General features: G+C 44.4%; 1 protein-coding gene across 1 annotated transcript; it reads right to left on the bottom strand.

The window, feature by feature from the left end:
* Positions 1 to 4,513: 4,513 nt before the first annotated feature.
* ELK3 (ETS transcription factor ELK3) lies at positions 4,514 to 74,577 on the bottom strand. The gene is made up of 5 exons (XM_036866269.1): positions 74,233 to 74,577; positions 43,905 to 44,113; positions 23,363 to 24,145; positions 13,512 to 13,634; positions 4,514 to 7,194 (listed from the first exon to the last, which is right to left on the bottom strand). The coding sequence occupies exons 2-5, from the start codon at positions 44,109 to 44,111 to the stop codon at positions 7,096 to 7,098; spliced, it is 1,212 nt and encodes a 403-aa protein (XP_036722164.1). The 5' UTR covers positions 44,112 to 44,113; positions 74,233 to 74,577; the 3' UTR covers positions 4,514 to 7,095.
* Positions 74,578 to 125,893: the final 51,316 nt, after the last annotated feature.

The raw sequence follows: 125,893 nt of genomic DNA, 5'->3' as shown, positions 1-125,893 counted from the left end.
GTTGTAGAGCTGGTTTGTTGGTGCTGAATTCTCTTAGCTTTTGCTTGTCCTGTAAAGCTTTTGATTTCTCTGTTGAATCTGAATGAGATCCTTGCTGGGTAGAGTAATCTTGGTTGTTGGTTCTTCCCTTTCATCAATTTAAAATGTATCATGCCACTCCTTCTTGCTTGTAGAGTTTCTGCTGAGAACTCAGCTGTTAACCTTATGGGAGTTTCCTTGTATGTTATTTGTCGTTTTTCCCTTGTTGCTTTTAATAATTTTTCTTTGTCTTTAATTTTTTGTCAGTTTGATTACTGTGTGTCTCAGGGTGTTTCTCCTTGGGTTATCCTGCCTGGGACTCTCTGTGCTTCCTGGACCTGGGTGGCTATTTCCTTTCCCATGTTAGGGAAGTTTTCAACTATAATCTCTTCAAATATTTTCTTGGGTCCTTTCTCTCTCTCTTCTCCTTCTGGGACCCCTATAATGTGAATGTTGGTGTGTTTAATGTTGTCCCAGAGGTCTCTTAGGCTGTCTTCATTTCCTTTCATTCTTTTTTCTTTAGTCTGTTGCATGGCAGTGAATTCCACCATTCTGTCTTCCAGGTCACTTATCCATTCTTCTGCCTCAGTTATTCTGCCATTGATTCCTTCTAGTGTGTTTTCATTTCAGTTTATCGTATTGTTCATCTCTATTTGTTCTTTACTTCTTCTAGGTGTTTGTTCTTTTATTCTTCTAAGTCTTTGTTAAAGATTTCTTGCATCTTCTCGATCTTTGCCTCCATTGTTTTTCCAGGGTCATGGATCGTCTTCACTATCATTATTCTGAATTCTTTTTCTGGAAGATTGCCTATCTCCACTTCATTTAGTTGTTTTTCTGGGGTTTTATCTTGTTCTTTCATCTGGTACATAGTCCTCTGCCTTTTCATTTTGTCTTTCTGTGAATGTGGTTTTCCTTCCACAGGCTGCAAAATTGTTCTTCTTGCTTCTGCTGTCTGCCCTCTGGAGGATGAGGCTATCTAAGAGGCTTGTGCAAGCTTCCGATGGGAGGGCTGGTGGTGGGTAGAGCTGGCTGTTTGCTCTGGTGGGCAGAGCTCAGTAAAAACTTTAATCCACTTGTTTGCTGATGGGTGGGGATAGTTCCCTCCCTGTTGGTTGTTTGGCCTGAGGTGACCCAGCGCTGGAGCCTGCCAGGCTCTTTGGTGGGCCTAATGGCAGACTCCAGTAGGGCTTTGCCAAGGAGTACTTCCCAGAACTTCTGCTGCCAGTGTCCTTGTCGCCACGGTGAGCCTCAGCCACCCCCCCGCCTCTGCAGGAGACCCTCCAACAGTAACAGGTAGGTCTGGTTCAAGTCTCCTATGGGTCACTGCTCCTTCCCCTGGGTCCCAGTGCGCACACTACTTTGTGTGTGCCCTCCAGAGTGGAGTGGTCTGATTTCCCCCAGTCCTGTCGAAGTCCTACAATCAAATTCTGCTAGCCTTCAAAGTCTGATTCTCTGGGAATTCCTCCTCCTATTGCCAGACCCCCAGGTTGGGAAGCCTGACGTGGTGCTCAGAAACTTCACTCCAGTGGTGGACTTCTGTGGTATAATTGTTCTCCAGTTTGTGAGTCACCCACCCAGCGGTTATGGGACTTGATTTTATTGCGATTGCACCCCTCCTACTGTCTCATTGCAGCTTCCCGTTTGTCTTTGGGTGTGGGGTATCTTTTTTGGTGAGTTCCATTGTCTTCCTGTCGATGATTGTTCAGCAGTTAGTTGTGATTCTGGTGCTCTCACAAGAGGGAGTGAGCGCACATCCTTCTACTCTGCCATCTTGAACCAATCTCTGGGATCATTTTCTCTTACTGGGTTTCCTTAAGATGATGAAGTCTCACTGTGTCAATGGCAATTAATTTATAATTGTGCTGGCCATTCATTTAATAATCTTTACTGTAATTTTATAGGATAGCACTTTTAAGTATCATTGTCAGATTTTTCGTTTCATAGGTTATATATTTGTTGCAAATTTGACATAGTTATCCATTTGTTTGATTCTTGCATATAAAAGGTGAAGAACTGTATCCAGCAGTTACATAAAATTGTTCTTCCTAGGAAAAGCTAGGGATGTTTCTTCATTTTACTAAGTAAGGAATTTGATTTTTTTTGGTACTTGAGCACCATTCAGATTCTGAAAACTTTGCAGTGAAGAGAATTGAAACTCAGAAATTTGAACCTTGAACACGTGATTCATCTTAAACTGACAAGGTTCTTAAAGGTAAGAGAGGATGCCTTTTTGTTTTCCTTCCAAATGATGTTGTTAACACACTGAATATGTTACTCTATATATAGAAGTGGCTGCATTCTATTTGGTGCTTTATCAGCTTACATTTGAAAGACTATTTGTTAACATGTTATAACGATATTTTTGACCCAAGAAAGTTCATGTGGTGGTTTTTTGTGTGTGTGTTTTTGTTTTTACTATTTTTTTAAATTGTGGTAAAATATATATAACATAAAATTTGCCGTTTTTACACTTTGTAAGTATACAGTTCAGTGGCATTAATTATTATGTTCACAGTGTTGTAAAGCAATTACCACAATCGAGCTCCAAAATTTTTCATCACTCCAAACAGAAACTTTGTACCCATTAAGATATAACCCCCACCCTCCCACGTTTTCCCGTTTCCCCAGCTCTTGGGTAACCTCTCATATATTGTGGATTGGCCAAAAAGTTCGGTTGGGTTTTTCTGTAAGATGTTATATGGAAAAACCTGAACGAAATTTTTGTCCATCCAATACTTTTTGTCTCTGTGAATTTGCTTATTCTAGATATTTCATGTAAGTGGAATCATACCACACTTGTTTTTTTGTGTCTGGCTTATTTCACCTGCATAATGTTTTCAAGGTTCATCCATGTTGTAGCATGTCAGAACTTCATTTGTTTTCATGCCTGAATAACATTGTTGTAGGACTATACAACATTTGCTTATCCATTCATCTGTTGATAGACACTGGTTTTTTCCATTTTTGGCCGTTGTGAATAATGTTACTATGAACACTGGTATAGAAGCATCTGTTTGAGCCCTTGTTTTCTATTTGGGTTTTATATACCTAGGAGTGGAATTGTTGGGTCAGTTAGTAATTTTATGTTTAACTTTTTGAGGAACCGCCAAACTGTTTTCTACAGTGACCGTACCATTTTACATTCTCAGTAGTAATGTATGAGGTCCAGTTTCTCCTCGTCCTTGCTTTTTAAATTTTCTCCCATTATATTCATTCTAATAGCTGTGAAGTGGTGTCTCATTGTGGTTTTGATTTGCATTTTCCTAATGACTGGGTGTTAAGCAGCTTTTCATGTGTTTACTGGCCATTTGTATATCTGCTTTAGAGAAATGTCTGTTCAAGTCCTTTGCCCTTTTTAAAATTTGGTTGGATGTCTTTTTGTAGTTGAGTTGTAGGAGTTCTTTATATATTCTAGATTAGACCCTTATGAGGTATATGAGTTGTAATTATTTTCTTCTGTGGGTTGTGTTCACTTTTTTGATGGTGTCCTATTGATATACAGAAGTTTCTAATTTTAATGAAGTCCGGTTTATTTTTTCTTTTGTTGCCTCTGGTGTTGGTGGCATATTTAAGTTGCTATTGCCAAATCTAAGAACATGAATGTTTTCCCGTTTTCTTTTAAGAGTTTTATAGTTTTAGCACTTACATTTAGGGCCTTGATCAATTTTGAATTAATTTTTGTCTATGGTGTAAAGTGAGTGTCCAACCTTATTCTTTTGCATATGAGTATGTAGTTTTCCTAGCCCTACTTGTTGAAAGAACTGTCTTTTTCCCACTGGATGGTCTTGGCATACATGTTGAAAATCAGTTGACCATAGGTATGAGGGTTTATTTCAGGGCTCTCAATTCTGTTCTCTCAGTCTACATCTCTATCCTTCTGCCAGTACCACGATGTTTTAATTAATTATAGCTTTATAAGTTTTGAAATCTAGACGTGTAAGTCCTCCACCTTTGTTTTTCTTTTCAAGATTGTGTTGTATATTCAAGGTGCCTTGAAATTCCATGTAAATTTTAGGATGGGATTTTCTATTTCTGGGGAAAATAAGTTTCTTTGGAATTGTGATAGGAATTGCATTGAATTGGTAGATCACTCTCGGTAGTATTGTGATCTTAACAATATTAAGTGCTCTAATCCATGAACACGGGATGGCTTTAATTTCTTGATATTATTTGTAGCTAAAAGAATAAATGGTAATTTAGTTTTTCCCATTCTCCTTACCTCCCTATCTCAGTACAGAATGACAGATAGAACTTCAGATTTAAGAGATCACAGGACCACTTTTCAAATTCATTCCCTTCCACCCAACTCAACCTCAATAAGTATATTTGTTTCCTTAAATATCTGTGTTTAAATAAGATTTATATATACATAGTGTGTTTCAATGTGCAATATTTAAGCTAAACAACAATTCATTTTCCAACTTATACCCTATAGAATGGTGGAATTTGGATCATCCCAAGTAAATGGAAGTAAACCAATCCACTTGCCTCTTCACACCTTTTATCACAAAGTATTTATTGAACAAAAATAACAGTAAAAATGATACATATATGAAAGTTGAATGAAGATTTGCAGTCATAGAAAAGATGTGTACAAAGAGACCAACATTTAGGTTATAGTTCTATAAAACTTTACCATAGCATTTTAACACTGATCAAGCAAACATATAAAAAGGGGAAAACAAAGTTATTTCTTATGTTCTTTGAAACCTATTTTCTGACTAAAATAATTGTTTAAAAAAACAAACAAACAAACCCAACACACAGAATGAGTCAGAGCTATAAGTGTTATACTTCAATACCTCCAGTTCTCTATTTGTGTTATAGTGAGTTTTTTGATCCATCAAAAATTATTGTATTTTTCCGTTTCTAGTAAGTGGAGCTAGAGTGTATGTTAATCATAGTATTTGGAGGAAGGGAGTACAAGAATCAGATTTACATTCAACATTTACATTTAAAATAATATTTTTGGTTTAGGTTTTTGCACATTGACTTAGTTTCTCTGTAAGAATCTTGAATTTGAGGTGTGCTCTTATCTGACAAAACAGGGGGTTTTTTTAATGCTTTTTTTTTGTTTTTTTCTACCTTACAGTTTTGGACCAGTAGTTACCTATAGCTAGGCGTGGGGAACTAGAACTGGACTGAGCACCAATCATTGTTCTACCTTTAATGAACTATGTAGCCTTAGGCAACTCCCACTTCTCCTGTGCAGTTGTCCTTACCTGGAAATGGTGGTTGGATGCATTCTCAAAGGCCTCTTCTAACATTTTATGTTTGGTGAATACCAGTCCCCTGGACCAGCTCTTTTATTTTAAGTGTATTTTTATTTTAAGAATTATCCTTAGCCTGTAAGGGAGTGACAGTAGTGTCTATTTGGAGATTTTGGAACCAGACCCATTATTTTATATTCAAAGATGCATATTGGAGTGTTTGGATTTTTTTCCCCAGATAAGGGCATACATCCCCAAACACAGAGATGCTCAATTCCAATTGAAAATCTCAAGCTTTGTAAGTGTCAAAACAAAATTTTAGATTTCCTGAAAATTCAAGAAATATTTGTTTTGGCAACCTTTATTTTTTACCCTTTCTCATAATCCCTGCCATTTAATGCCTCATTTGGATCAGTGAATTATTTAGCCACATTTCAAATTGGTTTCTGTTACAGTTAAGGATGATAATTAACTTAATCTTGCATTGAAAGCACTGGGCACTTTCCAGTTCTTTTATCTTACATTAGAACTTTACTACTTCATATACAGAATGGCACTGTAGACTGGTGCCTGCTGATTTTTTGAAGGAACAGAAAATATGTTTCTATTATCACTGCTCTAAACTACACTGCACAAAAGAATTTACTGCTGAGTATTCCAAATTGTTACATAATCAATCAGTTCAGTTCCACAATGATGAGGTTCCTGAAGAATTTTATATTTCTTTTATCAGTTTTCCTTCATTCTCACCATAAACAGTAATACATAAAGCAGTGTATCCTACACCTCTCAATTTCCACAAGCAAGGCTATACCTATACACATGAAGACACCTGGTGTTACAAAATTGTTTCTTTGTTATTTGTATTCATCACCAGTCTGTGAACCTCTTCCAAAGCATAGGATTTTTAAATGTTAATTATAGTTCCTGGGGTTTAGAGAAACCCTAACAAACATAATGATACAGTAAATGCATCAGAGAGGTATGATTCTCTATGGAAAACTGGGAGAACCAGGTTAATTTTTTTAAACAAGAACAAGAATGTGCTCACCTAGGAAATATTCCAGGGGCATGGATAGAGTGAACTTTATATAGCTTTTCCATCTCAGGTTTTTGTTTGGAAGGAGTCTAAAAGATTGTAAACAGGAAGCTAGCCTTTCAACGTTCATTTCTCAAAAAATGCACTTTAGAGTATTTTCTTCTATGAAAGTTTATTGTCTAAATATGGCTTAGTTTTTTCTTATAAAAACATTACTTGGACATTATATTCACTGAATTTCAGTTCAAAAGAGGTTCTAAGGCAATTCTCATACAGTTGAAAGCAAAAAAGAAAAAGTAATATGAATCTGCTTTCATATTGCCTACTTGTGAAAAATAATGAAATTCTACTAGAGAGCTGTTTGATACTAATTTTTGTCTTTCAAACAATTTCTCTTAATACTAAAAAATATATAAATCATTTACATTAAACTAAATGCAAAGGAAGGCACAGCTGGTTATAGTGTATATAAGCACAGTTCAGCATATGCAGAATTAAAGAGGAAAAAAGCTTCACATCCTTATTAGTTACATTGAAAACCATTAAGAAAAGTTCTTCACTGTCAACAGTGTTCAACACTTAAGAGCTAAGAAGATATAAAAACAAAAACATTAAAATTCACTTAATGCAAAACAGATTTTCATATATACTTGAATATAAAAAAGTTTTTAAAATGCTAACATAAATCTAGACCATCCATGTTATGAAAAGTGCAAACCAAATTAACAGACGGGTTTCACAACGTCCTTCTCACGACACAGGTAAACTAGCCCATGGGGACAAATTTGTTTCATCAGTTAATGAGTCTTTAATTGTGGCCAGATGTCATCAGGATTTCTGAGAGTTCGAAGAAAGCAGTACTGGAGAAGCAGCTCTGTCCAGACTGGGGATTGGCACTGGCATGTGGCCATTAAGCAGTGTAGGGAACTGTAGTGGACAAAAGATTTTTAAAAATAGTTATTGCAAATCCATCGGGAAGACCTGAGTTCTTTACATTCCTAGACAGACCATAGTGGATCAGTTCTCTCATCACCCCTGTGATTGATAGAGGTCAGTTGCCAATTATTTTACAGAATGTGTGATTGGAAAATGACAATGAAATCAAGGTTACAGCAAACAGGCTAAGGCTTAGAAAATGTCCCTAATTATTTTATGTGCCTAGGCTACTAGAAAAAAATATGTACTTTATATGTTGCTAAAGTATGTTCTAATACTATTTCTAAAAGATTCCATGCTTTAAATATTAAGAAAAATTAATTTGAAAACCAGGAAACTGACTCCTTGCATGTAAATCAGTAACTTCTCATACTGTATTTTGAAATTGGCTATCAGTTTTCCAGAGTACTACAATGATGCTTCTTGGTAACTGTTAAAAATGAGGAAGGTTCTTATCTTTAAAGATATTCTTATTTTCTAAATCTTTTAAGTATTCTTTCTAATTAAAATGATAAATAGGGCTTCCCTGGTGGCGCAGTGGTTGAGAGTCTGCCTGCTAATGCAGGGAACACGGGTTCGCGCCCTGGTCTGGGAGGATCCCACATGCCGCGGAGCGACTAGGCCCGTGAGCCACAATTACTGAGCCTGCGCGTCTGGAGCCTGTGCTCCGCAACAAGAGAGGCCGCGATAGTGAGAGGCCCGTGCACCGCGATGAAGAGTGGCCCCCGCTTGCCACAACTAGAGAAAGCCCTAGCACAGAAACGAAGACCCAACATAGCAATCAATCAATCAATAAAAAAATCTTAAAAAAAAAAAAAAAAAATGATAAATAATATCAAACTGAGTAGAGAGATCACCCATAAGTGCCAAAACTTAAAGACTAAAGTTAATTTCTGTCTTGTTGGTAACTAGGATGATAAATAGGACAAAGGTATATGCTTTGATACCTTTCAGGTCTAAAATACAGCAGCTATACTGCCATTTAAATTTTTTTTATTTTATTTTTTTATTTATGGCTGTGTTGGGTCTTCGTTTCCGTGCGAGGGCTTTCTCTAGTTGCGGCAAGCGGGGGCCGCTCTTCATCGCGGTGCGCGGACCTCTCACTATCGCGGCCTCTCTTGTTGCGGAGCACAGGCTCCAGACGCGCAGGCTCAGTAATTGTGGCTCACGGGCCTAGCTGCTCCATGGCATGTGGGATCTTCCCAGACCAGGGCTCGAACCCATGTCCCCTGCATTGGCAGGCAGATTCTCAACCACTGTGCCACCAGGGAAGCCCGCCATTTAATTTTAATGAAATAATTTAAGACCTCCTTTTAAAACTGTTGGAAACTAGGTTTTCATTGTGCAGGATGATATGTGTCACAATGCTCCTCTCCTGGGCTGTCTTCTAGTTTAATTCCTATTTAGTCTAGATAAGCTAAATGTTAAACTTCACTTCATCAGCAAGTATCAAACTACAGAGCCAGGCATGTGTTAGAAGTACAATATTTGTAGAACAAGTAAATATATTTTTGCAATTTTCAGGCTATTTCAGTAACTGTTATGTGTCTAGTCCCTTACAGTTTATCAGTGGTTGTCATTTCATTTGATATCTAGAGCCTATAAAAGTTCGGTTATCCCCATTTTATGGATGAGAAAACAGATTTCAGTTAAGTTCTGATTGGCTAAAGGTCACAGCTTATAAGCAGTAAAGCCAAGTTTAAACTCTGATTGAAAGATACTGTGCTTTCTGTACCAAACTGCCCAACTTATTTTTGTCAGGGGTTGGGAGATGGTGCTCTTTAATTACTATTTCAGTTTCTTTAATGGTTATATTCAAGGTTTTTGTTTCTTTCCTGACACTTGGAATTTTAATGTTACATAGAATTTTATCCATTTCAGCTGGGTTATCAAATCTATTTGCATTTAGCTTATACTCTTTTTATTTAAGGCATGCTCCTAACCACTATTTCCCATTGATTAAGAGTGAACACTGGAAGAAGAGCAGATTTTGAATTTTCATTCTTTGAGTGAGTTTATTTACATCTTCTCTCAGTTTTTGTCCATCTTATTGGTGTTTTCAAAAGAATCAGTTTTGGTTTTGTTACTGATTTCTGTCCTGTGCTCTTTATTTCTATATACTCAGTTGTCATAGTTTCTCTTGGTTAGCCTGGCTTTTCTGACATATTTCATAGTCCTCTTTATTGCCCCCCCCCCCAATCATCCACACACAGTCCCTTTTCTCAAATTACAGCATTCCCCAACTTTTGTCCTCAGCCTTCCTTTCTCCTATACTGGACTCAACAAACATTTCCTGATGTCAGTTAGATATCCCCACCAATGCCTCTTCCCCACTCACTCTTAAGTCAATAAGAGTGGTGGTAAGGAGCTCGACCCTAAACAAACATGAATCAGGGCTCTGCCACTTATTAACATGTGATCTTGGGTAAGTTGAGCGACATCTCTGGGCCTTAGTTAGTTATCTTTTCTTCTTCTCGTGAAATTGGTTATCTTTTCAAATAGAACTATTGGGACTATTAAATAAGCCATGAAAAAGTGTGCTTAGAACAATGTCTGGTATACAGCAGCCCTCAAAAAAATAACTATTGTTATCAGTAGCATTCCCAGTCTTTTAATCACTTAGTAATCCTTGCCTCTTCCTAATTTTCACTACCTACTTACTCCTTACACTCAACTAAGTCATCCTCTCAATTTTACCTCTGGAATGTCTTCGAAATATATTCCTGTTTTCACTGTTCTTATCTAAAAGATGATTCTTCCCTCAGAATTTGGAATAGTATAAATTTCCTCATGTTTTCCTGCCCCTTACACTTTCTGCTCTCTTCTGTCCTCTCTCCACACTGTGATATCAGCGCTATCTTTCTAAAATAGAGATGTTATGCTATTTCCAGCTTAAAAAGCCTTCCGTGGTTATCACTTAACAACTCCTTGGTATACTATTCAAATCCCACAGCTGCTTTTCTAGCCAGTCTCCTATCAATCACCCAGTTCCTTCCAGAACAGACTATGTACTTTCACATCCAAATGATACAGATCTATTCATTTAGAATATACTTTGCCAAAATCCTGTCCCTTCTTCCTAGCTTAGGTGACACTTCTGCCTTGCAGCCTCTGTCCGTCCCAGCTGGAAAGAGCTACTCCTATTGGGTTCCTGTAGCACTGTGTTTACACATCTATTATTCACATATTGTATATCCCCACAGTCCCTGCCTCAGAGCATTGCAAATATTTGCTGGGTTAGATTTGTTGAATTAAAAAATTACAGAAAACATTCTCAATTGAAAATTACCTTGTTTTCAAGATATAGCTGTACCGACTAGGTTGTATTCCAAATCTGATTCAAAATCTGTTCAAAAGTGGAACAGACCATCCTAAAGACAAGCTTAAAATGCTAAACGGTCCATTGTAACCCATCTCTATTTATAATCAAGGTTGTATATTTAGATTAGCACAATGTCTTTGGCATCTCTCTCTTCACTAAAACGTGTCTAGATTCCAAAGCATACCTCTTCTAGAAAGGCTAATAAAATATCTTCACTCTCCTTCCCTTAAAATTTTCCAGTATCTGCTCTCACTTACTATAGTAATATCAGGGACCTTCTGTGCCAAAACCCCTCAGCTCTGTCAACGTGACCTAAGGATTCTGATCTTTTCTAATCATCATAGCAGGAAATCTGCCAGCATCATTTAAAACTTACTATAGCCGCGTCTAATTTGTTTCCATCCTCTAACACATTCACATAGCCATGTGATAGAGGCGTTGCTATTTTTAAAGAAACTTATTTCATTAGTTTAAAAGGGGTACTGTTTGATAGTAATCTGAATTTTGAAACCCATCATTTGAAATGTCTAATTTTTAAAAATCAAATTATTCTTCTTACCCATGTTAGTTTACCATTTTCAATAAACTGCTAATTTCAGCTTTCACCAGCTCAATGCTCTTATCATAGGAAGAGTAATAATACTTTAAAAGGTACAAAATTGTTTTTCCTTAGTCTCATGGATCCCAATCCCAAAAAGAGGGCCCAAGGCCATGCGATCTGTCAGCCATCCAAACCTGGTTGCACTTTCCTTTTCAGGAACTGTGTTTGCATGGTTTCCAGGAGAGAGGACAGGTCCAGTTTGTGAAATCAAAATTCTGAGCAGGTAGCCTTTAAAGGCAGCATTTCTTCTGCAGAATTCTAAATGGCAATTAGGAGCCACTGGTCCGCAGTGGTTCTCAAAGTGGTGGTTTCCTGGGGCAGCAGCAACACTAGGAGCTTGAACGAATGTTTTTATCAGGCCCCATCCTAGACCTTCTGAGTCAGAAACCGCGAGGTGGGGGGGCTCAGCAACTGCATTTTAACACACCCTCCAGCTGATTCTGTGCATGTTAACTTGAGAACCACTGGTCTACAGTAGTGACTGTGAAGAGGAGGGATATGCCTATCTATCTCCCATTCCCAGAGCTCCTGATACCCTACTAATGTGTAGAATCACTGTGGACACGAACCACTGTTTCCTGTTGGGAGTAACAGGCTGGAAAAGGTTTAGTGTCTAAGGCAACAGATTCTCAAAGAACTCCCAACCAATAGTTCCATGGCTTCCTTCGGAGGTCACCAAGCCTGCACCAATCAGGTGGCAGAATTCCCAGTAAGGAGGGAAGTAAGAGTCTGTTCATGATTCACAAGTATCTAGGAAGCCTAGAGAGGCCCTGTGTCAGGTTCTAGGATTAGAGTAGTATTACAGTCCTACCGCATGGAGCTGACTGTACGTATGCACATACAGCTAACTAACTCCTTTCTGCTCTACTCGGGAACTCTCTGGCTGCTCCCATCTGAGACTTCCAGGAAATAAGGGTCTGTTAGTTCCCCCACAAAAAGATTAACTAATCTAAAACTTGCCATACTACTGCACTTGCTCACTGGTTTTTGCTCACCATTTCTAGTTTTTGTTTCCTTGCCTGGTAAAATGGCTAAGAATCACCCACTTTGGCTGTGCTGACCATATCCTCAATTTCTTGTGATGAGAAGAAGGGCCAGGAAGAGAAACCTGATTACTCCAGGGATATAGTCACATCATGACAACCTACCTCAACCTATTAGGAAACCAGAGAAGCAAGATAGTAATCAAAACCTCTTTAAGCTCCACCCTTCTCCAATGAGACCCTAAATACCAGCATGTACAGCCCATGGCACAGAGGTAGATATTAAACTTGACAAGCAAAATGAACAACTCAGAAAAGCACTGAGGCCTGATCTTTTTAACACTTAACTTTCTTAGACATCTCTTGATGAATTCTGAGGCATCCATCCTTAGTCAGCCAGTGATACTTACTGAACATCATTCTGTGTACCAAGAAATGTGCTAAGTGCCACAGCGCACACCACAGCAACAAACAAGATGGCCTCTTGAGGGCCCACAGTTTAGGGGGAGATGCCAGATGAATACAAAGTGGCAAGCGCTAGATGCAACGAGAGCAAAAGAACTACAACTAACTTGGGGTAAGCCATGTTGGGGGGGGCGGGGGCACACGTGGGGATGCAGGGTGAATGAGACAGACCAGGCTAGAATCAGGTCGAGAGGGGGTTTGTACTTTATCCAGTTTTGCTTCATTCCTGTCCCTAGGATCCCTTCTACACTACATTCACATAGTCAAACAGTAACATCTTGGTCAGTGAGTAATCTTTGAGTCTCCAAGAGGAAATACTGATTTCCACACGACAGCAAGTGATGCTACTGCAGGATTCTAGTGTGGGAATGACTAATGAATGTGCTTACCTAGTACAGGGAGTTTTACAAGGTAAAATAGTGGAGACTTAATTCATTTTTAACCAAATGCCCTGGAAGCTTTTTTTTTTTTTTTTTTTATGGAACAAGAGCTTAGCTGATTCTGATCATAGAATTATGCAGGTAAATTTCTAATCACAGTTTGGAGAAGCTGTTTCACTATTTTTTCCAATTTTATTTTGTGATGTCACTACGTTGACTAATAGATTAGTATTTTAAAGTCTTTTATGAGATTTTATAAAATACAATAAAAATTTTTTTTCCTTAGTAAGTTCCAGTTTTCATAGTCGTGCAATACCCAAAACCACTTCAAGAACATACTGTTCTATTTATGGGTATCTGACATGAGAACTCCACCTCAGTGAAAATACGTGCCTCTGAAGACAGCCTTTTTGCATGCCACGTGAACCTGAATTCCTTTGGAAACTTAAACAGTGAGTTCTGCCCTACATTTAGTGAAAAATATACCTTGCAGGATTTACTGGGGAAACACATCCCTTAGAAATTCCACATTTAAAAGTTCGTTTCCAAATGCTCACCTGGAACAGCGTGTTTGGCCCTTGCAGCCGGGCGGGGCTCAGTGGAGCAACTGGACTAAGGCTGCTCCAGAAGTGTATGCTGGATAGCAGTGGACTCGGGGTCAGAAGCAGTCCATTTGGTGTCTGGGAAAGAAGCACATACACAGTTTTTGATACAGGTATCACCTGACTCCACCTGTGGTCAGTAGTGTGGCCAGGGGCATTAGCCACAAACCAAGAAACAAGCTTCACCATTTTAGGAAAATCTGACAACTTTGTTATTTCTGCAGGGCTGTGCAGCTTAATTTCCTTCCATGCTAATTGTATGAGCAATTTTATAAAGGAAGAAAGTATGGAAACATTACCTTCCTTAAGCATTCTAGTAGAAAACTCAAGTTCCTAGCAACTTTTGTCCAGGTGCTCTTCAATTTGCTCCTCCTCACGCATTAAACAAGATTTATTGTACAAGTAAGTGGGATCCCATGAAAGGGCTTTATTTTTTCCTATCTATATTTTCTTATTTTTCTACAGTGGACATCCATTCCTTTGGCTACACACATACACACACATTTTTTAAAGGGCCTCCCAAGCTTCACTTTCCCTATCAATCAACAGCCCTTTAATACTTCAGGATCTGCTGCTAAAATACCCTGTAGCAGCTTCATCAAAAGCTCTGAACTGGGTTTTCCAGATTTCACTCCGGATATGGCGTTCATGAGACTTCATCTCCCTGGCAAATGGTTTGGAGGGGGAAAAAAAATCCTTTCTTGTCAGATTGGGTATAAAGCCAGAACTCTGGGTTTCCTGGGAGAGTGCCAAGGATTGCATTTGCTTGCATACACGCAGCAGGAGTCCTGGCCTGCAAGCCAGCCAAGAGTGCAGAAGAAAAACACTTACGCCCCAGCTGGTAAGTCGCATGGCTTTTATTCTCAGCGGAGCCAAACTCCCTGGCCAGGGTGGTTTGGTACCTTTGCTGACTAGAAGGACCCCTCAGCAGTTTTGTGATGTCATAAGGTGCCTCTGTGTAAGAAGAAACGACAGCAAGGGCGCCAGCATTTCAGATTGCATCGCGCTAGATGCTAAAGTGTTATTTTTTCCTAGAATTGGCCTTAGCAGCTTCGTTGATTATCCAGAACATTTAGCTTAAACCTAAGTTGAAAGGTCTGCTCTGTTCAGTGGAAAGGAGACAAACATCCAAAGGTTCTCAAACAAGCTGCTGAAAAGGCTCAAATTATTTGAGTCTTTGGTTCTACAGCATTTCCTACATATTGAATGACCTATGAGGTTACTAGGATAAACACTTGTTTTGGATAAGTTTCCCATTTGTTCTAATTCAAGGCAATTTCACAAACTTGCCAGGCCATCTGGCCTAACGGTTCAGGCTTAGCAGTTCCACATGGGCTCTGCCAGGGTTCCCATCTCAGAACCACTACTTACTAGCTAGGTAACCTTTCTATGCCTCAGTTTCCTAATCTGCAAGACAGGGAGAAAAATGCCTACGTTTTTTACATTACAGGATTGTTAGGAAGAATAAATGATCTGTGTAAAGCTCTTAATATGTGCCTGGAGCAAATGCTCAATAAGTGTTCAGGACTGTTATCATTAGTAATTAATTAAAAGTGTACTTGATGAACTGTATTTCACCTCTTCATGGGAGAAATCCTCAACTGTATATGGAAAAGTACTTAATGTTCTGAAACAGACAAACCAACCTAGTCAGCTGGTGCTTTAAGGTTCTTCTCAGTCATGTTAGGGTCAAGTTCACAGCTCAGGTGATCTGAGAACTAGTATTTGCATGTTACTCTGAAGCCAGGTCCCAACCACAGTATGCCACATTAACATTTACTAACCAATGTGTTCAGGGCCTCCTAGTTTACCTACCAATGAAAGTCTCACAGCTCTAAAGAGACAGTGAATCTGCTAAACTACAAAACATAGCTAGCTACCTTTCTCTCATCCATGGCCATAAATATATATCCATTTCTTTTTAATCCTCTGAGCAACATATGAGGTGTAGAATATATTTTCATAGTCTAAAATTCATCCCATGTCTGAATTTGAGATGTTTTGCATATTTGTTTCTAAGGGATACAGGATATACTCAGAATACAGTAGCCTTCTGTTTCTCATGTTAAATACATTTGAAATGTCTTCTATAATACATGCAAATAAATACTGTAAAATGACTTCATTCACTCCTCCCTCTCCCTCCCATCCCTGTTCTGCCTGAAGATCCTGTGGCTGTAGAGAAAAAAACTGGTTGGTTGCTCTTTTAGGGAAAATTCCTATAAAGCCTGGCCTGGCTTATCTCTGGTATCATGTGAGCTTTCACAGCCTCTCTCCACAAGCACCTTGAGTCATGGAGGGTAAGCTGAGCCCGAGGTAGAGGCTAAAGAAAGAAGCCACCAGCAAAACGCATGCTTCCTCTTCCTTCACTGAAGAATGTCTTAGCAAATGAGCTCTTTCTGAATGGCAGACAGGGACTTACTGATCCTGGCACCTGCCAGGGAAGGGATGCCCTAGGGCCCAAAGGCAGTGGGTGTTCATTTTCAAGGGGAAAGACCCTCTCTCAGGACCTCATTTCATCCTCCCCACTCAGTTCTTCTTACACTTAATACTGAGTCTTCTAGAAGGCCCTCATATTTGAGCTAAACCTGGTGAGCGAACAGTGTCCAGACACACCCCTCCTGAGTGCCCTCCTCCTGGATCATGCCCTCTGACCATCAAAATGCCCTCCACCTCCTCAAAGGAGATTCCTGATTTCCCCTCAACCAGACGGCACAAACTCACCACCTTCTTGCCAAATCCAGTGTTTATGACGCATCCATTTCTATCAACAGGAGCACCGTTTATCTACCCACTCGACAAATACTGACCAAGTACATAGTATGTATCAGGCGCCAGAGAAACAATGGTAAAACAAGACACTATCCCTGTACTCAGAGCCCAGTCTACGACCCTGCATCCAGTCACTGAGATGCAAAATGCCTTCCCCTCACCCCCTGCCACACCCTCTGGGCATGGCCTGTGGACCCTTTCTGGAACTGACTCTCCTATTTACCCCCTCATTTCCAGTCTTGCTGCATCCAAGCCCCTATCAACTTAGATGGCATTCAGCAACTGCCACCTAAAGCAGCCCAGCTGCCTCTGGTCTCTCCCTTCCAATCTGTTGTGAGCACCGCCACTGAATCAATCCCCTTAAGACACTGTGTTTAGTTTCAGGGGAAAAAAGAGTACAACTTCCCTGGCCACAATTCTAGGTTCCCCCATAGCCTAGTTTCATGTGAAAGCCGCCCCCCCCCCTCCCCCCCCCCCGAGCTTTGGTTGAAGTGTCCTGAGCACCACACAATTCCAACCTACTAGTTCTTCAGCACTCATTCCAGAACTATCCTGACCACTCAGCCCATGGTCCCCTGGGCTAGAGCCATTCCACAAGTGATCTCATCTGCTTCTATAGTTATTAACCATCCCTTAACCACCCCAAACTCTCTCCTTAACTCCAGTTGCAGCTGGGTGTTTCCTCCTGAATGTCCTTCAGGCTCCTCAAACTCAACACAGCCCAAACTGGACCTGTAACCTTTCCCCATGAGTTTCTTTCCTTCCGTCAAACTCATACTCAACTTCTGGCTCTCCCCTAGCACCTCCACACCCATCACCAAGTCCTGTTGGTGGCAGGCCCTATGTCTCTCAGATCCATCGCCTTTCGCCTCATGCCACTGTCACAGCCTTAGGTCCTCATTGCCTTTCACCTGGAATTTTACAGTCATATCCTAACTGCTTCCAGCCTCTCCCCTCCCTAATCCACGTCATCAGGATGGTTTCTAAGACACAATTCTCACTATGTCACTCAGGCTCCATCTTCCACCACTTCCTTTACCTTTGGAATGTATCCTCCCCTCTTACTGAACTACTGTTCTGCCCTAATGCACAAGGCTATTGCACATCTTTATGCTTTGGCTCAAGGTGTTCCTCTGCCTACAATGCCCTCTTCACCCCATGTGCCAGATAAACTGCTGCTGATCCTTTAACACCCCCGCCCAAGTGTGATCTCCCTTCCACGAACACCTTTCCAACACCCTTCCCCATCCCCAAGAAAGTTAATACCTTCTCCCTTAGTATTCCTTTTATACCTAAGAATTCCATTTGTACTGTGTCCGGGATACTATACTAACCAACTTAAGGTAAGTTATGAGTTCCCTCCCAACTAACAGGGACTATCTAATTCACGTTTGCACCCCCAGCTCCAAGCAAAGCCCGTGACACATGATAGGTGCTCAATCTGGGTTTGTTGAATTGAACTACATGTTCTTTCCCCCTTCTGTTCCTAAGGTACTTCTCTGCACTGTGTATTTGGCTCTTGCCGTGTGCCATCTTGTGCGTGTGTATGCCTTGTCATGGCTAGGTCCTAAGGTCATAAAAACAAGCACTTGTACTTTTGGTGTCCTTCCTGTGATTTGCAAATAATGCTAAATAATTACTTGTTGATAGATTCTAACAGGAATTTTTGTTTCCCTTGACTTATACCTTCAGCAGCTATTAATTTCCCATCAAAACAAGTCTAAATTCCTCAATGAGTTCCCAGGGCCCTCTATAATTTCACGTTATATATTGCCCTTATTCTTTACCTACTGGACAGCAAGCTTGTAAGCTCATGAGAACAGGAACTGTGTATGTCTTGCTCACCTCTATCTCTAGGTGCCTAGCCGATGGTTGAGCAGGTTGTAGCAACAAACATCTCTAATCTTAATCTCCCATGGATGCCAACAGAATCCATGACAGTGCCATTTTGTGGTTAAAAAAATCCTCAAAAGGTGACAGTGAACCTCTGGAAACTCCTACAGTTGTCTGAATTCAAATAAAAACATGGTTTTAAGAACTTCCAAAAAGAAGTAGAGTCACACAGGAGTTTGTATAGCACTGAATGTGCTGATCTGAAGGAAAAGAGGACAAAGAGGAGAATTCCCTATTGGTCCAGGGTAGCTATGTTAAGAGTTAGGGGGGAAAATAGAATAAGGGTAGAACTGGGGAGAAGTCGGGAGATCCACAAAGGATCTACAGAAAAGACGGGCCCCAGGGTGGAAAGAGGGAGGGCGACGATCACACTTTGTTCATCTTAGGCAATCCAGAGCTGGGAGAAGCAAGAACCTTCAGCTGGAGTGTCAAGTCACCCAAAAGTCTACCAATGACATCCTCCACTGAACAGAGCTCCTAAAAGGACATCCTTCTTCTCTAGGGCCAGTACGGAGAAAGCTGCAGGCTGAGCTAGGGCAGTGTCATGGAGTGGGATGAAGGGGAAAAAAACCAAACTTACTTCCTTTTGTGATCATGGCAAAAGAGACAGTAAGATGGAAGCCACTCCAGAGCTGAGCCAGGATGCAGTCTACCCAGTGGCTCTGCACCACACGCATCCAGTTTACTCCCCATTCCCACCTCATGATCTGGGCTCAAGGTTGTCACATCCATCAGTAAATGCAGGAAGAAGGTTTTAGCATTTCAGTCCTCAGCAAGCTGTCTCTACTCAGTTAGTGTTAACCCAAGGCCGCTGCTAATAAAACAGCCCGGGGCATGCATGCTCAGACTCTGATGTGAGTTCACGCCCTGGTGCCCGCACATATCTGAGTTCAACATCTTAGACATCACGTGTGAGATGAGCAGAGGTCTTGGCATAAATGGGGGGACGTGCAATGAGCCAACCTCCGATTCTGAACTAACTTTACACTGGTAAGACAGGAGGAGGGAGAGACTAAACAGAAGAGGCAAATGGAAGGAAGAGGGACAGGTGACACCCAGATGCAGAAGATACAGAGAATCAGAAGTTCCAGCTGGCACCATTTGGGCTTCCATGGTGCCTGGCTGGAAACCAGGAGAGTTTCACATCCTGGCACCTCCCCCCACCCCCATCTCAATTTCTGTAGCTCATGCCATCAGAGATAACATTCTTGTTTTTCTAGCAACAGTCCAATATGACCTGGGTGGCCAAGCTCCAACTGCCTCACTCCTTGGCACCAGCTGGCTTTTGTATTCTCATTTTTCAGTTCCTCACAGTTCACGCTGGGGGTGCCTCGTGGTGATCATCATGTCTGTCTACATTTGTAATCGTTTCTCAAAGACTCCTAAGAGTAATGCATTCTTGATGGGAGTGGCGGTTACGATGTTGGGGGAGTGGCAGAATGCCGATGCTTTTTCATGCCCATCATGTTGTAGCTTGAAATTTCAAATCTGAATTTGGGCCTACACGAGGTATGTGGTTTAATAAGGTCCTTGGAGGGCATTGTAACCACATGACCCTAAGCAGGCCGAGACATGCTTAATCCTACACTTCTTCCTGCCATGCTTCTAGCTGAAACTAACTGGGAATTATTCTTGGAATAAATGAATCAATAATGAATCAATAAAATATAAAATATAAAATATAAATCATTCTTGGAATAAATACAAGTTCTTGGGAACTTCATTTGCAGGGTATCAAATTATTACAGCACACTTTTGTCTCTTTTAAAGCTAGCCACGAAGAAAGTTGATAGGCGGTCCCCACAGGTAACCAAATGTTTCTGCGTACACACTGCACACCCCACAGAAAGTGGAGTTTCTGCGACAGAAAGTGCTAAGGGAGGAGAGAAGCCAGTGAGCCGCGGGAGTGAGGCGCCACTGCTGCCTGTGAGAGAAACGCCCCACGCTCCCTTGGGTGGAGAGGAGCCCCCCCCGAGTTGACCTGGGGGCGAACAGGAGTCTTTCGCTCCCGTCCCTGGGGCGATTTCACACCCCTGCGTGTGAGGCCCAGTGGACTTCAGGAGAACTGCTGAGGGAGCTGGTGCTGTTTCTGACTGTGCACTCGAGGGAGAACCAGGGGCTGGTGGGTTAGTTTCTGGGGCGCCCGGAACAGCTCCTGTTCTCTGAGAATCCAAATCCTACACTGACTCGAGGCCTCCCCGAAATCCTAAAAGACTCAAGGCTGGTCAAGTCAAGATAAAGCCACTTGACTCTCCTGTCTGCTCTCAGAGAACCCACCTGGGGGAACACCCCCCACCCCGAGTCCTGCCCTTCCTCTGCTCTCTCTGGTTTCTCCCTCCCTGTCAGCCACAGGCGCTGCAGGTGCAGAGCTGAGCCCGCTAGAAGGTGAGGGGATCTCAAGCCGAGACTCCGCCATCTCCCAAGGGCAGCCGTTGACTCCTTTAGCTCTGAATGGCTTCAGACACTACCTAGCCCCCAACGCCACCCCCTCACACCTGGCCCAAAGCCCCTCCCTTGGCCCAGGCCACCCCGCCCCTCTCCTGTCCTAGTCCAGACCCTGCCCTGTGCCTCTCTCCCCTCGGGAAGCGCCCTCGCATGTCTTGGACCTCGTGGCGCTCGCTCACAGGTCGAGGCCCCGCCCTCACAGCTTGGGAGTGGGAGGACCAGCCCGCGCATCTCCCTAAGGCACAGGCTTTCCCGTGCTGCCCCCTGCCTGCTGGTAGGCCGTTCTAGTAGATGCGGTCCCCCAGTCCTGAGCTTTGCATCCATTCCTCCACACCCACCCTCTGTCCCTAACTCGTGTCACTGGCCCCCCTCCCCTCGGCCCAGCCACACATCCTCAGTCCCGCTGCCCGGAGCCTCCCTAAATTCACTATGTCCAGGCCCAAAACCACAGGGCTAGCCCGAGCTGCTTTCCTCCGACACGACTACAGGGCTGGCACGTGTTCAGAGACGGTGATACACAGAGAAAGCAGAGGCTGAAATCAGAGTTGGCCTGGGCCTGGCTCTAGGCCTCTCTACACCTCACAGCTGGAAACACAGAGGAGGCCGGGGAGGAGAGCCTCAGATTGCCCCCCCGGCCTGCTTCTCTAGTTACTTCTCTGAGCGACATCGGAAGCGCTGTGCCTGAGCCATTTACTCAGCGGTGCTTTGCATCCATTCCTCCACACCCACCCTCTGTCCCTAACTCGTGTCACTGGCCCCCCTCCCCTTGGCCCAGCCACACATCCTCAGTCCCGCTGCCCGGAGCCTCCCTAAATTCACTATGTCCAGGTCCAAAACCACAGGGCTAGCCCGAGCCGCTTTCCTCCGACACGACTACAGGGCTGGCACGTGTTCAGAGACGGTGATACACAGAGAAAGCAGAGGCTGAAATCAGAGTTGGCCTGGGCCTGGCTCTAGGCCTCTCTACACCTCACAGCTGGAAACACAGAGGAGGCCGGGGAGGAGAGCCTCAGATTGCCCCCCCAGCCTGCTTCTCTAGTTACTTCTCTGAGCGACATCGGAAGCGCTGTGCCTGAGCCATTTACTCAGCGGTCCTTAGTCACTGAACAGTTTTGCTTGGTTAGGAAATGCCCCACTTGAGAGCACACACGCTCATTCTGCCTGTAACGGAGCCCTTAGCCCTCCCCTCCGTGGCAGCCTGCCGTCACCACCAGCTCACAAGCCGAGCCGACACGAAATCCCTGGGCCACGATCATCTGGGAGAAGCCATGGAGAGGAAAATGCCCAAGAGTTGCTTTCAGCTGCCTGCAAACTCCACGGACATCTCATGATCAGGGACAAGTGGGCATTTTCCCAGTGCACATGCCGAGAGCATTTTACTTAAAGAGCATGGCTTCTGGAGCGGACTAACTGGGTTCAAGTTCACCTCTGTGGCCTACTAGCTGTGTGACCTTGGATGAGTTACCTTACCTCCGTGCCTCATTTACCTCTGTCGGAAAAATGGGACAACAATAGTATCTCCTTCACGGGCCTGTGATGAAAAATAACAGACGGTGCATAGACGGTGTTTAGAACAGTACCTGGCACACATGAGCAGCTCAGTTATGCTGCCACTAGTGATGGCGACAGCAAGGACAACTGCAGCGATGGGTACAGAGGCAGGGGACAGAGAGCTCCTACCCACCTCAAGCATGACCCCACCCTGGTGCCACAAAGTCACATGATACTAAAACCTGCCAGTTGTAGCCAGCTCTCTTCCCACAGCCATTATCCCCTTGAATCCTCACAACAATCCACTGCACAGATGTGGAAACCGGCTCAGAGAGCAAGTACCCGCAGTCACGTTTCTACCCAGCAGTGCAGCCAGGGACTGAATCCAGGTCTGTGACCCCAAAGCCAATGCACTTAACCTCTGCCACTGAAACGCATCCAGTTTTCCAGAGGAAGCAGAAGTAGGTTTACCAGTACCTGCTCTGCCTTTGCCCTGCAGCTGCCAGCTGGACACGAGTGAGCATCTGAATACTGTATTTAGAGGAAAAGGCCGCCTTCATGTTGGAGTTAACAGCACCGAAGACTTTTCTTGCTCTACGAGTTTGCTTTCCTCTCCCCTATGCTGTGGACCTGGGCTTTCTCAGACTAGCACTGTTTTTTACTGAAGCATCTCTTTCTCACCGTTTGATGTGGCCCCTGCGTTTCTTATTAGAGACTACAGGACAACCCAGCTCCCCACTGACGATTGCAATGGCCGTACTGGTGAGCATCTATTTTCTTATTAACAGAAAACAAATGGCTACTTATCAAGGGCCCCCCAGAGAAGATTCTGCCATAAAATTTTCATAAAGCCCAAGCGCCTTCTGAAACGTCACCGGCCTGCTCAGCTTTCCCTAGGAAATCACTGTTTGGATCTGCTTTGACGGCCAGTGTGCGTATTCCATCTTACGATGGCTTTAGGCCCCTAAAAGCTAGAAACCAATCAAGCATCCCACTGTGGCCAATACCCTAAGCCTTTCCTCTTGTGTATGCTCCCACCTGGGCATGGAAAAGTAATTTCCCTGCACAACGACACAGTGACTTTGCCACAGGGACCCTCGGATTACCCTTTGAAGGGCAGAAGGAAGTTGCTTCGGTTGCTCTTTCCTCCCTTCCGCTAAGCCACTGAGTCTGGGTGCAGCCAGGACGACCGGGACGGCTCTTACCTGGGCGGTGAAGAAGGCTGGGGTGAGGGATCCCGAGGGAAGGGCCGGGCTGTTGAGGGCGATGGAGCCGATATCGGTGCCGGAGAGCACCAGCGGGGGCGCGGAGATTTCCAAGCCTTTGGGTTTTTTGGCCTTTGGGGGAAGAGATGGAGACCTGGTCTTGGAGCCCGATGATAGGTTCAAGGGCTCTAGGGAATCCGAGTCATGGCAGGCGGCCTCCAGGAAGAGGCTTCTGTGTTCGGAGGGGAGGGGCGAGTTAGGGGACAGGGACGGGGACCGAGACGAGGAGGGCGAGGCGGACGAGATGCTAGCGGCGGCGTTTGGCAACATTAAAGAGGAGATCTTGGCGGAGACGGACGAGGCCAGGAAGGCCTCCGACGTGGAGGGCAGGGACACCACGGGCCTGCTGATGTGCTTGTCGGTTTTGTTGGTCACAAACCTGATGACAGTCCTGACTTCTTCCACGGGAGGGCTGTCTTCCGGCTGCTCCTCCAGCTTCTCCGTCTTGATGGCCTTGAGGGACTCGGGTGGGTTCTGCAGGGAGTTGATGGTGAAGGACGAGTACAGGCCCGAGTGGATGTACTCGTTGCGGCTGGCGCTCTTGAGGGCGGACAGGCCGTGTCTGTGGGCCTCGCGGCTCTCGGGGGGTGCCTTGCACTCGCTGTCCTGCAGCAAAAGGCTCTCCCGGCTGATCTCCACCGCGTGAGGGTCCATTTTCAGTATCTCCGGGAAAGAGACGAATTTATACACAAACTTCTGCCCGATCACCTTCTTGATGATGTTCTGTGAACACAAAAGCAGACGTGGAAAAGATGAGTGCATCAGAGAAACTGGTAAGAGGCTCATTCTTGTGGGGGAACCTTGCTGGCAGAAGCACCGCAACAGTCCTGACGGCACATCTCAGCTAAGGTGTAACGGAAAGAGGACTAAAGCTGAGGGCAGAAGAATTTTGATTTGCATTCCAGTTCTGCTAATTACAAATGGTGTGATCTTCGGCAAGCTGATGGTCATTTTTAGTTTCCTCATCTGTGAAGTGAGGATTATTATACCTAAGAATATAGTAACAGTTGCCAATAATTAAGCACTTACTATGTCGCTGGTATTGTTTATGCATTAGCTCATATAATCTGTACGGCGATCCTAAAAGAAAGGGATGATTCAACTCCCGTTTTAAACCTTAGGAAAATAAGCTTAGAGCATTTAAATAACCCACAGAGCCACATGGTAGGTAAGTCGCAGAGGCAGCCTTACCTTTACCATAACACAGTATTGTCTTACCTACCTCTGGGACTTGTGAGAATTCAATGAAATAATCATGGGAAAGCATTCTGTAAGCTGGAAAGCATTATAGAAATGTAAGTTATTATCACCAAAACACCACAGTGTTTTCTTAAATCATGTAGCCATTTTTTTCCTTTTTAATTTTCTGCCAAGAAAGCTGCTGGAGGAAAAAACAAAGCGTCTACTTGGATGTTCACGACATTCATACAGTATTTTAAGTTGCTGGTATCTACTTCTGGCTCTTCAGTTTATGGCTCCCATCCTCAAACATTAGGATGGAAATGAAAACCAATAATCATTGCAAAAGTTTCCACCCCCCCCTTTGGGAGAACGGACTTCATTTTAAAGGCTGTACTGTTCTTGAGATTTATTAAATCCGAACATTAGCAAAGTCTATCAAATGCTTGCCGGGTCCGAGGTACTCAAGGCAGACAAAGATGGTCTCCCTCAAGCACAGAGAGGTAGCGGCACCATCCTGTGGGAAGAGGACTAACTTACAAACGGTTCCACTTAAAACCTGGGTATGAATGAGTGTAAAAAAAAAAAAAATCATTTGGGGGAGAAGAGCTTGAAAAATAGCTCCTGTTGAGCATCTACTCTGTCCTGGGTGTTATGCACAAGTGATCCCATTTGATCTCACATGAACCCAATTGTAGGCTGGAGGGTATCATCCTTATGACATAAGCTCAGAGATGGGAAGTGATGTGCCCAAGAGCCACAAGATCTACTAATTCTAAAGCCTAAGGTTTTTCCCATTTCCACACAAAGTTGGAGGGAGAGAATCAAAGAGCCCCCTTAGTAGAGATGACATTTTAAAATTAGTTCATCTCAAATTTTTAAAAACTGAGATACAATTGACATATAACATTAGTTTCAGGTGTACAGCATAATGATTGACATGTGTATACTGCAAAATGACCACCACAATAAGTCTGGTTCACATCCATCAACACACACACAAATTTTTTTTTCCCTTGTGATGAGAAATTTCAAGATCTACCCTCTTAGCAACTTTCAAATATATGAGAGGAAATTTAATTAAATTTTGATGTTCATCTTGTGATCAGTTTGGTGTATAAATATATTATGCTTTTGCCTTCCCTCTTGTTACATTACAGCCTGCTAACTTGCCTTTGTCCTCCTTAAATGCACCCTCAAATCCCAGAAGTGAATTTATCTAGCAGTCAGGAGGGATGAGCATAATTACCAAGCCACTGAGATTTTCAAGGAAGAATTCTTCAGGGCAGGCATCTAAGGGAGGGACACACAAGGTCCCCAGGCAGCACCAGAAAACCCAATAACGCAAATCCTGGCGAAACTATGCTCAGCACCAGCACACAGGAGGTTCAAACCTGAGTACGTGAGATTGAAAGCTGAACAGTTCCAGTGCATGGCACCCTGGCCTGCAATTTAACCCACCAAATCCCATTTACTCCATCTGACCTCATCTTCACACTCGACACTAGCAAAACTGAAAACCACTTAGAGAAACTTCAGAGAGATCTAGTAAACTTAAGAATTCCACCTGGGCCTAATTGGCATCATCTCTGCACGTGACACACCAAGCCTGGGTAGACAACGCGCCTGGGAGAAATCAGCTCCCAAAAGGAAAGGGTTAAATAAGGGTGTTATTGGTGCCACCTGACCCATAAAAAGAAAGCATGCTTGCCTGGTGTGTTCCTCTGCTAAAATTCTAAGGTATTTTTGTTTCCCACTCATAATATTCTTCTCCCTGGAGGAAAACTTCATTTTATTCTCAGCCAGTGTGAATACTCATCTAAACTGAGTGAATCATTAAAGCCTAAATAATTACACAGAAGAAAAGAGAAACTGTATGGGCTGAATCCTTTCTTCTGCCAGGTCTTGGAAATTATTATTATTTTTTTTTAACAGAACCAACCTTTAATTTTATTATGGGTATTCAGAACATAATGTCTGAGCAGGGATTACATTCACAAGCAAACCAAGATGTCATTTGGGGCTGTGATAAAAATGCTAAAAGTGGTTGGAAATTGAAAGGCAATCTCAAATAGAGAGCTGGGCCTCAATGTGTTAAAAAGAACATAAGGGGGCTTCCCTGGTGGCGCAGTGGTTGAGAATCTGCCTGCCAATGCAGGGGACACGGGTTCAAGCCCTGGTCTGGGAGGATTCCACATGCCACGGAGCAACTGGGCCCGTGAGCCACAATTACTGAGCCTGTGTGTCTGGAGCCTGTGCTCCGCAACAAGAGAGGCCACAATAATGAGAGGCCCGCGCACCGCGATGAAGAGTGGTCCTCACTTGCCACAACTCGAGAAAGCCCTCGCACAGAAACGAAGACCCAACACAGCCATAAATAAATAAATAAATAAAAATTAAACTTAAAAAAAAAAAAAAGAACATAAGGAACAACCCACACGACTATCAACTGAGAAATAAACAAAATAGGGGACGGTCATACGATAGAATATCATCCAGCCATAGAAGGGAATGAAGCACTGGCACAGCTACAACATGGACACACCTTGAATGTGTTCGGCTAAGTGAAAGAAGTCAGACACAAAAGGCCACATATTGTATGATGGACTCTATTTATATAAAATATCCAGAAGAGACAAATCTATAGAGAGACAGAAAGTAGATGAGTCATCTCCTAGGGGATGACTAGGTGGGATGGGGGAATTGAGGGGTGACAGCTGAAAGGTAAGACATTTGGGGGGGGGGGTGGTAGTGAAAATGCTCTAAAATTGATTGCGATGATGGATGTACAACTCTATAAAGACACTCAAAGCCATTGACTTGTATGCCTTAAATGGGTGAATTAGCTGGTATGTGAATTATGCTTCAGTAAAGCTGTTATTTAGACAGAGAATGTGAGGAATCCTTTTTCCCCCAGCTTTACTGAGATATAACTGACATATAACATTGTGTAAGTTTAAGGTGTACAGTGTGATGATTTGATGCACGTATAGATCACAAAATATTTACCACGATAAGGTTAGTTACCACATCCTTCACCCACGTAATTACGATTTTGTTGTTGTTGTGAGAAGATGTAAGGTCTACTCTCTCTGCAACTTTCATGTATATATTACAGTATTATTAACTCTAGCCACCACGCTGTACATTAGATCCCCCAAATTTACTCATCTCACTGCTAGAAATTGGTACCCTATGACCAACATCTCCCTGGTTCCCCACCTCAGCCCCTGGTAACCATCAATCTACTCTGTGAGTTTCTATGAGTTCAGCTTTTGTGGATTCCACATGAGTGAGATCATACAGTATTTGTTTTTCTCTGACTGACTTATTTCACTTAGCATAATGCCCTCAAGGTCCATCCAGAACATAAGGAATTTTAAGAATTTTGGCATGCTTAAAGGGAAGATGGTGGGAACTTCTGATGGCTGGATGGCAACTGCCATAACATGCTAACCCCCACTCTGAACAGAGAACAGAAGACACTGCACAGGGCCCTGAACTCAGCTGAAGCAGTAAGGGCCCTTCAGTAGCTGCTGCCTTCATGAGGAGAGCTGCTTGGACACCAAGAGAGTTTTTTTAGGGAAAGGCTACACGGTGACAGGGATGGAGACAACTGAAGGAGCTGATGACCGAAAGGAGAAACAAACAGCTTTTGGAAAGAACCAGGGCGGGTCTTGCTTCTCTAGAAACCAACAGGAAAGATGGATTAGATGTGGCTACCTGGACAATTTGAAACCTCTGCAAAGATGGAAGGCTGGGAAGGGCTGGGAGGAGAGGGGAGGGTGGGGTGCAGGAAGGAGGTCAGAGTGTGCAGGCCAGCTGTTTGGGAGCCCAACTCTACACCGGGGATATCTGCTCACATGAGGGGAGCCAGTGAGGAAAGCCCCCCACCAGGATGCCCAAGGCCAGAGACCTAGGTGGGTAGGTGGACTCAGAGGAAGTGTGTGCCTGGCAGCTGAACTGACAGCCCCTTCGTACCCGACTTCCAGGGCAGACCCCAGGAGCGTACTGGGGGCATGTGTGTTTGCAGATCTCTCTGTAGCCTCCAAAGGGAGGTTTCCTTGCAAGAGTTTGGCCTATGAGGGGCTTGCTGAGAAAACACACAGTACAGGGGAATAACATCAGGTAGTATTTGCTGACTATTATCTATCAGGCTGTGTACTAAGAACTTGACCACCTTCAAGTCATTTAATTCTCTGAAAGATTGGAACTGTTATTACCCCCATTTTAGAGATGGGCAAACTGAGGCTCAGAGAGTATAAATCATCCCCAATCACGAGTGTGTACTTGGGCAGTCTGACTCCAAGCACTTGGCCACAACGGGTGACACAAGACTCGGGCTGACACAGCCCAGGACACGAGAGCACTTGGGGATGGGCTCTTATTATGAAAAGTGACAAGGATATTTAGATGAAGCCTGGTTTTTCCACCCCTTCCTCCCAGACTCACACGCATTTGGTGTTTACGGTTGCCTGGTAACCTGACAAACGCTGTCTGTGTCCAGTTGGGCCGAGTGACTCTCAAGCATGGTTTCAGGGCAACAGTTGCACACATCTTCCCTCCACATGTAGAGGACCAGCCTCTGTTCGTAATTTTCCATCAAATGTGTATTCACAACCAGGGTGGACTTCTGACCCGGCATTCCGTGTGAGGTTACAGGCGGCAAGGACGGGACCAACTTCAGCGAGGGAGAAAGCAACACCCACCCAACGCACCCCACGCGGCAGTTCCAGCAGAAGTGGAAGCTCGGGTCCCCAAACCACTCCCTCCATTACTACTGCCCAGTGGGTGTTTTAAGACTGCTGGAGCCTACAGGGCAAGCAGTCCATCTGGGGCAGGACTGTGGCCGCCTTGTGCAAAGCAACCCTTCCTGATGCACCAGCTACCTCTGGTCCCATGGGAGTCTCCCTAGCTTATTTCGCCGTAACAAGACAGACAGTGCCGAGAGAGTGGGTCCTGTTTCCACTTCCCTCAATGTCGCCTGCTGCCCTGACGGGTTCCAGGCTTACTTACAAAAATAGGTGTGTCCATGGGTGTGTTCAAATATGTATACATTACACCCAACTCTGCCTTCTCCTCCCACTAAAGAAGAAGGAGCTTGTGTAAATAATCCCATACAGTGGAGAACTCAGACATATGTCTATTAAGTATTATGGTTTTAAAAAAATTACATACAGTGCAGGGTAATGAAGAGATGCTTGTGGAATTGAATTTACCATCTTAATTCTGATGTTATGAAGGATCCTATTAAGTTCGCTACATGTTTATTGAATGAATGACTCTCATTGTGGAGAGAACCGACTGAGGCAGGAAGCCAGAGGCTTCACCCCATGACAGACGATTTTCCACGGCTAATCCCCAGGCTGGTTAAAGCTCCATGTGATGCATCCGATACGTATACTTTCGCATATGCTTTTTTGCTGGCATTTTTAAGTGGAAAACTCCCAGACAGACACTGGGGGCTAATGCAAACCTCCACAACCTCACACCTTCTGTGAGAGCTTAATAAACTGTAATTCCACTTATCCCGGCAAATAAGTGTTGCCTCTGTCGGCTCTGGCCCGGCACCCCAATTTTGATGTAGGGTCATGCTTGGGGCTTTCCTGTGCTCGGACCTCTTTCCCCAGCTCTCATTCCTCCCCAGTGCTGCCCTTCCCTTGGGGGCTGCTCCTGACCCCAGGAGGAGCCGGACCAGCTGTGGGGTCCCCATCAGTAGGGCTGCGGCTCCCTTCATCCTCCACCATTTCAGGGCTCCCAGAAACTGCAGGACCCCTGCCCCACCCCCCACCCCCCGATTTCACAACTTTCCTATCTTGTTCTCAAAACTGAGAGATGTCTGCGGCTCACGACAGACAGCCCATCCTTTTCTGAACCCAACACTGGCAGCAGGGCTGGGTACAGAGGACAGAGTGGTGGATCGTTCCATAAATCCCCACTTGACCTGGCCACCAGGGCTGCCACCGGGATGACAAGGAGCGGTTCCAGAGTCACGGCCTGAGGTCAAATGCCACCCCTGTCTCTTATCAGTCGTCTCCTCCTCTATAAAATGAGGGGACCGACCTCCCACCCACCTTGCGGGATTGACTGTGTAATCCACATAATGCTTAGCAGAATGCCTGAGACAACCACACGTGATAAGCCCACAGTATATATCAGCTCTTAGCATTATTATTTTCACACTCCCATTGAAGCAAAGCCAAAACAAAACGTAAAAACCACCCTCCATCAGCTCTGATGACAACTGAAGAGTCAAAATTAAACCTCTTAGAAGGCTGTACTTATTCCCACGGGTCTGGGTGACCAGCTGGGCCTTCCGGCAGACAGAAACACACCTGGTTTACGTATCTCGACCAAGGAGGGGCAACACGATGTTCTATTTCGTTGGGTTAAGACAAGAAGCAGAACCGAGGCTTCAGTCCGTCATGCCTCGTGTGGCCAGCACTTGACATCCACTGTGAAGAAAACCTCACACACGCCAGTTGATTCAGGACTGGGGGGAAGAGAGGCCCTCCCGCAGAGAGCAGCAGACGCGAGCAACTGGGGAGTCCAAGCGTCCCGCTCGGAATGCCCCAGCAGCTTCGGCCGAGATGCCGCACGTCCAGCCTGACAACTGGCGCAAACACTAACCGGACACCCCAGCCGATCTCGCTGTTCTCTGATGCCTCTCAGAGCAGGAAACGCACTGCCCAGGCTGGAGGCAGCGGCCCAGATCCATGGCGTCTGCTGTGGCTGCGGCCCTCGGGGAGGGTGACACAGGCAGCTGGCCCTGAGCGCCTGTCACCGAGATCCTGGGGCAGGGAAGTGGAAAGGATTTACTTGGGGGACTTTCGTCTGGCCGGGGTAGCTAGCCTACATGAAAGGAACCCGTGGCCAGAAAGGGCAAAAGAAGCAAGCATTTGCGAGGGCCTGTCACGTGGTGTACATGCAGAGCTGCCTCGCGAGATGGGCACTGTGATCCCATTTTTAAGATGAAAAAGTCGAGGCTCTTGGTTGGAAGTGAGGTTATACCCAATTTCCCACCCCACAGGGGTGGGTTCAATGCTGGGTGAGCCTTACGACAGAATTCCACAGAGGTCTTTTAGAGGACAATACATCGTTAACATTTCCCCACGTCTTTAAATTAAAATTAGGGGGAAAAGCAGCATGCCTGGGATGCTTCCATTATTTTAATGAAATCATTTTACATGTATCAAATGAAAGGAGAAAAATTAATCTTGAAAGGTGTATAATAAAATTTGACAGAGGTAGGATTACCGTTGATTTGCAAATTTGTTTTTGCTTATCTGCATTTTCACATTAAAAAAATTATGTTTCATATGTTTTGCTCGTCAAATTAAGAGAAGGAAGCAGGCTCTGAAAAGCTTAGGCACTCAAGATCACGTAGCTTGTAGCTGGAGGAGCTCAAGTTTGAATCCAATTCTATCCAGAGCCAAGACCAAAGCCTTCTCTGTTCCACCACCACACCCTCTCCCAGAAAGCAGCTGAGTTGGCTCAGAGGCTGCTGCTTAAGCCAGGCTGCCAGGACCACGGGCTCTGCATTCCAGAGGAATCTCGGGGTAACTGCGGCGAGCCTGGGAAAACCAGCTCCACGCTCAGGAAGCTAGGGCGCTTCTAGCTCCTCCTGAGGAAGCCCGGCCTTCCTGAGGCTGTTCTTTAACCCCACTAGAGCTGCCTCTGCCCACCTTCAGGGCAGAGGAGGTGCCTGCTTTGATGGGACACCCTACTTGAGGCACTGGGGACCCAGCAGTCCCACCACAGCAGGATGGACATCAGAAGCCCACCTCTAAGTGGGTGACACCCAAGGGTGACAGGAAAATAACAGGAAGCTGATGTCCACATACAGGGCCTGGTTACGGCCCCCGCCGAGCAGCAGAAGGGCTCGGAGGGAGCATGGAGAGCGATGGGCAACTCCTCCCAGTATCCACAGGCCTGAGCAGAGCTGCTCACACAAAGAGACAGGCCCAGGGCCTTGATGGGCCAGAGGCGAAGCGCGACCAGCACTGGGATGAATGGACCCAGGTTTGAATCCCAGCTTCGTTACTTACTATGACCTTGAAAAGGTATTGAACTTCTGCAGGCTTCGGTTTGCTCACCTCAATTCAATGAGTTGGAAACACATTTAATATAAAATGTTGATATTCTCAAAGCAACATTTTTACATGAATTTAGGAAAATGAATTTTAAACAATCTTCAAAACATGATAAAGGATGGTGGTATCTTTGAAAAACATACAGACGAAGTTAAGGGACAGGAGATGTATTAGATAGTTGCTTTCCCAAAATTAGATATTCAGTTTATTCCTAAAAGGGAAATAAAAATACCTCATAGGGCAGTTTTTTCTAAAAGGCCAGTGTATGTCAGTGCCTCACTCAGAGAAGTCCGCAAAACATGAGCTCTCACCCAGTGGAATTTCACCCAGCAAGCAATGATCTAATTGAATAGCATCCTCATTGTATCACACTGTCTTCTCATTTTATTCTGCCTTCAAGGAATCAAAATTCCTTATATGGGTACTTTGTTTTACAGTTACAGAAGGCTTATGCAGTATCTCATGTAAGCCTCACAACACTTTGAAACCCATTTCACAGATAAGGGATCCGGGGCTCCAAGCTGGGTTCACAGCCTAGTAAGTAGCAAAGCTGAGCCTCCAGGCCCCCGGCTTCGCAGCCAACACCCTGTCTTCAGCTCCTTGTTTTGGGTTCCCATCCAGACCATGATCTGACTCATTCTTTCCTGACACAGAATCTAACTGTCTTCTCTCCAAAGTCAGAACAAGGACTCACTGTAGGAGTCATGCTCAAAGTTCCTCCTCCATAACACGCAAACATTCTTTCAACAAACACCGAAGATGCGTGTGTATGGAAAGCTCCTGGCTGGGCTCTGAGGAACAGCAAGGGAAGGGAATCTGGCCTCTGTCCTCATCCTCTAAGTGTCTGATGGATGCTTGCAAGGCAGTGGCAGACCCTGCCTCTTCTCGTCCCTGCCACCGGAACCCGAGGGGACGCAGAGGTTGGCTGGCTGTACTGGGCTCTGCTAGGAATCTGCTGTGGGCAGGCTCGCCTCCCAACGGCGGCCCTAGAGCAGCTATGAAAGGGATCCTGTGACCCACGCATGAGCCTGAGCTCCCTCCCCCGGGGCAGTCCTTCTCCTCGGTCCTGAGTTGAATGGCGCTCCCTCCACCCAAAATCCACACCCACCCTCAAATGAGACCTTATCTGGAAATAGGGTCTTTGCACATGTAATCAGCTAAGGATGTCAGGATGGAATCATCCTGGAGTCGGGATGGGCACTAAATTAAATGACTGATGTCCCTACAAGAAAAGGAAAAATCCAGAGAGACACACAGGACGAAGGCCATGGGAAGACTGGGGCAGAGATTGGCAGGTGCAGCTATAGGTCAAGGAACCAAGGATTTCCGGGAGCCACCAGAAGCTGGAAAAGGCAACGAAGGATGTTCCCCTAGAGCCTTCAGAGGGAGCACGGCCCTGCTGAAACCTCGATTTCAGACTTCTGGGCTTCAGATCTTTTAGAGGATAAATGTCTATTGTTTTGAGCCACCAACGTGTGTGCTAACTTGTTACAGCAGCCCTAGGAAACTCCCTCCTCTTTCTTAACGTCTCTGTCCATCGAGGCAGGGAGGCCTGGCCTTTCCTTTCTGAGAGCTCGGCCTGCCTTCACGCCGTCACATTGCTGAGGGCACTGGGTCCAGCGCAGCCTGGGCCGTCCTGGGTCTAAAGCTGAAGCTTGGAGCGCGCACATTCGCACACACGCGCGATCACACCCAGCCCCACTTCCAACTTCTAAGAATAACATGCTGCCAATAAAGGGCTCCAACTCTGTCTCGGAATTGGCCGACTCCCGGGGGAGGTTTCCTTGTGGTTTGGGTTGAGATCTCTATTCTCTGGCACTGTAAAGCTGCAGGGCCAACCGTCCTTCCGAGTTCTCTCCTGGCCTGGAGTGAAGGGCTCCTCTCCCTGCTGCCCCAGGGGCACCCACCCCACCCGGGAAGCCCAGACTGCACGATGTTAAGGGCATTTTCCCACCCCCTCTGGGCCCGCGGCTGCTTCTCACTGGATGGGGAGTCTTGTCTCCCCCTGGCTCCCTTTCAACACTCAAGGGTATTTTTATTAAAGGCCCCTGGCGTGTTAATAAAATAAAATGTAAAACTGCTCCCCTACTTCCCCTGCGGGTGGGGCAGTTGCAGGGGAAGCAGTCGGGAGGCGGCCAGATGGTGAAGGGACTTTGGAGCCTTTCCTGGAGGCTGCAGGGAGCCGGGCAGGCGCACAGGCGGAGGGGTGCCGTGCTCCAATCTGGCTTTCTTTAGGAAGTGTCATCTGGATGCAAAGGAAGCGCAGGGTGTTCTGGGGCATCCAGAACTACCACCTCACGTTTTCAGCAGTTTTTCCCATTATCATTTCCAACAACAAACATGGGAAGCCGGGCCCCTCTGCCTGCCTGCCCTGGGGCAGTAATCAGCAATATTAGGAATATGGGATTCAAGCTTGAGTTCCTGGCTCTGCAACTGTGTGACCCTCCAGCTTCGTAGTCCTGAGCGTGGGCCTTGGGGTCAAGACTCCGAGGCAGAAAGCTCTGCTGCTCACCGGCCGCTTCATCTTGAACCTGTTAGTCAACCTCTCTGAGACTCAGTATCCCCACCTCTGAAATGGGCCCACTGCCAACAGAGACGACAGGCATCTCACGTGTTAGGGAACGAGTCTCTAAATGTAAAAATATCTACCACAGGGCCTGGCTCAAGACAGATGCTCCATACATGTGAGCTTCCCCTCCTTCTGTCACAAATTTGGGGTAGGAACTGAGATAAACTGTTGCTGGAGCCCAGGCAGGAGATGGGGAGGAGGCCGCTCAGAGGAGCAGCTGGGCCTGGTGGGTGGATGGTGGGTGGCGGGCAGCATGCTGTGAGCGTTAGGGATTTTGTCAGTTTGTCTACACAGCCACTAAATTTTCCTGCAGCTAGAAGCCCAGAAGCGGGACGGCTCATGCTGGCAAACTGGCGTGGGCTTGGGTAACGGCCTGACGTAAGGGGATTCGGCCGGGCTGCCAAGCACAGCAGCCTGCTCAACACAGCACTGAAGTTATTCCCAAGACTCTGGGTGTTTCTTAGCAACAGCCCTATTTGGGGGAACACTGAGTGCCACAAGGAAGCTGGCTTGGAAGCTTGTGCAAGACAGGCGACACCCCCAATCAACACGCAGGGTCCCCCCTGCAGCCTGGCTCTCTCATGCCAGCTGCTCTCTCCCGGGGCAATGCGGCCGGGCTGGAAGCCCTCCACGAGGCCAGCAGCTACCCCACAGGTCTCCAGGCTGCATCCAGGACCAACAGCTTGCAGAGAGGCCCTGGTTAACCCCTCGGCCCCCCAGGCAAAGCCCAGTTGCCATCTGTTGTACTCCAAACCGTCCAAGCGGCTGACAGGACACAGAAGAAAAAAAGACACCCAACAAAACACGCCAGGCCCTCAACGCTCAGACCCAGGGCTGAGCACAGAGGGCGCCTTTGACATACAAAAGACCCCCGAATGGAGTCCAGGATAGATGGGTCTCCTGTGCCATTCTGCAACCAACCAAGGTGTTCTAGAAAGTTCCAGGATATAAATGCTCGCTGGACTTTTGTTCTCTCTCCACTCTGACAGACAGTACATCATATTATCTTCACAAAATTTATTTGGGGGAATTAAAGAATTCTGCCAGGGCCAGGCTTCTTGGTGCAGGCAGTTGAGCTCAGATATGTATTATTAACACGAACATTTTCCTGTCGTGATTGCACACCCAATTTAAAATGAATTATCCAATTAAGTTAAGAAGGTGATGCGTTCCGCTTCCAGGAATATGTTGCCAATGACTCTGTCTTGACTGTTCTCCCCTAAAACCCTTCCAATTAAGTAAAGACCGCTCGGCACATCGTGAGGATAAGCCGGGAGGTTGCTGTGGAGACGGGAGGATTTTTCATCATATCACCATTTCAATCTCCTGATGAGAAGGGAGCTGGCAAAGCTTTCAGCCTCCCCCTGGGATGAATGTTCACCGCCAACAATAACAAGGACAAAAGCTCTGTTGGACAGAAAAGGATGAAGGATTGTGTAAGCTTCCAGGTCTCCTTCGGCAGCAACACAGAGAGTCATGGCTTGGGCTCCCTTGAGCAGAAGTCAGTTGGCCGGTGTTTGCAAGAGGCAGACGCCACCATTTCCCTTCTCTCCCCCTCCCTCTCGGGCAGTTCTAGAGCGGGGCGGGCAGGCCTGACGCTGAAGCTGTGACAGCACTAGCTCAGCCCGCAGACAGCAATCGATTTGTGCTAACCAGCCAAAAAGATCAGGGCTGTGGGGTTGGACTGTGGCACCATCAATGTCACTAAGAGTAAGAGGAGACAAAGATCTGCATTTCTAAAATGCAAACCTGACCACGGCACTCTTGCTGACAGCCCTGTAGTGGCTTCTCCATTGCCCTTGACATCAAGTTCCAACTCTTTAGCACAATACTCTCCATCCTCCATCCCCCGCTCACTCTTCCAACCTCATCCCTCCCTCGTTCCCTAAATAAACACTCCAACTCTTTCACACCTCCTGGCCTTTGCACATGCTGTTCCCTTTCTCAGTAAATCCGTTCCCAACTTTTGTCAGCCTGGTAAATGCATTCTTATTCCTGAAGACCTGGGTCAGATGTCTTGACCTCTGGTAACTTTGTCTCTGCCTTTACTTCTCTCCCCATCTCTCCTGGAAGATAGACACTGGAATCATGGCCAAGCCAGCGCTTTACAAGATGTCACTATTATAATTGGTTTGCACGTTTGTCTCCCCAGCCAGCTGCTAAGCCACTCACGGGGAGGTGGTATGTTTTCAAAGGAATGACTGAACCACAGAAGAATAGGCAGAGGTGAGAGAAAGAGGTCATGTCACCTGGAGACGGATGTACAGGAGTATCTCGGAGATAACTGCAGGTTCGGTTCCAGATCACTGCAATAAAGCGACTATCCAATAAAGCAACTATTGCAGTAAAGTAAGACACAAAGTTTTTGGTTCCACAGTACATATAAACGTTATGTTTACACTGTACTGTAGTCTATTAAGTGTGCAAGAGCATTATATCTAAAAAAAGAGTACATACCTTAATTAAAAAATACTTTATTGATTAAAAAATGCTAACTGCCATCTGAGCCTTCAGCAAGTCAATCTTTTTGAAATAGTAACATCGAAGATCACTGATCACAGATCACTGTAACAAACATAATACTAATGAAAAAGTCTGAAATACTGTGAGAATTACAACTTGCTCCACACACGGTTGCCACAAACTTTCAATTTGTAAAAAATGCAGTTATCTGCAAAGCGCAATAAAACAAGGTATGCCTGCATAATTAAAAACCACCCAGAAGTTGTTCAAGAAGAGAATAAACGCTGTGAATGCCAGCCGTCCCCCGTGCTCGTCACACTTGGGTGTGGGCAGGCGTCAGGACCAGTGAGGGCTGTGCGCTGGGTGCAGAGCCCTCTCTTCCCCACCCCAGGACAAGAGATTTAAAAACCAAGTCTGCCTGAGGTTATTAAGAGTTGTTCAACTTTTTAATAAATAAAATCTCTGTAAGAGATCCTTATTATTACATCAGGCTGTAAGAGTACCTTCTGGAAGACTCAGTTTAAAACTAAGAAGAGGAAAAAAGCCCTACCCCATGTGAGCCGCCAGAACTACCATGAACCAATCCACCTCTGAAGGCTTACAGCAAGACGGAGGGAAACAAGCTGGCAGAGGGTGACGGTGAAATACCCAGGCACGAACTGAATGTTCCCGTTAGGTCTCTGTCAGCTCTGGTTTCTGCCCTTCATGGGCTCAGACACAGGCGTCCTCCCATTACCTGCATGTTTCCAAGCTGAAAAGGGGCCTCCCGTCCATGTCTGAGGAATAAAATATGCTGCGTCCTAGTCTGGGCATCACTCCTTTCTTGGAGTTCAAGTTGGGTCTGCCCAGCCGCCTCTTCAAAGCTCTGAGAGGGGCAGCAGGTCCTCGGCAGTGCTTGGCTGCAAAACCCTACCTCCCCAGCCTTCCCTCAAGCATGAGAAATGGGCAATCCACAGAAACGCAGGTCGGGTAAGGAGCCTCAGCGACCAACACCAGACCTTAGCCATTGCTAATCCAGGGATGGAGCCATCGGGGTCGGTCGGCTTTTCTCCCGGTCTATGCCATGTATTAAATTCATTTGCTGAGCAGGGAACCGCTGAATTTCTAGACTCTGAAACCCTCTAAGGCAGGGCTCATCTTCTTGACTTCTGCTTCCACCCCAGGGGACCCAGCGCGGCACCCGGCCCACAGTGGGTACACTGGGACGTGCCTGTCATAGAGTCTAATTTCACACCTGCAGTTGAATCTAGCTGCTGTCCATGTCACGGGGAGCAGTTTTCCTTTAGGATTCGTTGAATCCAAAGCTCTCCCTTGGTGTGTAATTTTGAGAATCTAAATGTAAGCCCAGGAGTGTCAGAAATATATATACATTTTATGGGTTGAAGTGTGTTCCCCAAAAAGGTAGGGTGAAACCCTAGTCCCAGTACCTGTGAATGTGACCTTGCAGACGTAAGTGAGTTAAGATGAGGTCATGAGCTTGGACTGCAATTCAATAGACCTAGCGTCCTTTCAAGAGGGAAATTTGGACACAAAGACACACAGGGACCACCATTGGATGGCAGAGGCAGAGATCGGAGCTACAAGCCAACGAACACCAAGGATGGATGACGACCACCGGCAGCTGGGAAGAGGCAAGGAAGGATTCTACCCAGAGTCTCAGAAGGAATGTGGCCCTGCGGACACCTTGATTTCAACTTCTAGCCTCAAGAACTGTGAGAGAATAAACTTCTGTTGTTTTAAGCTTCCCACTTTGTGGTAATTTGTTACAGCAGCCCTAGATAATTAATACAGTACAATAACCCAGAGGCAGTAAGTTTTTGTTGTTTAACGCCTATTTAGCGACAGCTTTCATGATAGAAGTGATTTGAATTTGGGTGGCGGCCACTTCATTATGTTATCCGTTTGCTCATTCATCTGCTTCCAGTATTTACTGAGCCCCTAACATGTGCCAGACCCTGCGCACAGTACCAGAGTGACGAAAGTGGCTAAGCCCGGAGCCCATGGTGAAGATGGCTTTGGAAGGATGACGGCCATAGACACGACTGTACCGCCAGGCAGTAAGTCTTGCAAACGCGGATATCAGAATCGACCGGCATTTGCTGCGTGTCCTTACCAGGTGCTGAGCGCCTCGTGCACACGGTCACACGTACTCCTTACACAATCCCACGGAGGAAGGTGCTATTCGGTGCCCACTCCCCCATTGGGGATCTGAGACTCAGGGAAGGAGGCACAGCAGGACCTTACCCTGGACAGCACTGACCGCAAAGGGAGCACAGGGGAATCAAACAGGGAGGTGTTTGATTCAGAGGGGCAGGAAGTGTCATTTAAATATGAAAGCATCTTTGAAAGTTGAATTTTCAAAACACCCAAAATAGATATCATTAAAAAGCACCACAAAGCACTCCTGAGTGCTCACAAGTGAGAAGAGCCGTTAACACCCAGGATCTGATGCCCCCTCCCTGTGTGTAGGATGCTGGCACAAAGGTCCTAACTTTCTTCTTGGTACCTGCCTGAATTTTTCAAATTAGCGATAAGGAAACTATCCTCTGTGTTATTACTCTGGCTAACACTTGCAGCACTTAACGTGTTTGGGCACTGCTCTCAGCCCTGACCACGTGTTAACTCAGCTAATCCCCACCATAACCCTCTGACGTAGACTCTACTCTTACACCCGTTTTATAGAAAAGGAAGCTGAGACCAGGAGAGATTAGGCAAAGCACTCACAGTCATGGAGCTGGATTCAAATCCAGACTATGCAGCCCAGAGTTCATGCTATTATCATACTTCTCACTGTGATCATATGCCCCTCGGAGGAGAGGGAGGGATATTTTAAGGAACAATGATTAAAGCACCTCAGCCCCAACCTGATACCATTAGCCCATACATTGTTCTCTGATGCCTTCTGCAAAGTTTTGCACACATTTTCCACTTTTTTTTTTCTCTGCCCATTTCTAAATATTCTGGAATGAGCTAAAAATATGACATGTAACATATAAAAATAATGATATCCTCATGCCTACCTACTCTGGCAGGAAACGTCCCTATTAGGACAGACCAAGGGATGTGCAGTTTCAGCCAACAGTGAAGAGATGATAGCAAGCCGAAAAGAGGAAACACAACAGGGACAAAGACGCAGCTGTCAAGGTAGAGAGTCACTGAATTTATGCCACGTGCAGAGCAGGTTCTGGCTAAGTGTCAAAGGGGGGGGAGGGGCGGAGGGGGGAAGGAGGGGTGGGGGACGGGAGAGAAGGGGACTGAAGATGACACTGAAAGGCAGACAGGGTCACAGGAGGGCTGGGTGACCGTGAGAAGCACGTGCAGTGCAGGACGGGGCACAGCAAGGGGTGCCCATGTGGCCAGGGGCTCCACACTCACAAAGACCTTCCTCGAATCTGTCTCTCCAGTGAGAGACCAAACCATTTAAGACTGCCGTTTTTGTGGGTCAGATATTGGCAATTTCACACCATTCAACTTACACATACAGTCCGAGAGCAACGCTGGCAAAACTGAAAAAAGTGAGTGTTCATCACAAAATGTAACATACAATTGTTTAACCCTCCTTCACCGTTTCTCCCCCTCCCTCTTTCTCCCCGCTTTTTGTTCGTCCTCTCCCCTCGCTCTTGCCCGACTCCTCTCTTCTCCTTCATCCTCCTCCCCCTCTCCTCCCTCCTCTTCTTTTCACATACAACTATATTCGGTGTCTAATGACCACGCTTACTCATCACTTGACAAGGTTTCATGAGAAAGATTCAAATGGCCATGTGTACGTGCATGCGTACGGTGTACACGTTTCCAAGGAAGGACGAAGGGCGTCTTCTCCCGGTGGCCAAGCTTGCACGACACCCTAGACAAGAGCCACTCCTGCCCTCACTGTCACGGCCAGCTGGCTGCACAAGGGTCACGTGGCCAGACCTTAGCTCAGCCCCAGCAGGAGAGGAAAGGGACACATGGGGTGAGCAGGCCACACTGGCCACTTGGACCTGGGGCTTCACAGTAAATACAAATTTCTAAGGTTGCAATACCCTTTGTGCTGCCTGATTGCCTACCTGGAACTCAGGCATTCAGAGGCAAAGGAAATGAACAGCCCAGAAGGCAGGGCACAGGCCTTCTGGCCAAGAATGTGGGCATCCTGGCTCTACCACTTCCTGGCTGCAGGAGCTTGGGCAAGGTTTCCATCAAACGCCCCTACGTTCTTATCTGTAAAAGGAGGAGATGCCAGCAGGATTGTCTCAGGGGGCTGTGAGAGTTTAAAGGAGACCAGGGGTAGGAAGTGCTCGGCACACAGTCCCTTAGACACAGAAAGTACCAGAACATGGTGGGTGATTGAAGGCTCTGAAACTGCTTTCCCTTGAGATTTTCAGAATCTGCCCAAGGGAGATGAGATGTAGTCTGAACAGCACAGCTCTGCCTGTCTTTTGGGGAGTCATCTTCAGCCCATGATCCCTCTTTGTGCTGAAGATACACAATCCTCAGCCCCAATGCCTGGGCCACGTGAAAAGGTGAAACCGAGTCACAGACACCAAATTCCTTTTCTGTGACACTTTGATTTAAAATTCCTTTTTTTTTTTGGGTCAGTCTCAAAGCCATGCTCTTTAGGCACCCTGCCAGCCAGCAAGATGACTGTTGTCCTTCAGAGGGCCCCAATTCCCATTGTGTAACTTAGAACCTGGGGGAAAAAACGCAAAGCAACAAACCATCTGCAAGGCTTTCAGACAGTGCAATTTGTGAGAAGTGCTTTTACATCTTGGTAAGACTCTGCATTAAGCCAGCATTAATTAATTGCTACATTAAAGAGAAGCACATTTAACATTTCAATGACAATCATATGCAATTACGATCATACAAAGGAACACTTTATAATTAATGATGCTCCCACTTCCTGCAATGTGCAATCCTCTGTCCTGAATTCCAAAGAGGTTCGCAGGAGGAAGGCACCAAACATAGATCAGGAACTAATATTTAAATCCGTTTTTAATTCACCTTTCAACAAGAAGAGTAAAACCAGAACAAAAGCTTATACTTATTAGGACTCCAAATCTTTATCTCTATGAGGCTAAATATTCAGCAACAACAGATCCACACAGAAATGGTCAACAATTACAGGCCTGAAATGATTACCCCTAAAGAGCAATAATTTTGCCCGACCAGGCACATCAACTGCTTTTCCAGAAATGCATTACTACTCACCCCAGCAGTCCTGGCTTTGGAAACTATGCTGTGTTATCATTAACAAAGCACTCTGACTTAACTCTATGACTTAAAAATGAGAATGGTTTTTCTTTTAATTAGGGAAGTTTCCCACGAAGTCGCGATCCCCAGGTACCAAGCATTGTTCTAACTGCTTAACGTGTGTTGGCTTGTTTCGTTCTTCTCGGCAATCCTGAGCCCACACTATTATGAGCCCCATTTTACACGTGAGGATAGCAGGTGCCCAAATGTTAAATAAACTGCCCCAGGTGCCATCCCCCCAACTCCCACAAAGCCTGTTTGAGTGAATCACAAACCAGACAGACTTTCTAGATTGTCACATTCATTCTGTCACTCAAGCAACTACCCATGAGGGAGGCCCCAGAACCTTCCACATCTAATTTCTGTTGTTACTAGCAAAATCCTGCAGCAACACAGAAGAAAGTGCAGAGGGAACAAAATTTGACCCACGGTAACATCTTAAGGGCTTCCAGAAAAAAAAAAACAAAACCCTATGGCAGGGCTTCCCTGGTGGCGCAGTGGTTGAGAGTCTGCCTGCCAATGCAGGGGACACGGGTTTGAGCCCTGGTCTGGGAGGATCCCACATGCCGCGGAGCGACTGGGCCCGTGAGCCACAACTACTGAGGCTGAGCGTCTGGAGCCTCTGCTCCGCAACAAGAGAGGCCGCGATAGTGAGAGGCCCGCGCACCGCGATGAAGAGTGGCTCCCACTCGCCGCAACTGGAGAAAGCCCTCACACAGAAACGAAGACCCAACACGGCCAAAAATAAACATAATAAATAAATAATAAATAAAAATTAAAAAAAAAAACCCCTATGGCATAGTTTTTCTTATAAAACAACAACAACAAAACCTGCATAAATTGCCTCTATTTGCCACTAGCGTTATGGTACCCTACTTTCCACTTCCATGGATGGATTGTGAAGGTGGCTCCCGCCCCGTGACAGCCTCCCGTAAGGGCAAGGGCTTACCTTGTCATAATAGTATCGCAGGGCTCTGCTCAGCTTGTCGTAGTTCATGTTTGTTTTGTTTTTCCGGAGTCCCCACAGCTTGGCCACTTCTTCTGCTTTGAGGAGCTTGAACTCACCATCGTTGGAGGTCCAGCAGATCAGGTGCTCGTGTTTCTGGTCCAGCAGCAACTGCAACAGGAACTGCCACAGCGTGATTGCACTCTCCATACCTGAGGAGGGAGGGGCCGCGTCAGTGCAGGTGCCAGGTCTGGGGGGATCGGGGGCTCAGGGTGGGCACCTCAGCACCTCCCCCTGCCCCCAGTGAACCTAATCAAAAGTTGCTTTCATTTCCATCCCAACAGGCCACTCTGAATCAGGTGCCTTCTGGCTGCATTTTTGTAAAGAGCCACAATTCAGAAATACAGGGAAGCCCTGTGACCTTCGTATTCGCCACACACATCCCGGCAGGTGACGGGGTTGCATTGAGAATAATGTGAAAAAATGATTCATGAACTGCCCATTCCTAGAATCAGTCCTCATACAAACTCTCCCCCATGTTAATCATTGTTAATGCCCACAATGATTAACATGCTCCCGCCCATCCTATCAACTCCTTTGCTGCTCAGCCTCTAGGCCATTATCTGTGTGAAACGCCAGACCCCGTGATAAGTGCATTTATGTGGGGCCTGGGGTATTTCCATCAGTGTGACCACATGGGGAGCTTCATGAGGAAGGGACTTTGTTGGATTACTCTTTGCATTCCCAGCACTCTGATAACCCAGCCCAATGCCCGAGTGTAGCGTGCGCCTGACTGATACATGTTTATAGACCTGAGGAATGGGTCACTGCCACTTGAAGAGTCGTTCTCTTTCCCAGGCACTTGTCATGTGGCAGATAAAAACCCCATGTGTCACAAGCACAGACATGGGAAAAGCACTTTTTTCTCCACTGTGAGAGGAAAGCCTATAAAATCTTATCTTTTTCCCTTGACTCTGGTGTGGACTTTGTAGGTGCTGTTCCTTCTGCCTAAAACACTGTTCCCTAGCTTTGGAGCCTGGTGAACTCCTACTCATCCATCATGACCCAGCTTATATGGGACCTTCTTGAGGAAATTTTTCCCCACTCTCCCAGGGAGTTACCAACTTCAGACATCTGAGGACTTTCATGGCAATGGGTACTGATTCTAAAAATAATAACAACAACAGTAATAACAACTGTTTGTCTTATCAACATTCATACATAAGGAAAGAAGAGGCAGTTGCGCTGGCCTCAAAAGCTTCACCACAGATCGACTGTCATGATTGGACACGTGAAGTGCCCTGGGTTTTGATCTGGGAAAAATGGGGGTAAGAGTCCAGTGCTGGGCTGAGGGAGCCAGGGATGACCATAGGGTGGAAAATTGCCTTCTGGCACAGATGGAAGCTTCAAAGGCCAGTTGTGAGGTGGGGACAAAGCCAGAGAGAACTTGGGATCATCCCCTATTATGCAAAGAGGAAACTCTGAATCCCCAGGAGGTAGCCAGGTGATGGGAACAAGGGAGCACTGAGAAAGATGCACGACTCTGGGAGACCCGGAAGCCAGAATAACAGCCTTAGGGAGTGTTATTTGTACCAATATTTTTGTCAACTCCACACCTCTCCTGCATTTCTCTTAAAGGGGAAGCTTTCAGACTGACAAATCATTTTTCTTCCTTTCCACACGGGGATGGATGTGAAAATACCTAGCCCTCCAATAAGTATTCATTTCCTTATTTCCTTTCACATGTTTTGCCAAAAGAATACATTTTATTGTTTCCCTGAGCAACGTGGGTTTCTCAGTTAAAGGGAAGCAGATTAGGAATGTTCTTCAAATACCCACAGGGTACTTTATTTATGGCTCTTTAAAGGAGGTATTCTCTACAGAAATCAATCTTCACCATAATGGCCACTCAGTCTGTAAGACAGTAAGTCGTTTCATTGTTAGATCAAAACCGCCTTTGCATCTCATGAGTCTCGTAAGCGCAACCGCGGTGGTGCATCCGCAGCAGCCTGTCAGCTCCAACTCCTAATATGAGCTTCCGATTATTTGAGGACGAGCCACAACTTTCTTCTCATCATTGGCACCAAGAATTGTTAACAGTTGTCTCAAACTCTTTGGTGTGTTCTCGGCCAAACACTTCAGACAGTAAGCTTTCAAATATCTTAAAAATTTTAAAGGGCAGAAGGCTGCCAGTGGGTTTAGAGGTCTGGACAGAAAGGATTTCTGGGTCTGTGGCTCAGATGCCAGGTAGGATAGTGGTCAGCCATCTGCACCTCCCCCACCTTTAATTGACACGAGCCATCCTGCTCCAGATGGGACAGGAGGACAACGTAAACATCTCCATCTGTTTTACACTTAGTGCTTCTACCAACCAGGACTCCTCAGAGCTTCTTGTGCTTCCTGCAATCCCTTTCCGTGGCGTTCCAAGCCCGTGTATCAGAGCCATGTGCCTCGGGCATAAATGATGAGGACCTGTATGGTAGACTGGATAAATGTTCTCCATCCTTCACTCCTTCTCCCTTTCAAGTGACCACAAAGCAGTGCCCCAGAGCGGGTGGAGTACTTTCTTCCCATCCCACTGAAATTTGGGCTTGGCCACGTGATTTGATTTGGCCAATAGAATGACGAGTAGAAATGACAATGTGCCAATTCTCAGCTGAGGTCTAAGAGGCATCCCATGTTTGCACTTTTCCTCTTGTGCTCCTGTTACTGCCATGAAGCTGCTGCCCAAAAATGAAAGGCACGTGGAGCCAACCAGAGCTCAACCCAAAGCCTGGAGCCAAGTCCCACAACCCACAGTCTGAAGCAGCATCCCTGAGGCTAACCAATGAGGAAAATAAATACTGCTGTTTGCCAGTGACTCCCGGGGCTGTTTGTTATGCGGCACCATTGTAGCAAGAGTTGACAATTACAGTGCCCGACGTCTTGGTCTAAAATAATTCTCTCTTTGCTGGGGTGCAATATCTCTACACTGTAAACTTACATTCACAATCATGAGGTGTGTCTAGACACGAGAAAGCATGCTATGTAGGGGGATTGCCCGATCACGTCTTTACTCAGAGGGTTACGAGTGGGCCACAAAAATGACCATGAGTGCTATGGCCATGGCCTACGGCAAAGGCAGAAGGAGGAAAGAGGGAAAGAAAAGGGAGACATAAAAGAGTAGAAAGTGAAAAGGCAGAGGAGCAAATGGTGGGGATGTGGACCCCCTCATCAGGGCCCTCCCAGATTTCTGGAATAAAGGAACTGGGCTGAGGGGAGGCACGAGCTGAGAACTAGGAATCACAGAGCTGCCCTGACAAATTCAGAGCTTTGGTGAGGCTGGGTGGGCTGAGGAACAACCCCTTCACCCCCTCACTCTCCCACACCAAGGTGTCAGAGCCAGGCTACGGCTGCGGATGGGAGGATCCCTCAGAGGGTGGATGTGAGTAACAGGGCTGCACTGGAGGTGACTAAGGCATCAAGCCACCTCTGCCTAAAGCACGTCAAGCCCGGTGCTGAGGGCCTCATTCTCCTTTTCCAGCTCTTCAGCCACTCCTCCACCCCGGCGGGTCCACCAGTTTCAATGGGTGTGCAGTCACACAAATCTTTACTGTTAGAAATCCAGCCACACATTACTCAGAGATGAGTCTCAAAAATATTTCCCTGTGAGCGTACTGCATCTACAAACATCTGTCATCCCCTTCTACTCTCGGCAGAAGTCATTCTGGGAGACAGTGGGCCCCCAGGGCGGCTCTGGATGCCCCCATCCTCTCTGGCCGGAGCCAGTGGTGTGATGGAAATGGGCGAGTGTACGTGGGGGAGTGGGGACACGGGGAGGGAGGGAAACAGGAGGGCAGAGGGGGGATGGGTCACCAGCTGACGTCACTGCTGTGGTTCCTGCCATCAAGGGTACTCACTGTTTCTTTGATTTTAGTTCCCACCTTAACTTATTTTAACTATGATTAAGTTTCATCATTTACACAGTTGTCTTCACATACAATCATGCTTCACGTTCTGTGACACACCTCTGCCAGCTACAAACTTTGCCCCCTTCCGGACGTTGGCAAAGAAAAAGAGTCTAACATCGTGACTGAGGAATACAGTCTCCCTTGTAACCACCAACACATATTAGCAAATCCATCCAAATGAAGAGTTCTCTCACCAGAAAGAAAAATCGAGTATTTTAAAAAAAAATTAATTCCTTGATGCCTAGAATCCTTAATAAAGTCCTATATCTTAACATGTGGGTATAATCAAGTCCAATTTATCTGGCTGTCATTATAAGGAATGTGTGTAATTCAAACAACATCCTGTGGCTCTTATTAAAAAAGTTCAAGAAAGTGTTGATACTTGAGATTTATGTTTGATATATTATTATACAAACGGGGGTCTGCTTTAAGTTAAAATGTTTCATCAGCCTAGCCTCATTGAGCCGATTTCCCTCAAATCTCCACTTAAAATACATAGAATACATAAAAGAAATGCTATTAATCAAAAAAAATTTTCCAAATCAAATTTTTGGCTACCTAGAAAATGCTGCTTTTTTTTTTCCCCCAGACCTTATTTTGAATGGATGAAATTTTATCAGGTATTGTAATGCCATTCTTTTTTTTTTTTTTTAGGGTTGATAAAATTTAATTTTCAATATGAACACATGATCCTTTGAAATCTTAAAATCTCATGAAATGATATGATAGCTGCAAAACCATCAACTGATGATTTTTAAATTATTTTTAATTTCATGGAAAGCACATGATTCTATTCTTATTTTTTTTTCATTTTTCATTTCTTTTTATTGATTGATTCTTTAAATTCCATAGTGCTTGTAATGCCATTCTTAATGCAAAATCAAACTCTGCACTTTTACATTTAGGAGGATCCACTTCTAAAGCATCACTGCTCTTACAGGAAGAGGTGTCCTTCCGCATTAGATATATTCTGTACCCCGCTGACTACACCCTCAATCCCGCCGCCTGCCGTGGATGGTCTCTCTCTCACCACTTCTGTTGGAACTAACCCAAGACCACAGTCACAGCAGCTGGCAAGATCTCATCCAGGCCTCTCCAGAGAACAAAGCTACCTGCTATTTGCCCCAACTGTTCCTTTTCCTTTGTAATTTATAGCCTAGATCTTGCCGCTGTGGAGCACAGATCATTTTAAACAGTTTGTTGGGGCTTCCCTGGTGGCGCAGTGGTTGAGAATCTGCCTGCCAATGCAGGGGACACGGGTTCGAGCCCTGGTCTGGGAAGATCCCACATGCCGCGGGGCAACTGGGCCCGTGAGCCACAATTACTGAGCCTGCGCGTCTGGAGCCTGTGCTCCGCAACAAGAGAGGCCGCGACAGTGAGAGGACCGCGCACCGCGATGAGGAGTGGCCCCCGCTTGCCACAACTAGAGAAAGCCCTCGCACAGAAACGAAAGACCCAACACAGCCATAAATAGATAAATAAAAAAAAAAAAAAAAAAAAAAAATTAAAAAAAAAAAAAAAAATTAAAAATTAAACAGTTTGTCAAATCTGAATAATACACACACCTCCTTTTAAAGGAGCAAGAGGTATGTGTATTATGTTGCCATGTTGACAAATCATTTTCACTAAATTTTTTTATTATAGTCTCCCTTCAATATAAAGAAGAAAAATGGATATAAGCACCTCAAGGTTTATAGTTCTTATACAGCCAGATGAAATTCACAAATAAAATAGGTTGCTCCCACCCTATTCAAATTAACAATTAATTTTGTATATGACACATGATGTTTTGTTGAAAGGCAACCAACAAAAAGGTTATGGCAATGTAAGTTATTTTGAGTAAGATGTGTTTATATGATTATACCCTACAAAGAGGAGAGAGACCCAATTCTCTCTCTACTTTTTTCAATTTTTTTTTGAGTGTCCATTTTATGCCAAGACACCCTCTGGGTATTCGGGACACATCAGAGAACAAAGGAGATGAAGACCTCTGTCCTCATGGAGCTTACATTCCAAAGGGAGAAGACAGGCCATAAACAACAAACATATGACTATTAAAATACATAGTATGTTGGAAGGATAGTGTTATGGGGAAATGCAACCAGAGCAGGATAAGGGGGTGGGAGCCTGGGGTATATGAGCAGAAGGTCATGGAAGGCCTCACTGAGAAACTAAGAGTTGAGAAATACCTTTGTTAAAAAATAATTTTCAAAATGGGTGAAATCATGGCTCTCCTACAGATATAAAATGAAGACATGTTAAAGATTTTATTTCACTCATCAGTCAAGCAGGAACTTGGCAGATGTTCTAACGAGTTCAAAAGAGAATCTGAATAATAAAGGCATTTATAAATTAGGAATATTGAAATGAATGTACAAATAGGGGTGAGAGAGGAATCAACTGAACACTATAAGACAGAATAGAATTTGCATATCTATAGACAATAATTATTTTGCTATCAGTTATCTACAATTAACAGGATTGTAAAATAGCTTCCACAAAACCAGAATCACATCATCCAAAGGGGTTTTTCTCTAGAGACTAGATAATGCAGTTTTTCATGGAAGCACAATTATTTTCTACAGCTTGCAGCAGGCGAGAGGGTGAACCACTTCGGTCTACTTGGAAGGTTACATAATGGGTAAAGCAGATTCAGAGCCAGACTCTCTGGGTTCAAATGCAAATACCAGTCCTGTCTGCCTGTGGGACTTTGGGTAAGTTACTTAACCCTTCTGCGCCTCAATATCCCCATAAGGAAAATGGGGATGATGATAATAAAAGTATTTCCTTTACAGGGTGGGTGCAAGGATTACATCAGTTACTAAGAATGCACTTGAACTACACCTGGTACATAATAAGTGTTATTCAAATGTTTACTATTATTTTTTAAGCAACAGGGAAACCTCTGCGTAGAACACGTTGTGAGGATGTTTGGCCTTCACCTAGCTCAAAGGCATCATTTAGCTACTGTATCCACGTTGGTTCTTTGTTCATTAGGCAACAACTCCAATACAGGCACTGAAATCCAGGGAGAATCTTCAGCTATTTGGTGACTATTGTTTATAAGGTGACCTGGAATATGTTTATGTGAGTTTTTTTTTTAAAGACTATCATCAAAAAATGAAAGAACATTAACAGATACACACTACTACATATAAAATAGATAAATAACAAAGACCTACTGTATAGCACAGGGAACTATATTCAATATCTTGTAATATGTAAATTGATACAGCCACTATGGAGAACAGTATGGAGGTTCCTTAAAAAACTAAAAATAGAACTACCATACGACCCAGCAGTCCCACTACTGGGCATATACCCTGAGAAAACCATAATTCAAAAAGACACATGCACCCCAATGTTCATTGCAGCACTATTTACAATAGCCAGGTCATGGAAGAACCTAAATGCCCATCGACAGATGAATGGATAAAGAAGATGTGGTACATATATACAATGGAATATCACTCAGCCATAAAGAGGAACAAAACTGGGTCATTTGTAGAGCTGTGGATAAATCTAGAGACTGTCATACAGAGTGAAGTTAGTGAGAAAGAGAAAAACAGATATCGTATATTAACGCATATATGTGGAACCTAGAAAAATGGTACAGATGAACCGGTTTACAGGGCAGAAATTGAGACACAGATGTAGAGAACAAACATATGGACACCAAGGGGGAAAGCGGCAGGGGGGTGGTGGTGTGATGAATTGGGCAATTGGGATTGACATGTAAACACTGATGTGTATAAAACTGATGACTAATAAGAACCTGATGTATAAAAAAATAAATAAAATTCAAAAATTCAAAAAAAAAAAACAAAAAAATGAAAGAACATTAACAGATACACACTACTATATATAAAACAGATAAATAACAAAGACCTACTGTATAGCACAGGGAACTATGTTCAATATCTTGTAATATGTAAATTGATACCGCCACTATAAAGAACAGTATGGAGGTTCCTTAAAAAACTAAAGATAGAGCTACCATACTACCCAGCAATCCCACTACTGGGCTTATACCCTGAGAAAACCATAATTCAAAAAGAGTCATGTACCCCAATGTTCATTGCAGCTCTATTAACAATAGCCAGGACATGGAAGCAACCTAAGTGTCCATCAACAGATGAATGGATAAAGAAGATGTGGCACATATATACAATGGAATATTACTCAGCCTTAAAAAGAAACGAAATTGAGTTATTTGTAGTGAGGTGGATGGACCTAGACTTCACACTTACAGAGTGAAGTAAGTCAGAAAGAGAAAAACAAATGCCGTATGCTAACATATAAATGGAATCTAAAAAAAAGGTTCTGAAGAACCTAGGGGCAGGACAGGAATAAAGACACAGACATAGAGAATGGACTTGAGGACACGGGGGAGGGGGAAGGGTAAGCTGGGACAAAGTGAGAGAGTGGCATGGACATATATACACTACCAAATGTAAAACAGATAGCTAGTGGGAAGCAGCCGCATAGCACAGGGAGATCAGCTCAGTGCTTTGTGACCACCTAGAGGGGTGGGATAGGGAGGGTGGGAGGGAGACGCAAGATGGAGGGGATATGGGGATATATGTATATGTATAACTGATTCACTTTGTTGTACAGCAGAAACTAACACACCATTGTAAAGCAATTATACTCCAATAAAGATGTTAAAAATATATATCTTGTAATAACCTACAATGGGAAAGAATCTGAAAAAGAATATATATATATATATAACTGAATCACTTTGCTGTACACCTGAAACTAACACAACATTGTTAATCAACTATACTTCAGTTTTTTAAAAAATGAAAGAATAGATTTTTTAAAAAATTCTGGCAGAAAACTCAGATCCCTGAGTACATATTTGCTGCCTTCAGCTTAAGAAACACTGGTTTAAAATGCTTAGCCTGAGGCCTCCAAGTTGTTGTGACTCCAGCAAAGATGGCCCTTGAGTGCTCACACTTCCCTTGGAGCTAGTTCTGTCCCCATCTATCTTGTGCCCCTGGAGTGGGGAAGGGAGTCAAGTAGATGAGAACTGTTGGGTCAGAAAGAAGAAAGAGAAGTGTTCTAAAATGACAACCCAAGGGATAGCCATGACAACACTGCTTATGAAGATGGAGCCCACCTGGGTCCATTCCCTGGGCTGGTCATGGTGGAGGTGGCCCAAGTGTAGAGCTTGGCCACTGGCACAGAGTGGGAGGGACACTTAGGCAGACTCTGAGCGGTTACTTTCCACCCTCGTTCTCTGTTTTCAACTCCTTGTTTTTAAAAAATGCAAACAGTATCATTGATTCATTCTTTAATTTCTGGATGGAGGTTCAAAGAGAAGGATGCTATAGACTGAATATACTGATTACTCTCATCATCGCTGGTGCACCTCTTGGCCCATATGAGAGCCGTCAGGCCACGTGGCCCTATCACAGCCTTGGCATCTCCCTCGGGTCAAGGGTACCAGCCACCAATCCTCTGGGCACACTAACTAGCTAAAGCCAGGCAGACTTCCACTGGGGGCGGTGGTGGGGAGCTGAACACCCTGCACAAAAGGAGTGAAAGCTGCTCCCTCCACCCCTCGGGAGCGGAAACAGGGCGAGGACAGTAAAATGCAGTCACCATCCTCATGCTAAGTCAGGTGCCTCAAACAGTAAGTACAACGCGCAGGACAGAGAAGATCAAAAGGTCCTCCCCAACGGACATAATTTACACACACACACTCATGCCAGGGGTCCTTATAGCACTTTATCATAGTCTGTCCTCCAGTGTTATCATTCATTCATTAATCTGTCTTTTCCGATTATAAGAGCCGTCTCTTGGTTTTCTCTGTACGTGTTGGGTATTATCTATTAAGCCTTTACCATATACCAAGCACTTTGCATTATCTCACTGAATTCCCACAACAGCCCTCCGAGTTAAATAAAATTACTGTTCCCTCTTTGCAGATGAGGAAATTGAGGCCCAACTGTGGAAGAGCACAGTCTACTCTCTGTGTGGCCAACATCAGGGCAAACTGTTGGTCACCAGTCCACGATGAGTTAAGTATAGGAACTGAGAGTAAATATTTAGAGACTTCACTGCAATTTGTCATTGTCACCACATCCAAGTATGTGATCAGTAGGCTTGTCTGGTCAGCACAAACTATGGACTAGTCAGAAACATGAAGAAGGACCATGCTAAAATGTGTGATGTTCAAGGTTAGTTTTTCAACTGTAACCCCAAAGTGTATACAAATCTAGAATTCACTGGTTTCATTAAAAGATGATTTAATTTAAACCGTATTATGTTACAGGATAAATTGTTGGAACTGGCAACTAATGAAGGAATGAAGATGGAGTTTAAAATTCAGCAAACTTGCTGCATTTTAGATGAAAGTTAAAAAATGAATATCCTGAGTTTGCCGAAATGGGTTTAAAAATCTCCTCTTTCTGTCTGGTCAGCATACCTCTGTGAGACGGGCTTCTCTCGAGTGTAATTAAAACAAAACACAGAAATGGTTTATATACCTCGTCTCCTGCAAGTAGCACTGTTGTATCCAACCTAGATTAATCAGTCAACCTAAACACTTTCCTACATTAAAAGTGAAGTATTGATAGATAGGGTGTTTGTTTAAAGTGTGCTTATAGGCATTTAATACAGGGAATCTCTATTTCACTTATGACTTTTTCCTTTGGCTAAAATTACAGAACGACAAAAGTTACCAGTATGAATAGTGACCTCCTATACAATTGCCTTTATATGCATTTTCACTGAATATGTAGCTTTTTGTAATTATTTCCCCCATTATGTTTATTCTTATTTATTGAAATGTAATCTTACGCCTGCCTAATCTATAATAAAAACTAGGGGCTTGTATTTTGGTATCTTTGTTTTTAATTTTATTTTCCTAGTAATTTATTTTTATGGTATTATCCAAAATTATCAGTCCACAATGTACTGGAAATTTAAAACACCGGTCCTTCTCCACAGATGGTTTGAAAAGCACTGCTCTTGAATGTTGACTCCACGAGTCCCAAACTTTGTTTTGCTTGCTGACGCAGCCCTAACTCTTAGATCACTGCCAGGTCATAGTAGGTGCTCAAGAAACATCTGTCAAATAAATGAATGAATAAAACTGAGGTTAGTACAGGCCATAGCCCATGCCCTTAGCCACTCTCTTATACTGCCTCCTACCAAGGGTATAGAAGTCACATCAGGATCAGGGTTAGGATCAGACTAGCTGGAGAAGGCTTTCTAGAAGAGTAAGCTTGAGCACAGCCTTAAACAAAAGGGTGAGGATATTTTGAAAAGGGTGAGAGGATTTGACCAAACCCCCTCCTTCAAAAGCTGAAAGCTAGAGTTACGGAACTGCTGCTGTTCAGAGGGCAAGCCCAGAATTTCTCCCCTTTCCTTGTTAACATTTAGCTTCTGTTGGGTCCTAAAAACCAGGTTCTGGTACAGATTTACAATTCACTGAGTTGTGTCCTCAGGAGTGAGTCTTGGGTAGGAGAGCATTTGAGGCTCTGGGGGCCAGAAGGCAAGAGAAGAATATTCTCCCACCTTAAAAAAGAAAAGGGTGAGAGAACAGAGGCAGATGTTCCCCACAGTGGGCTGGGCAGGGCAGGGGTGGGGGGCAGCAATGGCAAAGGCCAAAGCAAGGCTCAGTGTAGGGGCCTGGATGAAACGGCTCTGCGATCTACCCAGAGACAACCTCCAACTTGTGCCTGAAAAACAAAGGCCACCCTAGACACACAGAGAACAAACTAGTAGTTACCAGGAGGGAGGGGGAAGCGGGGAAGGACAAGATAAGGGTACAAACTACTGTGCATAAAATAAATAAGCATGGGGCAGAGACAAGATGGCAAAGTAGAAGGACGTGAGCTCACCCCCTCTGACGAAAACACCAAAATCACAACTAACTGCTGAACAACCATCGATAAAATAAATAAGCTACAAGGATATATTGAACAACACAGGGAATATAGCCAATGTTTTATAATAACTATAAATGGAGTTCAATCTATAAAATTTGGAATCACTCTGTTGTACACTGGAAACTAATATTGTAAATCAACTCTACCTCAATTAAAACAACAACAACAACTAAGTCCAGAGGTTACTGTGCTCCTTCATAAATCCACCAAGCCTCCAGCAGCGGCCAGGCTGCCAGGGGAGCTAGCCCTGCCCCATGACCACCAGCATCACCACCTTGTCACCCTGCAGCCAGGAGGGCTCCCAGTGAAGCTGATGGTAGATCCTAATGCCCCAGGGACCACCACCTTGCACAAGTCTAGGGGCCCCAGGGATTTTGTATTTATAACTTGGTGGGGGCCTGTACAAAGAGGATTTCCCCAAATTGTTTAAGCTTCAGCCCCCCGACACCTAGACCTGCCCCGGCCGCTTCTCAGGCCTCCTCCTCCCTCATAGAAGTTGCTTTCCTCTTCTTGGAGGCAGGCATTCTCTCTATCTGCCACAAGGTGGCGCCAGACATCCTAACGTGAGACGGGACTGCACAGACCATGTAGGCAAAGCGTGAGGTTTTTGCTTCCATTCTTAGAAGCTGAAAAACCCACTTATTTGCTCTTCTTTATATCCGTGGCAACCTAACACTTCTCTTTGCATGCTTCTGGTTTCATTTTTTAAGTTACACTGAGGTGGGGCCTGAGGGGGGTCAGATTATCTTTATAAATCCTACATATTGTGGGAACTAGAGAAATTAGCCAACTTAAAAACACCAATTAGTCAGAAATGAGAAAGCCCAAGGAAAGGAGAAAAACTCCTGTGTAAGAAATAAACAAAGTAGGTGTTGCAAGTTCATGTCTTTTTACTTGTTAAAAACTGCACGGTTACAGAAGTGAGTATGGATTTGAACTCTTAGTACTGAAAATTCTCTGAAGTCCAATTCCTCTGTCCAGAGCAACATCTATTAAGAGTTTCTGTATTGTTATGTTATCAGTGTCCAAGAGAAACGTCAGGAACCATCGCACTCCCAGGTTCGATCCCTGGTCAGGGAACTAGATGCCCCCATGCCGCAACAAAGACGCTGTGTGCCGCAACTAAGACCTGAAGCAGCCAAATAAATAAATAAATAAATAAATAAATAAATATTTTTAAAAACAACCAAAAAAAACACCTTACTTGTACTTAAGGCAAGGAATTGGAAAACAACAATTTGTACTATTTGCGGTCTGCGATAACTCAGCACAGAATAATTTTAGGGCACTAAGTCAATAAGGATTAATATTTGGTAACTAAGCAGCACAAACTGAAGTCTTTTTTGTTATTTTTTGAGAAGGTGAAACTAAGATTATTAACACTTATTTTCAGAAGACATTTTAATTATTGTCAAACACTGCATGTAAAAAAAAAAATGCTAATCGGTGAGGCCAAGTTCATGTCCCTCAAAGCTCTCTTATCTATTAAAAAATATTTATATTCTCATTCATTCTGTGAACATCTACAGATTGTCTATGCTTTGAAGAGCAGAGTGAACAGGAAAAGAGAGAAAGCAGCCATCGCTCAGCCTACTTTTTTACCCTTTAAAGTTCACGATGTTTTTCAAATGCGGTTTTTCAAATAACTCTTCTATCTGAGGACAGAGAAAGATTTTTCCGGGGAAATCACTGATAGCCACTGTAATAACAACATCTGCCCCTTTACTGTGCGTATGATCCACCCCTCCTTCCTTCTGAAACTCTGCTGTCTGTGGGTAAATGAGAAGCAGTTCAACTGGTTTGTTGGAGACTTTTACATGGGTGAATTTCCTTTGGAAAAGTAACTGGATGGCTACATTAACGCCAGCTGGGGAAGTGCGTTCCAGCCATTCTACTTCCTCCCACATCTGTATATGCAGGCCATTCCCCTCCACCCCATGATGGCACATCCAGCCCTATCTTATCCCACATTTTCAGGCTAGGCCCACACGCAGATGGAAAAGGGCCTCTTCTCACTCAAGGCTGCCTCACATGGATACCCCTTGGGTCCCTAATTTGGCAACATCCCAAAACTTCCTAATGTTCCTGGTACTGAGTTTGTTCTTCCTGGGCCAGAAGAAGAGGTGGTGATCAGTCCACGGGGTTTAAAAAAAAAAATAAATGGCTGTCCCAGAAGCACCCACCTATTTCTCTGCACCTGAAAGAAACAAGTCGATTCGAATGAGACAGTGTATGGGAGAAGCTGGGCACAGTGCCCTGTACATTGTGAGCCTTCAACAAGGCTTAGATGCTGTCTGCATCTGAGCCTTCTATGAAGCTTTCAACAAGGCTCCCACAGATGGAGCTATTTCTTGTTAGCCATCATTCCATCAGTGTCACCCAGCAATTCCAACACAGCACCTGGCAAAACCACAGGCATTCAATAAAAAAGTGTGCCGTGAATCTCAAGTTCTTGGGATCTCAATTTCTTTACCTTTAAGGTAGGGACTGTAACATCTGACTTCAGAGACTCTTCTGTCACATGCTAAAGCGCCCAGACACAGTAGAATTTTAGTTTTCTCTTTTTTTTCCTTGGGAGAAAGATGGACTTGTCCACTTCTCCAGCATCTCCCCACGTGACTCACAATCAGGTAGCCACACAAATAGTGTACGATCTGTAGTCCTCCACATAGGTACACATCTCCATTTAATCTCTTCCTTGAAAACATCAGACATAATTTTATTAAGCAGTTAAAGGAACACAAGCCTGCTAGATCAAAGCGGCCAACTGGTCACCCAGCTTTCCCAAAGTGGGGCTGTAGTTCATTACAGCCAATCAGTTCGTCGCATCCACCTCTCCTGTATGTCAACATGCCCGGGAAACAGACTGAGAAGCCCTGGGCACTGCAGGGAAAATCTTTCCAGGTAACCACTGGTATTAAAAAAGCAGACGTCTTGGGCTTCCCTGGTGGCGCAGTGGTTGAGAATCCGCCTGCCAATGCAGGGGACACGGGTTCGAGCCCTGGTTTGGGAAGACCCCACATGCCACGGAGCAACTAGGCCCGTGAGCCACAACTACTGAGCCTGCGCATCTGGAGCCTGTGCTCCGCAACAAGAGAGGCCGCGATAGTGAGAGGCCCGCGCACCGCGATGAAGAGTGGCCCCCGCTCGCCGCAACTAGAGAAAGCCCTCGCACAGAAATGAAGATCCAACACAGCCAAAAATAAATAAATAAATTTAAAAAAAAAAAAAAAAAAAAAAAGCAGACGTCTTGAAAGATGATTAGGACTGTAAAAAATCAGAGGTTCCTACAACCTGAGACAGTCCCCAGGTCCCCCCATGGAGTCTCACAGAGAAGTACAGGCTCTGCTGACAATGCTTTTTCTTTAAACAGATGGGTTGCTCCTTCCCAGACATTTTTGGACTAAACCCGAACCTTCACTTTCTTTGCAACTGTTTTTGTTGTCTGTGTTGTTTGTGAGGATCTTAATTCTGGCTTGAAGCACGTCCCCTTTCAGCTCTCATACTTGGTAACATTTGGCTTCCTCTTCTTCTGCAGGTTGCAGGCAGGAAACTGGAAAATGGGCCACAGGAAACCTGGCCTCCTACATCTGTCCCACTTTGTAATTGCAGCTCTGGTTTCATTTTGCCTTGTGTGTCAGCTCTGTTTTAACCCTCAACACGACGGCCAAACTCTGCTTTCTGTAAGAACACTGCTACTCTTATTGCCCAAGGAAACTCACTGAGACTTTTTTTTCTTCCCCAGAGTAATTAACCATATGAATTCAACGTGGAAAAAAATACTGAACAAATTCTCCTAACAGTAGTCATTTGGATCAAAAGAGTATGGAGCTAGAAAAATGATACATTCAATGTGATAAAACTACTAATAAGTCCCCAGTGAAAATTCAAGACTACTTCATAATACTGCACACAACAGAAGTTATATCAGTATGATTATTAGTGGTCCAAGGCTGCCTGACGAATTTTGACTTTTGAGCCTTTGATAAATAACATATGAAAATAAAATATAATCATTCTTCATTATAATCTCTCTCATTATGATGCTATTTCAAATTATGTTTCTTAACCATATCAGCAACTATTAGGTTCAACCATATGAAATTGTTTTTATGGGTCAAAAACAGTCAAATACCAGCAGTCTCATACGGTCAACCTAAAGCATATAATTACACCCAGAGGATACACACACACACACACACACACACACACACACACACACACTTCCCCAGGGCAGTATCTTCTTCCTGTGTTTGGTCCATGGACCCTTTCTGAGACTCTAACATTCTCTAGTAGAGAAAAAAAGATATATTTAAATCCTAAAGGTAATTTATAAATCTCAAAGAGTCCCATTCTAAAGGAAATGTTAGCTATATCGTCCCCCACCAGCCAATACTGAGTGTCCATGGAATTCTCAAGAATAGGGCTCCTACCAAAAAAAATCCATTACTTATTTAAATAGGAGCTTTTCTTTTTTAACGCTAACATTTGATGAGCATTTACTACGTACCAGGCATTGTGTTGAGCACTTTATACACGTTATCTGAATTTGATACTGCATGACTTAACAAGGTAGAGTAAGACGCTCCGGCCACGGGAGCATTTTGGGAAAACAGAGACTTCTATACAGGGCACATGGCTCCAAAGTCCACCTTCTTAATCACCACACATAGTTCCCCCAGCAGAAGCTTCATTTCTTATATGCCCATCTCACTGCTACTAAGAGAAAAGTCCCATTTTAACACAGAGGGTGATACAACATTCCTACGAGAAATCAAATCAGGAAGTCTTCTTGTTCATCACTGGCTTGCCTCATCTGTGACTCCAGTTGTTCCAACTGGTTCTGTTTTTAAGAAAATTTGAACCCATCTCACCATCACTTTTTTTAAAAATCCAGTTTCCCTTTAAAAAGATCTGCTATTGGTTTAAATACATAGCTGTTTCATCCAATGCTAAATAATCGAGGTTGCCTCTTGATGAAGACAGGACGTGAGAAGCTGTGCCTTCTGTAACCTAGCTCCTTCTCAGCAGGAAAGACTCATCCTCTTGTTCGGTGTGTGCACACTGCATGGTGGAACAAGAGGAGGAAAGTGGAAAATGAAAGGTAGGTGATCTCGCCTGGCCCCGCAGCGGGGCCCCAAACCTGCATGCATTTCATGTAACAATGACATGTACCACGAGAAACACTGCACTGCGAATAGGGACAGGCTGGGGATCCCAATGAAACGACAAGACTGACGGGACTTGGTGAGCACCCAGCAGGGGCTAAAAATGTTTCCTTTAAAAACAAACACCTCTGGAGAAGCCCTCTTTCAGGTTCTAAGAAAGCCATATTTGGGATTTCATGGCATCTCATGACACGCACATAAAATTTTAAAAGGTGTTTTGCATTCAGTAAAACTTACTTAAGATCTTGCTAACTGTTCTTGAATTTGAGCTTCAATTTAATGAGCTCCCTAATTTCCAGTGGGTATTTCCCCACACACACTACCCCTGATTCTTATATTTCATAGGCCTTTGAATGGAAAATCTTTTACCTAAATTTTTGTACTGTTGATATTAATAAAATTCGATCCTGTGTGCAAGGGGAAACGTTGGAAGTCAGAACATATAAATTCTCATCGTAGCCATGACCTTAAAGAGTTGCGTGACCTCAGGCAGGGATGTTAACTTCTCTGTTTCAACTTCTTAAGCAAGGCCAACCCTATCCCCCTCCATACATGAAGGTCAGCAAACTAAAAGACTTTTTACAATTAAGAGTATTTCAAGAGTAAAAATCTAAGATATCCTTTTGATCAATACATCGTGTAAGTGATCTTTAAAATAAAAATGGAATAATGCCTTCAGCTTCAAATAAAGCCTTCACAGAGAGATTTTTTAAATCTGTGGTTGCCTTCACGTCAGAAAATGTTTATTTGCTTACTTTGTTTAGTTTTACGAAAATCGAAAATAAAGGAAATCTTCCATGCCACTTCTACTAGAATGAAACCATAACCTTTCAGATAAACTTGAAACCTTTTCTGTGCTAAATAATAAGCTGGTGAAGGCCACAAGTATATACCCAGTGTGGTAAGAACACTTTTGCATGACACAAAATGATGGTAGTTTTTCCACATCCAGAAACTGAAGCATTTCCTGCCAGAGCATCCTCCAAACTCTTCTATTGTGTTGAAACTGTAAAATCTTTCTAAATCAGGACTTCCTCCTATTATGCTTTAGAGGCGTCTTTCTGGGAAGGGTAGATCCAAGGCAAAAGGTAGGAATTCCTGCAGCACCACCCAGTGGAAACATTAGAAAAAAAAAAAAAAAAAAAAGCAAGATAAAACATGTTGAATAAAAGAAAATTCATGTCCTAGGCTCTGCTAATTAAAAATCTGGACAGTGCGCTTTTTCCATCAATGGCAACCAGCAATATGTTTTGCTTAACAATAGTGCCCTTTTTCCTCGGTGCCGTTCCTTAAATGCCAACCACACAAATGATCGTCAACATCACATCTGCCTTGTCTCTCTCACACGTGTGCACACACACTGGGCCAGGGAGGAAGGAGTCCCGGGTGGGGTCAGGTGTGGCCCGAGACACCATCCCTTCCTCTCAGAAGGATCCCCAGGGGACCGTGGGGACCGGGAAATCTGCACAGCTGCACTCGGCGATCCAGTCCAGCTGCAGCGTCGGTCATTTCCTGGCAGAAAGGTAAGATCTGTGCATCTTCCCCTTTCCCTGGTCTGAATGCACCTGGTCTGAGCCACCTCCAACATCTGCAGGCACTTCTACCTCCCTCAGTCCCCCCCCCGAGGGAAAGGCTCAGAGTCTTTCCTCCCCCTGTGGCCCTTATCTCTGGTCCCGCCCCCCCACCAAGCTCTCTCCATGGTGATCATTGCTTCTGCCCCCCTGTCTGACCAAAGCCTCCCACAGCTCGTTTCAGTCTGTCTCTACTTCACTTATGCCCTCATCAGAACATGTCTCTTCACCAGCGGCTGCTTCTCACACACGCATGACACATCAGGCTACTGATCTTGGGAACGGGATTGGAGCAACAGGAATCCCAGACCCTCTCCTTCCAGCTTTCCTTCCCAGAGAGCCCTGGCAGCGGCCAGGAGAGGGAGAGAGCTGTGGTCTTCCCGGAAAAACTGAGAACTCTCTTGTCTTCTCTACAGAGTTTAAAATAATAAAGTATCATTTCTTCAATCACGTCTGGATGCTTAAGTCACTAAAGAAGATGGTCCCTAACATCAGCACTCCTGGGAAAGTTATCTTTCCCTCTTCCTGGAATAAGTCTACCGAAACCATTTTACATGTCTTTTTTTTTTTTTTTTTTACATGTCTTTTAAAAATAGAAAATGATACTAGTTAGCCGATCTTGATATTGTTTAGAAATATATGATCTGTGTTAAAATGTTACAATATAGCATATCTGAACTGATAGTTTGCAAATGGCTAATAGTATTATAAACCCTTTTTCCCCCTTTTTCTGAAGTGTAACATTTCACAACATGTGCTGGTTTCTGGAAATGTCAAGATTTGGAAAATATTGACATTAGCTAGTCTTCGGGCCCCACTATATATAGTACTGTTGCAAAAATGTTACGAGTTACTGGTATTTGTGTGACATCTTCTTTAGGGATTTTGGAGAAGCACTAAGAGCTGCCTTCCAGGGGTGGTTACCTAAGCAAAGAACTGCACTCTTCCAGATCCTGCGGTCACTTTAGCACCACCGCTTTTCTTCAGTGCTCTTCTCGGCAAAACTCTTGCATGGTTTAGAAAATGCAAATTCTAGGCCTCAACATTTATACATAAATCTGGTATGATAATATATTCACATTGGAAGGGATCTATAAAAAACAGTGACTCTGCAGCCTTCAAAATATCATCACCTGCTCATGTGGTGGACATCTGTGGGGGATTTTAGCCGCATCTAAAGTCATGAAGGTAGACTCTCCCTTTTATAGCTTTACTGTCTCCATATACATATTTCTCTCCCACATTTTTGTACAGGCATCAAGTTTAGCTACATATAACAAGTACGGTGCCAAAATGCAGTTTCTTCCAAATTTAAATAACTGCTAATAAAGTTCTTTTTAACATGAAGCAAAACTACAATGGCGTTAAGTTAAAATAGCAAGCAAAAGGCATCTTGTTTTTCACAGAATGTCTATTTAAAATCTAGCCTGACTTGTAGACAAACTACAGTAAGTGGAACACATTTAAAATATCTTGGTTTTTCTGTTGAGTACAATTATTTGTAAAAAAAAAAAAAAAAACTGTTGCAAAAATAGACAGTGAGTGATTTCAAAACTAAATAATCTCCTCCAATACATTATACTTAAAACCTGTTGATTAACCCCCAAACTGCAATGAATACGTGAACAAAATAACATTGAAACTGTCATCAAGCGGAAGACTGAGAGTTCATTCTTTCGTGTCAGGTTGATGTTGTGCACACATATTTCCTTCAAGAAGTCAACAAAAGCATCCCACGGAAAAGAATGGCTGTTGGTGGCATCAGCATCCAACATCAGATATGTACCTAAAGCCTCCTCACAGCCCTTAATTCCCATTCGGGAATCTGCCATCCACTAAGTCGGCTTTAGCCCTTTTTTTAAATGTCACATACGACTTGTTCCTCTGCTTACTCTTCCAGTAATTGTTCCACGTGAAAATATTAACTGTACAAAACAAATGCCAGCTTCCGCTTTAGATGATCTTTCCCCTTTGCTAAAGAAAATCACCCTTTCTGTACATTTTAATCATCTGGTACATGTACGATCTTCTACATCAAGGTCTTAAAGTTTCTACTTTCCTAAAGACAAGTTGGTAGGTCTTAATATTTAGGTTAAAAAAAACAAAACAAAACAAAAACAAAGGATGTGGCAAAGCCTAGAGGAAGATGCCGTTCTTGTGGTTCAGCTCTGATTTAAATCAAAGCAGGGCAATGCTCTTGAGAGTGAGACACGGAGCTTTTGAGAGCCCAAGTACTCTTGGGTCATTTTGTTTGATTCAAGACATCTTTTAACAGCATATACTTCGGTGATGAAAGTAATTCACTTTAAGAAATTGTTGGGGACTTCCCTGGTGGTCCAGTGGTTAAGACTCCACGCTCCCAATGTAGCGGGGCACGGGTTCAATCCCTGGTCGGGGAACTAAGATCCCACATGCTGCACGGTGTGGCCAAAAAATAAATAAATAAAATAAACAGTAAAACAGGAGAAGAGTTCATTTAAAAAAAATGTACATTGAAAAATTGTTAACTCTCTTCAAAAGTACTCAAGGTCATAAATGCAGAATTGAGAATTAGGGCTAAAGAGCCTAAAGAAGTGAATGAAGCAAAGTTAGGAATGCTGAGTGGCTGGCTGGGCGATGCTTCTGGTTTTGCCTCGACTATCAGAGGTGAAGTGGGCCCATCAACAGGCATTCTTCCCTCCTCTATAGGCTCAGCACGGATGTGACAGCATCTCTCTCTCTGCCTGGGGTTTAATCAGTTCCAACCCTGTCTCAGAATGTCACTTGGAGAATTTGGAGATGTTTGTTCTAAAATGTTTCTAAAAAGAAAAAAAAAAAAAACACAACCCAGCCATGCTCTACTACCCAACCCCCTCTGGTCTAAATGATCAGTGTCTGGAGCTTGAACATTAGCGAAAATAACTTCCCCACAACACTCATGAATTCTAGATTCCAGAGGCTTTCAAAACGCAAGACCATACAAGAAGATGAAGGAGCCGCCTCCACATACAGTCTTCAAATAATACCAAATGGTTTGGTCCCTTCCTATGTGTTCTGTATGGGGCTTGCTGAAATTATGAGGCATCCGAGCTTTCTCCTCTCCTGAAAACTATCACAAAAATCCAAGTTCTGTCTTGAGTTCTCACAATGAAATAATGAGTCTTTGGGATGGAGAGCTTTACCGAACATTGCCTTATGCTCTAATCCTCTGTACAGAAGTGGGGCTTGAATCCTACATGAGAAGGCTGACTCCACAGAGAAGGAGCAAACACTGAGATCACATACTGTTCCATTCTCGTAGACTCATGCATTGCTCTTGTAGCTACATCTATGGAGGCACACCCAACTACACACACACACACACACACACACACACACACACACACTCTCATCTGCCAATGCTTATCTCCAACAACCAATGGCTTATATTTTAGCCTCTAAATGCAAACCTTCCAAACTCCAGTAGGGGGATAGTGGGGAACTTACATTTCCAGTTCACTGAGTATTAACCAGAGATGTATTCTTCTTAACTACTAGTGTTAGGAAATTGTTCTCACATCTACAGCCCTTCCCCTTGCCTAACAGAGCTAATAGAGCATTCTGATCATTCTGGGCCCTAGTATCACTATTCTGAATATGATGAGGACTTACAGGTGTAGACAACGTAAGAATCCCTGCAGTTAATTCCTACAGACAGACCCTGTAGTTACCCAGGAGCACATCCTGGAATAAATTCTGGGGCTTATTCTGTTGTGGTGCTGGTGGTTGTCTTAATCTCTCTTCTGACAATTAAGTGCAGGGAGAAAAAATATCTGCTTAATTACACATTATGGTTAATCAAGGTTTGACTATCAACAAACCACTCCTCGGCAAAACCCAGGTGAAATTAACAGCAGATCTAGCCCTCGACCAAAAACAATTTAGGTATTTAATCATTCATCCTTCCATCATCACACAGGCAGTGTCATTATTTTAAAACTCGATCAGAAATGTCATTTATTAATTATAAAAGGTTATGGACAAAAGCTACACACACAGGTTTTAGTATAAGTGAGGAAGCAATTTCAACAGTGAATATTACAGAACTCAGTCCAAGGGAGCTATGAAAATTTGGTCAACTGAAGTCTTGATAAAGGACTATGACGCTTGCTGTAGAATGATTAATTTTAACATGGAAAGAACTTTACATTGAGATTCTTTCAAGCTGTACTATCCTATAAATTACCTAACTGTTAACCAACCATTCTGAGTATAACACTGATATCAGCAATAGGGCTAAAGTTTGTCCTCTCAGATGTTAACACACCTGATCTCTGTACATTCACTTTTCCTACAAATCTGGACAAAAATTCTGGAAAATGATATATCCTCTACACAGGATCTTCTTGGCTGTCTCTTTGGTTTAACCAAGAGATACGCCTCTTATTAATTCAAATAATTGACTGTCTAGGAAAGAGTTGGATTTAGGCATAGCAATAAAGTGCTTTATCAAGTCCACTGGCAAAATGCAGGGAGAGGAGCTATGGTGACAAAGTTTTCCCCCTTCAGATTGCTTTTAACTCAACGAATGCCAGGTATTGTACAAAGGGCTGGGATAAACACAAGGATGAGAATAGCAGATGAAGCCCAGAGGGAGCTTACAGACTGATGGGCAAGACAGATGGGAAACACATCTTGATACATACACGCACAGATATCCCTCAGTTTCCGAATCTAATGAATTCCAGGGTTTGGACAGTGACTTTAGATAGCAAAGGGTAGCCTGCTATCAAATCTACTTGGTTCCTGAGTTCTGGATAAGGAATATTAATGAATAATGAGAAACACCAGCCCTATCTCCAGAAATATATATCTGAAACTGTTTGGTACCTGTGTTTAGATAGTAAGAATCTGCAGAGGGAGAATTCAGGTAACAAGGAAACCTGTAAATAAAGCCTGTGGCAAGGACTCCGAAGGCCAGGGATGGATGACTGGGGAGATCTAGTCTGGAGGACCAGCAAAGGCTTCCCCAGGGAAGAGATGGTTGAGCTGAGACCTGACAGATGACTACACACTGGCTCGAAAGTGGAGTGAGAGAAATCGATGGTAGCGGAGGACCAGGAGGGGATTCCCAGAAGAGAGAACAGCATTTAGAAGGGCCCAGTGGCCAGGGGGCACGTTACACATTTGAGGAATTGAGGAAAGGCCAGTGTAGTTGGCCTAAATCACAGCATGCTGCTTACATTAAAGATTTTTGGTCTCTATCCCAGCTGAAGCCACTGGGAGATTGTAAGCAGAGGAGCGAAAAGGTCGGATCTGTGTTTGAAGGATTGCTTTAGCTTGAAGGATTGCTTTAGCCTGCGGGACCAGAGGGAGGGGGTGAGGGGAAATGTGGACCCCTCAGATCCAGCGGTGGAAGATGGACAGCATTTTCAAAGACTATCAGGAGGATAGAGTAGGGACCTGACCTGGTGATCAAAATCTTGGGGCCTACTCAGCACCCAACCTGGAGACAAGTCACTGGTGTCCCCAAGAATGAGGCGGTCGTGAGTCTTTAGAAATGAGTGGTGCCTGTCACAAACCACAAAAAGAGGAGGAAAGGAAGGACAGCAGCTAATACTGACCTTCCCTCAGGTGTTCCTTATTCAATAAGGGGCCGACATGGGATTGAAGGGGAAACTTAAGGGGAATCCCTTATTTCAACACAAAACAGTTTTTAAAAATTGCTGTATATGTCTCAAAGTCAGCTTTTTGGGGATGACAGCAAACATTCACTTTACACTTTCACAACTCCTAGAAGAATTCAAGTTCTTTATTCTAAAAAAGAGCATAGAAGAATAGGACTTTGGGATGCAAGGGATCGTCCCTACCTCTGTACTCCAGCCACTCTGCCCTCCAGCCAGGGAAACTGAGGTCCAGGGAGATTAAGTGATATCCTCTAAACACAACTGGTTTTAAGGGAATCTACGTTTTCCCCGCAGCATACATATTACTTTTGGTTGGCGTAAGTGATATTAAGTACTGTAGAAGGGATTTTTCCTCTTATTGGATGATGAGGAAATCCACACATTCTGCTGATTTATTTTTAACCAAGTAGATTAAATAAAAATACTGCAGTATATTATCCAGGTGCTCTGGGGTATAATAACATGGTAGAGTCATGAAATTGCCATAATACAATTAAAAATAGCCAGGGAATGTTTTGGGGTGATGGAAATATTCTCTACTTAGAGGTAGGGGGTGGGGATTACATAGGTGTATACAATAACGTTTAAGATCTGTGCAGTTTCATGTACATAAGTTATACAACAGCGAAAGAAAGTAAAAGACACCAAGAGTCTCAGATTCATTCTATTGTTTGGAGTAAATGACCCCTAACCTCACCAAATAGTGTAAGAGAAGGTATCAGATACATGTGTTTTATACCTACCCCATCACTCCCATATTTATACCTGGAACATTAGGAATTGTTCTTAGATATGGTAGCTTTAAAAAGACTTAGGATACTGTGTGCTTTAGAACTTCTTTTTAAAGCATGTATGTGAGTAAATTCATTTTAGTCCAATTCAGATCAGAATATATTAGTATAACCATCATCTTAATTTCTTTAAAAATATGCAAATAACTCTCACAGCCAATTATAAAATAATCCCATTTAATTCCTAATTTAATAATTACTTTCCAGCAACTGTAAATTAAAACACATAAAGTGGTCAATGAGTAATTCCTAGTGGCAAATCAACCAAATTACAACTTATTGAAATGATCAATTCAAAGTTTACTTTTAAACTGCTGACATATATGTAAGTTTCCAGTAATGGATGAAAGGCCATTTTCATTTCGGTTGTGTGGGTAGGGATAATGAGGAGTCAAATTTCTACTTAAAAGACTGAAGGCCCTTAGGATTTGTTAACAGCGCACCCCAGACATAGAAAACAAACTTATGGTTACCAAAGGGGAAAGGGGGGTGGGAAGGGACAAATTAGAAGGTTGGGATTAACATATACATGCTACTATATATAAATAGATAACCAACAAGGACCCACTGTATAGCACAGGGAACTATATTCAACATTTTGTAATAACCTATAAGGGAAAAGAATCTGAAAAAGAATATATATAGGTATATATATACGTGTAACTGAATCACTGAGCTGTATACCTGAAATTAGCACGATATTGTAAATCAACTATACCTTAATAAAAAATAAAACAAAAACAGTGTGCGCACGTGCACACTCTGATAATTCAATTTACTGGGGCTCTACTATAAGTGGCAAAACTGGAGTTTTCATGTTCTCACTGCCATGGTTTCAACCAAAAAGCTACATGATCTCAGTTCAAACTGGCCATGGGCAACAGTACTCTTGAACTGAAAATCTACTTAAAACACCAATATCAAAGTTTGGAAACTTTACTGATATAAAATGAAACAGTAATAATTAAGAGTCACCAAGTGTGCAAGAGGCACCTTCCTCCCTCCTTTATAGTTAGAGAAGTTCAAGGTGTATTTTTGGTCTAACCTAGTTTCTCTGTTTTCATCACTGAACATTCTATTTTGATGTGTCGCACCCTGGACTTCCTTTTACTACATCTTGATATTCTACTGCAGATCATGACTCATCCTTAAATCATAGAGAAACTCATCAAAATCCCAAACTGCACAGCACATATGAATTCAGTCTTTCAAGAGGGCAGCATTCTTAGAACATTACTTGGAGCCACAGAGACAAAAACACTGAACAAGTTCACGTAGAAATTATGTCAATCCACTGTTGAAGCAACACATTTATTAGATCAATAAATACGAGCTCTATGTGTGGTAATTTTGGTCTTAGTACCAGTTATTAAACTGTGTTACATGATACATTAACTGAAAATAAGCTACAAAACAGAAAGTATAGTGTGACTCCAATTAAAAATTTTATGTGTGTGCATGTGCGGCTGTGTGTATATGTATTTTAAAAGACCAGAAAAATATACACCAAAATGTTAACAGAGGGATTATGGGAGATGTTTATTTTTTTTTTCTTTGTGGTTTTCTGCATCTTCCTAAGATAATTCATATTAATATTTTTTATAACAGAAAAAAACAACGAACCTTTAGAAAATATTGCTATACTAATATAATCTCAAATATGTCATCAATCTACGAAGGCAAAGGGTAATTATGGATAAATAATAAAACATAAAATACTCTTGCCTTAAACATACAGAAAAATTCGCCATGAGTGGAGTCCTTCCTACAAATGACCAGGACCACTCATCTATATGTGCAGGTACCGGCCCTTACGGGCAGAAGCCAGCTGCCTACAGCCAGGTCACAGCCAGAATAAAAGAAATGGGTCCTCTGTCCAAAGTGTAATGAGGAACCCCAGGTCTAGGAAACATGAAGATGGCTGACTCATTCCCTGGGACTGGAAGGGAGTAAAGCCGTTAATTAGTAAGCAATAACTCACCATCAGGGAAAAAAGACTTTACTCCAGGAAGTCACATCCTTAGATAATTTTTTTTAAAGTGTTTTGGGTTTGTTTTGTCTTAGGTAATGTTTTGCAACCATATTGGTTTTTTGAATCCTACAGATACATAATTGGGTAGCACAGGACGCACAAAATCCGATACCTGACAGCTAAGAAAGGAATATTTTAATTTATACGCACTGCCTGGAAGCCCTTTAAAACCGATTTCAGGAAAAGTTCTAAAGAGTTATTACAAATATAAATTTCACTATATGATCTCAGGGTTACTGTTATTGTACATTACCAGGTTTGAATTAATAAAATTTTTTTAAATAAGAAAAAGAGGAGGGCTTTAATAAATGTTTAGCAAACTTCAAAATTCAAATGGGGCTGCTCTCCCCCATCTGGGCTATTGCCTTTCTGGTCTAAAAAGCATTAGTACCAAGTGAGTGAGGTTCAGAGATGGTCTAATTCAGCTCACAAAGGTACACCATCACACTGTCATTATTTACATGTCATTCCACACATATTACTGACCGAAAAGAGAGAAAATTCATGCATACTGTCTTATTCACATGGCAGAAAAGTGCCAGTGATGATGTTTAAATGTCCTATTCCTTGAATGAATGCATATAAAAGTTATCATCATCATTAATGTAAACAAGAGTTTCTCAATCCGGGTACTCCTGACATTTTGGGCTAGAAAATTCTTTGTGGGCATTATTGGATGTTTAGCAGCATCCCTGACCTCTACTCACTAGATGCCAGTAGAACCCCCTCTGATTATAACAACCAAAATGTCTCCAGATACTGCCAAAAGTCCCTTGGGCAGCAAAATAACTCCCAGTTGAGAACTATTGATATAAACGAACATTATTCATTCCAAATAATAAATTATCAGAATGAAGAACTATAATTATCCCCTTTTTATTTTGAAGGAAATGTAGTCTTGAAAGAATACTTAACAACCTTCATCCTTAAGGAATGGTCATGCAAAGTGATGTTGGCTTTGGAAAGCTTTTTTCCTTATCTACTTAATATAAGTTCTGTTATCCTACTCACAGCTTTCAATGCAACAATTTACTGAGCATCTACTCTGTGCCAGGTGCGGTGTTAGGGACATCCTGTACTCATGTCCACTGACTCACACCCTGCTCGGGCTGTTAGGGTTGTTTTTAGGACATGCTTTGCCACCAGAAAAGAAACACGGACACCTTAAAAAACCCTCAAGAGAGCAGTGTGTCCTTGTCAATAAAGGAGCCCCACAGTTCCAATCAGGTTCCTTAAAATTCTTTACCCTTTTTAGTAACTCTACACATTTCCAACATTTAAAAGGTTTTTTAAAAAAAAAGGCCAGAAGGCCTTTGCTATATTTGGCATAGAATGACCATCAGGGGTTTTTGCAGGCAGGATCATTATTGGAAACTCCAAAAACACTTAGGGACAGTCTTCTTAACTGTCTGACCCACGTGCCCTCCTAACACAATTTGTAATTTTATAATCCCCATAAATTGAAACTCATAATTGACCTTTCCCAAATAAGTGTGTGTCACAGAGAGACAGAAGAAAAGGGAGAGAGATTGGAGGGTATTTTGTTTGGCAGTAAGGCTCAGAAATCAATTTGAGCTCATTAATAGATGCCCGGAACATGCTTGGTTTCTCGTCACCTCCGCCCTCCCCCGCCAGGAGTGAAGCACAGACGCGAGAGGATGGGTGGGTTTGAGGTGCTTGGGCAATAGAAAACACCCACACACACACACACCTGGGAGAGAAAAACCTGTAAGTTCGAAATCCAAAATGGCCAAAATGACTTCAAAGTTTTCAAGATGCTGCCCTGAAAAGGTTCGTTGGGCGGCTGCCCCTCTAAGTAAATAAAGCCGTAACTTGTCTCCCTCTCCAGCGCAGGGCTCCCCCAGCTGACAGTGGCTGCACAAAACCCCTCCTGTGCCGAGCAGCGGAAACTCCTAATGAGATTAGTTGGTGTGTGTGCAGACATTACTTAGCAATGACTACAGGGGCTCTCTCTTCCTGCAGCAGCCAGTGGAAAATTCAGGGAACTTTTTCCCCCTGCAGCAGCAGAATCCCTTTAACCCTCTCCCCAGCCAACTCCAAAAACAACTCTGCCTCCCCCAGCGTCCCCCCGCCTCCCGGCTGGGGTGCTGGGGGGAGTTAAAGACCCGCCAGGGACTTCCAAAAGCGGGAGGGTGGGAGGGGGCCGGCGGGGAAGGGGCGGGTGACCCCTCGAACACTACAAAGGAAACTGTAAAAGGCACAAATACATAAACCTGAGAAGGAGCAAACCACAGTTTCTTTGTGAGCTCCTCTAGTGAGTCATTTTCAAGATGCTGTCTGCTGCCAGTTTCAAAGCGGAAGCGCATGGCAATTAGTCTTGCCGTTTCCAGACAAGCCAGAAACTCTCCCGACACTCTTTTTTTTTTTTTTCCTTCTAAAAAGCCCCTTTTGCAGTTTCTGAAATAACATTTCTTTCTCCCACCTCCATCGCCGCCTAACTGCAGCTTGTCCTTAGGACGATTCGGTTCAGAAAACGTAACAAAACCGAGACCTCTAATTTTTTTTTTTTTTTTTTTTTTTTTTTTTTAGTCCTCCAAAATTGTAATTCCTCCCCCAACAAGTTACGGAAGCATTACAGGCCAACATTCAGATGCAAGCTGAAGAGCCCCATCCCAAAGTGCTGGGGGCTCCAAGACCATCTCCTAACCGGTCCTACTCCAAAACCATGCCCGGTAATGACTCCACCGGCTTTTAAAGGTCCGGCTGGGCGTGCGCCTGGGGCGGGGACCCGGGCGGGGGTCACCTGCCGAGCGAGAGGGGACGCGGCCCCCAGCCCCGCGGCTTGGCTCCCTACGCCCTCCGCTTCCCTCTCCACCCCTGTCCTCTCCCTGAATCCGAGCGTCGGTGCCCACTGCCACCCCGAGGAGAGCCCCAGCCCCGGCTAGGTCAGCGGTGGTCCAGCCTCCAGGCACGCAGCCCGCTCCAGTCACCGTTCCTCCCAGGGGGACCCCAAGTCTCACCGCCCCCCGCTCCCCCGCGCGCCCCCTCCTCCGGGCTCGCAGCGCAGCCCAGGGCGGGGTGTGCCATCGCCGGGTGGCCGTAGCCCCCGGGCCGGCGCGCGGACCCGGCGCAGGAGCATCCCAGCTGCGCCCACTCCCCGCGGCCGCCCCCAGCCCCGGGCCTGCAGCCTCCGACGCGGTGCCCACCCGCCCCACCCCCACCAAGCCCGAGAGAAGAAAGAAAGAAAAAAACCAAGCCCCACGAAACTTTGCAACTGTCCGAGCAACAGGCACGGACCCTACTACATACCCAGATGCGGGGGAGTTTTCAAGATCCTTCTTCGGGGGAATTTCTAGGAGGAACCGGGCGAAAGTCCCCGACTTTCCATGCTGACAGGCGTCTGCAGACGGTCTGTTGCTCTTGTAATGAGATCCTGTTTTTTCCCCTTTTTTTTTTCTTTCTCTCGCTCCTCTTTTTTTTTTTTTTTTTTCCTCTGGTGTGTGTGAGAGCAGGAAGTTGGAGCAGTCAGGCCGAGCCGGCTCACTTCCTTTACTGCATTATTCCCCAGGCGGTGTGCAGTCTGTGTAAACAGGCTTTTCCGCCCCGCGCCGCGCGCCCCGGCCGCGGCTGTGCGCCGGGGCTGGCCGCCGAGGCCCGCGCATACTCCGCCGCCTGGGGCCCCGCACCGCGCCCCCGCCCGCCGCGCTCCCCGCTTCCTGCTCGGCCACCCCCGGGGAGGAGCCTCCGGACCCCGGGCGACTCCGCGTGGCCGCAGCCCCTCCCCACGGGGGGGCGGGCAGCTCGGCCAGAAACGCAGAGAAGCCGCCCCCGGCGCGCCGAGGGGCTGAGCTTGGGTTGTGGCGAGACGGGGGATCCCTCTTCTCCCCCCAGGGGTCCCTGTGCTGGGGACCGCGCTGGGCCCAGCAGTGGGGTCTTGCCCTGCCCGGTCGGTCGGTCTGGGCGGGGAGGCCCGAAGTGGGGAGGCCGCTGGACTCTCTGTTTTCTGTCAGCTGGGATGGAAGAGTTGTAGGGCCAGGGGGCATCGGGAGTGGGGTCCGGGTGCTCTGGGCTGAGGGCTGCTTTGCTCGTGGGTGGGGGCGTGATTGCTTAGGATGAGAAGATGTTGCATGTGCAGAAAAGGAGGCACGGGTTTTGTCAGGGGATGGACACAGTTCCTGTCTGGGATTTTAAAAAAAAAAAAAAAAAAAAAGCCAGCGCTCAGAGTAGGGGGCCCACTTTGGGGAAAAGGATGAGAAGCCGTAAACTGGAAGCCAGCATTCTCCAGGAAGAGCCCTTTCTGGCCGTTCTCTATGGCCCGTCACAGGCCCAAACTTTCCTGCCTGCTAAGGGACTCCGGAGCGAAATGAGCAGCGGCCACGGAGCCGAGTGACTGAGGCTTCCGAGGGAGGCTCCGTGGTCTCAAAACCGGACTCCACACCACACTATCCCTCAAGGACCGCCCACCCCGAAGGGCTCAGGCCAGGCTCGGACGGGAGAGCTTGTCCACTGCCCTGAGGCTTAGAGGAGGGAGGAGGGTGCCGGTGGAAGAGTCCCTCATCCCAGCCCTGTGCGCCAGCCCCAACTGCTCCCCTTTTGGACCCCTCCATTCCCATGCCTCCACCCCTTAGCAGCGCAGACCAGCGGCTCCCAAACTTGAGCGTGCACCAGCATCACGTGGGGGGCTTGTTAAAACACAGGTTTTAACCTCACCGCCAGCGTTCCTGATTCAATACGCCTGGGGTGGTTCTCAGCCCTGGCTAAAGTTAGAATCACCTGGGGAGTGTTTTGAAATCAATTGATCTCTATACACAACCCAAACCAATTAAGTCAGCTTCCCTGGGAGCCAGGGGCGTGAGTGCTTTCCAAAGGATGGCATTCTGAGAGCTCCTCCACTTGCTTATTTGTTTCTTATTTCTGCAACCTTTCTGATTATTTGTTTACGAATCTCTCACTATTACTAACTGTGGGCTTCTAAGGGCAGGGTTGTATTTTACTCTAGTTAGTACCAGGTCAGGGCACCTGACTCATAGGACAGTCAGCTGGCAGCATTTGCTTTGGGGCTGGCATGGATAGTTCACTGAGAAGTGGGACAAGGCCCACCAGACCTCTAAGAAGGGTGGGAAAACATGAGGTGTGGGGGGCTGGGGGAAAGGTAGGGGAGTAGAGAAGAAGGAGAAGATATGGGGAAGAGGGCTGTTTATCAACCCTTGATTTTCCACAGCTAATTTTACACTTTAGGGATTATTGTTTTAATCCCTACTGGGCTTCTGCTGTCACTCAGCAGAGCTCACTGTGTCCCTGTGTGATCCAGCTGTGGACTGGGAGAATGTAAACTTATTTTATTTTCCTTCTCAGGGAGAAAATATCTCACACATACATTTCAGAACACTGTGTTGCTTTATCTAAAAAGTGTATACCAAAGCCAAGCATATCTTAAACCAGTGACTTTCATGATTTTTATTGTACATCTTCACAACAAATCTTTGTTGAATCCTAATATGTAAGAGAGAAAAGGTGTACATGTTTTCATCAGGCTTTAATTGTTTTGAAGAAATGCCTCTTTGTCTAAGGCACCCCTGAAACACTCATGGGCAGCCTTGGCATTTCCCAGACCAAATGAAGACCTCCTTAAGTTTTCCTGGTGTTTTAGGTTGTCCATACCACTACGCCAAGCTCTTTGTTAGAATGAATAACTCAGAGCTGACACTGCTCTTCCCCAAGGCATGGGGAATAAATTTTACTTGTAGGTGTCTGCAGCTTCTGTACCTTGCATAAGACAGCTTCTGCTGTCTTTGCTCAGGCTGCTATAATAAATGCCTTAGATTGGGTGGCTTAAACAACAGACATTTATTTCTCACAGTTCTGGAGGCTGGGAAGTCTAAGATAAAGGTGCCAGCAGATTTGGTTCTTGGTGAGGTCCCTCTTCCTGGCTTGTAAAGGGCCGCCTCTTGCTGTGTCCCCACATGGCCTTTCCTCCATACACACATGTGGAAGGAGAAAGAGAGAGAGGAAGCAAACTCTTTGGTGTCTCTTTTCATAAAGGGCACTAATCCCATCATGGGAGCTCCACCCTCAGGACCTCAACTAAACCTAATTATCTCCCAAAGGCCCAGCTTCTTAATACCATCCCATTGGGGGTTAGGGTTTTAACATGAATTTAGTGGAGACATTAACATTCAGTTCATAACGTCTGCTATTTGTTTTTTGTGCTTTCCTTCTCACTATCAAAAAGTAGCCAAGAGATGTGGCATTTAGTATTGTATGATCCACACTATTTTTATGCTTCTGTTATAAAACAGATAGGAGTTAGGATTATATGGGTTATGAGTGAAATTTCTTCAGGAATCCTTTATAGCAGGTGACAGGGTCATTCATTTCTGCCAGCCAAGAGAGAATGAGGCTCTCTCAGCTTTGATAAGAACAGCAGACATCTTACCAGAGATTGGAGTTAGTCAGTGTGATGTGTTGGAGGGTGCTTGGGCAGGATGGAGGAGGATCAGCTCAGATAAACCCTACAGATGAAGAGTGGAGGTGGGGGCTGAGTCTCCTGAAGAAAATCAAAACCCTGGTTCCAAAAGAAGGAGTGTATTAGTCAGCTTTTGCTAGTATAATACTGTGTAACAAACAACCCCAACACTCACTGACTTGCTTAAACAACAAATGGGTCTTGGTTGGCTGGGTTCATGTTTGCTTCACATGTTTTTCTCATTCTTGGACCCACACTGAAGGAATGGGCCCAATATTGGACACGTGGCTTTCTGGAAGGGCAGGAGCTCAAGAGAAGTGAGTGGAGACACATGGAGGCCTCTTAAAACCTCTACTTAGGACTAGCACACCCTCATGTCAACTCACAACCCAGTGAAGAAAGCAAGTCATATGGCCAAGTCTAAAGTCAATGGGACAGGGAGAAGGAAAAGGAGGGAAAAAGGGAGAATTCTGAACAAATAATATAATCTACCATAAGAGAAAATGGATGTTGGGTATACAAAGACAACAAATCTCTTTGTTCCCTCATAATTTAACATTCCATAATGTATAACAGAATGGGATGCTGTGGATGGTTTAAAAAAATACAGATGGATAAGGAAGTATAATTAGATAGGACAGAAAAAAAATGAGTTTTAGAATATATCAAACTAAAATATTCTAGAACATAGCAGAACAAATAATATATGAAACGTATGAATTGATGGTATTAAACTTATGAATTGATGAATTTTGGTAGAAACTCAAAAGCGGTTTGCCTCAGTACTTTGGAGACTGCCTCAGCGTTGAGGGGGATGCGGGTAGGAGTTGGGAATAGACAGCCAAAGCGTGATGGGAGGGCAGCCCACTCAGGTGGCAAGTATACATTTGGAATCAGGAATTTTGGGATCCAGTCCCATACTGACTTGTTCTAGCTCTGTGACCTTGACTAAGTCACTCACCCTCTCTGAGCCTGCATGAACATCAGTTTTTACTGATTTTTACAGTGAATGCCCATTTTACATTAAAACAACATGTGTTATGGACTAGGATTCAAAAAATTTCATGAACCTCATTTGAAAGAGTATTTAAAATAAGTTTATAGACTTGCAGGAAGACCCCACTGGGAGTCTGCATTCTCCCTTTTGCATTGTTAGAGATCTTTCAGTGGGGACATTTGAGAAGCATTGATTTGGACCATCTTTTTTGCCCTCAGACTGGCCATTGATAGGCCAGAGGTTGGCAAGCTACTGCACGTTTCTATGACTTTCAAGGTAAGAATTAACTTTTTTCTTTTTAAAAAAATGTTTAATTGTGGTAAAAATCATAACATAAAATTTACCATCTAAATTGTTGTTAAGTGTTCAGTACAGTAGGGTGTTAAGTATATTCACATTGTGGTGCTACTGATCTGTAGAATCTTTTCAAAAGTTTCAAAACTGAAACTCTCTACCCATTAAACACAATGCTCCATTCTCTCTTACCCCAGCCCCTGGCAACCACGATTCTACTTTCTGTTTCTATGAATTTGACTACTTTAGGTACCTCATATAAGTGGGATTATATACAGTATTTATCTTTTTTGTGACTTCTTTATTTCACTTAGCATAATGTCAAAAGTTCATCCATGGTGCATCATGTGACAGGAGTTCCTTCCTTTTCAAGGCTGAATAATATTCCATTGTGTAAATACACCACATTTTTTTTTTTTAACCATTCATCGGTTGATGGACATTTGGGTTGTTTCTATCTCCTGGCTCTAGTAAACAATAAGAATTTACATGTTTAAGCAGTTGAAAACAAATCAAAGGAAGAATAATATTTCGTAACATGTAAAAATTATATGAAATTCAAATTTCAGTGTCCATAAATAAAGCTTTGCTGGAACGGAGCCACACTCACTCACTTACGCGTTACCCAACACGGCTTTTGTGCTACAGTGGCAGAGTTGAATAGTTGTGACAAAGACTGTTATGGTCTATAAAGCTGAAAATATTTACTTTCTGATTCTTTACAGAAAAAGTTTGTCAACCCCTGGCATAGGCCATTTGAGACAAATGGGATTTTGCCCCATTTTTTGGTTTGGTTTTAACTGCATTTTCTTTCTGATTCCGAAGAAGGCCTTTCCTTGCCATATGGGGTAAAAATCTTAGTGTCTTTAACAAACTTCACATCCAGGAACTTCATCTTCAGAGGAAACCAAGTTGTTGTGCTTCATTTAATTCCTCTTATTCGATCTTCTTCTGAGGTGGAGAATAGCTGGCTTGGACTCTCCTAGCCCCGGAGACAGCCTTTCAGACTTTTCTCTGGTCTCTGAATAAACCTGAGTTCCCAGCCCTGGTTACATCTCAGAACCATACGTACCAGGGCCTCACCCCTGAGATTCTGAGGTTGAGTCCAAGAATCTCTGTATCTCCAATGCTCCACCCAGATGACCTCTCTCCTTATGAAACCCTTGTAAATGTCTTACTCACCCTTTAGACTAAGCTCAAACCCCACCTCATCCAAGAAGTCTTCCAAGATCCACCAGATGAAGTCCATGGCCCATTTCTCCTGCATCCCCACCACACAGGGTTTGAACCTTACCACTTAGCATTATCCCAAATGCCTGCAAAGAAAGTGCTAACAAATTTTTTTTAATCAATCAATTCATCAGTAATATTGGGTTGGCCAAAAAGTTCGTTTGGTTTTTTTCTTTAAGATGGCTCTAGTAGCACTTAGTTGCCTTTAACTTAATTGGAAAAATTTTGTTAGATTGTATTGTGACAGCTGTCATATCAGTGTGCATTTTAAAAAAAAACTTATCAAAATTGGTGAATTTTTGTGTAGCCATTTTAAGATGGCAGAAAATAAAGCAACATTTTCGGCATATTATGCTTTATTATTTCAAGAAAGGTAAAAACACAACTGAAACGCAAAGAAAGATACGTGCTGCATATGGAGAAGGTGTTATGACTGATCGAACGCGTCAAAAGTGGTCTGTGAAGTTTCGTGCTGGAGATTTCTCACTGGACGATGCTCCACAGTCGGGTAGAGCAGTTGAAGTTGATAGCGATCAAATCAAGACATTAATTGAGAACAGTCAACGTTATACCACTTGGGAGATAGCCAACATACTCAAAATGTCCAAATCAAGTGTTGAAAATCATTTGCACCAGCTTGGTTACGTGAATCGCTTTGATGTTTGGGTTCCACATAAGTTAAGAAAAAAAAAACTTCTTGAACATATTTCCCCATGCAATTCTCTGCTTAAAAGTAATGAAAACGTTCCATTTTTAAAACAAATTGTGACAGGCAATGAAAAGTGGATACTGTACAATAATGTGGAATGGAAGAGATCACGGGGCAAGCGAAATGAACTGCCACCAACCACACCAAACGCCGGTCTTCATCCAAAGAAGGTGATGTTGTGTATGTGGTGGGATTGGAAGGGAGTCCTCTATTATGAGCTCCTTCCAGAAAACCAAACGATTAATTCCAACAAGTACTGCTCCTAATTAGACCAACTGAAAGAAGCACTTGACGAAAAGCGTCCAGAATTAGTCAATAGAAAACGCATAATCTTCCATCAGGGTAACGCAAGACCGCATGTTTCTTTGATGACCAGGCAAAAACTGTTACAGCTTGGCTGGGAAGTTCTGATTCATCAGCCATATTCACTAGACATTGCACCTTCGGATTTCCATTTATTTTGGTCTTTACAAAATTCTCTTAATGGAAAAAATTTCAATTCCCTGGAAGACTATAAAAGGCACCTGGAACATTTCTTTGCTCAAAAAGATAAAAAGTTTTGGGAAGATGGAATTATGAAGTTCCTGACAAATGGCAGAAGGTAGTGGAACAAAAGGGTGAATATGTTGTTCAATAAAGTTCTTGGTGAAAATGAAAAATGTGTCTTTTATTTTTACTTAAAAACCAAAGGAACTTTTTGGCCAACCTAAAAGGAGTGATACGCCATGAAGTTTTGTAAATGATATTGTACAGTACTGAGGCATGTGAACAATCACTAGGAGGGAGAATAACTGATGACATTTGGAAGGAATTAACACTGATTCCAAGCTTTAGATTTTTTAAATTCACAATTGATTGAAATTTATTAATACTTTGTATTCTCACACTTTGTATCCCCAAATCCACATTGTAGCATTACAAAGGAAAGGAGATTAAAACACAGTGATAGGGTGTCACAACTCCAAAAACTGTGAGTCACTGTTGTTATTTCCAGGATGAATACAACTGAGAAACTGTCCTGACCAGCTACTGGTCAAAATCATTTCCTACATAATAGAAATCTGACTTGTCCAGAAAGGTACAAATGGTCTTGGGCCTTTTTTCTTTCAGTGATGCCCAGAGTTCCTGTGTAAACAGCTGCTTTGGATTTTAAATGTGTAGATCAAGAAAACAGGGCACTTCATCTCTTGTTTTGATCCTAGAAGGTGTTGGGCAAGACTTTGAAGGAAACTGCAGTCTTTCTTTTCCCACAGCATTAGAGTCACAGAAACCCAGGCAATGCCCCATGGGCAGGAGGTCATGCTGTGCTTTAATGGCAAAGATGGGCAAGGGGTGGTTCGGGGGATTTCAAGACCAACTCCTTAATGGTGGAAAAATCTAATAAATTGGAGGCTGATTATCACCTTTGAAAAATCCTGAAACTCAAATGAGAATAGTGCTTTGAGAGCAGCAAAGGAAGGCCTGGGGCCATGACCAGGCTTACCAGAGATGATGGTAGCACAGGGGTCTTCAGAGGGAGTAGAAGCTCCCAGGCACAAGCATAATAATTCAATTCCTTCTCAAGGGTCTATTTGCATAGGGGGACAGGCTTTGTTTGGGGAGGCTGGAGCCAAGGGGGGGATTCTGACGCAAAATCAAAACAAATGAAGTTGTTTCCTGCGAAATTTAGGGGTATTCTGAACCCAGGCACACCTTCTGCCTGGGGTCCAGCACCGAGATTAGAGGGCATGCAACCTGACATTCCTTGTAGTCATGAGGAAGCCCCTGAACAAGGAAGCCAGAGAACAAAGAACAAGAGGGAATAAGCCTTCATGTTTCTGTCTGGAAGGCTCTCCAGTAGGAAAGGGAGAGGGAAGTTCTCTGACTGGCAAGTTTAGGAATAGAAACTGCAACACTTGGCTCAGCTCCCACCTGCCCCCTCTTTTGGAACCCGCTTGTCCCAAGAACACACGGTCTCTGTTCTCCATGCTGAGGGTGCCTGCAGGTTTCCAGCTTGGCCCGGGTAGGTAAGTTTAATCCGGGGGCGAAATGACAGCCAGCTCCCTGTGCCTGTAGATGGGAGGATCATCCTCCGATCTAGCTGTTATCAGTAATAAGACGATTATTTTGATCTCCACCAGCCTGGCACCTGCTTTCTCTCTCAGTTGTTTCTGAAACTGGACAGGAAAGAGAGGAGTAATTTAGTGGGCTGGGGGTTTACCCAGCCAGCTCGTGTAAGACACCGCAGTTGGAATTCTGAGAAATAACCAGAGAAGACTGGGTTTCGGGTGAGTGGAGGTGCAGTACTGAGTACCCCCATCAGCATGTAGAAGTTCAACAATGTCATTAGTGGGGTGTCCATGGTCATAGTGCCTCATGTGTACCCACAGGCTGATGAGACTACAGATGCAACCCAGGATGGAGGAGAAGAGAAACGCCATCTACAGGCTGCTGTCAGGAACCAGGCACCGTGGTTTGGAGGTAAAGGAAGCTGGGGCAATGGTGTGTTATTGAACTAGCTTTAAATTAACTAGGATTTCTGTAGACTCCTGTGAGGGCTCTGAGGACAGAAGCAGATGCTGGGGTGAAATGAATGGGAGAAGCGTCTTCTTCCCAGGAAGTGTCAGTGGATACTCTTAAGAGGGGGTGAGACTTGGTAATATTACATTCATTCCCCCCTTCATCTCCACAGCAATACACATTTCTTGAATAAATATCATAGATACTCAAGGAGAAAAAATAATTATTAGAAAATTATGTGTATAATGCCTCACAGTGTAAAAAGTGTCATTAAATAGATGAACTCAATTGGCCTCTAATAGTATGAATCCTGTTTTACATTTGATACTACTGAGTAGTAGAAATGTTAATTTGTGTGTTCAAGATCACACAGTAAATGATGGGGTTGGGACTAAAGCCCAGGTTTTCTGACCACAACCCAAATCCTTTCTGGTATTCTTTGCTGAGTTATAATAGAGGACCACACAAAGTAAAGAGAAGAAACCCAGGATGGAGAGGCAGGGAAACTGCTGGGAGTGCAAGTGCTACCGCTGATTTGTCCTATGGCCTTTCTTAGACTCAGTGTCTTCCCTCGTCAAACTGTAAACTGAGGGCATTGGACCAGAGCATGTCTGAGACCCTGACATGCTATGAAGGTCCTGGATGGTTCTCAGCATTAACTCACCTTCCACGGTACTTATTCACAGCAGTTCTGCCTAAGAAGCCCCCAGTCACAGAATCTGCTCAGCGGAAGGCTGGGGTGTTTTAATTTGCCCCCTAGAGCAGCGGATTGAAAACTTTAACTCCTACCCACAGGAGGAAATGCAGTTCACATCTAAGCCCTATACACACATGTAAAGAATTGAAACAGCCTTCACAAAACAATAGTTTGTTGGTTTTTTTTTTTAATGTTTACTATGTGTGATGTATTTTGATATTTTCTATCCTGTTTTATTTGCTTAGAAAATGTCGGTTGCAGCCCACCAATTTGACTTCATGATCCATGAATGGTTTGAGAGGCACAGATTGCTGAAAACTGTTGGGTAGTGGTGGGGCAGACCATATGACAGCGGGATCACAGAAGCCAGATGAGGTCGAGTAGGAGAAGTGGCTTCATATAAAAGGGAGAGTATTTGTCTGTGTATGTATGAGTCAGTGTCCTTCTAAACATCCCCCTACACTTTCGCATCGTCTGCCGTCCCACCAAGCACATTCCCACCTCTGTCACGAAGCTGTCTTCCCCAAATGCAATATTTACAAGATACTTTTGAATGTCTTAGCTTTGTTTATCACTGTCTTGATTTATCAGCCCGTCAGCCAACGTATTTCTTGAGGAACCTTCACTGTGTCTGTAGCCGGCTGCTGTGCAGTTGGCCCTCAGCATCTGTGGGTTCTGCATCTGCAGATTCAACCAGACACAGATTGAAAATATTTGGGGGAAAAAATTCCGGAAAGTTCAAAAAAGCAAAACTTGAATTTGCTGTGCACCCAGCAACTATTTACATAGTATTTACCACTACTTACATAGCATTTACATTGTAGTAGTATTATAAGTAATCTAGAGATGATTTAAAATATATGGAAGATACAATGGAATATCATCAGTCAGCCATAAAAAAGAATGAAATAATGCCATTTGCAGTGACATGTATGGATCTAGAGATTATCATACTAAGTGAAGTAAGTCAGACAGAAAGACAAATATCATATGATACCACTTATATGTGGAATCTAAAAAATAATACAAATGAACTTACAAAACAGAAACAGACTCTCAGACATAGAAAACAAACTTATGGTTACCAAAGGGGAAAGGGAGTGAGGGATAAATTAGGAGTTTAGGATTAACAGATAGACACTACTATATATAAAATAGATAAACAACAAGGGCCTACTGTATAGCACAGGGAACTATATTCAATATCTTGTAATAATCTATAATGGAAAAGAATCTGAAAAAGAATATACATATATATATATATATCTGAATCATTTTACTGTACACCTGAAACTAATACCACATTGTAAATCAACTATACTTCAATTAATAAATAAGTAAATCAATCAATCGATCAATAAGTCAATTTCAGAAACTGATTTAAAAAAAACATATGGGGGGCTTCCCTGGTGGCGCAGTGGTTGAGAATCTGCCTGCCAGTGCAGGGGACACGGGTTCGAGCCCTGGTCTGGGAAGATCCCACATGCCACGGAGCAACTAAGCCCGTGTGCCACAACTACTGAGCCTGTGCGTCTGGAGCCTGTGCTCCGCAACAAGAGAGGCCGTGATAGTGAGAGGCCCGCACACCGCGATGAAGAGTGGCCCCCGCTTGCCGCAATGAGAGAAAGCCCTCGCACAGAAACGAAGACCCAACACAGCCAAAAATAAATAAATAAATAAATAAATAAGTGAAATTCTTAAAAAAAAAAAAAAAATATGGGAGGATGTGCATAGGTTATATGTAAGTACTACACAAATGCCAATGGACAACTGTACTTACCATGGTGGGACGTGTGATATGTTAAGGGGGGGGGGGCACAGGACAAGATCCAGATGTCACCACGGGAAGGCTGGCTTGGCTGGTGGTCTGTGGATAGCATCACCTTGGTGATGGTCTTAGCCTGAGCTGACAAGTTCAGAAAGTGGACCTACACCTCTGAGCTTGGCCTCACCACACGAGGCCTCATATTTAGCTCTGACATTGTTGCCAAATGATCTTATTCTTGCAGGTACAGAGCCAGCCTGATAAAGTTGAAAGTAGAAGGCGTTCATCACATATCCTTAACCGTACATCCCATCCAACACCCACTGCTTGAAGTGCACTAAGAACTAATATTTTTGTAGGTCCTTAATTATATTGTCACTGGCACAATAATATCACATTGTTTTGTATGTTAACAATTAAAATGTAAAATATTACAATATACCACAAGTTTTTTACCCTTCTTTTAGCATTTGTTCAGTTTTTAATATACTCAGAACCTCAACAAACAGCAGTGGTCTGTGCCTTTCCCAACTTTGAGAGGCCCCACCCACAGGGAAGACCAGATTCTTGGTAACACAGTCTTCTTGAAACATCTACAAGTGAATTTGCATATAATGGAGAACATTCCTTTCTCAAAGTGACTGAAATGCTTGCCTCTACTGCCCAGAGGACCCCCCCCACCCCCCCCCACCCCCGCCCGTACATAACCAGGAAGCCAAATCAACATTTGAGAATTTGTTGCTTGGTGGTCAACAATGAAAGCACATGAGGTGAATTTCTTATCATGGGGGGTCATCTCTGGAAATCACAAAGCGCCCACTCCTCACATTCATTTCTCCACGCTACATTCTGCTGGACAGTCAAGCCAAAGATGGCCTTTCTCCTTGTGCTCCATTCCCATCTACACCCTATTCTGTCCACACATCCTTTCTTTGGACGTTAAAGTCCAGCAAAGTAACTGTTCCAGGGGACCTGAAGACGTCCAGTGTTTTTCCCATCACATGTGGATTTAACCTTTTTGGTTTAATTTTCTGAGAGAAAACTCACTTCCAAGCCCCAGGGTGAACCTCTCTGCAGGCTCCACACACTCCCAATATGCATGGTACAAAGTAGACACTGTGCCTGACCTTGAGGATTTACCAAACTAAAATGGTAGGTTAAGCCAAGAAACCTGCCCTAAACAGATAAATTGGAAGCAGCATGGTTTGGTGGAGAGAACCATGATTTAACAGCATAGACTCTCATTCCAACCCTGTCGTGTGATTTTGGGAGAGACACTTACATTCCTGTATTGAAAATGGTAGGCCTGAGGTGGGAGGTGTTTCAGAAAACCTCTCATGACCGAAACCCACTCATTCACTGATTCATTCATTCATTCATCATATAGGAATTAGCACCTCCTGTGTATCAGAGAATGAGTCACAACCAAATGGCAAGATAAGTAATACATGATTCCTGCCTTCAGGGAACTTTCAATCTATAACTTACAGCTCTAAAATCTCGCTCTTCAAAATACAATGATAATCAGAAAACTTATTAGCACAGGGTGGTCAGCCATGTTAATAAGGCCACGTGCTACTGGGAAGGTCTTCCACAGTGCAGTCAGATGGTCCTAGGTTCAAGTTCAGTTCCATTACCTTGGGCAAGTTCCCTTATCCCTTCCAGTCTCCATTTCCTTGTCCCTAGAATGGGCATAATAAGATCTGCTTTGAAGTGTTGGGAGTATTAGAGATAAAATATACAAAGCATCCCACACATAGTTAGCATTTAATAAACCATCCTCCCACTTTCACTCTTAACCCTCAACATCCATTCTCCAAGAAGCTAGACTGTTCTCTTAAAAATGTAAATCATGTCATATCACCTAGTACCCTTCCATGTGCCCCCTCAGATACATAGATTCCCGACTCTGTATCGTGGCCTAGGGGCCCTGCATCTGCATGATCTGGCCTCTGCCTTCTCCCTGCTCTGTCTCCTCCCTATCCCCTCACTGCTCCCTCCAAGAGACCACACACCTCCTCTCTGTTTTCTCAAATAAGATAAGTTTGTCCCCACCTCGGGCCCTTTGCTCTCTGCATTTTCTGAAGAGTTATCAGTTTCTCAGCAATCAGGTATCAGCTCAAATGCCACATTGTCAAAGAGGCGTTTCCTGGCCATACATCTCCCAGTTCAGTCCCTCTATCACATTTTCTTGTTTACTTTTATACCACCAGCCTCTAATTTTCTTTCTTTTTTTTTTTTTTAATTATTTTTTAATGCTATTCTTGTCTGCTTACATTCTTTTTATGTATGTATGTATGTATGGCTGTGTTGGGTCTTCGTTTCTGTGCGAGGGCTTTCTCTAGTTGTGGCAAGCGGGGGCCACTCTTCATCGCGGTGCGCGGGCCTCTCACTATCGCGGCCTCTCTTGTTGCGGAGCACAGGCTCCAGACGCGCAGGCTCAGTAATTGTGGCTCACGGGCCGAGTTGCTCCGCGGCATGTGGGATCTTCCCAGACCAGGGCTCGAACCTGCGTCCCCTGCATTGGCAGGCAGACTCTCAACCACTGCGCCACCAGGGAAGCCCTAATTTTCTTTTTTATTTCCTTGTGTATTGTCTGCCCTACCTCCCTCAAGAATGTAAATTCCCCAGAGGTAGATTCCTTGTGTCTCTTATTCACTACATCCCCAAAACTGAGGCAGTGCCTGGCATATAACAGGTGCTTGAAAAACATGCTCTGAATTTATGTTGTAAAAATTACCATTATCATCTCGTGGTTGGAATTTATCTTCCACAGATAATGTCTGAATCTTGAGCCAAAAGAGGGAACTAGCTTCATGTCTGAAACACAAAGCTGAGAAGAATGTGTGGAAAACTCAGGAATCAGGAGGTAGGAGGGTATGAGCTCTGAGAGGCATTTTAATACAATATAAAGAGTTCTGGATTTGGAGTAAGAAGTCTGAATTCTAGGCCTAATTTTACCAGGAGCTACCTCTATTCCTTAACTTCTCAGGCCTTCATTTCTTCATATGTGTAAGAAAGAAAAGGTTGAACTAACTAGGCCTTTCCATGCTTTTAGGACAGGGCCACTTTGGGAAGCCCAGAAGCATATGCGTGAGATGCTAAAGGAAAGCAGCTGAGAAGGGAGTGATGGGTGAGCCCCTCTCCGTGCAGAACCACTCAGATCCTATGACTGATCCACTCCACGGCCAGACTGTCCCTCACCACACTGCTTCCCAGGCAGGGCCTGGTGGACGGCCGCTGCTCACAAGGTATTGGCTGAATGAAGGAATGTCCTCTGGAACCGCAGGGAGGAGGAAGTGACAATTCAGTGACTCAGAAGAAAGGACCGCTGAGTCACCAAGCCACTTCCTGTCTTGCTCAGTGTCCTTCCATGGTGGGAAGGTGGCAAAGAGCTTAAGCTCTAGTGGGTCCAGATGCAATGATATTGCACAGGGAAGGCCTTCAGGGTCAGGGGTTGGGGGAGGAGGGGAGGAAATGAAACAGTCACTTAACTTCTGAGTTCTCTGCAGCCAACCCTAACATACAACTAAATGATCATACAGCCTGATTCCTTTTTCAGAGCAATAAAATCAGTCTCTAGAATGTCAGCTATAAAAGGGGCTGTATCAGCTATCTGGTCCTGTGTAACAAACCACCACTTGGTTGGTTAAAGCAACAGCCATTATATTTGCTCACAGTTCTGTTGGTCAGCAGTTTTGGCTGGGCTCAGCGCAGTGGTTCCTCTGCTGGTCTTGTCTGGGGTGGGTCATGTGACTGCTCCTCTGGCAGCTCAGCTGGGGTGGGATGGTCCAAGATGGCCTCTTTCCCTTTGCCTGCTGGTTGGCGCCGGCTGCTGGCTGATCCCCTCTGTTCCCGTGAGCTTTCCTCCTCAAAGAGGCTGGCCTAGGCTTGCTCACACGGCCACAGCATCATTCCAAGAGAGTGACAGCGGAAGCTGCAAGACCTCTTAATGCTTAGACTCAAACAGGATGTCACTTGTACTGCTTTCTATTAATGCAAGTCAAAGGGCTAGCCCACTTTCAAGGGGAGACGGAATAGATTCTACCTCTTTTTTTTTTTTTTTTTTAATAAATTCATTTATTTTATTTTTTGGCCATGTTGGGTCTTCGTTGCTGTGCGTGGGCTTTCTCTAGTTGCGGCGAGCGGGGGCTGCTCTTCGTTGCGGTGCGCAGGCTTCTCACTGCGGTGGCCTCTCTTGTTGCGGAGCACGGGCTCCAGGCACGCGGGCTTCAGCAGATGTGGTGCGCGGGCTTCAGTAGTTGTGGCGCACGGGCTTAGTTACTCCGCGGCATGTGGGATCTTCCCGGACCAGGGCTCGAACCCGTGTCCCCTGCATTGGCAGGCAGATTCTTAACCACTGCGCCACCAGGGAAGCCCTAGATTCTACCTCTTGATAGGAGAAAAAGCAAAGTCATGTTGTGAAGGACGTGAACAGGCAGGGATGGGAGAAATTGTGGCCATCCTTGCAAACAATCTACTGCAAAGACCCAGAGGCTCATGTAGGCCTCTCATTATACAAATGAGAAGACTCCAACACACACAGGCTAAGTGACTTGGTCAAGTTCAGAGAGTCAGTGGCACATCCAGAATGGGAACCCAGGTCTCCTGCGGCTCAGTTCAATGTTTTCATACTTCAAAGACCTCTTCCACCTATAGTGTCTATCTTCTTTATCCAAACCTAGTGACAGAGCCAATCTTTGGAGCTACCCCACTTCTCAGGCTTCCTCCTCTGGATTAGCTGACCGGTACAATCACAGATTTAGGAACAGAGCACCAAAGGCTGGCTGCAGCTGCCTTTGTTCTGTGCGTCTCCTTAATAGGAAGGGAGACTCCACTCCATCTTCTGGCCTCCTGAGAGCTTGCCAGGCTCCCAGGCCATAGCTAGATTCGACAGCAAAATCTCATTTCACTGGGTTCTGTTACAGCCATTTAATAAGACAGTGCTTTGTAGCTGTGGTAGTTTTTAAAGCAATATGTCTGTAGTATGTCTTGCAAGGGTACTAAACCAATCTGTTAGACACAATACAATTATCAAGAATTAGTTCATCAGAATAGCTTCTGAAAGTGAAGACTAGAAGGAATAACAATAATCATCTAATATTTATTGAGCTTTAACTACATCCAGGCACTGGGCTCAGCATCTGCACGTACTAGCTCATTTAATTCTCATAACTACCACGTGACACAGGTCTTATTGCTATCCCCATCCCTAAAACTGGTCTCTCAAGTGTCACCTTAGTGTCCAGTTGCCAAATCCAAGGTCTTATTTGCAACCTTTAACCTTTTCAACTCTGCATAATTTGAAAATACTCGTTTATTCATTCATCCTTACATTCAATTAGGTGATAAGACCTGGTCCAGGTGTAGGCGATAGAGCAATAAACAAGTCAGAAACATTTCTTGCCCCGACAGACCTTCCTGTCTAGTGGGATGGACAGGCATTGAGTAAGCAGCAGCCCGCAGGATGGGTGTTACGAAGAGAGATCTGGGGAAGGACTCTGAAAGGTAAGTCTCTCTCCCCTTGGTTTCTGGGAGTTGCACCTCTCCAGATTCTAGTTCCTATTCCTCTGACCACCCCTTTGCTGATTCCCAGCGTTTGGAGCTTGTCTCCTCCCCTTCTGGCTTTCTATGCTTTCCCTGGGAGCTCTCCTAAAAGCTCGTGGCTTCAACACCTGCTGAGGATTCCCAAACTAGCTCTCCAGTCACATCAGCATTCCAGCTCCCTATGGATGTCGTAATCGACATATCCAGAATCGTGCCTCGGCCATTCCTAACCCCTTGCTGATATTTTTAGTTATGCCTTCACCCACCCCAGCCTTTTCAGCCAGCTGCAATCCCATTCACCTTCAGGGCACAGCCCACAGCCAGCTCCTCCAGACAGTCTACCCCACCCTCTCCAGGTGGAGCCAGTCACTTCTCTCTCTGAACTCACGTATTTCCCCCTGGCTACTCCCATACTTATCACCTTAGAGAATAATTAGCTTTGTCTGTGCCTGTCTCCTCTGCTAGACTGTGTGTTCCCTGAAGGCAGGGTCCAGGACTCTTCCATCTACATGCCCTATGTTTTGCAGAGCAGTAAAAGCCCAAATGCTATTTATTGAACCGTTGAACTCAATTTGGATCTAGGAAACTCTTCCAATTTCCCAGTCGAAGGCAGGGCTTTTTAATGTGACCACAACACTTCCGTTAGCGATTCTGTTACGGTTAGCTGAGTGTACCTGGCTCAATCACGAGATTGCTGGCAATCTCTTTGCACATTTTATTTGTCTTTTGTCCACCAACAGCCTCCAGTACCAGTCATATAATGAAAATGTTTGTGGTCCAGAATCATTCCATTGCCTTGGTCCATCCTTGGTCAAAGTTCATTCATTAATTCACCCATGTGTTCATGTACTTATTGAACAAGCACTAACTGAGGGCCTTATCTGAGCCAGGCATTACTCAAGGCAAACCCTGCCCTCAAGAAATTTAAATTTTAGTGGAGGACATGGACAGTAAACAAGCAAATAAATAAGTAAACAAGGAAATATCAGATTGATAAGTGCTACGAAAGGAATAAACAGGGAGATAAGATAGCAGAAGGGGTGGCATTTTGGGTAGAAGGCACAAGGAAGTCCAGAAGAGACTTGAGGAGGGGAACAGGGAGGGCAACAGTCCTGACACAGGCAGAAAAAAAAGGGGCATATTGAGAAATTGAAAGGAGCACATGTGCCTTGGGTGGAATGAACACGTGGAGCCTGATGCAGGTAAGCAGGGGCCAGGGCACCAGGAGTCCTGCAGGCATGGAAGGACTTCTGATTTTATTAAAAGCAAAATGGGGAACCATTAAGGGATTTTATGCAGAGGAGAGACACAGTATGATTTATTTTGTAAAAACAGTTCTCTAAAAAAATGTAGGCAGGACAGAGTGAGAGCAGAAAGCCCAGTTACAAGATTGTTACAATGGTGCAGATTAGGTTTACTGCTGGTTAGAGCAGGCGCTGGCCTCACAGAGGGAGAGAAGGTGACTCCTATAGACACCAGGCTTGAGTCTGTCTGCTCTTGCTACTTCTGGGAACCATCTACCCAGCCAGGAGAGTTCTTAGCGATGCCACTGCATGCCGGGGGCCCAGAAAAAATCCACATGGGGTGGGCGAGAGGTACCCAGAGCTGGCCGGGAGCCCACGTCCTCTGGTCTCTGTCTCCTTGGCCCCGTTTTATCTGGCTCAGCCCCATAAGAAGGAGAGCCCTGCTTCTGTGCCAGCCCTTCAGAGGTTTGGAGAGATTGGAAGGGCACAGGAATGCCTGAAAGCCGACACTGCTGCGGGATTTGGCAGGTGTGGGCAGCAGTGGTGGTCGTCTGGGCACCTACCAGCCGCCTTAGCTGTAGATCCCTCCTCCATTTTCCTAGGCTGCTGTCCTATCTTGACTTACTCTCAGACTCTCTCTAAATGCTTCACTGTTGCCCTGACTGCTAAAATACAGTTCGTTAATGTTGTTGTTTTTTTCCCCACAAAACCAAGGAGTGTTTTTAAATCAATTAAACAGAGTTGAAGTGCACCTGCCAACTGTTAAGAGCTGCTAAAAGGTGCCCAGTGCCACTGGCCTCACCCTCCCTGCTCCTCCAGGGACCAGCCTCCTTCCTCCTGGGGACCTGGTGCTCTCCCCTGCTTACCTAACTCCTCCTTTAAATCTCAGCTCTAATATCACTTCCTTCTCAAGCCGTCCCTGAGGGCTGCCCGCCAGTCTCTGTGCCCTGATTAAATGCACTTTAAGCACTAGGGACTTTTCATGGGACTCACGGTAATTATAATTACATACTTACTCAGCAGGGTGGAAATATACACACTACAGTTCAGGTTTTCTTTTCCTTCTTTTTTTTTCTTAAAGGTCGCTTAAATTTTTAATTTTTACAACTAGTCTCCCATTCCTGCTGATGGTGGGGAGGAAAAAAAACCCTTCAACTTGCCAATGGAAGGTAATAGCCTCTTCTGGTTTAAAACCATCTGTTTCCCTCCAATAATCAGTTACTTCAAGGTTGACGCTATCAGGGATTCTCCCTTCCCTCCCAAATGCTTTGCCCGCTGGTCCTCCTTCCCAAGGTGGGGCCTGGCTGCAGGGAGGGGTGGGTCAGGGGGCCTCAGGGCGCTGGGCAAGGGCCCAGGTGGGCTGCCCTAGGCTGAGGAGGGTCCCTCCCCACCTGGCTGTCAGCCCCCCGGCAGCCACACCCCAGGACACACCCAGCCTTGCACACACCCAGCTCCGGGAGACCCCAGGGATCCCCTCCTGTCCACCACACACCCGGCTCAGCTCTTGCTGGCCCCCGGTCCCCCCAGGACACCTTGGACACCATGTACACCCCCAGTGCCTCCACACCTGTGATTTGGGGGGTCAGCTCCACCCTCCAGCCCTCGACTGCCAGGCCACGTCTTAGTTTGCTTGAGAGCTCACAGTCTTGGCCTCCTCTTGGGGAACTTCTATTTCCCCTGCATGCCACACACAGGCCAAGAGGAAGTGGGGGGCAGTCTAGGGCCCCTTGCTGCAGAAACCCCACCACCACCATTTTGACCCTGCTGTGATGAGGAGCCTGGAGAGGGCTTCCTCTAAGTTCCGAGCAGAAAGCAGAGCCCAGTCTCCTCTGATCTGACTCCCTCTCTGTGCCACCTGGACTTTTCTCATCCCTGCCTGGATGTTTGTTCGGGATGAAGGGACCCAAGTCTTTTTCTCCCTCCATCCTCCTCCTCCCGGTGGAATAGAGCTTTTCCCTTCTCTTCCAGTCTTGCCGGATCCTGCGACCCTGTGATATGGTCTCCGTAGACTCACAGTGTGAGCCCCTGAAGCCCATGATCCAGGTTTGCCTCTCCATGTGTAAAGGCAAGCTTTGGAAATTAACCTTCACCTCCTACCCCCTCACATACACACACCTGCCCCCCAACTTACACTTTTTCTTTCTCCCACAAAGCCTGCCTTTTAGGATTATTGTCTTGTGGATCTAAGAATCGAGCATGAGCCTCAAGGCTGGGCAGTGACTTCTTTCTCCTAGCTGGCATCCACCCTCTCTGAATTCATCCATTCACGGACAGGGGCTACATAGTTTTCAGGAAACAAAAAGCACCTCAGCTTAATGTTTTGAAAAATAACTTCCTATTATAGTAGTTTGTGTGATTCTTTGCTGCAGGTCTATCTCTACAACTCTTTGCTCAGCCCTGTTTTCTTTGTGACTAATGCATGTCCATGTGACTAACATATTTTGTCACGTGATTTAAGTGAATGGTTTTACTTTATAATAATCATAAAATGTCAAAATTGCCAGGGACCATACAGATCATTTAGTCCAATGCCTTTATTTTAGGAGAAGGAACTTAAGGCCAGGGTGATTAAATTTATTGTTCAAAGTCACACAAATAATGCCAGGTGTGGATCTTGAATCTCTAATTCTTCTATCCTCAATTTATTCCTTCCCCAATTCACCCAACTGGCTTTGCATCAGATTTCACTTGCTTCTGTCTCCTAAGCCAAATTTATATAATTTCATAGAGAACTACTTGTCTCAATCGACTAGTTTATGGAGATAAACCCTCTTCCCCCTTCTCGTTTTCTTCATCGGGCAGACAGATACATAGATATGTCATTTTCAGAATGGAAATAGTTTAAAGTTTTATGATTACAAAAATCAAACATTCTCATTATAATACAAAACTGTAAGGAAATATTTACACTGTGTTCCTAGCATTTAACGTAGTGCCAGTAAACACTGAATTCTTGTTGAATGAATATTAACGAAGCAAATAAAAACCACGTATAATTGTGCTACCCAGAAATAATGATTATTTATTCAGTGTATATGCTTCAGTGTACATGCTTTCTATTTGTACACATATACACATCATAAAAAATAGAATTAGATATTTATTTTTCTCTTATCAGATTCTTTAAACACACCAAAACATATTTTAAAAAGTAATGGCTTGGGCTTCCCTGGTGGCGCAGTGGTTGAGAATCTGCCTGCTAATGCAGGGGACACGGGTTCGAGCCCTGGTCTGGGAAGATCCCACATGCCACGGAGCAGCTGGGCCCGTGAGCCACAACTACTGAGCCTGCGCGTCTGGAGCCTGTGCCCCGCAACGGGAGGGGCCGCGATAGTGAAAGGCCCGCGCACCGCGATGAAGAGCGGTCCCCGCACCGCGATGAAGAGTGGCCCCCGCTTGCTGCAACTAGAGAAAGCCCTCGCACGAACCGAAGACCCAACACAGCCAAAAATAAATAATAAATAAATAAATAAAGTAGCTATAAAATTAAAAAAAAAAAAAAAAAAAAGTAATGGCCCATTCAAGGAGGTCACCTTGGGAGACTATGCTCTTATTTTGAAGACGTTATTGTTGCTAATACACTTATGGAATTGCCTTCCAAGATTGCTGCTAATTATTTTATTCCCAGTATGAACAAATATTCATCCTTTAATGGATTTTACTTTGGAACAGAGATATTATTTGAATAACAGTGAAAAAAGTGGGTGTTACTGTTTTGGATCAAAAACAAGACGTGAATATGAAATAATGAGATTGGCTTTTGCTGTGTGACTCATAAATTGCTTTGAAGATTAGCCCCCATAGGGAATCCCAAGATATTTCTAGCGGGGGCATCATGGGAAAAGGGGCGTATATTCCAAGGGGGTCACTCAGCAGGTTTGCATCTGAATGTAAAAATTCCAGTAGATGAGTTTTAAAAGACAACCATATTGGTTTATAGTAATATTTTGTATAATAATGGGGTTTTATAGAAAACTATTTGTAGTTGCAGGGAGTTTAGCTTAATAATCAGGTTGTTTTGTTTTTAAGTAGAAATTTGAGGTCTTATATGATTTGGACTTGAGGGGATCAAGGATTTTCTTCCCAATTGTTAAAAGCTTTCTCCAGTAGTTGCTTTAAATTTGCCCATGATTGCTTCATTTCTCTCCTCACTGTTATCTTTTAATTTTTTGGTACTTAGTAACAATTCGCAAGAGACGTAAGCTCCGCACATACTTCTGCATCCTAATATATGTGTTATCAGAGCAAAAGTACATCCTATTTTTAGGAAGAGTCTAGTTGACGGGCCAGGCAGGTCACATAAATGAGTGAAGAGGGCTGAAGAGGGCTGTCTGTAAGAAAACAACAGTGTCAGCCTGATGACAAATGGCAAACGATGGTCAGCCTCAGTGTTGGAAGGCAATAGGGAGTGGTGGGGACTGGGGAAAGTCAAAGAACACATTCCCATGGAAAGGGGGCTGATTTTTGCCACGGGGGAATATAAGCTCAGGGTTATTAGAACTTCTGATTTTTAATTCTGACAAGCTGGGAATCTGGGTTTTTATCTTATCACTCTTGATTTTTAAATGTCAGCAAATAATTCAAGCATACCAGAGAGGCAGAGGAGCATACCGATCAAGAACTCTTACTCTGGAGCCAGACAGCTTGGGTTCAAATTCCGCCTCTGCCATTTATTAATTAACTGTGCCACTTTAGGCAAGTTACTCAGCCTCTCTGTGCCTTGGTTTTCTCATCTGTAAAATGGGGCTGGTCATAATAGTTTTGATGTGACGATTAAGTGAGTTAATACATGTAAAGTGTATACTTGCCTGGTGTGTAGTTAGTGCTACAGAAATGTTAGCTTTTGCTATTTAAAATGAGAAATCACTGTATGGGCTTAATAAAACACATCTGCAGGCACCCATAGACTTCCAGTTTGGGTGCTCTGGTCTAGAATCAGGAAAGAAAGCTTCTGTGACCTAAGACAGTTTGCATAAAATTATACTCACCATCTCAGCATACTCCAAAGCACACTAAGTCTTTGAAATAGACTGTGAAGGTCAACTGACCCTTAGCAACTCTCCAGTTTGCTGGTGAACACAGTTGTCCCAGTAGTCACTCAGCTGACCCACAGGAGTGGGAGACCTTTCCATTTTACCTGGGCAGGCTCTATAGGTACGGCTGTTTAAGTCGTTAACATATTAAAACACTTTCATACTGGTCCATAAATGCTGTCCTAGCCAACTGCATCTATGACTTGGCTACCCTGGTGACCTCAGCCTCTCCCCCAGTGGCCCCTGTCCCTCGGTCCCTGCTTCCGCTCCGTGGACCGGCGTCTGTCCTGATTGGTTAGCATCCACATCATACCAGTTGTGAAATATTTTGTTTACCACCTCTGTGCTTAGGTGCAGCAAAGCCAAATAAGTTGCAGATTCAACTTTCATTCATTCAATTTTCATTTAATGAAAAGTTTTGTTCTGCTAAAACTTGTTATTTAACCTCTCTGAGCCTTAGTTTCCTTGTCTGTAAAATGGGGATAATATTAGTAACTACTTCTTGAGTTGTGATACATGAGAGAATCCATGTAAAATGCTTAGCACGGGGCCTGAAACATGGCAACCCCTCCCACACCATAAATGCTACTAGGCTATTAATTTAGGTACTCTAACAGAAGGCCATGCCTTGAATCCCTTTGACCCTTGGGAAGACTTCATCTGGCTTACTATTCAAGGCCTATGGATTTATAACTCTATATGTTAAATCACTAACCATTAGAGAAATGCAAATCAAAACTACAATGAGGTATCACCTCACACTGGTCAGAATGGCCATCATCAAAAAGTCTACAAACAACAAATGCTGGAGAGGGTGTGGAGAAAAGGGAACCCTCTTGCACTGTTGGTGGGGATGTAAATTGATACAGCCACTATGGAGAATAGTAGGGAGGTTCCTTAAAAAACTAAAAATTGAACTACCATATGACCCAGCAATCCCACTACTGGGCATATACCCTGAGAAAACCATAATTCGAAAAGAGTCATGTACCCCAATGTTCATTGCAGCTCTATTTACAATAGCCAGGACATGGAAGCAACCTAAGTGTCCATCGACAGATGAATGGATAAAGAAGATGTGGCACATATATACAACGGAATATTCCTCAGCCATAAAAAGAAACGAAATTGAGTTATTTGTAGTGAGGTGGATGGACCTAGAGTCTGTCATACAGACTGAAGTAAGTCAGAAAGAGAAAAACAAATACTGTATGCTAACACATATATATGGAATCTAAAAAAAAAAAAAAAAAAAAAGGTTCTGAAGAACCTAGGGGCAGGACAGGAATAAAGACGCAGACGTAGAGAATGGACTTGAGGACACGGGAGGGGGAAGGGTAAACTGGGACAAAGTGAGAGAATGGCATGGACATATATACACTACCAAATGTAAAATAGATAGCTAGTGGGAAGCAGCCGCATAGCACAGGGAGATCAGCTCGGTGCTTTGTGACCACCTAGAGGGGTGGGATAGGAAGGGTAGGATAGGGAGGGTTGGAGGGACACGAAAGAGGGAGGGGATATGGGGATATATGTATACGTATAGCTGATTCACTTTGTTGTACAGCAGAAACTAACACAACATTGTAAAGCAATTATACTCCAATAAAGATGTTAAAAAAAAAAACTCCGTATGTTAGAAAAATCTTAACACAATTAAATATAAATAATATCAATAAAATTCTATTTTATTTATTATTATAGATTACAGAAGCATATAAACACATTATAAATCATTTGGCCAATAAAGAGGATGGAAAAAAATCTAATATCTCACCAATCTAGAATATCAGCTTCTAAACAGCATATTTAAACATGATTAAGAAGAACTTTTCAAGTGATTCAAGTACAACTTGACACCTTTCTGACATTTGGCTGGACTGTTAGCCCCCTGAGGGCAGGGTCATGTCCATCTTGGTCACTGCTGTGTCCTCAGCACCTGTAGAGTGCCTGGCCATGATCAGCACTTAATAAATATTTATTGAATGATGCTTGAATGCTGAGTGAATGAATGAATGAAGACTGGGGAAAAAGCAGAACAAGAGAGCCCAGGGGAGACCCAGGCTGGGCACCTGCTCATCTTGGAGTATGGTAGACCTGACTCCACAGGTAGCTGCGCCCCTGCAGGGCCCGGTGGGGAACAGAGCACGGGGCTGTCTCTCTCCTGGCTCATTGTCCTTAACATAACTCTTGCTGCTTCCAGCCCCATTTCATATCCTGTCTCTGATTAGAAGGGCCCTCCCTCCCTCCCACTGCTTCCCTTCAGTGGGAATTAATGCCCTCCTGGGACCTATATGGGACTTTAGGCTCAGGTCAGTTGAGACTCAAAGACCCTTACACCATGTCCCTCTCTGAGTAGCTGCTAATTTAGAGCAGCAGGCCCTAGACTGTTGGTTTCTAGAGATAAGAGAATGCTTTGTACATCATCACATTCAGGGCCGTTATTTAGCTTTCATGCACCGGCACAGCTGTAGTGGTTACTAAAACATTGAAATGCACTAAGCAACTAAAGGGTTAACACCTGGCACAGGGGTGGGGGACCTCCAGCAGAATGTCCAGCAAGGTCTCCAAGAGCCAATGTCTTGCTGTGAAATGTATTGAAAACCACCCCTGATTGTCCTTAAAATGTAACCCAGTGCCTGGCACCTTATTCTATAAATGAAAAAATACATACATGAATGAGTGAATGAATGCATGGAGGGATGTAGGTAACGGTTGTTCCAGAAATTTGTGTTGCATGAAGGAGTTCTCCATCAACTGTTTTCTGAAAATGCAGGTACTCCTTCCACGCCGCAGAGCATTCTGAGCACATCTTAACCAGCATTTTAAACTGCTTTCAGAAGTCAAGGTCACCCTCATACTTGTACCTGGGCTTTCACATAACACACGTCAATCACCTGTCTGGGGCAACTGTCAGAAAAGCTTTCTGTTGTGAGTAACACATCCTGAGCGCAAGCCATATTTTGCTTTACATACTTAAGTGAAGAATTGGTCCCTGGCTGAACATAATGCAAATCATTTGTTCTGGAAAAAGCAATTCAGAAAAAGATATCACCTAAAAAGCTAGAGCAACCCACTCAGAACTCTCTCCTCTGATGGGCTGTGAAAGATACTTGTGCTTAAGAGCTATTGGGGGGTGGGGGAGATCAGGGGTGCTTTAATTTCCCATAATGGCATCTTCTAGGAAGTCTTTCTATTCACTGTAACCATTTGCTTCTGCAATGTGTGATTGGCCCCATCTGAGAAGTAACAAATGCTCCTTTTAGTGTCTGGCAGCCCCCATTAGAGACAGTTTGTAAGTGACTTCTACAATTCCTAGCCAAGTTGAAGACATTTCAATCAGTGGGAAAAGTAGAGAGAAACTCCTTACACATCAGACGTTGCCCTTGGGAAGACCCTTTCCCTCAAGCCCCCAAGCAGGGAATGGGTAACAGTTTTCCATCGTTCTTTGTCACCCATCTCTGTAGCTTGAGGCAAAGGGGAGTCATTTTGGTTTCACACACAGGTACTAGGAATAGGGGGAGTGGACCCCCCCAAAGCTGCTCTCTCTTTTTATCTTGGCCCTTTTCTTTCACACTTAACCATGGTATCACTGCTCCCTGTTCGAGCTGTGGTTTTCATAACTCAAGCCTAAAGCCAGGAGCCATGTGGCCTCAGGATGGGTCCAGAGATTCTTGTGGTAGCTTCTTCTGAGCCCTGGTAGGTAGAGGAGAGCAGGGGGGTGGGGAGGGAAAATTCCAGCCCTCACTACCGTGGCGACAGAGCTCTTCTCACATCAGTTAGGAGTGTGTCTCTTGCGGCACATCTCTGGCCAAAACTGGGGAGCCAAGCCCAAGCCCCTGCCTTGTTGTGGGAAGCAGCGATTTGGCCACTTTCACCTTTCGTTCAAAGCTTCCTAAAAGGGAGCCACCCCATCCCACACGGGACTTCAGGGAAGCCGTGCCCTCCCCAGAAATGACAAATGGAAAAGACAGAACAGACTCCAGCCAGGCCAGGATACAGTCTCTGGAAAGAGGTTGTTTTTGTCTCCAGTGCCACAGAAAACACATCCTCTTAACTTATTAAGTAGGGAAACAGCACAATCACACACGCTGGAGGTTACCAAGGTGAACAGAATCCGAGATTAAAATCTGCCAGCCCAGTGGCGCGTGGAAGCATGGAAGGCCCAGAGAGGAAATCTAGTTCACGATTGGTAAATTTTTTTGGATGCTGTTTATGTTTGAATTTTTCTCTGTTTTCCTGTAGAAACTTCCGTACCCTCTTCCTGTGTCCCTGCAAAAGGCCTGGACAATGCAGTCCCAGCACTGCTGTAGGACATGGGCGGGGTCCCACCTTCCTCCTTCCTGCAGGGATATCCTTTCCTATAGAAGAGGTAAGAATGTAAGGTTCATGTGAAAATGTGATTATATTCCTTATCTCAGTCATTTCGTGATTTGCTGTTTGGTGACAATAAGTCAGCCTGGCCACGTTCACAATAGAAGTGGCCCCAGTTCCTAGTTTTGGCTCCTGCTGTTTTCTCAGCTGAAGAGGGCAAACGGCTGTTAAAAACGCGGCTTGTTTTCCAGGATCTTATCAAGAGTTCATGTCTAAGGCCAGAAAGAGAAGGGAGGGCTCCATTTTTTTTTTCCCTCTCCTCATTGTTTCCAACTGAATTGGCAGGAAATGGGAGTCCTCTACCTGTCCCTCTTGGGAGCAAAACTGATTCGATTCCATTTTTCAGATGTATCCGCTACCACCAGAAGTTGGGGACATTTCCGCTTACCCCAAAACGAATGTGTCCTGCATTTACACAAATGACATCTTTCAAAATTGGAAATGAATCAAACCTCAGTGGAGAGCTTTGGGCTTGGTGATTGCCATAAATTGCCTCCCAACATCTCAGATTTGTTTTATTTTCTCATTGACCCCTTGATAAAGTGCCTTTTGGGGCTGTAGACCTTGACTGACTCTAACAAGCGTGCAAGTGTGTGTGTGTGTGTGTGTGTGCATGTGTACTGTGGATGGCATAGACACTCAGAAAATTGAAATCTTTCATACCGGGTTTTGCATCGGTTAAAACGGTTCACGTTAATAGCTGCCTGAGTGCATACATGACAGACGGGGCAACGTAGAATCCAGACAGAAGAGAAGCCAGTTTCTCAAGAATCATGGTGTGTTTGTAGTTGACCCAGTATTTTCCATTTAACCCAGTTCAGCCAATTCAGTCAATCTGGATAAGATTCAAGGTTCATCTAGATGCTTCATTTCATATAAAATCAACCTCAGATGATTATATTTTAAGGGAATTGGTTGTTTTACTGCCTATAGATAAACTTTAAACATAGGAATTATATAAACCACAGTATTCCATAAACAGAAGAATCTTTCAATGTCAACCTTTCACCTTGGAGCTTCGACACAAAACCTGGACCGCTCCTTGATGGAGTCATGAAACAATCCACTTTTAACTACCCTCAAGAGCATAGGAACCGGAGAAAGCAATTTGAACCCCCTCTAGTGGGATCTTGGTTTTCCAGGCCTCGTCGTCCTCAGTCCAGGGCCCTGCTTCTGATCAAAGAGACTCTGCCCCCACCCAGTCTTGTGCTGGAACTTCCAGCTCCTTCTGCTATGTGAGGATATTTGCAGGTAGGGAGAAACTTTCCTGACTCTCTTCCTGTGGGTCCCAGGTGGCCCATAGGGCAGTGCTCAGCCCGGGGTACCCAACTGATGTTTCAGATACAGAAGTCCAATTGATCTGCCAAGAGCTACCCCAGAGAGTTTTTCCATCCAAATGAGGCAAGCAACTTTAGATCAGCCTCCAAGGGATTAGATTTGTGGGAGAAAAATACTTAACATCCTTGTATTGTATTAACCGATGCTTCCCCCCAATTCCCACATTTCCTTTCTCTCCTTGGTGCTTCCCTCATGTCCCTACTCCCTTTGAAGCAGTTGGGCTCTTCTGTGCTGACTGCCTCAGAGAAAGGATGTTACAATGGAAAACAGAGCCGGGAAAAGATTCTTCCTGACTTTGGAGTTTCAAAAGCCTAGGTAGGCCATTAGGGAAATGAAAAAGACCCACAGAGAGGACAAAACATTTGGCAGAAATATCATGAGTGAGAACAAAATTCCTCACCAGCCCTACAAAATGAGCTCCAAGAATTGGGGAGAACCAGAGGGGAGAGAAAAACTGCTGGGGTCTGGGAAAAAGAGCGCCTGATCTGAAGGGACTCCAGGGGCATGAGCAGAAACAGCTTCCACAGACCACCCATTATCCACTCACATGACCCTGTGCATCACCCATGCCCAGGGGCTACACTAGTTACTTTGTCCTTTGGCGTTCAGTGAAGACTTCTCGCTGACTCTTTAGCAGGAATAATAACTGACTGTGCCCCCAAGCTTGGCTGTGTTGTTGTAGTTGGACTTAGGCCATGTGATCAACCCAACATACAATATCTCAGGGCACTTTTAAGCGCCCAAGGAGGAGGGGGTCCTGGGGCACCTGGCAAGGTAGTGCTATGGAAGGAAAAGTCCCTTGTGTCTACAGTTGAAGGCTGAATGAAACCAGCTCAAGATTTTCCCTGAACAAAAATGGTGGTTAAGCTCCCCAAGTCCTCTCGGTTATATGACATTCTAGTTCTTTGAAAGGGAACCACACTGCTCTTCTATGTTGAAGAACTTTGGACTGTTTCCCACAGAGCTGGTCCAGTGATCTATTTGGGTGATTCTACCCTGTCTTGCATTCCAAGCCTCTGAACTAACCTCGAACTTGACCTTGATCTTGGATAACTGCCGGGTTTTCCAGGTTCTCATGCCCCTCACCCTAGAACCCTGCCCTCCCTGGTTCCCAGGCCAGGGTTTGTGCCACTTTCATCTCTTCCACTTCACTGGGGTGTCAGTCCCAATGCCCCAGCCACCCTCCTTCTCATGGGCACATCGATTGCACACCTAGAGGTTCCCTAACTTCTGTGACCCTCAGCTCCACCACACCTCATCTTCCCTAAGATGGAGTGAGTTACAGACAAAACGGAGTCCTCAGGGCCACACCATAAGTACCAGAAAGTGGAGGTTGTACCTGGAATGAGTCAAGGTTATACTAACAGAACCAGGTTGGGCCAGTGGCTGGCCTGGATCCATTCTTATCAACATGGAGTTTCTCTCATGTGACTGATGTGGTCAGACCATCCTAAGACCAAGCATACTCTCCTCTTCACTAGGGGGAGGGTAGTAGGGTGGCTTCAGACCCTAAGGAAAGGCTTCTCCTGTAATCTAGAGGTAAGGTCCAGAGGGCCACAGGATGGGCCTGCGGGAAAGTGTCAATAGCTGAGGTTTTAAACTAGAGAAGAAAGGGTACAGCCAAACCGGATAATTCTTCAATGTGAAAGTTCTCTGATCATGTCTACACTGAAAAGATGAACATGGAAAACATAAAGTAGAAGGAACACTTCCGGCTTATGTCACATACTTAGCACATTGTTCATCTTTGCACGTTCCCCTGCCCATCCCTGCTTCATAGAGATGAAGGCTTAATTTATGTTGATAAAGTGTTCTACAGGTCTCAGATGAACATTCTTATAAAACTGCAAGAATGAGCACCATTACTGACCCTAATTAGCCTGAAGTCAAGTGAGTATTAACTAGTTTTAAAGGTATAGGAATGTTGGTGTGTGTTTCAAAGGCTACCACTACCTGAGGGGAAGACATTAACCATGAAAGGAGATTTTTCATGGTGAAATTATAAAAGTATTCAGAGTTAAAAAAAAAAAAAAAAGGAGCAAACATCAAGGGATTATGAGCGACCATGAAAGCAGACTAGTTAGCAAAAACAAAGCAGGTCCTCCACCAAGGTGACAGTATGACTGATTTTTATGTAAGATTTTTCAGATCAAGTCTACTAAAAGATCTGTCGGCTCTGTGAACTTTCACTGTGGTGCCCTTTCTCTGCATTGACTGCTGGCTGAAATTAATGGGGGTGTGGGTTGTGGGTGAAAAGCTTTTATTAAAATGCAGAACTTTTTGTGGTAAATTATGGTAGCTAGGAGTTTGTGTGGGGGAGGGGAATGTTCTAGAACATTTCTTCTAGCAATTGCCCTAGCAATCATATCCATCTTTGGAGGCTCACTGTTTGTCTTCTAACCTTTAGTGACCTTGGGGCAAGTTATTTAACCTTTTTGTGCCTCAGTTTCCTCATCTGTAGGAAGGGAATAGTGAAAATGCCTACCTTATAAGGTTGGTATGAGGAAAAATGAGTTAATACATGGAAAGCACTGGTACATGGAAAATAGTACTAAGGGGCTGACTATCATTATTATGATTATCCTTGTTATAATTGTACTCTGCCCTTGGACAGGGAATCTGTTGGAGACTGAACAGGCTCTAAATCGGGCCCAAAGAAGGTCTAGGACTCAGGGAAGAGACAACGGAGAAGGAAAGATGCCAGGTGGAAGGAGAGTGGATCTGCTGTGAAGATTTTCTCGGACAGGTTTTCACCTATTCCAAAAGATTTTTCACGCTATTCCACCTCATTTGAAGCCATTATCAAAATAGTATTTGGCCTATAGGACCAAACTGTTTGCAACCATATTCAAGCCCTGTTTGTAGCCCAATATTTTGAAGCAACATGGGACACAACAGCATTATTTGGCCCTTCTCTCTCAGTTGTCATGGGATTTTCTGAAAAGGGTATTTTAGATAATGGAAAGGAGATGGATAGTAATAACATTTGTCAATTGTAACTAGCCCTCCTCCTGCTGGGCACATGATGGGATTACACTTCTGGTCCCCTTTGGGGCACTGGATGGGGTCAAGTGGCTAGTTCTGGCCCACGAGTCGTGAAAAGCAGTGAGGTGTGTCTCTTCCAGGCTGAAGCATTTAATAGCCAATGCAAGACCTACCAATCCTCTCCTTCCCTCTTGCTTGGAAGCCAGCAACTTTTGGAGGTGGTGACTGTTCATCAGCCTGCACTCCTCAATGACTGATCAGTGATGAGCAGAACCACCTCATTCCCACCCCCTTCCAACCGATCCCCAGTGAACATGAGAGAGAAATAGACTGTTATTGTTTAAAGCAGCTATTTAGGGGGATATTTGTTACTGCAGCATAACCCTGTCTCTCGTGACTGATACAGATGTCTTTAGTGTAAAAAGCTACTTGTACACTGAAACAGTGAACTACAATAGTGAAAGTCCATCCGGACTACTGCCCCCAGGTAAATCTTTGTAAAATACGTCTTGTGTTATGAGATTCATCTTACAGCCTGGTATGAGATTCCAGGTCCTTGGCTTTGCTCCTCAGTCTCAAATTTGACTTTCTGTACTTCAGTAAAGAAACATTCTCAATTTAGACTGCACTCTTTTTTTTAAAAATTCATTCATTCATTCATTTATTTTTGGCTGTGTTGGGTCTTTCTTGCTGCGTGCGGGCCTTCTCTAGTTGTGGCAAGCGGGGGCTACTCTTCGTTGCGGTGCACGGGCTTCTCATCACGGTGGCTTCTGTTGTTGCGAAGCATGGGCTCTAGGCACGCAGGCTTCAGTAGTTGTGGCACGTGGGCTCAGTAGTTGTGGCTTGCAGGCTCTAGAGCGCAGGCTCAGTAGTTGTGGCACATGGGCTTAGCTGCTCCGTGGCATGTGGGATCTTCCCGGACCAGGGCTCGAACCCATGTCCCCTGCATTGGCAGGCGGATTATTAACCACTGCGCCACCAGGGAAGTCCTAGACTGCACTCTTTGCCATGGAACCTCAACAAGCCTTATTTATTCTCACCTCCCAGAGTATTCAAACTGTTTCTCTAACAAGAGCAGCTCTCACTACTGTTCTCTGCCTATTTAAATCCTATCCTTAGAGTGTAATTGTTACTATCTTTCCAGAGAGCAACTGGAAAATAACTACAAAACTTTAGAACATGATTATCGTGATATTATTAAACATAGATCCACAAATAAAATACAAGAGGGCCATGCAAGGACCAAAGATGACAACCCGAGATGGACCAAGGATTATGATGTACAACTGAGGTCCTTGCACATCAGTGTGGATAGTCTTTATTGGCCACAGTGTCACATCCAGGACCTTATCCTGCAGCTGCACTATCACAAGTGTGAAAAACTGCATCTCTGAGACATTCACTACACGGTGTTCATCATGGTGAGAAACTGGGAAAGCCTCAGTGGCCATCAATATGGCACTGACTGAGTTAATTACCATAAACTGATATGCTGAGCAAGTGTTAAAAGGGATAAAGTGGAATAATATGTATTGACATAAACAGATAAGCATGACATATGGTTGTGTAAAAAAACTTGAAGAACAGTATATGTGGTATGATTTCGTTTATATTGCTGAATATATTTTACATTCATAAAAGCTTTGGAAGGGAACTTACTAAACCAATAGCAGTGGCTACACCTATGGAGTAAGATTGCTGGAGTGGAGTGGGGAACTCTTCCACTTTTTGCTGTATTCCTGGACCTCTTACTTTTATGACAATAGTAATAATGGCTGTTGTTCACTGAGCACTTACTATGTGCCAGGATGCCACTAAGTTCATATGATAATCATCACAATGTGATGCCATGAAGAAAGTATTTTTATTCTCCTTATTCAATGGATGAGAAAACTGAAGGACAGAGAAGTGAAGCAATTCACCCAGAGTTAGTAAATGTCAGAGTCAGGATTTGAACCCAGGTAGTTTAGCTCCACGTTGTGTGCTCTTAATCACTGAACTACAATACAAACAAGTAATTTTAAAAAGCCTGTTCTCCCTTCAAGACACAGTTCAACTCACTTCAGTGATGCAACCTCTGACCACATCAGGCCATTCATTCATTCAACAAACATTTACCAAATACTTATTATGGTCAAAGGGTCCGTTTAGAATATTGAAAAGTATATAAGTCAAATAAACCACAATTCCTGCTATTTAAGAGCTTACTGTCTAGCAGGGGAAGATAAAGTGACCTCAGAAACTAGAACAGGAAATGCTAAGAGACAGAGACAAGATTCTCTAAGAGCTCAGAGAAAAAGAGAAGACACTTCCAACTCTGGAAGCAGAGGCAAGCCTTGAAGGCAAGAAGGGCATCAAGAAAAGCAAATCATTCTCTTTGGCTGGAGTGAGGGGGAGTAATAGACAATGCTGCAGAGATGGGGAGGGGAAGGACTTGACAGCCTGCTAAGGGTCATGGCCTTGGTTTGGGAGGAAATAAGACCCCATGAGAAAATTTGGAGTAGTTCAGTGATAGAATCAGAGAGCAACTGAATGATAATAGCAAATATTTAAAAAGTGTCAGACAGGATGCTAAATACTTTCACAGAGAGTAACTCATTAAATCCTCAGAACAACCCTAAGAGGAAATTACTAATACTTTCCCATTTTTACAGGGAGCTGAAATGACTGGCTAGTTGGGTAGCACAGCTGGGATTTGAACCCAAGGAGTCCGGGTCCAACGTTTGCACCTTTAACCACTTTATTTTACTACCTTTTGCTGGAGAAATCTCTCTGGTACCACTACTTGGGGTAGCTTGGGGGAGGAGAGAGCCTTAAGGCACAGGAAAGCTGGTTAGGAGGCTATTACAATCCTCCAGGCCACCACCCCAAACTCGCATAACATTTTGTCCAAAGTATTTATTTAGTCCTTTATTCTATTGTCGGCTTTTCTTATGTGTATTAGTGTTCTCAAGTGGATAAGAAACAATCCATTGCAGCACTATTTACAATAGCCAGGACATGGAAGCAACCCACATGTCTGTCGACAGATGAATGGGTAAAGAAGATAGGTACATATATACAATGGAATATTACTCAGCCATAAAAAGGAACGAAATTGGGTCATTTGTAGAGATGTGGATGGACCTAGAGAGTGTCATACAGAGTGAAGTAAGTCAGAAAGAGAAAAACAAATATCATATATTAACGCATATACGTGGAATCTAGAAAAATGGTGCAGATGAACCTATTTGAAAGGCAGGAATAGAGACACAGACGCAGGGAATGGATGTGTGGACATGGGGGTAGGAAGGGGGGTGGAATGAATTTGGAGGTTAGGATTGACATATATACACTACCATGTGTAAAACAGATAGCTAGTGGGAACCTGCTGTATAGCGCAGGGAGCTCAGCTCAGTGCTCTGAGGTGACCTAGATGGGTGGGGGATCGGGATGGGGGGTGGGAGGGAGGTCCAAGAGGGAGGGGATATAGGTATACGTATAGCTGATTCACTTCGTTGTACAGCAGAAACTAACATAACATTGTAAAGCAATTATACCCCAAATTAAAAAAAAAAAGGGGGCTTCCCTGGTGGCGCAGTGGTTGAGAGTCTGCCTGCCAGTGCAGGGGACACGGGTTCGAGCCCTGGTCTGGGAAGATCCCACATGCCGTGGAGCGACTAGGCCCGTGAACCACAACTACTGAGCCTGCGCGTCTGGAGCCTGTGCTCTGCAACAAGAGAGGCCGCGATAGTAAGAGGCCCGCGCACCGCGATGAAGAGTGGCCCCCACTTGCCGCAACTGGAGAAAGCCCTCGCACAGAAACGAAGACCCAACACAGCCATAAATAAATAAAATTAAAAAAAAAAAAAAAAAAAAAAGGAACGATCAAAAGCATATCGTTTCTATAACCCATGAAACATTTAAACATACATGCACACATATGTCACGTAAAAGGGCTTGAATTTATAATTTCTAATATTCTGTCATTCTCTGATTCCATAGGGAGTGGATCTTGATAATAGAGTAACAAACTCCAATGCATGGCACTTTGCAGTTTTACACTCTCCTCCAGAGCACCATTCTAATTCTGAACTTTAGAATGAACTTCTGAGGCGGAAGAGCAAGCATTTCTTTTCACAGAAGAGAAAATCGATTAGGTGAGGTTAAGGGAACTGCCCAAAGTTGCAGAGCTTCCAAGCAATAGAATCTGGACTCAAACCCAGGTATTTGATTCCAAGTCCAGTGCTCTTTCGAAAGCTGAAGAAAATACCATGATTCCCTATGACAGAGCTCTCCTAAAAACACAACCTAATCTTCATATTAAAGCTTGCTTCTGAGAAACTCAGTGTTTCAGAAATTGCTTTCATCTTTTCAGCATCTAAAGGGGTGGGCAGGTAGAACTAAACCTGCTTTCAAAGTGGACAAACCTCAGCACAACTTCTGGGCCTATCAGAGCTGGAGTGACCAGGAGCTGGACTGCAGACCCCAGTGGGGTGCTGTCACCACCCACCACATTACTTAGGTTACAGCTTCCCACACCCTCAATTTTAAGGTCACATTAATTTTGCTGCCCTGGCATTCATCCATATACACTTTGATGTGGATAGACCTGGATATGAAGTCACCCTCTTTGACTCACTTCTACTTCAAAGAAACGAATTATAAATGAGCCCACCCCAGGTATGTCAAAACACTGGAAATCATGGGCCATTCCCTGCTAATTTTTGCAAGACACCCTCCTGGACATGATTACATGAAATACGGTTTGTGGAAGTGTCTAGCACAGCACCAGGCATGTCCTTCCTAGTCTTTGGATAGCTGATCATTTCTGAGCACCGCTTGGGCCAGGCTCTGTTCAAGGAGCTGGGAATAGAGGAGCAAACGAAACAGGTGAGGCTCCTGTCCTCAAGGAGCCCAGCTGGGGAAGACAGAGAATGAAGGAGGAAACAAACAAGAAGGTGTATCAGGTTCCAGAAAGAGCTATGAAGAAAATGAAACAGATGACATGGTGGAAAGTGACTGTGAAATGACTTTAGATATAGTAGCCAGGGGACGTCTTGTGACAAGAAGCCTTTCATTTAAGGGCCAGTCATCCAAATGGCTGCAGGAATGTCATTTGGGCAGCAGCACTCATGGGCTTAGCCTGTGACGGATGAAAGAAGGTGACGTGGCTGGAATGTGAACAAGGGAAAGAGGCTAAGACAGCATTCTAGAAAGGAGGTGGCAGCCAGATCATGGAAGGTCTTTGTAGGCTGGAGAGAGGCGTGTGAGTTTGGAAGTGAATGGGGAGGTTAAGTCAGAATGACTTGACCTGACCTATGTTGGGAAAGGCTGACTCTAGCTGTTGGGTGGAGAGTAGAGTGCCGGGAAACATGTCTTAGAAAACCTAGGCTGCTACAACAAAATGCCATAGCTTGTGTGGCTTAAACAACAGATATTTGTTTCCCAGAGTTCTGGACACCGGGAAGTCCAAGATCAAGGCGACAGCAGATTCGGTTCTTTGTGAGGACCGACTTCCTGGCTTATAGACGGCCATCTTATTGCTGTGACCTCACATGACAAAGAAAATAAGCTCTGGTCTCTCTTCCGCTTCTTATAAGGGCATTAGTCCCATCATGGGGACTCCACGCTCCTGACCTCACCTAAATCTAATTACCTCCCCAAGGCCCCACCTAATACTATCACATTGGGGGTTAGAGCTTCAACGTGTGGCTTTTGGGGAGACACAAACATTCAGTTCATAACAGGGCAGGTGGAAACAGTGAGAAGAGGCAGCTGTGGAGGTCCAGGTGAGAGATGGTGGGGCCTGGACCAGGGTGGATGTAACTGGGTGGAGAGATGCAGAGAGATGCCAGTTGTCCTTTGGCGTTGAAGCCCACAGGACAGACCCTGAATGCATGTTTCCACACGTGTTTACCTTTCTTCCTTTCCTCCCTTGCTATCTCCTTCATTTCATTTGTTGAGCTTTGGCAAAGGGTATTTCCACAGTAATTTACAACTTTTTCTTTAAATGCACAGATGCTAATTACATCCAAAGCCAACTCAAATGGATTCAACAAAACTTTGCTGAGAAGAGAATATGTAGTGTGGGAAACACACAACCTTCTCACATCAGATGCTCTTTCCACTCATTTCAGTTCGTTTCAACAATGGGTTGTGATTGGCGGTTATGAGCCAGGCACTAGGATGGGTTCTGGCAGTTCAGATGAAAAAGACACAGACCTAGCCTTCAACGATCTCACAGCCCAAGAATGGAGACAGATGGGCAAGGAAACAAGGTACTATATAGGGAGACAAGTGAAACACAGATATACGTAAGATATAGGACAGAACCAATGCAGGGGGAGAAAGGAACACTCAGAGAGAGAGGAAGAGCAGAAAGCTTCCCAGAGCAGGTGCCTGCTGGCCCAAGTATCAGGGAAGGACAGTTTCCTGGTGGACAAGGTGTGGGTGCAGGGCAGGGGGAAGGGTACAGGCAAATACACGGAGGAGCAAAACAGCAGGGTTTATCTGAGGAAGCTTAGGCTGCTCAGAATTGGTAGAGCCAGTATAACAACAGAAGGAGATGAGGCTATCAACGTAAGCAGGACCCGGATCATAAAGGGCCTCATTTACTATAACTAACAAGCTTGTACTATATTCTGTAAGTGATGGGGAGTCAGAGGAGTGTTTCACACGGGATGCCACCTTCAGATTTCATTCACTTCTACGCATTCGCCAAGTGCATACCTTGAAAATGCACACAGACACATGCACGTTATTCGAGAATATTTGCAAAGCTGTGTGAATGAGAGACTTTAAAAACATGTGGCTCCAAGGAAAGTATATAATTTGCAAAGGGCAGGGAAGGAAGAGAGGAAAAACTACAGCAGCTCAAGGAGAGATTCTCGGTCCCCTTCCAGCCCCCAGGAAAAGTCCGACGCAGGAAAAGCAGCCCGTCTGTTTTGTCTGCAGGCGTCTGAGGCGAGCCCTGCTCCTCCACAGAACAGAGCGATTCATGCAGAATGTCGAGACGAGAGGTGCCCATTTTCCAGGGGCTGCACTGCCAATTCCAGTTGCAGTAAGAAGGTGACAGGAGCCTGGAGGCCCGGCTGTGTCAAGGTACACATTTCCAGTGGGCACACCATTAAGACCATTAAGTAAAAACTCCTAATTGTGCTCAGGGGATTTTCATAGAGCTTGGCAGCTTGGACCAGCTGTGGAATGTGCAGCTCCCAGGCCTGGCTGAGTGGAGCCTCCTAGCATCTTGGAGGGTCTCGAGAGGTGGCGTGAAAGTCGGCCCCGATGCATGAAAACAAAATTCATTTGAATTCCACTTTGATTTTATTTTTTCAGATGCCACACAAAACTTGGGAAAGGGGATGTCGTAAACCAGAGTCACAAGAGGATGGCATCACTCTGTGATGTTCCTGCTGTGAAGAATGAACTGGGAAGGTCAAGGTTTCAACATGGAAACATCCCCCCGAGGCTTCCAAATGTTGTTGTTGGCATTCTGGATTGCTTGTAGAAACCGTAGGGGGGCAGCCCTCATCTTTGTAGTGGGCAGAGAGGCAAAACCGGGTTCAGGGCATGGCCAGGAAAGGAAATGGAAATTGTTCTATTATTTGGACTGAAAATGCTCAAACATTCTCTGTTGTCAGCTGCTACAAAAATCTTATAAATCTGCAGCGTCCAGCAGGGTAGCAGCCAGCTGCATTGTTAATTGAACTTAAACTTGCGTTAGCCACATTTCAAGTGCTCTGTAGCCACCGCGGCCAACGGCTACTGCATTGGACAGTGCAGATGGAGACCATTTCCATCGTGGCAGAAAGTTCTACTGGACAGTGCTGTTTCAGACACTGGCTTCTTGGTGCTTTTTCCTCAGACCATAGACTCTGAGTGCTGCTTCATATAATGTTGTGAAAAGAGTAATAACTGCATTAATAATAATGATGATGATGGGTGGGCTCTGCCAGGCACTGTGCTAAAGTCTTTCTGTATCTGGCAGGTTAATTCATTGAGAAGTTAATTTTTTTCATCATTGCCTTTTCCCTCTCCCCACCCCAAAATCCAAGAGAGAAGGGACCATCGGCTCCTGTGTAAGGAGAGGTTGGTGCTGCACAGCCAAAGGTCAAAGTCCACTGAACATAACATATCTCCTTCTCTTTGGCAAAAAAGCTAAGCTCGTGGAGGAGAGTGTGCTGGATCTCATGGACGGGGAGGGGAATGAGGGGAGAAACAAGCAGGAGAGAAGGAGGATGGAGCAAGTCACCCAGACTGAAAAGAGGGCAAAGGTCAGAAAGTCCTTTTGGCAGTGGAAACAAAACCCCGCTCCCTGGAGAGGAATGGCTGCTGGTAAGACTCCCAGAGAGGAATAACTGTCTGTCCCTGGGAAGGCTGCACTCAGGCCCTTGGCTCCCAGCCCTTGCAAAAGCTTCTACGCCCCAAGCATGACACAGAAGTCCTGGAATTACTGAGCTTTAAGGGATCACGAGCTGGGCCACCACTAGTCCATGTGGTGCCTTTGTGCTAATTAGAAAAAGGCAAACTTCTTCCGCATATAAAATATTTAAAGTCAGTATTTTACTGATATGGGCTGAATTGTGACACCCCCATTCATATGTTGAAGCCGTAACCCCCAGTACCTCAGAATGTGACTGTATTTGGAGGCAGAGTCTTTAAAGAGGTGATTAAATTAAAATGAGGCCATAGGGTGGGACTTAATCCAATCTGACTGATGTCCTTATAGGAAGAGGAAATTTGGACACACAGAGAGACCACAGGAGCCCACATGCACAGAAAGACCATGGGAAGAAGCAGCAAGCCAAAGAGAGAGACCACAGAGGAAACCAGCCCTGCCAGCACTTTGATCTTGGACTTCCAGCCTCCAGAATCGGGAGAAAATAAATTCCTGTTGTTTAAGCCACCCAGCCTGGGATACTTTGTTATGGCCCCAGGAGACTAATACAATTATCGTGCAGTCTGACCAGCTCTCCCTGGTTAGTCTCTGCAGAGCCTGTCCTGACTACGTGCTCACTCCTGTTCACATACACGCTGTACACCTGGACAGGTGCTGGGGTGAAGGGAGCCTGTCAGGTTTAGAGGGAGGGACACATAGGAATGGGGCCTCTGAGGGTTGTGGATGGGGAGAAGGAGCAACTGCTGGAATGAGGTGTGGCAGGGCATGACCCCATGTGCCAGTGAGTGTGCGTGTCTGGGATCTACTGAACACGTGCAGAGCTGAGCGGACTTTGCTGCTCCAGGACTCAGCAGCCAGAGGCCTGGGCTCCCCATGCCCGCTCTCACAGCCCCACAAACCTTAGTATAGGTCTCTGCTGTGAAGGGCACCCCTTTGGAGGAGACGCTGGCCAGCAGATGGGCTTGGACGATGAGGCAATCAGCAGCAGTGAGATGCTGGAGGCCAGAGAGCACAGTTCTTACTCTAGCGAGACCCTGGAGAAGTGAATTGCCACCGTGTTTCCTGCCAACCCAGTGGAATGGGAGATCGGAGGCAAATTTAATTTTATTCAGTGAAAATAGATTATGTGACCCTTCTTGCACATATAAGTTTGTGAAATAAGGTTCATGCTTTATGTGTGATTCAGAAGCAGGAGCTGTGGCCATTGTCTACCAGAAGCCCAGCAGGCAGGGAGCCTGGGGAATAAGTACCCCAACGCAATTTTTCCACCCTCTGACCTCTGCTGTGAGAATCCTTGGAGTCAAGCCCAACCAGAAGCGCAGAGCAGGGTGAGAAGGATAAACAGTGACACTAGGCCAGACAGGGAAATCCAGCACACCTTTTAAACATGGATCAATTTATCTAGATCTCCAGAGATTCTCCAGCTAGGCCCAATTATTATCCCCATTTTATAAATACAGAGCTTAGGCTTGGGGAGGAGTTTAAATGATTTGTCTCATTAGATTCTAGAATGTAAGCTCCATAAAGGCAGTGACCTTGTTTGTCTTGTATCCCATTATATCCCCAGGGCCTAAAAATGTGCCTGGAGTACAGGAGGTGCTCATTATGTGTTTGTTGAATGACTAAAAGAGTAAACTCCTCCAAGATTCCACAAGTACCACGTGGTAGGGCAGGATTTGAACGCAGACTGTCTGATGGCAAATCCAGGTCTCAGGATCACATCAGGGACTTCCCTGGTGGTGGTGCAGTGGTTAAGAATCCGCCTGCCGATGCAGGGGACACAGGTTCGAGCCCTGGTCTGGGAAGATCCCACATGCCACGGAGCAACTAAGCCCGTGTGCCACAACTACTGAGCCTGCGCTCTACAGCCCACAAGCCACCACTCTCAGTCCATGTACTGCAACTACTGAAGCCCTTGTGCCTAGAGCCTGTGCTCCTCAACAAGAGAAGCCTCCGCAATGAGAAGCCCGCGCACTGCAACGAAGAGTAGCCTCCGCTCTCCATAACTAGAGGAAGCCCATGTGCAGCAACGAAGACCCAACGCACCAAAAAAAAAAGGATCACATCAATGTTCCTAAACCAAGGTCTGTAGATCCTATAGGTCTAAGAGTTTGCCATGATAATTGAAAACGTTTGTGATTTTGTGTACTCATTTCAAACATAGTCTTAAAACGTTAATATTAGCATATCCTGGATCACCTATCCCATAAACAGGGACGGTTTTCCCAAGTCTGTGTCTGCGTTCACTGTCATATGGGCACAAACCAGTAGCACTGTAATCATCTTGGGCTAATGAGAAAGGAACGTGGATAGACCTAATTCCTAAGTGATGCCTATGAAAACTAAGTGACATCATGGAACACTGTACAAACAAAAAAAGCTGGGGGACTGGGTGGGGGGTGGCACGTGCAAAAGAACTGGCACCAGGAGGTCAGAGCCATAGTCTCCTCGTGGTCAGTAATTTACGTTACTGCAAACACCATCTTTCATGCTAATGTTGTTATTCTGAATTATACTGATTGTGTAACGGTTTGGGCTTTTTAAATTCAGTTTGGTTTTATAGTTGCATAGGAGTTTAAGCATAATTTTACGCTTATATAGTTTGGGACAAAATACAATTTAAGTCAACCTTTAAAGGTTTTTTCCTTTAATATATGCCTGGGTATTAGTCAAGTATAGGAAATGCTTGTGCTATATGCTATAAACTGTGGTATGAACTGCTTGCAGCGGGAACCCAACGGAAGCAGCCCAGACCTAACTAGAGATGTCTGGGAAAAAAGAAAAATCTTGATTTTCCCTTCTCAAAGCTGGAAATAGTTATTATTTATCAAGCACCTATTAGTCCCTGTACTGAGTTCTTTACATGTGCTATGGACTGAATTGTGTCCCTCCAAAAATCCTATGTTAAACCCCTAACCCACAATTCGATGGTATTTGGAGATGGGGCCTTTGGGAGGTAATTAGGTTTAGGTGAGATCATGAGGGTGGGGCCCTTATGATGGGATTAGTAACCTTATAAGAAGAGACACCACAGAACTTGCTCCCACTCTTTCTCTCTTAGCCATGTGAGGACACAGCAAGAAGGTGGCTGTCCACAAGGCAGGAAGAAGAACCTGGTCAAGAATTGAATCTGCCAGTACCTTGATCTTGGACTTCCCAGCCTCCAGAACTGTGAGAAAAAGATGTCTGTTGTTTAAGCCACTCAGTCTACGGTATTTTGTTATAGCAGCCAGAACTGACTAATACAACATGTGTCATCTCAAACCCTCCTAACAACTTTGCAATGTAATTATTATTTTCCCATTTCACAGACGAGGAAGCTGAGGGTCGGGGGGGGGGTGTAATTTGTCCAAGCACACAACTAGAAAAAGGAAAATAAGGATAAATTGATACAAGTTTGTGAATAAAGATTTATAGATTTTTAAAAGATTCTCTACCTTCTAAGTCTCGATTAATAGGTGACAAGGATTATGCCTACCATTTATGGTGAATATCATACTGTTAATACTGATAGAAACACTTCCTAGTCCCACGTGATACTTTCTAAAATTTTTTTCAACTTTATACAGATCTGTGGACCATTTATTACTAACATGGATGTTAACTAGGGTAAAACTGACTGTTCAGCTCTAATGACTTTAAACTTTGAGCATCTTTGAACCTAACTTCTCTTCCCACTGAAAGCATTCCTACGTGAGCAAGAACTATATCTGCTATATGTCTTCTATACTCACATGGCTAAAGCTTAGATGAAAGAGCTCAGCTTGGCATTGCATAAAGCTGGGGCTGTTCTCGCTACTCTAACCCCTTGTAATGAGTCTTCAAATCACCAGCAACACCCAAGCTGATAGACAGCACTACGGGTCAACCTCAAAGACAGAAGCAATTAATGATACCATCCCTTGTAGCTGTATGGTGCTGCAGAGTCCACAAGGAAAATATGTCAGAAAATATGTCACATAACTTCAAATCAGGGGTATTAGTCTCAACTTAAAGATGAGAAAATTGAGTCTCAAAAAGGTTAAATGATTTGTTGAGGTGTTGAACCCGGATTTTTGGACTGACTCTAAATCTAGTGCTCACTTTTACTATTCTATTGGTTCCCCTAGTCTGAGGAGCATGGACCTCTCAGAGGCCATTGCATGCTTGTAAAAGAATCTAATACCAGCACATGTTCAAATTACTAGGAATGTAAACTCCAGGATGGCAGGGGTTCTCAAAGCAGTTAAGAGCTGGGGATCTGGACCTGGACTGCCGGATTCAAATCCCAGCTCCTCCATTAGCTAGCTGTGTGACTTGGGGCAAGTACCTTAACCTCTCTGTGCCCTCATCTTAAAATTTTTATATTAATATGTAGTAATTTATAGTAACATTAATAGCATCTACATTATTGTGTTTTAGGAATAAATTAATGAATACACATAACACCTTTAACATAATGCTTAATACAATGAGTACACAGAAAGTACTCAGTACATACAAACTATTATTGTTTACCACTGAATTATTCAGCATCTAGATTAATGCCTGACACCTAGTGCACCCTTCAATTACTTGTTGGATGAATTAAGTAAATAAGTATTTTAACAGAGGATTCCAAAGATAATATCGTGAAGAGGGAACCCTTAAAACATTTTTACTTTAAAAAGTAAAAACGAAATATCTCCCTGTGACAGTGACATCTAACCTTGAATTTACAACATTTCTAGATGATTTCAAATACCCAGAAAAAAATTAATTTCGAATCACTTTGGCTTTTAAAAATAATTTCACATCAGCGGCTAGCACAATTGGATGGCATACAATAGGCAGTCACTACATATTTGTTTTTGATGAGAAATACATTATTTTGTATCTGTTTTGGGCAGGAACAAAGGAGAGGACAGGATCACAGTTTCTGGAAAATAATTTCTGCAGAGACTTGGCAAAAAGAACTCAGACGGCTGGTCTCGACATGACTGACACTGTTTGAATGTTTCTTGTTGAGCGTCAGTCCTTGTATTAGTAGAGGTAAACTCTATCCTGAGAATGGAAATTCAAGAGACTTTTTTTCCCCTCCTTTCCTAGAGGCAGGACTTCTGCTTTTCTGCAGTAATTTGAAAATCAGGAGAGTGAAAGTCGAGGTGGGTTCCACCCAGGCGAGAGGTACAAGGCTGGGCATGCAGGATGTCTGCACAAAACTGCATGTCGGTTTACCCAGAAAGCTCTTAAGCTGCAGCTTTCGTGATTCAGAAGACACGATAACTTTGGGCAGCCAGCGATCACAGGTGTAAATTGCCCACCAGCAGGCTGAGAAAATGCGAGCAACTTTTCTAATATCAAGACTTATTGCTGCTCAGGGGGTTTTTGTTCTGTGGAATGCTATTTCTCTCTTTGCAATCGACCCCACGTCTCTTTTCTTATTAGACATTTTTGACTTTTATGAATTTACTTAGAAAATTATGTTCTCAGAGTAATCGGGAGTTCCTCTTTCTAGGATGGATTTGACCCTCCTGACCTCCCCCACTGGGAATTTTCCCTGAGACAGGTTTGCAAAAAAGCACTCGGAATCTTTTCAACACACCATGACTGTTCACAAGGCACAATTGTTTGTCTTCAACTTGGAATTCATCTCCATTGAGCCAGGAACAAAATAAGGCGACAGAGGTTTTAAAATTCAGACAGGAAGTTCTGCCCTTTTGACCTGGGAAACCAAGAGGAAGGTGAGGAGGAAGACGATAAAGAAAAATACTGGGGGGGTGGGGGGGGTCTGATATCTGTGCCTCTTATATACCTTCCATGTTTTGCCAACAAAAATTTTTAAGGTAGAAGTGGTCTTTTTAAAAGCTACTGATGAACACCAAGTGAGTCAGAAGACACCCCCCAGCCCTGATCCAGGCAGGCTCCTTGTCATAAAATCCTTTTTTGCACAGATACAACTAAGGCAAGTAGCTGGAAGAGAGAGGTGGGGTGAAGCAACCCTGAAAAGAGTTGTGTCCTGAACCCTTCCAACAGAGATGTTCTTTCCACACTCACGTCCTCCATTTCCCACCTTTTTTCTCCCCCCACCCATATGTTCACATCTTTCCCCTTCCTTCCTGTGTGGTTACTCCTGCCCCTTGTCTATTTCTGGCTCACTTCAACCTGCTCCCTCCTGCAATTCTTGTTGCTTCCTTCCTCCTTCCTCTGCTCTACCCTGGCCATCCCTCCCAAATCAATTTCTCTCTGTTTAAACCACATTTGTCCCACGTTTTTCATTTCTACCATTTGTTCTCAGTAGGATTTTCTAAAAAAAGCACCTCTTCCCTGTGGGTAGTATCAGAGGCTACTTTACAAACTGTGGTTTAGCTGGCCTGGGGGTTACACTTCTAGGTAAATGTTCCACTGACATCTGAGACTGAAGTAGGCTAAAACTAAATTCATCACCTCCACCCCCAATTCCTCTCACTCCCACTATGACTTCTCTGGTCCTCCTTTTCCTCATCTGCCTGGATCCCCTCAAACTAGATCCTTCCCTCTCCTGCTTCCCCCAAGGCCTGTTGATATCTCTGCAAGGTTTTTTAAATGTTTTTCTTCCTCTCTGTTCCCATTGCCCTAGTTCAAGACTTCATCACCTCTCACCTGAACTGTTTTCATCCCTCCTAATCCTGCACCGGTACCTTCATTCCATTTCCCATCAGACTTGACTCTCTAAAACCCAGACCTGATGGCATCACTTCCCTGACTTAAAACTTTTCAGTGGCTCCCTGCACCTAAGGGCTAATCCACATCCCACAGCAAGGCATCAAGGCTCTTCACCATCTGGCTCCGACTTACTTTTCCAGCCCCGTCTCCCACCAACCACATGCGGGGTCCTATGTCACCATGCATTGAATAAAAAATGCTTTGTCTTAAGATGTTTTGTTCCATGATTATAGCAGCTGTGGTTCATACTCAGGGCTCCAAGCTGAAAATATACTGTCTCCTGACCCAGGTAAATGCTGAGGCATGGCTGCCCTGAGGGGTCTATCTGGGTCCTAGCCAGGACCCTGAAACTAACTAGCTGTGTGACGTCTGGCCGGCCCTCGCTTCTTCAGGCCTAGGTAACCTCATTAACACCGCAAGGTCAAGATGACTTCAAAACTACCCTCAGTGTTAAAGATGATGGATAAGATGTGCAGACTCTCCAAGCCAGACTTCATGGGCTGTGGTACTTCGCTGAGTTATCCAGGTGCTAACTCTGACCTCTCAGTGCTGCCCATTTGAAGCCACCATCTCATTCAGGGATGAGATCAGACCCTGAGAGGACTGACTCATACTGCCCAGACTCAGGCAAGTTGGGTTTGTCCCAGAAAGCTCCTTTACGAATATGCAGTAGCAAGAAGACCTCCATCTGCTACCCAGAACACCTTTTCCCTACATGAATTGTGTATGTGTATTAATAAACTATCTAGATTTTTTTTCTTAGTAAGTTAAATTAGTTAACAAAGATTATTTGGGCTTATGGATTCAGAGCAAAAAGGGCTCATGATCCAGAGGCTAGTGTTTCCTGGCTGTAATAGGGTCTGATGAATTCCCTTTGTTCCATGTGTCTGTTAGAAGAGTTTGATTGCAAGCAGTAGAAACTGACCCTGGGTGCACAAAGCAAGAAAGGAGGATCATTGGGAGGATCATGGGTAGCTCATGGAGGCTTTCCCTGACCATCCTATCTGAAGTGGCCTATCCAGCTGGTCTCCAACACACCACCTCACCTCTCTCTTTCAGAGGACTTGTCTAGTGTGCAATGACCTTCTTTACTTGTTTGTCATCAGTCTTCCTTATTAGACTGCTCACTCCATGAGGGCAGGGACATTGTCATTCTTGTTTGTACTCCAGAACCTAGGACAGTGCCCAGCACACACAGTATGCCCACCAATATTTGTGGGATGAATCAATGAGTAGGAAGGAGAAGATGAAAAATTAAGCCCTGGGAATGACAGGAAACAGGGATAACCAGTAGCAGGAACTTCTGAACCTTCTTTGTAGGCATTACCATGGGATGACTCAACTCCAGCTGTATTTGTCCCTCTGTGTTTCTGCTCCAGAATGGAGAATTCATGCCTAGAATGGAGAATTCAATCAGCTCAAATGAGAATCACATGCCCACTGTAGAGTCTTGGGGTTGGTTGCAGAGCCTCACGTGGAAGGTAGGAGGGCAGATCCTCAGAGAAATGGCTACCAGGCAGACGTCCACTGCTTAGTGATTACTTTTCTTAGAGACTTGTCAGTTGGATATAGCAATTCTGCTCCCTAGAGATATCTTTAGAAAAGCTTGTTTGCCTACTGTCACTTTTCTTGTCTCCATGGTTTCCACCTAAGTCGGTCTCATCCACTCAAAATTCTCACCTGCTCAAAAGAGGTAGATATACTCACTCTGCAGACAAGATCTATTTACTCTCTGCCTGGCATATCCCAGTACATCTTTTTGTACATTTGTTTCTTATTTTCTAGCTCATGAATAAAACATACAGCTACTTTACATTTGAAAAATATGTGTGCTTTTGCTTAACTCAAATTCCTTATTTTCTGTAAACCCACATTTGGATTACTTTGTTGTGGCTAATACTGTTGTCTACCCAACAGCCATTTGGGGCTGCAATTCACTCAACCCCAGGGATGAATCACAATGGAAGCCTCTCACTTCTTTGCCTGTGATTGGACTAAAGATGACATATAAACCCAAATCTGGGATGTGAAAAATAATGCAAAGTCTTCTGGGAACTTCTGGAAAGATGTTCCTCCCTGAGGAGTCACATGAAGAGAAGGGTTTTTTGTACTTTTTCTTCCTTCTTCCTCCCTTCTTGGTGGGAATGCTGTCATATAGGGATATGATACTTGGAGCAATGGCAGCCATCTTGCAAATGTGAGGTGATAAATGTAAGGGCATCATGCAGAAGATGGTTGGGTAGGAGAATGTATAGGCCTGGTTCCTTGATTGATTTCATTCTTGAAACACAGAAACCAACTCTGGATTTCTTAAGTAAATAATAGGTATCCATATGGCTTAAACTATTCTTTGTTGGGCTTTTCTGTAAATTGCAGTCAAAAGCATTCCTACCGGATAGACCTGTGACAAACAACTCCTTCTTGATCTTAACTCTTACTCCTTGGATCTGCCACATTAGAGATGCTTCTATTTCCTAGTAATAGGGGTTCTACTGAGCATTAATGAGAGAGTACATCTGAGGAAAAGCCTAAAAATTCACTGTGTTCTGTTATAAACACTCTTCACTGTTTATATCTACTTCTTATAAAATGAGCATTGTAAATATTTGCTTAAACAAATACTGTGGCTATTCATATAGATATCTCATATATAAATGTGTGTGTGTGTATATATATATAATCTATTTTTTGTTCAATTTCATATTACAAATTAATAGTCTCCAATCTGGTATGATTTTAGAATTTCTATACAGAAGGGCCTTAAAACTGACAATTAAATGGGAAGTAGGGGTGAGGTCTTGCAACTGCATCTGCACTGCACTTTTAAGATTGAAAAGCATGCAACTGCTCATATCGTGGAATGCGAGAGGCTAAGGCAGCCCCAAGCACCCCCATCTGTACTGTGTCACTGCTATAGCTTCTACCCTTAAAACCAACTGCCTAAGGATTCCAACTTTCCTCCTGGAAGTCAAGGTATCAGTTTTGACGGTTTTACAGCATGGGCCTCCAAGATAGAAAACTTGATGGAATAACATGACTTTACATCTGCACTGTCATCGAGGCTGTCTTAATCACTTTACCTTGCAACGCTGGGTGGATGATCACTAGCATTTCACATAAGAAGAGATTCAGGCTCAGAGAGCTTAAGTGACGGCTCAAAACACACAGTTAACCAGCAGAACCAGTTCTACAACCTTCATCTTCCGATGATTACTCTTCCCACTGCACCAAGTTGTTCTCATTTTAGCGAAGGGGTCTTTAGGATCTAGAATAGTGTGGCTAAAAAGGAACGCTCCTGGTCCATTAAGAGGAGCCTTTTGAAGAGCATACCTTTTACTACCAGAGAAGAGAAACAGAAAACAAGAGGGTCTGGGGAAAGAAATGGGTCATCCAATCACTCAATGGATCTGGAAGGTGGTTACCCACTAAACACCCGGCTCCACATTGTCGCCACGCATTTCTCCAGACTATTATTAACTGCCTTCTGTCCCATATTTGCCGAAATGATACTGACTGGTCTCAACTAGGACAAGCACACCAGGAGGAACTTTAGATCTAGGAAGCAGAAAAGAGAAGGACTGGGCATGCCTTACACCACTCCCTGTATAAGTGGTTTGGAGGAACGTTTCCGATTCCTCTATAGGAATGTGATCTGAGAGCAGGGGTCTGTGTCCTTAAGAAAGGAAGAGTGTCTTCAGGAGCAGGCTGGTGGACCAAGGGAGAAGAGGGTTTAAGTCAAAGACAGCCTGGGTTTTCCAAGCCCAAAGGGCAATCGAGCTCCTGTAGAGACATGGAAAGTTAGAACAGAGCCAGAATGGAGCAAAGGGAAAAGAAAGCAAAAGGAAAACTCATGTTGACAGACGGGCTGACTGAAAAGGGTCATACATAAACGTGAAGAGAAGGAGCTTCTGACTTCTCAGCTCAGGACCAGGGTAATGATGTAATCAGCATAAGTGAGACACAGTGGCCTGGCAAATGTGCCAAGAATGTGGGCTGAAGGGGCCTGGGTTATTCCAGGTTGCCATGAGTTTTAGCCAAAAGTAATAGAGCCAGGCAAGGAAAGCAGGAGGCCTTGTGCCTCAAGGATGTCCGTGCATACTCTGAGGTCCAGGACAAAGGAGTCTTGTTCATTTCCTTACTATATTGGCCAGTGAGTAGAGTTAGTAGTAGAGTGTAGCCCTTAAAGGTATAAAATATGAAATCAGACAGACTGGAGTTCAAATCCTGACTCCACCATTTACTTGCTGTGTGGCTTTGGCAAAGTGACTTAACTTCTCTGTGCCTCACAGTCTTCATCTGCGGGCTAATCAGAGCGCCTTATTGATAAGGTGGTGTGAGAATTAAATACAACATGTTCTAAAAAGGTGCTTAGTCTAGTGGCTGATACGTAGTAAGAACTCGATCTTAACCTATTCTTCTTCATAATAAAGTATATATTGAGGTAAACAGTGAAGGGATAAAAGCAGGAGAGTGATAAACACAGATTCTACACACATAATAAAAATGCACAGGATGAATGAATGGGAAAGAAGTGAAGACTAAGATTAGGGTCTAGACCATCAGTAACCGAGAAGAAAGCAGATGGAGACGTCTCGGATACGTTCACCAAGGGAACTTTTGGTTTGTATTAGGTTAGGATCAGGTGAGAAATTTTGAACCCCCAAAATTATCACCTGGAAAAAAAATACTGCGTGACCCAGATTTTCAAATAAGTGCTCACATGTGGAGATAATTTCTTTCTTTATAAAA

This window comes from Balaenoptera musculus, chromosome 10, assembly GCF_009873245.2.
Source record: "Balaenoptera musculus isolate JJ_BM4_2016_0621 chromosome 10, mBalMus1.pri.v3, whole genome shotgun sequence".
Classification (NCBI taxonomy): Eukaryota; Metazoa; Chordata; class Mammalia; order Artiodactyla; family Balaenopteridae; genus Balaenoptera; species Balaenoptera musculus.
This window is presented reverse-complemented; position numbering and strand designations above follow the sequence as displayed.

What these genes read in the sequence shown, in the direction of transcription:
- ELK3 (XM_036866269.1), bottom strand. Translation starts at nt 44,111, where the DNA reads ATGGAGAGTGCAATCACGCTGTGGCAGTTCCTGTTGCAGTTGCTGCTG. An exon ending in CAGCCTTCTTCACCGCCCAG is followed by an intron (nt 13,635 to 23,362) that starts GTAAGAGCCGTC and finishes CTTCTTTCCCAG; the next exon opens with ACACCAAATGGACTGCTTCT. An exon ending in GGCCAAACACGCTGTTCCAG is followed by an intron (nt 7,195 to 13,511) that starts GTGAGCATTTGG and finishes TGTCCACTACAG; the next exon opens with TTCCCTACACTGCTTAATGG.